This window comes from Syngnathus typhle, linkage group LG12, assembly GCF_033458585.1.
Source record: "Syngnathus typhle isolate RoL2023-S1 ecotype Sweden linkage group LG12, RoL_Styp_1.0, whole genome shotgun sequence".
In the NCBI taxonomy this organism is placed as follows: domain Eukaryota; kingdom Metazoa; phylum Chordata; class Actinopteri; order Syngnathiformes; family Syngnathidae; genus Syngnathus; species Syngnathus typhle.
The window spans coordinates 3,405,170-3,531,256 of NC_083749.1; the positions used below are offsets into that span (position 1 = coordinate 3,405,170).

Sequence of the window (126,087 nt, forward strand, 5' to 3'; positions counted from 1 at the left end):
GACAAAGACTTTCATCATCTCCATCAGGGCAGTCCTTTTTACCATCACACAATTTATTTGGAGGCAAGCAGATGGCGGTGCCCTTGCATAGCACAGACGAGCAGACGGCAGTAACTGGAACTATGGAAAGAAACTTTCACCATCTAAACTTAATGATCAAAGTGGTCGGGAATATGCATGAACCTGCATGGACGTCCCGGAGTGCTTCCACCACACTGACCACGGGACCTCTGGTTGTCACATCATGGATACGCCGCCCTTCACGTCGGTCCCACAGGGTCATGACGTCCGAGGACAGCGACAACAGGTAAGGTTCCAAGGCGCCCAATGGCGAGCCGGAAACGTTCCATCTTTTTCCCGCTTTGTGTTTATTCCCTTGGTGCAGACTCAATATCATCAGGCCTGGAAAAGAAAAGAGTATTAGTACCGGAAAGCAAAAAAGGTTTAATTAAAAAAAAAAAAAAAAAAAAAATTAGACAGACCTGCAGTGTCGGAGTGCCACAACAGACTCGCGGCTCTGAGGTCAAAGGCCAAATTCTCTACGACTCCATCCAAGTGCAGAAGTTCTCTGGCTTTGCCTCCCGTCATGCTCATCGTGAAGATAAACTCCCCCTCCAACCAGATGACTCCACCCCTCAGCCAGTCCAGGAAGAGGCTTCGAATCTCTCTGGTGGTGTGGTACAACTCCCGCTGGTAACTGCTGTCCACTTCCACAGAGCCGATCCGGCTTTGGTCAAATGACACCCAATACACGCTTCCACTCTTTTGGTCGACTTTAATAAGACAAACTAAAAAAAAAAAAAAAAAAGGCATTGATTAAGCTGACCAATTCCAAACAGATCATTAAATCACTAACCTGGCACTTTTGTAGGAATCAACTCTGTCTTGACTTGTGTTAAACTGGTGCGCTGGAGGTGACCAGTTTGGTCGGCCCAGTACAGCCAGTCGCTGTTCCAGTTCACATCAAAAGACAAGATGCCCTCGTCAGTAGCAAAGATTTTCGTTTCTGACGACTGGCTGCCTTTAAACTCCAACAGGTTGATACTTTTGGAGGTGGCATAGAGGAATCTTGGATCTGAAGTATATAAGAAAATAAATTTACCCATCCGTTTGTCTTCGTTAAATGATTGCAGAACTTTTACGTTGTACAGTAAGCTCGGTTGCGAGGGAACCTACAGTCGCATGTTCCGTCAACCATCAGGACTTTGGAGGTGGGACAAGTGCAGGTAAAGCCCACAGGGTTGCTTTTGGTGAGCACACATATCTGGCATGGAGTCTTGGCACATGCAGAAGAACCTAGTTGTGGAGGAAACATTTGCACTTTAATCGCGAAAGCACACGAGGAGGAAGTTCCTCGCTTACCTCTCGGCTGCTGCAGCTCATGAAAGATGGTCAAAAGTGGAACGGTGGATTTCCACAGAAACTTCTTCCATTTTGGTTGGCTCTGCGGAACCTGCCAGACTCCTTTGTCGTCCGCCCAGTAGAAGGAACTTTCAAACACAGCCAGGTTGACAGCCGGTCTCTTGTTGAAGAGTCCGGTGAACGTGTAGCGGCCGGTCCCATCCACTTTCATCGTCTCGATGGACTGATGGAAAGAATAAGACTTCATTCTGATTTCTGGATGAGATACAATGGTCTCTTTTTTTTCAAGTCACCATCTTGGCGTCACTGATCCAGTAGAGCCTCCTGGCGGCCATGTCTGCTGTGAGTCCATGGGCCATTTGTGCCGTCAGTACAATCAGAGAGTTTCTGTCCGACCCATCCATCCATGACCTCTCTATGGTCACCCTCGTGCCAGGGCCCGTGTTGATCCAAAACATCAAGCTGCCAAAACAAAAGAAAAAATTATAAACGCTGCAATTATATATATATAAAAAAAAGATCTGATCAAGCAAACCTCTCCACTGGTAGAACCACCAATTCTGATGGGCTGATTGATTTGCTCAACAAAATGGTGGAACTTTTCTCATCATCTGCTTGCACGTAGATTGATTCTGTCCTCTGATTGGTCCAGAAAATGTTTCCATTCAGCCAGTCACAAGCCAGCCCTTTGATTCCAGGCTCACCTGTGTAAGGAATTTGAAGGTTGGGTTAGCATAGAGCTAATGCAATTAGCTAATAAAAAAACGGCTACCATCATGCATAAAGAGATACGAGTACATGGGGAAACAAACCGGCATGGATTGTCCAAGTGCGCTGCCCATCACTCTTATAGATGACTCCCATGTCGTCAGCCCAGTAGTAGTGACCCCGGGCAATGTCATAGGTCAAGGCCACCGGGTCTAACTTTAGAATCTGGAGCACCTCAAACCTTTGAGACTTCACATTTAGCAGCCCGACGGATGTCCTCAGAACTGTCAGCAGTCGGGTAACGTTCCCTGAAGGCACACGTGTCAAAAGTTGTCACATTGGCAATAAAAGAAAGAAAATCAAAACAGTCATTTTGCTTTGAGGCATCATTTAACGGCAGTACCTGTGGCCAGACAGCCAAAGCTCTCATCCTGACTGAAGCCTTCTCGGCAGTGGCAAAAGTAAGATCCAACTGTATTGGTGCAGTGATGGAGGCATGGCGTGAAGGGAAGGGCGCATTCATCCACATCTGCGGGCACATATAGGGCAACTAAGTCAACAAGGCAGTTGCACAATACGGCCAGCAGACGGCGGTGTTGTAACAACAATCACTTTCAAGGGTGGCATGACTCCACTTTTACTTAAGTCTAACAGTTTATCTTGCATATCTAATACGATATGGCCACTTTTACAATATATTTCAATATTTTAGAATTATTTAAATTAAATTTAGATTACACAACTACCGTAGGACAATAAAATCCCTGAATTTTATTTTTCAACAGCTGATCATTGCCTGCAGTCATTCAATCCCACAAAAAAAAAAAAAAAAATGCATTACCTTTGCAGACTGCCCCATTGACGTCAAGTTTATAGCCAGGAGGACATGTGCACAAAGCACCCCATGACTCCTCCACACACACGTGGCTACAACCTCCATTTTTCACAGAGCAGGTCTCACCTGCAAGGGGCATTGCATCAAATGACGTCAAGAATCAATATTGTTGATAAGCACATTTTATTATTTCAGAACTAAACTTACCGCAGGTTATGGGCTCGTCGCTGCCATCCAAGCAATGAAACGTCCCATCACACATCTGGTCAGCAGCCAGACACACATCTGCGCACTGGAGGGCACCCTCACGGCAAACAACTGGTCAACAGAAAATTTGTAACATTTTAAAAACATTTAAATAAAAAATGAAAAGGGATTTCATAAAACATAAAAGCATCCTCACCACAGCCCTCCTCATCAGAGTTGTCCATGCAGTCATTCTTTCCATCACAGCGGAGCTCTATGGGGATGCAAATGCGGTTCCGACAAGTCCAGTCGGAGTCCAAACAACCTAAGGCGACATCGCAGTTCTCCTCATCGGAGCCGGTTGGACACTGCTTCCGTCCATCGCAGCGTGCCGATGCGTCCACACAGTCGACAGAGCCCACGCATGGAAACTGACCGAGTGGACAGTTGGAGGAGCCTGGAGGAACTGAGGGAAAATCCCATTAAAAAAAAAAAATGGACGGGGGAAAAAAAAATATGACGGAAGCATAGTAGTTGTGTAAGTGTGTAATTCTTTTTATCCAATCTACAGGTGCAGGAATTCATTTTGGCCGAACTTTAACATTAAAAAGTTCTTACCAGTACAGTCCATCTCATCAGAGCCATCCAGGCAGTCCCCATCTCCATCACATCTCCATTTATCAGCAATGCAGCTTCCATCGTCACATTGCCATTGATTTGGACGACACTGGAAATCATGACCTGAAACAAGCGCAGGATTTTGCCTCAATTTCAACTTCAAGTGCAACCAGCTAGCTATCCCTCCACGGAAAAAAAAAAAAAAAAAAAAAAAATCAGAACACACCTCTTCTAAATACAAACGTGAGGAGAAAACGTTCAATTCAAATAAGTTGCCTTTGTGGCTCGTTCAGTAATGAGAACGCAACAGCAAAATCAAAGCGCTTGAAATTAAATGCACCAAATTTGAGCAATACAAGCGTGAAAAAAAGTTTCTTACCTGCGCCAGGATGTAAAATCGACAGGAGTAGCAAACAAATGAGTTGGCGTGACTTCATGTCGGACACGCACGACTCATCTGAATAGAAGCCCATTACCTGCGACTCCACCTGATATAGAGGCTCTAATTGCACATGCGCACTACGGCACACGGAAGTAAGCAACGTCGTGGCCTATTGTATATAGTTAAAAAATAATAAAACGGACAATCTGTAAAAAGAAACAAGAAATATATATAAAGAAGTAACTAAATGTAAAAGAAATTAAAAAAAATCTGCAAAGGCTATTCAACAATCTTTTATTGTCAAGTGATTCAAACAGTGCATTTAAATTTACTTGATGAATGAAATTGGTTTTGAATATCAATTGATTTTAAAAACTGATCAAAACAAGAGTTCGTTTGAAGTAAGACCTTTTAAAGCGCAACAAGCCGTTGGTGTCCCTTTCAATTGCAATTTGATTAAGTGCGAGCCCATTACTGCTCATTTATAATAACTCTTTGATGCTGCTGTCAATTGTGATGCAGCTTTGACGCTGGAAAACATTCAATTCCATATACAAACTTTTTGTACGCGCGAAAAAAGAAGAGCTGTAAGGAATAAATGTTTTTCACTATGACCATTGCAGTCATTTTGACCGCTCCAAAATGATTTGTATAAAAAAAAAAAATATCTAAAAATAAATTGGCGGAGTAGGTAAAAAACGCACCAAGCAACCAAATGAAAACTATAATGATGTTATTTATTTAATTTAAATAACTCTTCTGCAATTAAAAGTTACGAACTTGAATTGCAAACATTTGCTCTGGGATATTATGAAAACAAACAAATGTATCTCACTTTTAAAAACACAAAATAAATTACACATTCGTTTAAAAAAAAAAAGGCCAATAATTAAACTGTAACTCAATTCTCCCTGGTTTCCGCTTTTGCCTAGAGCAAATGTTTAAAATGTTTCAACATTAATTAGAGTAAAAAAAAATATTAGGAGGACCAAATTGAACAAATCTAATCATGTAATGCCTGATGATGATGTAATATTTGCGAGTTGTGTGTGTGATTAACTCCTGCAGTTGCCTGCTCATTAATCAGAAGGCACCCTAATCTCCTTAACGCAAATTATTGTGAGGGTCTCTTATCAACCAAATCAAATTGTGGCCCCTCACACGGGTTTGTACGTCGGCCACTTCAAAGGAGCCAAGCAGTTTCGATGCATCATGTCACATTAAAAAAAAAGTCCTGTACTAGGCAAGTAGTGTGCCATTTTTGTATTGAGCGCTGCAGGAACGACGTGGATCAAAGACGCGTTGCCTTCAAAAGAACTTCAGCCATTTGGGGTGGGCTTATAAAAACCCGGAGGCAAACATCTCAGATGCATCATTTGGAAACTACCAACACTTGGGTGGTGGAATTATGCCGACACTGGCCGTGTTCATTTTCCTGGTCAGCTTGTGCGTCGCCGCGATGCACCCAGACGCGCTGCTGCGCGCTATGTCCAGCCGCTCCGAATTGACCTCGCAGCGGCGCAAAGCCGGAGGACTTCCCGTCTTCATGATGCAGCTCTACCGGACCATGTTGACTGAGAACCATGCCGGAGACATGACTTGGACCGAGGACAACCCTGGACTGCATCATTCGGATTATGTGACTAGCCTTGTCGCAAAAAGTGAGTGTTCTGTTTTTAAGCGCTGATCTTTTCATTGAGCTTTGGTTATGGTTTTAAAAACGAACGTGTGTGATTTTACTTCCTTTTTAATTTACTTATTCAGCTAAAACAGTTTTGACATTTAAATCCAATCAGTTTGGTAGTCAATGTTTTATGTTGAATCATCATTTCAGCACTTATGCAGAATTATGGTTGGCCACCCAAAAGAATTTGAGTTTTTGCTATTTATTTCTTGTTAGTAATGATACCAACTTGTACTTGCATCTGTTCCAGGCTGTGAGCAGCGAGGCGCTCGGTGGTCCATCACCTTCAACATGTCCTCCATGTCTGCGGGTGACCGCATTCAACAAGCCGAGCTCCGCATCCGCCTGCCGGACTTCAGCGAGTCCCCCAGAGCCTTGGTGGACGTCTACCTCTCGTGCTCTGACGACAGCTGCCCTGGCGGCAGGCTCTTCCTGGGCCAGCTGAAGGCCCATCCCAGCACCATGAGATCTACCTCCTCCTGGAGGGTGCTCTCCATGACCCAAATGCTCCATCACTGGCAAGAGCAGGACCTGTCAACACATCAGCCGGAGGACGCCGAGCAGAATCTGGAAGCAATCCAGCACCTTACAAAAAACCGGGTCATGATGGTGATCTTCGCCAGGCAGAACCCCGACGCCCAGCAAACGCCCTCGCTCATCCGCACCTCCGTGCACTCCAAGTACGTGAGTCAGGATAAGGAGGTCGGGCCCAGGAAGACACGCCGCAGGACCAAAAGGTTCTCCGGACAGTACGGGAGAAGAAGGATCTTCACAGCGAACAAGGAGGATCTTCTGTGCAGGAAGGTGGACATGTGGGTGGACTTTGAGAAGCTAGGCTGGAGCCAGTGGATGGTTTATCCCAAAGGCTACAACGCTTTCCGCTGCGAGGGCGCCTGTCCCACACCAGTAGACGAGAACTTCAAGCCCACTAACCACGCCTACATGCAGGTACGAGTCTTCGCTTCTTCTGCTGGTGTATGTTTTCTTCCGTGCTGTTCTAAGCAAGTTCTCCTTCTCACCACAGAGCCTGCTCAAGCTGCACCACCCAAACAAGATGCCGTGCTTGTCCTGCGTGCCCACCCACCTGGTGCCACTGTCTATGCTCTACTACGAGAACGGCAAGATGGTCATGAAGCACCATCAGGACATGGTGGTGGAAGAATGCGGTTGCCACTAGGCCAAGCCAAGCACATGTACACAATCACAGACTTTTCAACTGTTAATGACTTTGCTGTTGTAGATTTAGGCGTCTCGCATTGTGCCTGTTCCAAATGACACAAACCTGGTCAGCGAGTGAAGCACTGGCAAAAGACAATACGATAAAGCTGCATTTCGCCTTTTAAAAACGGAATTGACATCATCGATTGTTTGGGTCACGTTGAGCCAATTGTTTACATTGTACAGTAAAACATTAAATTATTTCTTATTTTTAACAAAATAAAAAATAAAACTGAGAATTAATTCTACATTTAATTTAGAAGAGACATGCACACACACAATTTAAGGTGTCTTGTTACACTACAATAAAGCCACCTTTAATAGCAATCCATCCAGGCCCTGAGATGGCAAAGGAGCCCCAATCCATGATGCACCCCTCTACCACAGTTTATGAAGAAATCCAGGTCATTCCAGACTTCACATACATTTTATTCCCACTGTAAAATCCTCATCCAGCGAATACAGCTGTGTAGTACACAATTTTATCATGCAAAAAAAAAGTGTAAATTAACTTCAAGCAACAAAAACAATATTGTACTTGATTATAAAAGCTGTTTACTCACTTTATTATCTTCTATAATATTATGTTTAGTTAAAAGAGATTTTAATCACACCCCAAATGCCAACAATGGAGCCATGCAGAAGTACAATTTCCTCTTGAGGAGCTTCATTTTATATTCCACAGTCCCTACCTTTTTAAAAAAACTTCTACACTCGACAAAAGAACAACCGTGAAGATGTTAGAAATAGTACCAATCCTCTTCAAATGTCCATGTCAAACTGGGCATCTTCTCCTGTGTGAAAAAAAGAGTGGAGTGGAAAAAAAAACAATAGACTTGAGTATACGGGCCCCATGTGATTAGCTAAAAGGGATTTTACATGAATCACAATTGCTTTGAGCTTGCGCACACAATTGCCAAGTGCTCCTTCCTCCATCACATCGTAAAGGTCATAAACATGCAAACAATGTTTACCTGCACCCTCTGTATGTTGGCTTTGTTCGATTTGACTCGCTGCCGGCTGGCAGGTCTCAGTGGAGGACTCCCGTTTGTACGGCCGAGTGACTCCCGGGATATCGGGCAGCTTCGGAGGCGTGTGAGCCAAAGGAGAGGTGCGACACTGAAGCAGGAACTTCCTGTCGTAGATGATTCGAGTTCCTGCACAAGCAAGAGGCAGATTTTTTTTATTTTCTTATAATTGTAGCTCACAATGTAGACTAGTCGCATCAAGTGCTTGAATGACCTATTTTCTAGTGCCGTGACACACATCGAGTGAGCCAGCTGTATTTGTGTGTGTGGATTTTATCAATGTGAACATTTACACAACACAGTATCACTGACTACACCGGCATGTGGATACTCCGCCAACTTTCTCACTGCTGCAGAAGGGAAAACACCGCCTTGTTTTGCTTGCAGCAATAATTGATGCGGTTTATCGTCTGCCTAAGTGAAACTGCTTTGAGTCTCAATAAAAAGTTATTATCTTTGTGAATAGTTTGTGATCTTTTTAAATATACAGTGCTACACAGTGCAAGAAGTCAGAATATTTCCTCTTGATAAAACACGTTTTTCAAAAGGCTACAAATCGGTGAATAACAAAACACTGTTGATCATGAACAGGATATGACAAGACTAAGGATGTCAAAGTCATTTTTTTCACGGGCCGCATTGTAATCATCTTTCGGCGGGCCATTACGACTGTCAACCCAAATAAATGTATGAGCACCTCATGTTATATACAATAAAAGCTACAAAACAAACTGATAAATAACTCGTTTTCAAATCAGATGAGTAAAAACGGGTCAAATATTTATATCAAAAGTGAAGACAATTTGCAATTCTAGTAATGACACGAATTTGATGCACGATTTGTCTTTGCGGGCCACATGAAATGACGTGGCGGGCCGTATCTGGCCCCCGGGCCTCGAGTTTGACACCTGTGCTAGATGATTCTGCAGGAACACCAAAAGTCATTTAAGTGCTCCGATGCACTTATTATACCTATTTGCAATAAAGCCCAAGTTATTATGTTGCATGTCAGAGGTTTGAGACCCAGTTTGACCTCTGGCCGAGTTACCTCCGGGCGTGGTGCTGAACACGGTCCCCCCGGGGGTCGTGGAGTAATCCTGGGGCATGTGGGCAGCTTCCAGGACGGCGACCCGCCTCACGGCCGGGATATCCCGGCTTCCGCTCGTCTGACCTGCCGCTGACATGCCTAGATGGTGACAGCGTTCTCGGTAAAACTAAAGTTGCTTCAAATTTGATGCCGTGTTGTCTCCATGTGCTACCACTGGATCCAAAACAACCCAGAAAGCCCTACTACGCGAGCACGTGAAGCGGCGCCTTGTGATTGGCTGAAAGTAGGGGGCGTCACAGATGCCGGAAGTTGTAGTTTTTTTTAAGCTACGGAAGTCGAGTGACGACAAATGACAAAATAAATACATCCTCGTGCGGTACAAGCAGTACGTTATCACAATACTTATCACATTTCGGAGTGTTTTTCACATATTCTAATATAACTGCATACCTACCCAGATAAGTTGAATACTCACGTGAATTGAACTACAGAGAAAAAATATTTTTTTCTATATAAATTTTATCAAAACAAAAAAATATGCATTGAGAATGATTTAGGAATAATACATCTCATATGTCACATCTTTGTTTATTAAGTCTTGTAAATGGTTTGAGCTGGTGTACAGGGTAAGATGATCTTTACATATTTTTACGTCAGAATAGTTCTGATTAAAAGTCTTGTATACATTTTGTTGTTGTTTTTTCTTCTTCTTCTGGACCGATAGAAAACCCCAAAAAAAGTGTTCAAAGCTACATAGCCTCTACATTCCCCATGGTGGGCTTGGGCTAACTAGATAATGCTGAAAGAACATCCATAACAACTCTATGAGGGTGCATAGCATTCTAATGAAATATATTTTGTCATATATATTTTTTTATACACATATTTTCGTAAAAACATCTTTTTTTTGTGCATGGGTGCAGTTGCATTCCTTAGGATAGAGTAATATGATATTGCGTTTACATTGTCATGTATTCATTCTAAAGGAGTATAGGTGAGATCTATTCTTCTTCTCCACGCTTTAAATGTTACAATACTCTTTAAATTACATCATTGGGCGTTACGCTATCTTTTCAAGTGACATGCTTGTTCTTTCACACGCAAAGCATCATATTTCACCTATACCCCTGACCCCCGAAAAGCTAAACAGACAAAATAGTCTCTCACCCAAAAACAATTCGCACTCAATCAGTAGGGCCCTGCACAAAAAATAAAAACACTTTCTAATTTCAGAAATGAAAACCTGAGTGGCATGTTACCAGTGTGAAAACGTGATATGTGGCAAATATAGTGCATGCACTGGCCATGTTAAAAAAAATAAAAAAAGAAAAGTGAAATGTGTGCTCATTCAGTCAGTCAGTCAGGCTACAGTAGCACTTACAGTACTTATGGGATACATATTTTGTGTAGTGAGTGTCAGTGCGCGTGTGCTACCATGATATGACAACATCAGGTTACTGCGTTGATAAAAAATAATAATTCAGAGGAAAGTAGTTTACCAAGATTTGTTTAGGGAAGGGGTGGAGAACTCACCAGCCACAAGCGGGCCACAAGAGAATTTGATCCAGCCCATTAGTCAATCCTAAAAACAAATTAAAGCTGCTTTCCGCCATAATTATAAAACATTGGCTCATATTGGATGGCACAGGCAAAAAAAAAAAAAAGTATGACACATATTCAATTTTAATCCCAGTATTCCTTAATATTTCATCAGTAGAAAGGTTCCCCACCCCTGCTCTAAACTCACATACTTAAACTCAGAGAAAACTTAACAAATGATATTTAATCATTGTATTGGCTACTGCAACATAACACTGCTTGATATGCTAAATGCTGTCAAATACAGATGTAAATCTCTCAGGCGTCTGCAATCCCACACTGATATCCCCCTGAACTAATTCCGTGTCAGCGTTTTCTCGCTGACTCACTCACTCACGTCAAGGTCGAGTCAGCCCGCGTTTTTTTTTCTTTTTCGTGTTATCAAAGAGGCGATGACAAAAAAAAACATATGCAGAACTTCCTATAGCGGCGCTCATCACGCTTGTTTTGGATTTTATTGCTGCGGCGAGTTCACACGATCCGACACCCTGACCTGTCCGTAATCATTTCCATTGCGTGTGCTTTACTTTGTGACGACAACATCACGAGTCTGGGGACGGGGAGCATGATGACAATCACAGTGCTGCCTGCACAATCACACGTCATAATAGCACAATACTGTACTGTCCTCCATTTTTTTTTTTGGACACATCCTGCAGCCAAGGTGATGGGGAAAGAGGTGAGGAAGCGTATTCTGCATATCAAGTGCGGCTACTGTTTTGGGAAAGATGATGTCAGCTACACAGATGACTCTGCGTTATGGAAAGTAATCAACCCCCTTCAAAAGAAAAATATATCAGCTAGTAACACTGGGAATTTTTTTTTGTGGGGGCAAAAATAACAACAACAACAATTTAGCACACACAAGGACAGGACACTGAAAAGCAAGCTCTCTTTCCAAGTGCTGACATCACAGGGCGTTTGAGCCAATCAGGGGCCAGGGCTCAGCGAGAAAGGCATGCGGCAGAGAAGACACCCCACACATACGTACGGCGACACACGTCCACATAGCAGAGTGCATATTTACCACAAGCGCACAGAACAAAAAAAAAAAAGGTCCATGGAAAGATGCAGTGGCGGAGGCCGTCGTTGTGGGGGGGAGGGTACTCCTGTTTTGGGGCTGCGGATTTGCAATTGAGTCATTAAAAGGTCACATGACCCAAGTGTGGGCCTTCCCTCTTCAGCTTGTGGATAATGAGAGTTCAAAAGGTCAAAGTCATGCACCAGCGGTCATCATGCAGTTACAGTTCACAGGAAGCACTTTTTGTCGTCTTAGTTCAGTGACATTTGCTGTTTTTTTTTGTTTGTTTTTTTTTAAAGAGGGGGGGGGGTTGTTTTGTAGAAAAAACAAACGCTCATGCTTTAGTTGAAGTGATACTTTACAAATGTTATAAAACTACAAGTTGATCTCTTCAACACTTTTTGTTTTTCCTCTGGAAGTGTTTCACATGTGGAGGGGGTTAGGTAACTCCTTGTTTTGGTAGTCTGTGTGCCGTCGCTCACTTTCCTTTGCGCTCCGAATGTGGTTTTGTGGAGGAAGCTTTGGCAGTGGCTCTCTTGTCCTAAAAGACACAAAATCAAGTTTGTTTCTACCAAAATATAACGCTACTTTAGAGGACTTCATCAAATTGAGGGTGTGTATTAAAATGAACATGGGATCTGCTCTGGTATTTTTTTTTTTTCTCCAAGCACTGGGATACGCAAGTGCTTGTGGGAATCGCGTACCTCGTGGACCAGGTTGTGTGTGTGTTTCAGTATTTAACCCTCCGAAGACTGGTGCGCTGCACCGACTGTGCGGCCCTTCTCACATCCGCCCCCACCTGGAGCAAGGAGGGAGGGAGGAAGGACGGAAACAACACTCCTGGTAAGTGCTGGAGAGTCTACGTGGAACCTGAGCAGGAAACTAAGTTGCCGTGTGCAGTAGCAGTCCCACAATGCTGGTTGTGGATGATTTGAAATCATGGTTTTTTTTTTTTTTGGAGGGGGGGGGTGCAATGTGCCACATCCATCCATACGTGTATTTGTTATCCACTCACCTTCCGATGAAGCACCCTCCCATGTTCGTCAGCAGCATAGTCCTCTTTGTCCTCTCTCTGCAGAAGAAGAATCATTCAAGCATGAATGGATCATTTTCTTTTTCGGGAGAAATACATTCTTTATTACAAATCCTAAACCAAGGAAGAAAATGGCAGATTTCGAACCATGTGTTGCTCCGCACAACACATTATCCTGATCATCAAAAAGTACCTTTTGATGTTAAATGAAACTAAAGCTAATGATGATCACATACTGTTGGACACAACAGTATCTAACTCCATGACTGGCTTCCTATTGGCTCATTCCCCCAAAACAAAAAAAATGAATAAGATGTTCTCTCTCCAAAAAAGTCGTTGGCTTCAACCTGACCTTGCCCCGCCTCCATTCCTGTTCCCCCGCACGTTTCCCCGCCTCCTGGTGAGAGAAGCCCAGCCCCTTTCCCTGCAGGAGGCACCCACGCAGCACATGTGAATAAGCTGTGTCACACACCGGAGTCAGCAGAGCCTCCTGGCCCGGAGTGTTGTTGTCCCGGCCCGATGATACCGAGCCCACCCAGCTCTGCAGGGAATCCTTGTCGGGTAAGTAGGGTTGAAAAGCTCCGCCCCCGACCAACCTAACATAGGAGTCAAAAAAAGTGAGTAGTGGTTGGAGAGATATTCGGAATAAGTCTTTGAGCCCCATTCACACTGCCCAAATTATGTTCCTGTTCCTGCATGGAAGCTGCTCCAAAATCGCCAAAGGATGCAATCGTAAATTATGGACGCCCTTCCCTGGCTTTCTGTACGTTTTAGAATTTATGGTAAATGAACAGAACTGAATCATTGTTTGCCAAGTCAGCTGTATAAAAATCACACTAACACACAGGCCTGCCCTGCTCCTGCAGTTTCTGTGCAGACTGTCCTGGTACGGACCCTGATGCAGCAATTTTCTCCGGGCAGTGTGAAAGAGGTCAACTTCGTGACCTACCGGTTGTCTCCATTGTGCTCGCCCGCTCGACTCAACGGGGACATCTCGGGATGGCCGTACATCTGCAGGCCTGAAAGAACACAAATGCCTTCCGCTGAACTAAGCCCCGCCCCGCCTCTTTTGGCTCCTCCTCCCGCCACGGGAGCCTCCCCTCTCCTCCCGTCCGACCTCTGACCACCCAGCTGGCCATTCAAGTTGACCTTGGGAACGGCGCCACTGGCTCTGACCCGGTCCCTTTCCGCCAGCGCGCTCATGGGCTCCAGTGGCGCCTCCTCCTCCTCCTCAACCTCCCCTTCCTCCTCTTCCTCCTCCTCTTCCTCCTCCAGCTCCATAAGGGAGCCGCTCGCCCCGCTCGCTCCGCTGCTGGGCCGACCCAAACTGCAGGGAAGGGAAAGCGTGGCGCCTTCCGAGTCGTCCGCTCGACTGCTGCCGTCCACTGACGAGTCCTCCACCGTAACCAACGAGGGGCTGACCCCCGCCGGCCACACCTGGACGTCCGACATCTCCATCAAGGTGTCTTCTTCTGTGGCGGCGATGGGGGCGCACTGCAGACTGGACACATCCTGCCAGTAGGGCTCTGCACCGAGAGGAGAAGGCAAACTGTATTGCATGGAGGCCGGAGACAGCAGCTCCTCCTGAACCAGCCCATAACCTGGAGGGGCGACAAGGACGAGACAAGAGAAAGACTAACACCATGCAGGCACAGCCAGGCAGCTTGGCGAGATGGCGGTGCGGGAGCAGGAGTGGTTCTTGTCAAGGATCTCAGAAGGTCTTTGCTTCCACCAATCGGCACAGCTCAGTTCAAATTTTCTAGACGATAGTTGTATGCTAACACAAATTGAATGGACGGAACATAAAGCCTAAATCTAGTGGACAACAGAATTCCCATAAACATAAAAATTTGGGGGATCATCTTGATCAGGGTTTACTAATCCAAATCGTGCCATACTGAGCTGAACCGTACCAGTTGGTGGAAATGAGTGCAGGACTCAACCCTGTCCCAATAATGCTGCAAAAACACCAGCGTCAACCCTAATCAGGTCATCATTCAGAATTTATGCAGCCAGATTAACAAAAAAAGAAGAAACATAATCTGACTCCTGTATCCTTAACTCATTCAGTGCCAATGACGGTTATAGACGTCAAAGATATTAACTGGGTTGCCAGTGAATGAGGTAAGACCTTTCAAGCAATTTGTGGCTGGAAGAAGTTACAGTCCATTACAGTCATTGGGACACGGTGAGTGAGTTTGAGGAGAAAGGTTTGCTGAGTCATCAGTCTGTGGCACAACATGAGGCTATGACTGTGAATTTATAGCAGACCAAAAGAAAGCATCACCCAGAGTTCGTTTTTGGGTTGGCACGATATTTGTTCATCTTCAACCATTTTAAATCTTCTGCTGTACAATCATCTCAGCAACACGTGATAAATTCCAGATGCATTCAAGTCATAGCTGGGAAAAATATTTTTTGGGATCAAAATGGCTTCCTGGAATTATCATTTATTGATTTAATGCAGGCAGCATTGTTCGTATCGTTCCAACCCTTATGGCAGGTCCCATATTTCTGCTATCCCTGCATTCTCGAGAATTAGCCGTGCATACCAAATCTCCGCAAACATGCCATCACTCACACTTGACCATTCACACATTAGCTAATATAGCTTAAGCTACTAGAACACAGCCAAGGTCTTTTTGGAATGACATTTGGCTCTATGTCGAATTGGGATCCATACAGAAGTATTCCACCAGTGGGGTCGGAATTCTGGGTCAATTCCATTAAGCTCCGAACGAGCCATTTAGGCGATTAAATGACGGATAGATCTTCTTGGCACGATTGTCGCAAAATACTTTGTTTAACCGTGACAAAGGGGTCATTGGTCTTAAATAGCCTGCGATGTCGTCGGGTCTCACAAGCTTTGGGATGTGCTGAAGCAGAATATTGCTGGAACCGGGTGATAAAATGATGGTAAGTGCCGCGTTTATCGGAGGAAAATAGGGTCGTTTTGGTGCCTTTGAGAAAGAGTACAGTAATGGTGCACTGTGGCAGGTCATGATGGCCGCTGCACATCGAGCGAGGCCATTGGCCCTTGAGCACGTTTCAACTGGCTGCAAAACGGAAATTAAAAAAAATAAAGGCGGAATATCAAAGAGATTGAGTGGCTTTGTTATTTCGGTGACGGAGGCTCTCCACGCTTCGCTTTTTAGCCACAGTAAAGCATTATTATAATCCATTTGATTGAAAAAAAAAGGCTTTTTATTCGCAAAGTGTGATGTCATCATCCCGACAACATACATAACCTGTACAAAATTATTGAGACGCCTGGCAACTCAAAAGTAGGTCGTTTGGCTGCATGTTGGTCCACCGATGAGTTTACGAGAACAACTCTGCATCGTATTTCGTTCCGTGTATCATTCCGATTTGTATCGTTTGTAAACATATAATTTATTCTTGCCAATTGATACTAATCGAGTGTTGCTAAATTGCTACTAGAAGGCTAGCATAAGAAACTTTACAGCCATGTCTCTTTTACAATTTAGAATCTTTCAAAAGTGTCTGTGCCAAAATATTTACTTAGCTGTGATATGAGTGTGTGTGAAATTCCATGTGTGTGTTTCTGGGATGCCAGGAGGATGACAAATGACTTCAGAATGAGGTGAGCATGGTGGAATGGATCAGAATTAGAATCATGAATATGTTTTATGCGTTTCCCTTTGCTCCTACTTTTTAGACACAAACACACACAGACGTCAAATGAACTAAGACACCAATTTGTCACCACAGAACAACAATAAGAAAAAAATAAGTTGAGCAAATTTCACAACACACGATTCAATAACCACAGTCACACAAATATTATTGGAAAGGGGACGAACACGACTGAGACTTTTTCACAGACTTCCAAACAACGATGGCTTCGAGCAGATGACGCTCAGGCAATGATGACCGTTTTCCATCAAACTTGGGCAAAAAAAATGAGGAAATCTCAAATAAACTGCTGTTTAGGATATTTTGCCTTTGGATAAAAAAAAGATGATGTCACGGTCACCTTGCTTGATAAGCATTATGTGCTGCCCGGTGTGACAGCGTAGCCTCCAAAACACACCATTTAATTCCCAGAAAAAAAAAAAAAGGCACATTTATTTGCTTGGCGACTTAACACATTGACTCGTCCGAATTATTGCACACAGTGACTCATAAAGCATGCCATGCAAATTTGACATTTCAAACAGCGCTCACACACACACACACACACGACTGTTGCTTTTTTATTCTCCCAAAAAAACAAACACGGATCCTTGCGATTCATGCAGCATGCCCGTGCACAAAATGTACAAGACACACAGAGCGGCGGAGGAGAGGCTCCCCCGCTCACCCCAATCAGGGAGGAGCGCGGGAAAATTGAATGACAAGAGTGGTGGAGGAGGAGGAGGAGGAAGAGGAGGCCCAGAGGTTCAACATGAGGCCACATGGGGTCAGAGGTCGGACAGGAAGAGCTGTGAGGAAGAAGAGCAGGTGACGGGAGCAAGAAGAGGCAGCAGATATGACATGGAGAGAAAAGGGAAGAATAGAAACAAGGTATGAAGGCCCAGAGCACACCGTCTTGGGTGTACTCGTGCCACTTTGGACTAGTGGATTCATCCCAGACACACACAGAAACAAGAAAAACATTCTCAGACATTCTTCGTTAAGTGTAAAAATGGCGTCCGTAAAAGGGAGATTGATTACCTTTGTTTCTCATGTATGGGGTGTGAAAAAGAATGACTTGTGCTTCAGTGAGGCGGAAAGGTTAACGTGCATGCGGCTACGACACCATTCGTCAACATGTCTCCGAGAGTTCGTTAGCAGACCACCATGCAGCCCCGAGCGAGCGAGCGAGCCACTTCCACTTACCCCTCCTGAAAAACGGGGGTCTAATAACTCGTGGCTTGTGCACCAGGCGCGAGGGCCTTGTGTCCCTCACCTCTTGTGAAGCAACAGAGATAAGGTGAAAAAATAAAAATGGCTGTTACCCAGACTCACGGGGGAGGGTTGCGGTCAGCCATGTGTGGCGGGGGGGAAATAAATTAAAATAATATTAAATAAATCAAAATAATATCAAATAAAAGAATCCAAATAAACAAATGAAATAAATCCAAATAAATCAATCACAATAAACAAATCAAATCAATCAACATAAAATGAAAGAAATCGAAATAAAATTAAATGAGACAAAAACACCTCACCATTACAGCCTCAAGACTTTAGAGGTCCCAGTCGATTTCATTTTCAATATATTATATTAAACAGGAAACTCTATGTTCCTTTCTCTTTGTTAATTAATTTTTCATGTCATCTTTGTGTGTGTCGTACCATTGAGAACGCTGGGGGAGAGCAAGGTGGAGTCGCGATCGCCCAGTCGGCAAGCGCCTTCCTCCAAAGAGCCCGGTAGTAGTTGTGAGGGCTGACCCTCCAGGGAGCTCACGATGTCTGCACGGTCGATGTTCTTCAAAGCAATGTACAGGCTCTCCACTGAGGGGATCATCACACAATCGACAAAATGAGTTTATAAATTAAACTCAAAATGTCATATGTGAGGACCGAAGCGGACATACTTTTTGCCCTCTTGCCCTCTCTCGCGGCCCAGAGGTTGAGCAAGGCGGAGCTCTGGTCCAGCAAAGAGTTGGGATTCTCCACGCGGATCCTATTGATGTCATCGACGCCAAACTGAAGCTCTCGTGCCAACTCTGAGCCGAGGACAGTCGAGTCAGTAAAAAGCGCAAAAACCCGGCGCTCCCTTTTTTTCTTTTTGAGTGACTGACCTGCCCAACTTAAACCAAGTTGCTCTGATATGAGGTTGATCTTCACCTCAGTCCTCTCCATTGCATTTACTGCGGCTGAAGACATGAAAATGTAATCAGTTTCAAAATGTATCATGATCATGCAGAGCCCATGACATATATAAAAATAAAAATCTCCAAAATCTTCTCAATTATGACAAACAGTGCCTGGATGCACGTTTCCATAAAATTGGTTTTGATACTTACCTGAACACAACCACTGCTCTGTTAGGAAAGAAATAAGCAATAACGTGGACGACATCAGATGGGCCGGAGAGAATAAAATTTGGAGGCGCATTCAGGTGCCAGTCCCAATAATCAAAATAGCATTCTGTAACCGAAAGTGCATTGTAGCTGCGCTGTGTCCAAGATAGACAGAAAAGGCCTTGCTCCAAAAAAAAAAAAGAAATACTGGAGCTCATAATAAGGGCTCCTCTGTCTTGCTCCACTGCGAGGTCCTGCTCATTCTCAGAGCTAAGCTAAAGAGCTGCTAACAGTATCTGCCGCCATGCTAGTGGAAATCGCAGTGGAGACACCAGCGCCATGCAAACCAATATTACAAGAGTGGGTCATTGGTTCCAGGGCACCAGGAAAGGCAAACAAACCAGGTGCTGTGGAACCTTAGCGGTTCTGAAGTGGGAGGGGGAGAGGGCTGTTGTGCATCTTTTGGCACATATCCAATTCAATGTATTCAAATAGAAAGAATTTTCGGGAATACAGAAGAGCAGTGCGTTGCAAGGCTCGGTCGTTGTGCCATGCGTGCACGTTTGAGGGCAGAGTGGAGGGGGGGGGGGGGTAAAGAGGACAGCAAAGGACTCAGTGCCCATCTATGGATACTATTTCAGGAAAGGTCCGTTGGTAAGACAGAGCACTCACCCAAACCGGGCTCGTTCAGAGCACCGTAGCGTTCCCTCAGGGCGAGAGGTGTTAAAGTCCGCCTGCGTTCTTCACTTCCAGCCACCTACAAAATAAAGAAATAAATAGATATATAAATAAATACATAGATAAATGCATAAATAAATATATAGAGATGAAAATAAATTAAATACATTGAATGAATAGATAAATAAAATGCAGTGGACAAACAAATGAATAAATAAATAAAATACACCGAATAAATAAATAAAAAAAATTCAATAAATAAATAAATAAATAAATAAATAAATAAATAAATAAATAAATAAATAAATAAATAAATAAATAAATAAATAAATAAATAAATAAATAAATAAATAAATGTCTTACCTTGATACAGGGCGGCATTGCTATGTTGAGGTTGCATAAGACATGCTGCGCATCCTCATATTTGGTGCACTTTCTCAGGAAGGACAAAAACCCCGTGGCGTCCTTGTTGCTGTCTCGGACCTAACAGAAGGAAAAGGAAGAAGAGGATAGAAAGGTGGGGAGGGGCAGAATAAAAAAGAACAGGGAAGTGAGAGAGAATATAAGAAAAGAGAGGTGGAAGGGGAGAAGAGGAAAAATCAAATGAAAGCCAGCATCGGACGCCACCACGACGTCGCAGGCACGTGGCGCAGTCGTAACACGGGGGGGCCAGAAGCAGGGAATGGAAGCAATCCACAGGCAGGTGAGAGGGTGACATTTACCTGCACACTTTACCTGGACGTCTGTCAGACCAGACAGTTAGAAAGTGACGGCCAGAGAGAGAAAGAGAGACAGTGAGACAGACACAAAACAGACAGGCAAGGCCGCAAGATTGCAAGGCTGGCGAGGGAACCTTGAGGGAGTCACGTCACGGGACATGCGGATCATCTCACAAGAGAGTGGCTACGAAAGAAAAAGTGGACGCGCAACATCGCCGTGACACAAAGACACGCATGGCAAAATTATGAAAGAAACAAATTGGAAAGAAGAACATGAATATGAGCACAGTATAATGAACGACGGACGAAAAAGGTCACAAAACACAAAATGAATCATACACTGTGGCGTGATGATAAATTGTAATGAATATTTGAAAGGAGTTCATGATGAAATAAAGTTTTGGCAATTATGAAACACTGAAACCAATAACATCAGGAATTTGAATCAGAATTCAAAAATATTTTTTTTGTCTTGATATTGATTATGACAAACAGGATTTCTGAGTTAACTTTCAAACACTGTAAAAGATTATTACAAATTTGCTCAAATTTAAAGTTGCGCAATAAATAATAACTTTCTAAGCGTAACTTACTTTTAGGCTAAAATACACAATATATATATATATTTTTTACATTTAATCCATATTTAATGTAAATACAGAGACACACAACTCCTCATCATTATCAAACTTTTCTGCATTAAAAGCAGATTTTTTTTTTATGTACACACAGCTAGTTTTTTTTAGTTTTCTTTTTTTTTTTGATCCACACACTCAGCTAGATTTTTGAAAGCCGCATTAAACTGTCTTCCTTTTGAACACATTCTGCCAAACGTGACAGCAAACAGACATAAAAACACCAGAGGGGGCTTTCGGGAGGGTCGGCAGGTGCTCAGCAGGAGAATTGAATCGGTGAACACAGGTGACTCCACAAAACACACCACAACACCAACACAACACAACAATATAATAATAAAAATAGAAGTTAGTGGCGGACCTTGACAGAAACAGGCAGCCGGTTATCTCTGAAGGCCTGGAAGCTGAAGGTGCGAGGCTGCTGTGTGGCTTTCCTGATAGGCACCAGGTTGCCGGAACATTCCAGATGCAGCGGCATGCCCTCCATCAGCTGGAAAAAAAATTGAAAAGTGAGATGTCGTCCAAAAACCAACCAAGTGATTCAACATGGGGGGAAAAGAACACCCTGAGGTTTGGCTGCGATACTAAAGAATAATTTTTTCGACTGACCTCAATGTCTCGACTCCGTGCCACTTCGGTGAAGTTTTCATGCAACTCCAACGTCTTGTCCATCTTGTCATCGGTCATGCAGTAACAACGCAGGCGTCCTTCGCGAGCCTCGTTCATCTTTGCAAAGATAACAAACTTTGCCATATAAGGCACGGACATCAGTTCCCGATACAAAAGGTTAGCGAAGGTCACGGCCTCTGCGGTGCGGGGACAATCTGCTAACCAAAATCTGCCAGAAAGACAAAAATAGGAAATGTGAAGAGTCCACTCTGGATTTGCAATTTTCAGAACGCTCACCTTGCAGAGACATTGGTTGTAAAGTTGGCACAGCTGTTAGCGTACATCAGCTTGGTTGTCCCGGTGATGTCCTCCCACTGAGCAGGTGCCGTCCCACCTGAGACATCACAAGCACATGGTAAGAATGGGCTGTTTTTCCAATGTCACCCTGACTATTAGAAAAAAAAAAAAAAAAGTTGCGTAACTACCAATGACACTGCAGAGGAGGCGCAAGCTGGTGGTGTCGCCCTCGCCGGCATCACGAGGGCTCTCTCGCCAGGATGGAGGAAGAGGAATACGCAGCCCGATCGGACGGTGGAACTTGCGCCTGCGTGGTTCGATGGTGACCACGGGGCTGAAGGTCGCCTGGTTGCCGAGGTGCCGAGTCAGCAATTCGTCAGGGATGGGTTGGGCCTGAGAGGATGAGAGGACAAGCTGATAAAAAGGCAGAAGACTGTTCAAGGGAAGAGGTGGACGTCCATTGGGGAGAAATAAAAAAAAATTAACACAAAAAAATAAAAATTCAACTCACGCATGCAAGCAACTTATAAGTGATATCTGACCCAACTCAGATCAGTGCATCAGCTCGCTCAGTGTGGCTCACAACTTAAATTGGGGAACTGAGAAGTGAAGAATAGCTGGATAAAAGAAACAAAAAACATAAACAGAAAGCAGAATAATATAATAATAAATAATCAGTGAGATGACAAACAATGAGAAAAAAAAATGGATTCAAATAAATAAATATTTGATTCAAAAAGCAAATCTCTTAAAACTCATTCAGTACCGTTGACGACTATAGACGTCAAAGTTCCATTTTAAGGTTTGCAACTTACCTGCAGTCCCAGTCTCACTCTTTTGGTGACAGCCGTCTCGGGAAAGATGGCGTCAACATGCGGCACCAGCTTACTGGTCAGCCGCCCGCCCTCTGGACCAATCAGATCGCTCTCTTGCTGAACGCGGGACACCACGGCAAAGTAGAGGGGGAAGTCGGTGGAGATGATTCGACGAATCCGCTTCTTTTCCAGCTCCTCTTGACTTTCCAGGTCTGCATTAAAGAGTAAAGGGAAGGACAAGTAAGGGATGGGAAAATTAACAATGCATAATTTAGTCTCCAAAAAGTCATAAAACGATTCACTGTCAATGTCTCTGTTTTATATTCTAACTCCATAAATCAGGATAAAGACATCTTCAAGTGTCTCGTGGATTCTTTCCATCTCGCTAACCTTCATCCATGCCGTTCAGAATTGTTTCCAGCACTTCGTCGCCATAGCGATTTCGGTGCTCTTTCCAGACCGAGCCGTTTTCACTGCGGAGGACCACGAGCTCACGGTCCCCTCGAGCCAGTGAGGCAAAGTGTGGGATCTCCACTATAACTGGCCTGTGAATTCAAAATAATAAATTGTCCTAAACAAAACAAAACAAAATTTCCCTGAGTGTCCTTCAGAAATTACAATAGCGACTCACCCAAGGAACTGCATACTGGATGGACCCAGCGAGATGATCCGGCTGGCGAGCCCCTCGCCCTCCACCAGGGGAGGGGGGGTGGTCAACTTCTGAGGTTTAACCAAGCGACATGTGATGCGGGTCGGCGCGGCGCAGGTCCGAGGAGGGATGATCACTCGCAGGCCGTGATGTCTGCTGCCTCGCATGGAACCTCCACGGGCGTCTACCATGAAGCTCACTAGAAAGCTGAAAGCGGATACCCAATCAATAGGAAAAAAAAAATCGATGTTGAATTTTAAACTTACCCGGTGTGAATGGGGCTGGCCACCGGGCTGACGTTGTCTGAAGTTTCTGTAGCCGGACTGCTCGGGATGAGAGAGTCTTCGTCATACTCCTTTGGGAGCGGTATGGGGGTGTGCTGCGTAGTGGGAGAGACATAATGGTATGCTATCATGTGCAGCAAAATAGTCTCAAAATGAAAATAAAATATGAGATTAATTTGTTAAAAATCATACTTGATCAAGGAGAACTGTTTCGGGCGACACGCAAGGAATCCTGGGAATGGCGGGAGAGTAGGGCCTGCGGGAGAGGAAATCACTCAAAAGTCAACTGATTAACTTTGGTGCATAAAAGATTTCTTGGCAAATGACTTTTTGTTTTATGTTTGGTGTAGAAAATTGAACAACTGAACTCCATTTTTTAAGTTAAGTGTATAAATGACTTGTCTGTTCCTTATAATTAGTTTTTTGTACATTATACGTCGATGCTATTATAATATGTACACATTTATTATGTTTGGGTTCAGGGGAGGATATTAATTCCAAATTTGCGATGGTCACGAAACACGATGAACTCACGTGGTCCCCACACCACCTTCGAAATCTCGAAGCGTCTTCTTTGGGGATAGGAAGTCATCGTCCTGATCTTTAAAGTCATCAAGCTTCAAATAGCGTGCGCCGTCCATTCCGAGCAACTCGTCGCCTATAGAAAAAAAAATACCCCAAAAATATTTGAATTATCATAATTTTTTGAGACATCTAGGAGAAAACAAGAACACGAACAAAACAGCCGAATAACACCAAAGTGGTGACCGAAGCTGTTCTAAAAATAGCTCACGGATGAGTTATCAGTATTTCTGTAGTATAAATATAATTAGTAACTTCACACATCTCCACGACTTCACCACAACACACAGTCACAAAAAAAGGCCATAAAAAAAGAGAGACATTTTAAAATGAAGTCAAATAAGATCCAGCATGGACTGCAAACAGCAAGGCACCCGGTGATACTTTTTTTTTTTTTTTTTTAATCATGCTCAACAATGACGCAATCACATGTGATGATTTCTGTGTAGGAGAAAATAGCTGTTATTAAAGAGGCATGAGACGGAAATTAAAGAACAGGAAACCATAGATCAAGATTGTGATATGAGCTTCTCGGGACCAAAGACAAAATTATTTCAAAGAGAAGGAAAAAAAACAAACATACACATTTTAAAAAAATGAAGCTGGATGACCAAAAACACATTTCCAGATTCCTTCGAGCAGAAAGACGACAGCATCAATAACGTTAAATTAGCCGCTTGATGAATTAAGTTGTCTTTAGCAAACAGTTGATTTGGAAGGAAACTCGAGGTCCGGTCAGGTTCACGAGCCCCTTTGTGTCAAACGCTCGTACAAGGAAAATGCCGTGACGACATGCTGATGAAAAACAAAAGACTTTTTTTCTTCTTTCTAAATAAATCTCAAAGCAAGAGATAAAAAGTGAGGGAATAAAAATAGAGCGGAACAAACATGGCTGAAGTTGAATCGGAGGAATTGATCAGAAAGACAAAGAAGTGAAGCACAGAGAAAAATGAAGCCACCGGAACGGACAAAGCGGAGAGACGCACACAAGCCTACCTAACGTTAGCTGGGCGACCCCTAAAAAAAAAAAAAAAATGGAAAGGGAAGTTATAAACAGTCATTTACTGGGTCAGGTCAAAATATGCAGTGGGTAGAAAAAGTCTAGACACCCCTGTTCAACATAAACCTATAAAAATAAACATCAAATCTCAAAAAGTGCAAGGCTGCACTTTTTTTTTTTTTTGCCATAACCCCAAAAAGTATTTCATCTAAATTTACCTTCATCCTCCGAGACATCCAAAATCTCATCCACCGTCTCGGGAAAACTCATCCGATGCTTTTCGGCTGTGATCTGAATACAAACGAGGACAAGGCCGAGATGGAGGGGTGAGAGGTCACAGTTTCAATTGTGGCCTCCGCGCCAAACACACCGAAAGCGGCGGCTCACCGCGGAGACGGATTCCTCGGTCACCAGTTTAAGCACGTCGATGACCGAGATGTAACCGAGACGCTTTGCGATGCCCAGTGGAGACGTCCCGTTCTGCGTTGAGACGGACCATAATAATAAAAACAGATTGTCATTTGTCCCTGTTGTGGTTTACATTTAATCATGGAGCCATATGTTATATAAACATTATATATGACATACTGGAAAGTTAAGCCCCGCCCATGACTCACCGATGTAATCTCGTTAGGCTGAGCTCCGTTTTTTAACAGCAACGTGACGATATCAGTGTGACCCTGCTGAGCTGCTTGGTGCAAAGGAGTGTAGCCCATCTGCAGGTGGGAAAGATTTTTTTTAACTCATTCAGTGCCATCGACGGATATAGACGTCAAAGATATTAACCGGGTTGGGAGTGAATGAGTTAAGATTTTTTTTTACCCGTGTTTTGCTATTCACGTGTGCCTGCTGCTGCAGTAGGAACTTGACCATTTTGATGTTACCATAGTGACAGGCCACGTGAAGGGGCGTGTAGCCCATCTGGAAAACAAAAAACAAAAGATGCTAAGTGTTCAGTATTTGGACTCCAAGTCCTATTTTTTTGGGAGACGTCGGATTACCCGTGTAGCGGCATAAACGGACGCTCCCTGCTTGACCAGTGTGTCGGCGATGCCCACATGACCCTCTTGAGCCACCAGATGGAGAGAGCTCAATCCATTCTGCGGATTGACAAAAATAAATGAATAGTAGAACTTTCTGAACAGTTCATTTGACATTACCTTGTTTCCTAGATTGACATTGGCTTGCTTGGAAATGAGTAGTGCCACAATGTCAGGTCGTCCCTCCTGTGAGGCCAAGTGTAGCGGCGTGATGCCTTGCAGGGATTCGGCATTGGGCGACGCCCCGTTCTGCAGCAGGCAACTAGCCACCTCCATCTGGTTCTGCTTGGCCGCTATATGGAGAGGCGTGTAACCGTTCTGCCGAGATGAAAACAGGAGTGGATATTGTCGTGTTAGATCTGTGGGTTTTCGATGTGTTTTTTAAATTTGGTCTTACTCGGGCAGTGCTGTGGGATGATCCTCCCTTGCTGACGAGAAGTTTTACAACATCCAGGTTGTTGTGGTGAACCGCCACATGAAGGGGTGTCAGACCGTTCTGTTTCGGATGCACGGACAAAACCAAACCAGATCGAAACATAAATCAATGAGGCTAGCGTAAGATGACGCGGGGCTAACGTTGCCTCACTTTGCCGGCCGCATTGGGATTGGCGCCTCTTTCGAGAAGGAGCTCTGCTACGTCCACTTTTCCGTATTTAGAGGCCACGTGGAGGGGGGTGAAGCCTTTCTGCTCGAGAGAAGAAATGAAATAGATGAACATAAATCAAAATAAAAAATTGAGAAAAATCGAGAAAAAAATCTGGAAAAAAAAATCTATTTTCTGATTATTGTGAGCCATTTTCACCTTAGTCATTTTAATCTGCTGCGCTCCAGCATCTAACAAGATCCGAATGGTATGAATGTGTCCTTCCCGCGCCGCGATGTGCAAGGGGGTGTGCCCCGCCGTGGTAGACGAGTCCGGGTTGGCTTTGTGTTCAAGAAGCAGCTTGACCAGCTCCTTGTGTCCCATACGGGCCGCACAGTGCAAGGGGGTTTGGTCGTCCTGGTAACAGCAACAAAAACTTGAAGACCGCACGGATCAAAACAAGCCGGTGTGTACCTTCGCCTTGGCATCCACTTGTGCTGAGTTCTGCAGGAGAAACTGGGCAACTTCACAGTGTCCTGCTCTGGAGGCCATATGGAGGGGGGTCTCCACTTTCTGGATACATTTAAGTTGTTGGAATTACGGTATCGGCTTGCTGAGCAGACTCGGTAGTGCTGCTCTTACCACATTGGAAGCATTCGGTGAAGCCCCTCTCTGGAGCAGGTTCTTCACTATGTTCAGGTGACCCATGAAAGCTGCTACATGGAGAGGAGTGAGGCCAGACTGCACAAAGAGGAATAAGAGGTCAAGGTGGAGAATTCGTGCATCGGAGCTGGAATAAGAGCTCACCTCTGTGACGGCTTCTAAGGAAGCAGAGTGTTTGAGGAGCAAGTCCATTGACCGCATGTGGTTCTTCTTGCATGCAATATGGAGCGGTGTGAAGCCATTCTGGAGATAGAAAAAACAACAACGTAAAACTCAAATATAATTCACACAAAGCGGGAAAAAAATAATTACCAGAGCTCTAGCGTTAGCTTTGGCTCCCTTGTCCAGAAGAACTTTGGCCATGCGATGGTGACCACAGTGGGCCGCTACATGAAGAGGCGTTAAATGGTCCAGTGTGATGTCATCGATTTCTGCGTTGTATTGGAGAAGCTGTCTCACGCAGTCCATGTGATCCCCCTGAGCTGCCATGTGGATGGGGGACAGACCATTCTGCCGCGAGACGAGAAGAAAGCGTAAGTTGGGTTTTGATGAGGCTGACATATAAGCTAATTGATATGCGGGAACATCGTTAGTTGAATAACGTTGGATATCAAAGGACCCGTCAGTGTGGAGAGATGATCGGATCTCACCGTGAGCATCTCATTAAACGGTACCTTGGTCTTAGCTTGGAGGGGAGCACCATGTTCTAGCAAGATCTCAATGATGCGAACGTGTCCGTTTCGAGCTGCACAGTGAAGGGGGGTCAATTCATCCTGCGGAAAAAGGACATTGCAGGCATAAACGGATAAAAAGTAGAAAAAGCGACTCAGCTTGGGGGCGACAGATGGGCCCAATAAATATTTGGAAAGAAATATGCAGGTGATAAAATGCCAGCTCAGTGCACGGAGAAGCAGCTGGACTAGAAAAGAAAAAACAAAAACCTACCTTGGTTTTGGCATCGATCTGGGCCCCTCTGTCCAGCAGGAGTCGGACCATCATCATATTGCCCCTCCTGGAGGCGATGTGAAGTGGTGTGATGCCGTTCTAGTCAAAGGGAAAAAATGAGAATAAATTATAGTATCTAAAGACAAGGTCAAAAGAATGTCGGTCTTTTCCTGACAGATAATAAGTGAATCACAGCTGCGACCGCTGACCTTCGGGATGAAGTTTACGTTGGCTCCTCTGTTTAGCAGCAGCTGGGCTACGCTCATATTCTCATAGTGGGCTGCGATATGTAGAGGGGTGAAACCGGTCTAGAAAGAAAAACACATTTTATAATTTTTTCGTCCAGATCCTGGAGGAGCAGAGCAGGTGACTGAAGTTCTTAAATAGGAAAAAAAAGAATAAATTATAAAGATTTAATAAAAAAAATTAAAAATTAAATAGATAAATACAAAAACAAATACAAAACATTGCGATATGTAGAGGGCTGAAACCGGTCTAGAAAGAAAACCACATTTTATAAATTGTTCGTCCAGGTCCTGGAGGAGCAAAGTTGATGTTCTTAAATAGGAAAAAAACAAATAAATAATTTAAAACATTTAATCAAAAAAATAAACAATTAAAAAATAAAACAGCTAAATACAATTTTTTAAAAAAAAAATGCAAAAATAATAATAAATACCTTGCTGAGAACATCAGGATTGGGGTCATTCTGCAGGAGTACAGCGGCGGTGCGTGTGTCGTCATTTCGGGCGGCGATGTGCAGTGCGGGGAGGCGGACCTTGCCTTTGGTGCCATAGTTGATGAGCAGTGCTACGACATTTTCATGGCCCTGCTGCAGGGCCACTGCCAGAGGGGTGAAGCCGTCCTGAAATGAGCATAGCAGGCCGACACAGAGGAGAAGGACTTTCGGGTCGATCGGGGCACAGTCAAATATTCTTTAGTTTGCTCCAAGAGGTGCAACAGAGTTCTTCTTGTCTACTTAAAACAAATCGCTTATGACACACAGACTCACACCTACCTCAGTGGGGAGACTCTGATTGGCGCCGTTCTCCAGCAGGAACTTGACCACCTCGAGGTGATTTTCCTGTGCTGCCATATAGAGAGGACTGAACCCTTTCTGTATGAAACATACACATTAATATTATTAGTAGTACTTGGTAACAGGAAGTTGAAAAATTAGAGAAATATTTTATTGCGTTAAAGTTTGGCTTCATGCAAATGTCTGTTGGCAAATGCAAAAAAAAAAAAATCTATAACCCTTTTGGGTTACGATTGTGTCAATGGAGAAAATAAGGCTTTTATGTAATTTCATAAAGTGGCCAAATAATGATGCCCTTAACCTTGGGATGACTTAACATGCATGACCTCATATTCTTTTAAGTGGCTTACATGTGACTGGGCATTAACGTTGGCTCCATAATTGACAAGCTCAGCCACCACTTTCTCCTGGCCTGCCAGTGCCGCGATATGCAGAGCAGTGTTGCCTTTCTGGAGAAGGAAGACGAGACGGAAGTGATCCAACTTATCATAAATGAAAAATTGAAAAGTATGCACGGTACCTTGGTTGTGGCTTCTAGTTCGATGCCTGAATGGAGGAGCTCCAGGACCATTTTTACGTGACCTTCTTTAGAGGCTAGATGTAACCCGTTGAGACCGTTCTTTAAGAGAGAAGAATGTGTGAGAACATATCTTTCACCGTGCAGCACCTCATTGAGTTACCGACCGCCTTTCTAAAAATAGACCACAGCTATTCTGTTCTGACAAAACGCACAATGCCATGATAGTAATGAGCGAGCGGCCTCGCCCCGCTGCCTGCTTCTCTGTCTTTATTTCAAAGTCGCTAAGACCGACCTGACCACCAGGAGTCTCGATTTCATTTTGGCAAGGGTCTTGCAGTGACGGGAAATAAAATGCGCCAAATCACACGTTAGTTTCCAATGACGCAACAAGGTGAAAGAGTCCAAAATGAAAGGCAGAAGATTGAAAGGATGTTAACGCGAAATACTGAATCATTAATGTACTCCACTTTACACTAAGGTGAAGTCTTGAATTTTTAATTTTCTATTCTGTCTTTTTTATTAGTTCCCCCCGGGACGCTGCTTAGACTTTCCTCTGAGGCAACTGGAACATGTTGGCTTGCAATGAAATGATTCACTCAAGACTTTAAGTGAAAAGCAAATGTTTCTTATTCTCATTCTGGCTGTTTCGTAATCGTGACCTCGTTACGGCGGGAAATCCTCGTTCCTTCCAATGTGTTATGAAATCGCTCCAGAAGCCGCCCAAAACTAGTTTCTAATTTCATTGACTTCTTTAATCATCCATGTCATTTTTATAACACCTAAAAGCTCATCGTCATGATACAAGTGTACTTTTCGCTCTTCCATCAGGTATCAAAATCCTCTGACCTATAAATTCTCAATCATGCAATTATATATTGTACTTGACTTTTATCCCACAATATGGGCTTGATTATGTTTGGAATGCGCTTGCTTACCTGATTAGCTATATTGATATTGATGCCATTCTTGATGTGATCCAGAGCTTTGTCCAGGTTGCCTGAACGAGCGGCGCGCAGAAAACTGGTGGATGCATCAGCCTGCAAAAAAAAATTAAACACTAAGTCCATTTTTCTGCTTCCTTTCATTGGAGCTTGTGCTGGTCCTTCTGTTTTACGCATTTTGGCCAACAGGGGGCGGTAAATAATAGTCATAATTGCTCAGTAGGAATAAATAGCCTGAGGATATGAACAGAAACTCCAAATCTCATCACAATGCAGGAAGCGTCAAAGTGCAGGGTCAAGTAAATGCATCTTTACAAAGTCCATCCCAACACAGTATCATCACTAACGTCCATTCACAAACGGAATGTCATAACGATACATCTCCATCCAGGAAAGTAGTGCGGATCGATGTCAAGATGAAGTCACCGCGCTGAGAATTAAAAATCAATAGCTAGGCTCGGCAGAGTGGCAGCTGCTCCAGTTTTAATGGCTAGATGCTCCAGTCGTAGCACTGCAGATTCTTTGCTGAGAGATTTTTCATATTGCTAAAAAAAAAAAAAAGACAACTTCAGGATAGCAGTTGTTGACGTGGCTCAAATCAGTGTAAAGCCAGATTAGAAATAAAATCCAGATTAAAAACATAGAGTTCAGTGTCATATTTGCTTAACACTTGTAAAATATTTCCTAATGTTTTAATAAAGGAACTAATTCAAATATGGAAATTATTTCTCCAAGCCTGTGAAACAATGAGGAGACAGATCAAAACGAGGATCTTCCTGTTGTCTCTCCGTTGCCTGAGCTAAAGCGGAGCATCTGAAATATTTATAGCCCGTGTCAGGCCGCCGCTTCGGCAAACCATTACAATCAAAGGAATCTTTTTTTTTTCCTGACTTAATCATGTAGCCCGACACTTTATCAAAATTTTAGGGCTGATTTTGGGGTTCAAATACAAAACATATTGTCAGCAAAGGCACGTGGGAAAGAACCCCCGCACATACACAAGAGTTAATATGAACACAGCATGCATGACAGTTTGAGGTCACATGAAAAAAATTATCATTAAATTTTGATAAAATACAATTTGGACGCAAAAATATGCTTTAGATGGCGTGCATATTTTGACTATGGAACTATAATGTGTGACATCAGCATAGACCCGAGTATGTATCTGATGTGTGTGAAGAAAATACTAACACTGATTTTGATTACAAAGTAATTGTTACATGGAATGGAACAAAAAAAATATACGAGGTCGACTAGTAACACAGAAAATATTATTTCAGACTTCATTAAAGAAACAAATAAAATATGAAATTTGTTTTTTCCTTTTCTAAAAATAAAGTAGGCCAAACAGAAACTTTTGTGAACTTGGGAAGATTCTTCCATCTCTTGGTTTTGCTAAGATTAAACATACTGTTACATGTTTCTTTTAACTGCATTATTCATTAGCCTCCATTTTGAATTTTAAAGACAGAATCTTTTTTTTTTTTAATGGTCTAGCAAATATGCAGACAAGACATCTTTTTGGGTGGATTTGCCCCATCATTCCTCAGCATTGTCCCGAATCTCATTGCTTTTCGATTAATCCGCAGGGCGAGCCAGCATGGATGCGGAGTCACTCAGCCACACATCATGTCCATATTTTCTCTCTCTCTCTCTCTCTCTCTCTCTCTCTCTCTCTCTCTCTCTCTCTCTCTCTCTCTCTCTCTCTCTTTCCCTCAGCCAGCTTGCCCTCTCACGCTTCTCCTCGTAACCTTTCAATATTCATGAGCACTGCAGAAATGCAACCTGCAAGCCATGCTGGGTAGAACCTGAACCTTAGGGCGTCTGCTGATGACATCGTCACTCCGTGTTGACTTTTTTTTTTTTTTTTAAAGACAGAATTGTGAGACCAATTACTAAAATCTAAATCCATATACCTGCAGATAGAAAGTATACAGAAGAGATAAAGGTCAAGTATGCGTAGCTAATGTGAACCACTCAGCACCACGTGCCTGCCATAACGATAACATACAGTCCCGATGACAGGAGTGAGCAGTCAGCAGAAGGAGTGATGGATAGAAAGGAAGAAAGAAGAAGACAGGAAGGGGATATGGACGAGAGGGCGCATGAAGGGGGGGCAAAGTTACACAAGTGCATGTCAATGAAGCTCCGCCCATCAGGTCTGAGATGTTGGAAATAGTTGATGACACGTCCGGAATTGCAAGACAGACACGCAAGTCCTCCGAGCTAGGCTTCCCACGATATTTTAAAAAATCCTTTCTGTTGAGTTGTAAATAAACATGCAGTATTACAATTTCCCCTGCTGTCAACAAGCGATGACATATGCTCATCACAGCGGGATACGCTCCGCACCGAGGAGAATAAAACACAGGCAAAATGACATCACTTGGCTTCCTTGTGGAATGGAAATCCTTCCACGTAAAATCGCAAAAAAAAGTTAGGATGGGGTTACAATGAACACGTAGTGGCAAGGATGAAGGGTAAACAAATGGCCTGAAGTCTAAAAAGAGTTCAAGCAAGAGGAGTCAATGTAAAGCAGAATAAGTCATTTTCGGATAAACGGTAAAAAATTCATCGTTTTGTACGATTCCGACACTCCTGTCATGTTTGTCGGGTAATAGAGGAGCTGTGTCCTTTGGGATGTGGCCTCCACAGCCTCCTTGGGCTTAGAGAAGTGCTGATAATGCAGCTAAGCTAGCATGCGATTAGGCCGTGGAGACACGTACGCTCCTGTCGCTCTGCTACCATGCCTACCGCCTTGCACTTTGAAACTGGGACACAGCTTGTGGAAATAGAGCCCAAAAAAAAAACATTCATTCGGAGGGGGGGATATGAAATTACGGCCAAGCATTGCGACACGCCCAACTATTAAACCTCGCCATCTTTTTCTTATGGTCAATCAAAACAACCCGATTGTTTTTATTAACAAGCAATCAAAGAGTGGCCGCAACCACAATGGCTTGACTTGGTCAAATAGCTTCTTTGACTACATGAGCTCTTAAAAGGTTTAAGTGGAGTGGTCAATGTGGCCCATTTCTCCTTCTGTGTGCTTTGTCTCTCTGGCATGGAAGCCTTGATTTATTTCCATCGGGACTGTGCTAATTCCATGTTGTTTTAATGCAGCTCTCATGATAGTTTATTACAAACAAGCTGTTCCAGTAAAACATGGTTTCATTTATTGGAGTACTCAGCCCTCGCGCCTCAGTGGTTGGCGTAATAATGGATGCTTTCGATGGACCTGACCCCGATTGTTTACTGAGAAAATGGCCGCCCTGATGTTTGTACTCGGTTCACTTGAGAGATAGCCATAATGCAGAGTGTAAAAATATACTCAATGTATTTTTTAGGTATTGTCTTAGCTGTCAATTGAACAGGGGTGTGTAGACTTTTAATGCAAACGTGGCGAAGTAACCACCCCGAAACAATGGCCGATGTTCTGTTTTGATATTTTCATTTTCCACGTCGGGGATACAGTACAGGAGCTACTTCTGGTTGCTATTCACTGGGACGGACGTGGACGGGCTTTTTATGTGTCCTCTTAATGAGAAAGGAGGTAACGTGTCATCGGGATAGCAGCCAGGCGACAGATGAAATGGGTCCATCATTCAATGACCAATCAATAACGCTCGACAGCTCTGAATTAAAGCGGCCCCGTGTTATGCCTCTACGGTGGCGATAAGTGATACTTGCCAAAAAAACTTACAGTTCATTGAGGACCCTTACATTTTTCAACTCGAATCATGTTAAGTTGTATTAACGCCAATCGCCACATGTCATAGTTCTGTACGATCAAACGTTGGATAAGAAATCCGGACTTGTCCTCAATAAAAAAAGACCTGAATTACATTCAAAAAGATTTCACCAGGCATGCCAAGGATCAAACTAAGAAAAATCAAAGTCATCACATTGCAGCAACGCCTTCATGAAATCTTTGCGATCATAAGCCGCCGGCGTTATGGCGAGCTGCTGTTTGAATGCATTAGTGGACTTCTGAAGGCCACGTGATCCTCATGGACCTTGAGCACTGCTAATTCCATGACATAATACCCAGTTCCACTTGAAAGTGTGCGGGTGTTCACCGTGTGTGTCCATCAGTGTGTATGGCATCGTGCCAGTCGCTATCACTTTCCGTCTCCTTTACACTGATACTTTGGAATTAACGGAATTACTCATCTTGATTTTGTTAATGCCCCACAATGAATCATTAGCAGTGGCTATATCCTGTATGTAGGCCATTTATGTAAGTTAGACGAAAGTTTTCTTTGAACATAGTTCACAAAATGGACCGACCCTCCGAATAAATTTGTAGCGCGTAGCTCGAGCAACAAGCTAATCCCCATCGCTGCCAACATTTCACGTCCGTTTGTATAACCAGGAAGACATTTTGACAGCTCATCACCATCAAGGCATGCCCTCATCCGTCTCCTCATCCCTTCATCATCCGGCAATGTGCAGTGTCATCCTGTAGTTTCCATGGTTACGTCAGTCACCTCAGGCCGCCTGTCACCTGACCCACAGGGGCTTATAATGAACTTTACCACAAGATTTACGTCCCCCACCTTCCGTGTCACAGTTTGGCCTTGCTTACAATAGTGACGGATGTTCTGATTAGAGAGAACAGGCAAGCCGCGTGAAATCCCGACGACTGCACATTTAGCTAAAGCAGTGGTTCTTAACCTTTTTTTTAAATCTTTTAATTTGTAAATTTCCCCCAGGGTATCCTCGCACCCCCTTGGAAGCATTCTCGCACCCCATTGAGCTAAAGAATCTCGTTTTCCCCGATGGAAATGATGCTGCTGAAAGCAACGCCATTAGCTTCCGGCTAATACAAATGTGTGTTGAAGGTTCGTATTGATCTGAAACCTCTGCGTCATGGTTAAGAAAGATTTTTTTCTCCCCCTCACATTAACATATCTGCCTCCAAGAGCTTCGTGAATATTTAATAGATTTTATTCATACATTCATTCAGCAGTCACATAATGGAGTATTTTTACCGATTAATCCGATGACAATGAATGAACGCGGTATGGTTAGCCTAATAACATGTTTGCTTAAGTCATTAAAAAGTCATTAAAAATGATCAAGACTACATTTGTTCTGTGACACAAGCTCAACGGATTTCCAGATGAAAATTGGTCTTGGTTAATCTCGAATAGGATGTGATAAGCATTCAGCAATCACACAACTTTGCTAGCATCACATCAGTTAGCGTTAGATACAGTGACACAGAGGTGCTAGCGCGTCATTAAAGGTGCGGTGTAATCCTAGGCTGGCAGGCAAATATAGCCCACTGGCGCTTTGGGCCACGCTGAGTGCCGCTCAGTTCTGTTCGACCTTGGCTCCATCCTGCCCTCCCTTTCCTATAAAGGCTCTCACGCCAAAAAAAAAAAAAAAAAGATTTTGTACTAGGCAGATTTATCTGCATTTACTAACCATAAAAGTGACTTTCAAAGGTAATCAGAAAAGTTAGTTTTTCAGAAATCCATAAGGGTACACAGATATATTGCCTAAATAGAATTTTGCAATCAAACGGTAAAAAACTAGGAAAGACTCGGCACTTCTAATGAAAAGTGGTGTACTCGGGGAGGTGCTAGCAGGCTGACTCAATCGATTTACAACAAGGTTAATTCCACTTAATTAATACCCTTACGACCTCTTGATGCCTGGTGTTTTACTATCTGTCTTTTTTTAAGAAAAAAAAAAGAACAATTAACAGAGAATACAATAAAATTGGAAAATCAAAACATAAATATTTTAAATTTGTTTCTGAGGCTTGACATGCCTAAAACGTATTTTTGATTTTTCTATTTCGAATCAACAAGATTTTGTCTGGCCAACATCCCAGATTCTAAACACGCTTTCTTGTTCCGCTAACGACCAAAATGGACTCAACCTTTCGATGCTTTACAAGCTTGACAAAGTATGGAGAATAAATTGCTTTGTTCCACACAGGTTACTGTTTTGCCCTCGGGAAATGGCGAGCCCTCCCGCATTAAGCACTTGTAAACATTTCGTATTGACAGCTGAAACATCGCTTTCGCAAACTTTTACTTCTTTGTTCTCAATAAGTTGCAAAAAAAGCCAAAGAAAAAAATCCACCCAGCAAAGCAGCAAAAAAAAAAAAAAAGGGTGGGGAAGGAACAGGAGGCATTGCAGCATGAAAGCTTTCTCTCCTATTTATGACACACAAGAAAGATGTTCTAAAATTTTAAAAGAGATTACACAACATCCCCAACCACTTTTTTTAACACGCACACACACACACACGCAATAATTTGCCATCAATGTGTACACAAAAGAATATAGTGGGTGAAAGATCGAGTTCTGTCTAGCAAGCTAGGATCAAAACGCTAACACAATCGGGATTGACACAGGCTAATGAACTAATTCCGGTACTATAGTAATATCAACTGTGCGGCAATATTCTTTAAAAAAAAAAAAAAAAGTATCCTTGTCATATCTTCTGATGTAGCAATAGCAAATAGATATATTTTTTTTTCAAGTTTGTTTTGTAATCCAACTGGCAATATATGAAACAGATTAAACCATGCAATATTCATTCTCATGAATCATTTTGGGGCTGCCAAGGTTGAGTGCACAGGCAAGCTCATAAAATGTGCAGCGAAAAGGCAAACCCAGCATGTGGGAAGCGGGGGTAAGATTTTAAATATAAATGATCGTTTAATTGGAGACTTAAACCGAGAGCATGTCACTGAATTGATGATCACCTTTCCCTCCATTTTGCATTCACCCCATTCAAGCATCATAAGGGGAGAATGAAATGAAGCCCAAAAAAAAAAAAAAATGCATGAAAGGGGCAACAAACTACAGTGGCATCTTTTTGAGACGTGACTGCGAGAAGATGAAATCCAAATCTCCCCGAGCCACACCTCCACTGATGAGAACAATCAAACACATGCCAGCTGAGGCCCTCGAACCGAGCGAGTCAATTATGCTCGCGACCACTCAAGAGTGACGGATGACGACGAGGAGACGGTGTCATCTCCTACCTTGCGCCTGCGATCCCTGGATCGATTCCTCTTTTTGATCTTGTCCTCCTCCTTCTCCCGCTGCTCCTGGGCGGCGGCCTCGGCGAGGTCCTTGGTCTTGCGGAGCTGCTTGGCGGCTTGCGCCATGGTGCCGCTGCTGCTACACTGCTTCTGCTGCTACCAGTCGTCCCCGTTCCCTCTTGTCCCCCGAGCCCCCCGTCGAGCCCCCCGACTAGCTCCCCTCGGCTTTCCACCGCCGCATGCGTGTGCTGTCACACCTCCCCGCCAGCCCCTCCTATGTACAACCGATGGAGATGCTACGGCAGCCACAAGCCACACGTCAGCTTCAAGATGCTACAGCTAGTGGTGCTGATGCGGCCACTCAGTCGCTCGCACTGCGCTGAATTGCCACCCCCCCCCCTTCCTCACCCTCACCCCCTCTCCCCTCCCTCTCTCTCTCCCCACGTTGCTCCAGGAGACCAGTCACGCAGTCCCGTGTTTGCAAGTGAGTGGAATCCTGCCGTGAATCTCCCTCTTGTTTGTTTTAATCCGCCCAGCATCCCCATTTGAGCATTTTTTTCCGCATGGCGCTTTTTGTCATCCGACAGAGTCGCCCATTCCAGGTACAAAGAAGCAGAATGCTGCAGAATGCTTCCATTGCCACCCCCCACCAACCCCACCCCCATCTCCTGGCTGTGGATTTTCCATGCCACCCCTCCCTCAAGGAGGGTAAAAATAGTAAGACAGATGCTTGCAAAATAATTAAAACAGCAATCATCTTTTGGTCAGTAAATATCATCCCCGCTCCCCTCCCAAAATGCTCTGTTGTGTATTTTTAATTTACAATTAGTTTTAATGGGACAAATCTGTTTCTCAAAATTTCTTCACTTCCTTAAAAACAGACAGCAGTGAGTTTTGATAATGACTTTCTACACCTGCAGGGAGAAATAGGAAAAAGGAATGGAGGCTTTCTCCCTACCTCATCTTGCCCCCCCCCCCTCATCTTTCTTCACGCCGTTGCATAACAAAGTGCAGCGCACACTGTCAAAGCAGGAGCGAGCGTGTGACAAAACCAGGGACAGATACTAAATATTCATTCGAAACAATGTTAATTCCATCTAATCCAGTCAAGCAGGCGGAAACAATTTAAAAGTAGCCCTGGAAAAAAAAAAACGATTACTTGACGATTAATAATTCCGATGACATCTCGGTTCATGCTTAGTCCAATTGATGGTGGCTGACCGAGCATGGACTATACTGCATGAAAAAAAATTCAAAAGGGGAAATAAAAATGAACAAGATAAAGTGTGCACACCCTTAAATTACTTGGGACTGTGTCGAAAATAAAATAAAACTGGATGTCTTGTTCAAGTTGTTTTGCATCTGCCTCACTTCTAATGTTAAGGAGGACGTTAATTCATTTATGATCAACATGAAGGCGTTTGAATTATTTCCTTTTAGCCTCAGGGACATTTTCGTGGGCTCTGGAGGATTTTCAAGGACATGCATATATTAGTTTGTTTTTTCCTGCAAACCGCAGCAGATCCGCAAGTCATGGTTACGTGCAACGTTACAGTGAACTAAAAAATAAAAAAGATAAACATATCTCTGGCATCATTTTTTTTGGTGTGTGTGGAGGGGGGGGGGGTAGATATTAGATGGTGCAGCCTATCTTATGACTCCACTAAAGGTCACAGATGGTATATTAAAAGTTTTTGATCTTTTCTCGCTCTACCTTGCAACATCCCCATGTCAAGCTTTGTGTGAGCACCCTTTAGTGGCGTTTCGAGATTACTGCAATTCAAAGCGTCCGTCTGTCTGTCTGTATGTCCATCAATTGATCCATCCAGCCAGTGTATGAATATTAATATTCCGTGGCATGAATCAGCGAATGACTCCGTGTCATTTACTGTAAATGAAAGTGCTTTAATTTCCATTATGCGCAAGTTACGCTGCCTCAACTTTTATTTTTTCATTTTTTTTTTTCTGCGCTTCTATCTTTGGTTCAATATTGTAGTTATTTTTAGAAGGCAATTGTTTGATATCGGAGATGTGACCACACTATCGTTCAAGCAGAGTCGCTTGCTTTTTGGGACTAAATCCAACACAGGCAAATATATATTTATATATTTTATTTATTTATTTATTTTCCTACTGCTGCACTTCCACGGGTACAACTTTAGATGTCACTAACGTTTCAGTAAATGAACCAGAAATAAGGGGCCACCAGAATAAAAATATTTAGGAGAAGCCTCTTGTTTAAATTCATCCATAAGACAGGCCCTGCAGTAAAATGCGACGCATGGTATTTTGAATTACTTCACTTCATTGTTAAAACATTCAATTGAGGAAAACATTCTTAAAAAAAACTCTTAGTCAACTCTAAATTGTCCCATACATGATGATTACTTGATTTCAAATTTCATATGTGCTATGACTTTGCATTCCTGAGACATCTGGCAGTGTTGCAAGTCTGCCATTGACAAAATAACACCCCGCTTTTCCAACATTCTCATTGCGAACCTGTCTGCTGGAATGACTCACAAAAAACATTTGATTTGCACCTCATCCATCGCCTTGCAAAAAAAAAAAAAAATCAACAAGTCTAGCGACCCTTTATCATTCTCAGGCTTTGCACGCCCACCCCTCCATTAAGACCCATCGAGCCATGCCAGACACACTCTTGTGAGAATCCAAGAGCTGCAGGGCAAAAACAAGGCCTGGCGCTCGTCCAGAAATCATCTCAGCATCAACGCGTGGCAGCCAAGATGGCACAATCGTGCAGAGTAGTGCAAACCACTTTGATGAACAGCACACGTGAACTTCTTCTATCAGCTAATAGCAAAACAACCTTATATTTCATTATTTTCCATTTTTGGCACTTTGCACTCCACAAAGAAATGTGCTGACTTTGCTCATCTAGAGAGTGAACAGCCCCGGAGCACTTGAGGACAAATCTTGTGCCGCTCTCGATCAATGTCCATCGACTGGGCCCGTTTTTACCCGACTTTCATTCCCGTAAGTGGATTTGCTCTGCACTGTGTGCTCCCAAAGATTCAATGGGATAAAGTTCAAAGGTCATCATGACAAGGAAACAGGCACCTGCCTTTTGCTTTTTCATGTTTCGTATCCAACGACTCTAACAATATGTACAATTTGAGCATTTATATGGTATTTAAAAAAAAAAAAGAATTCTGTGATTCTTTGTTGTACCACAAGAGGGAGCCCTTGTACCACAAGTGGTACACCAACAGCCAGACTTGCTTCTATACATTGTTACCTGTATGTACATCATTATAACAGGTATCACTACTATCACTTGAAGTTTACTCTTCACTCTCTTTTTTGTTTTTCTTACTTTTAAGGTTTTAAGATTGCTAAATGCATAGATCCCGCGTGTCCCATGGCTGCATCAGGAATAGTGCGGGCAAGGAGAGGCAAAGGATGCTCAGGCAGAGGAGATGAGAAGGAGGGAGGGGGTCATTTTGATTTTGTGGGAGAGGAGCGAGCTGCACTGCAGCAATTGGGCGTTGGCTCGACTGAACCGGACGAGAAGAGAGCACGCAGAGGTTGTTGGGACGTCACTGAAGGGGACGCAAGCGGAAATAGACCAGTGTTGTGTGGTCCTATTCGTAGCCGCATGCATGTGCCTGTGTGTGTGTTTGCTGAATGATAATTGAAAAATAAAAGGAAACCAACATCATTTTCTTTCAATTTAAATGGCCAGTGGCAAAATGTATTTAGTTGATTTTTCATGTATTTCATTTGGGTAGGATAGTTTTTCTGTTAACCTTTTACTTTTGTTCTTCACAAAATGTTGAGTCAATGCAGGCTAGCATTTCATTAATTGTAAATTAAGACAAATTATAAATTAATTCCCAATAATGCTTTTGAATATCTCACTAAATGTGCATGTCATTTTGCTAACATTTGTCTTATTGCGTCCTCTCAATGCGACAGTTGCACTTCCCGCTCTCACTTAACTACTGTACTGCAGTTTTCCGCAGCCTCATGAAATATGCAAGAAGAAGCATTGCCATTGGCCCACTCACCTTTGCACAACTGTGTGAGCGTGCGCACAATGACGAAATCAAATAGACAGCTCACTCAGCTGTGATATGCTAGTCTGACTGGCTTTACAGCATCATTTCGAAAAGGGGTGGAGACTCTATGGCTCCATACATGCCCCCCTATAAGTATTTACATCTGGCATTCTATGATAATTCAAAAATCAAAAAGAAATGTACAGATGCTCCTTGATTAATTCTTGAAAATGAGAAAAAAAAACAATCTTGTTGTAATTCCACCCTTCACCACTAGACGGCAGACAACATGTAACAAACAGGTTGATTCAGGTGAAAAAGTTTTGCTTCACAGATCAAGTTTGTGCAAAAATTAAGAAAAGTGGTGCCCAAAGACGTTCCCACCCCGGAGGCAAAGCACAGTTGCCGAAAGACAGCATAGCGGCATAAATTAGCATCAAACTAGCAATTGAAATGCACACCAGGAGACCTTGTAGCGTACAAAGGATTGTCACAAATAGACCAAAAACTGAGTCACCGAGCTCAGATAACACTCCTATGAGACACATTCAGGGGGGAAAACCCAACTGGTTTTCTCGCTTCTGTTTTTTATGAAACTGCATCGCTTGAGTGAGTCGAGTGCAGCAAACAAGCTCCGTGCATAATGTAGCGTCAGATGCAGCGGCAAGTGGGGAAGTCCTCAGGGAAATGTGGGCAGGTAGCATTTAAAAAAAAAAAAAAAACGAATGACAAGACACATTGCTGATTTGCTAAGCAAGCTGATTGTCGGCCTTTCAGGCAGCAACATCTGTTTCCTTGCAGAAAAAACCTGTACCCAGCGGGCAGGCGGTTTTAAATATATTTCACTCATGCAGTAAATGTATATGTGTATATATTAAATGACTATTAAACCCGAATTGTTTTCCTAAAAAACTATTATTGTGGTTTCTCGGGAACTCATGGCCTTTGAGGGAAGTGTCTCAAGACAATCTCATTAGCAGGACGATCGACTCCACGGACTTAACATCGGGTGCTGTTAGTGAACCAATTATGGCGTGTAAATAAATTCACCCCGGGCAACGCTCAGCAATCACTTGCTATCAAAGTGAGCGATCGAAACGGACGCCACATGGTGCACATGGCCGACGGCATTCTCTGACTAACCACATTGAGTGGATCACTTACAAATAAATCAAGTATGATTGCTTGGTCATTAAAAAATGCACAAAAAAAAAATTGGCTTTTTTGGATTGAATTAAATATTTGATCCCCAAAAGTGTCTGTTCTGCAATCCGACTTTCAATTTGCTTCTGCTGCCGCAGCAGGCACATTTACGTAATGAGAGTAGAAGTGATAGCTCGCAAAGTGTGGTTGAGCTGTATCAGGATTCTGCAGCTCAGCCTCTGCAGCACGACTCCACCTTCCTCTCAGCTGCAGCTCACTGACTTGCCCCAGAGACGTTTGCAATGCGACTAAACCTCCAGGACATGTGGGCTCACTGGGCACAATATTAGGTACACCTGCATGTGTATATATACACGCATGCATTTAAATATGAGAAAAAATACATAATACAAATAATGTAAGTGAACTTAAAGTTCAAAACAGACTAATGTGACATGTAGACAAGAGGCCATTGGGAGCTGAGATGATAATCGGTGGAAAAGACGCTGTCTCGACATAACCCAAGACAATGTTTAATAATGCAAAGCAAATTTGAGTGGGAGACTCATGAAATTGCCTTATGCCTGCCGTTTTGTTTGCGAGTAAGCTAGCAAAAATTTTCATCATCTATGAGCGTTGCTGAGATTTTTTTTCTGAGATTTTATCTCACCCGAAAAGGAGAGTTGCTATAGGAAACAGATAGAATGATAGACGATTTCATAAAGGGAGTACCTCAGGGTTCTGTTGTAGCACCCATGTACTTTGCAATATGTTGTCCCTCACTCATATTCAGACACAATATTTTTTTTCTCAAACTGCGGACGGAAGCCAATTTCTTAGTTCTATTTACTAAATAAATAAATCGACTTTTTTTTCCGGGTAGCCAAGGTCGTATATTCTGCTGCAGAATGCTCAACGATTCCAGTTAGCAACAGCATTGGATTTCAAGCCATTCATTTCAGTCGTGACTCTGTGATACTTGATCCAAAATCATGATCCAGAGAGTCATGTGATCGTCCCAACACAAGGGTGAGCAATTGCCAGCCATACATAATTCAATGTGATAATACTGCAAAGCAGCGAGTTCAATGAAGTACACCCGCTGACTCCTAAAAAGAACCTACAAAATATTTAAAGTGTGACGGGCGGTGATGGTGTGTGTGTGTGTGTCGGTGGAGACGTGCAAAGAGGGTGGGAGAGGGGAGGGTTGCAGAAAAGGAGGGTGATGAGTGACTCTGCAGATTTCAACAAGAGGCCACACTCCGGGATATCGGAAGACTGGAAATTGAGTTTTTCGTTTGTGACACAATCCGAGTGATGAAAGTGAAATGCATTCCAGCACAGGAGATGACTATATTGCTGGATGAAGGACTAATATTGCCAAAACATGGCTCTACTTTATAAATATTGCATTTTTGGGTCAATTGTTCTTTCTGATGAAACTATGTTACAAAAGAAACGTTGGTTGCATCCTTATAAATAAACAGTATGACACCAAAAAAGTAATAAGGTGTCCGATTTATTGATACATTTTAATCTGCTCGCCTTTTCCTGATCAGTGACTTCCTCCTCAGCGTGAGATTCGATTATTTTGGGGCGCTTGAAGCTTTATTTATTGATTGACATGATCTTTTTGCTGATTGGCTGTGAGAAATCACATGGTTCCACGGCATTTTTCAACAATTTAAGTAACCACCTCATGACCGCAAACATCTAATTGGCCGGTGGAGAAAATCAGCTAATATTAGTGATGCTGCCTGTATAATAAGATGTGAGTCAGAGTGTGTGTCGAAAAGATCTGCACCCGAGAGAGAGAGACAGAGCGAGAGAGCTAGTGATGCATTGCAGATAAACTGCAGTCTAACCCCTCCCTTTCTCCTCACCTATGCCCCCCCCCCCCACACACACACACCCTCCTCCCTCCCATACCCACCCTTGTTGCTCATTTGTTCCTTGCCACTGTACACGGACGGCATCGCCGTCCCGCACAAGCACACACGGTAACTTCATCCCACACATCCCGTCACACCTTGCTTACCTCGGCATATCTTGAGATAACCTTTGCACCGCTCTGCTATTCTGCTTTTCATTCATCCCGGGACACTGAGGATCAATGTGGACGTCCTAGAATAAAGGGCAAAATATTGTAGAAAAATTCAAATAAATCAATTGAATGATATACGAATATGTATTAATATAAATAAATAAATACAAATTCTAGGAAATTAGGCCTAAAAAAAAAAAAAATGCAGCAATGATGTAGCAGGCTACTGACTTGTTTATCCCAAACTAACTGTCAAACCCTGAACCGCAGAAATGCCACTCGCCCCTCCCTCCGAAAAGAACATTTTGAAGACAAATTGACAGCTGCAGGTTTAAATGTGGCACATGTTGCCGTCCTGAAGGTAAATGATCCTGCGTGAGGAAGATCGATTTGTTGTCGAGGACGAAGTGGCAATAATGTTATGCCTGTGAACAAGAGAAGACGACCCGCGGTGTTTGCGAGGCAGGCAGACAGGCAGACGGCTTGACGACTGTGTCGTGATTCATCTTTTAAATTGAATCAAGCCCAAAATGATTCCTATCCTAATCAAATTTATGTGACGGAAAATTCTAGATCAGCTGGATAATAAGGCTTTGCATTGAGATGACCTAAAAGAAAATGAAATAAATAGAATTGGACCGCCGTCAAGGCAAGAAAACAATCGAACGTCAACAGTTTGAGCGCTGTAGGTATCCCGATGTCCATGTTTCTGCTTAGTCAGCTCATTTGCAACATGGCAACAGTGTCGATGTGCTAGTCAGCCACGCGTCAGCTCTCCGAGAGGTCACGCTGTCCTTGTATCCAGCATACGACAAACAACAAGCATCTGCATTACAACACTGTTTTGGAACTTTTATGTTGGTCAAGCTAATTGATGGGCCAGATTTGGCTTGTAGTCATTTCAGCACCTTTCTGCACTGCGTTGGAGCCTTGAACTCGCTCCGACCGGCTCTTGTTGCAGGACCCCACCCAGACCCACTCATCACACCACACTGTCTGTGACCCTCCGCGAAGACCCGACATTTAAAAGTCCGGCATGCTCAAGGACGATGGAAAATGGGGAAGGGGCGTGGCTCGGATTGTGTTCATTTACATGCATGGGATACGGTGCCAAAAATAGACACGGCGCTTTCATGCCGCAACTTCTTTTTTTCTACTCAGTTTGTCGTGCACTTGCAGAACAGTGAGGAGAGGAAAACCTCAAAACATCTATGCAGCTGTTTTTGGTGCATTAAATAGTTGCCAATCGTTGCACATTGATAGATGATCAATAGAGCGGGGTGCATTGGAGGAAGGAGTGGTTAGACAACACTCATTGCACACTTGTGCATGCAGTGACTACAATGGTTAGAAGATTTCAGTTGTGGGTGTAAACATGAGATAAGGCTGCATAATCAGCATATTTTTATTTTTTTTACAAATCCCCCAAAAGTAAAAGAAAAAATCCCGCCAAACAAGAGAATGTCGCCATATTTCAAAAGGAGGGCAGTGCCCCCCCCCCCACCTAGCTCCGCCAGTGCAATACATTTTTCCCCAAAAGTCTTATTTTTTTCCTTTTTATTTTATAAATAAGGTGAACCTTCATATATATTTTTTCTTGTCTTGATGTAATTTTGTCCCAGCTCCTTTATTGTTGAGTCATGAACACTGACCTGAACTGAGTTGAGCGATGCTTGCAGTTCTATACATGTTGTCCTGGTTTCCTTGGATAATCTTTGGGTCATGTTTAAGCACCTTTGGAATAATAATCACAAAGAGTTGTTCATTTCAATTTCAAAAAACATCTGTCATTCATTTAACAGTTGATTTACAACCACAGAAAATGATTGCATTGGGATCTCTCCATGGTGCTGATTTTGAGGCACGTCTCAATGTGTCATTTACATGTGGATGCCCTTATACAGGACCAGTTGCAAATTTGCAACTGCTAGATCACGAACATGACAATGCAATACTCAATACTGTATGTGTGGTCATGTGTTCGTGACTGCCCAATAGCAGAGAGTTGACTGTGAGCAGCGCTCCCCCTCCCTCCCTGAGCAGCAGCAAGCTGCCTGGCGAGCATAGCGATGCACATCGTATAAAAGGTGCGCGCAGAGAAGGTGGAAGTCGCTGTGGAAGCCATCCACCCCTCACACCTACACGCATACACGTCCCCCCCTCATTCTGTACAGCACACCCACATAGTCACTGTTTTTCCTATTAGTTCTCGCACACTTGGCAGGATGGACGCCATGGGGAGCCCCTTTAGGAGAGTTACGGACAACAGGACCAGCTACAGCTACAGCCGCTCGGCGGGCGGCCCCTCCACCGGCGGATTCCGCTCCCAGACGTGGTCCCGGGCCAGCCCGGCTTCCAACGTGAGCGCGTCGTACAAGAGCGCCGTCAACAAGCCCCGAATGGACACCTTCGAACTGAGCCAAAGTTCCCTCCTGAGCGCGGACTCCTCCAGGCGCTCCAACGAGAAGGAGCAACTCCAAGGGCTCAATGACCGTTTCGCCGTCTACATCGACAAGGTGCACTACCTGGAGCAGCAGAACAAGCAGATCGAGGATGAGATCCATGCCCTGAGAAACCAGCAGGTGTCCCGCTCGCAGTTGGGCGACCTGTTCGACCAGGAGCTGCAGGAGCTGCGCGCCACGCTCGAGCAGATCCACCGCGACAAAGCGCAGATTCAGCTCGACAGTGACCACCTGGAGGACGACATCCTGAGGCTCAGGGAGCGCCTGGATGAGGAAGCCCGCATCCGGGAGGACACCGAGGCCATCATCCGCGTCCTTAAAAAGGACGCCGGTGACTCGGACATGCTCAAATCCGAGCTGGAAAAGAAAGTCCAGTCGCTGCAGGACGAGGTCGCCTTCATCCGCAACAACCACGAAGAGGAAGTCAACGAGCTTCTGGCCCACATCCAGGCGTCTCAGGTGACCGTGGAGAGGAGAGACCCGCAGCGGGCCGACATCACCGAAGCTCTGCGCGAGATCCGCAGCGAGCTGGAAGGCCACTCGGACAAGAACCTGCAGCAGGTTGAGAGCTGGTTCATGTGCCACTACTCCAAACTGAACGAAGCGTCCGAGCAGAACAAGGACGCCATCAAGAACGCACGCGACGAGATCAACGACTACCGGCGCCAGCTGCAGTCCAAGACGGTCGAGCTAGAGTCGGTGCGCGGCACAAGAGAATCCCTGGAGCGACAGCTTGGCGACATTGAGGACCGCCACAACGGCGACCTGGCCAGCCTGCAGGTAATGTAACCACCGCAGCGTGCATTTCCGAAACAAATAGCGTAAAGAAATAAAGCAAACCAATTAATTCATCGCACCATTTGAAGAAAAGTCATTGTTAAGGGCAAAGAATATTTTTTATAGATATATATATATTTGCATCATTTTATTAGATTTTAATAATTTTGGAAAGTTTCATATTATGTGTATTTTTTTTTTTTTTACTAGTCACGAGCAGCGACTCTATTCAAACTCTCGTGAAGGAGTTAAAGGGACTGCAGCAGAATCACTCTCTCTCTCTCTCTCTCTGTCTGCACATTTTTGCTGAGTAAGAATCATGGCGGGATGCCCTCCTCGCTGGCTACGTCCTTGCATCACACAGCCGTTCCTCCAGGGCGGGGTGCATAAAAATTTAAATATCTGCGTCAGAATACATTACGATACATGCAGGGCTAAAACAGAATCAACGTGATGTTCTTTCAGTCAGAAGCTAATAATATGCCACTAAATCAAATGCCTGGATATGTTTTTTTTTATTTCTTTCTTTTACAGGAGACAATCCACCAACTGGACAATGAGCTCAAGAGTACCAAATGGGAGATGGCACGTCATTTACGCGAGTACCAGGATCTGCTCAATGTCAAAATGGCCCTGGATATTGAGATTGCTGCATACAGGTGAAACAACATAAATAATAATAATAATTAAAAAAAAAAAATTTTTTAAAAAAAGCAATGAGGTGTGTTTGAATATTTAAATTAATTTATTTAGCAATAGTTACTTTTAAATTAAGATAAAACATTTTTACATGTATATTTTTACGAATAAATTAATTTTCTATTGCGCTAGTCATCATTAATGATCACTTTTCACAATTTAGTCTTCAGGCAAGTACAGGGACACCACAAAAATTCAGATTAAATAAAATTCTGAAGCTTGTGAAATACTTTCTGTTAAATTTCCTTTTGTTTTCACATAGTGCACAGTAACAATTTTTAATGTTTTGACACCTGTTCTGTAGAGATCATATAATGGACTCTCTTGATTATGCCATCAGGAAACTCCTAGAGGGCGAGGAGACCCACTTCAGCACATTCTCCCATCGTCCGGCTGTTTCGTCCGCCAGAATGTCACTTTCCAAATCAGAACCTCCCAGGATGAAGGTGCAACACAAGTTTGTCGAGGAGATCATCGAGGAGACCAGGGTGGAAGATGACAAGGCCGACATGGAGGAAGCCCTGGATCAGATTGCGCAGGAGCTCTCGGCCACACTTGAAGAAAGTGGAGGCGAGGAGGACAAAGAGGATGGTGACGAGGAAGATGAGGTGGAGGAAGAGGAAGTCGTAGCGGCAACTGATGCTAAAGTTAGCTCCGAGGCACCGGCGAAAGAGGAAGAGGGGGATGATGAAGAGGAAGAGGAAGAAGATGAGGATGATGGAGAAGATGAGGCAGGTGATGAGGAAGTGGTAGAAGAAACTGTCCTCTGCTCAAAAACCCAAGAGTCCAAAGCCATTCCCGAGAAAGTAAAGGCTGAAGATGAGGAAGAGGAGGAAGAAGAAGAAGTCAGTGATGAGGAAGAGGAAGCGGATGACGAAGAGGGTGAAGACAAAGCATCCAAAGATGGAGACGACGAGGATGACAAGGCAGATGAAGAAGATGAGAAGGTTGCAGTTGAAGACATTGTGACAGAAACCATTGTCTCCAAAGTACAAGTTCAGAAAACAGAAGCTGCAATACCTGAAGCCAAAAAGGAAGGACTGACAAAACCAGATTCTCTTAAACCTGAATCTCCAAAAGGTGGTTCCTCAAAGTCTGCATCCCCAAAGGCTGGTTCTCCAAAATCTGAATCACCAAAGGCTGGTTCTCCCAAATCTGAATCCCCAAAAGCTCCTTCCCCCAAGACAGAATCCCCCAAAGCCGGTTCTCCAAAATCTGAATCCCCAAAAGCTCCTTCCCCCAAGACAGAATCCCCCAAAGCTCTTTCCCCCAAAACAGAATCCCCCAAAGCTCTTTCCCCCAAGACAGCATCCCCCAAAGCTGTTTCCCCCAAGACAGAATCCCCCAAAGCTCTTTCCCCCAAGACAGAATCCCCCAAAGCTCTTTCCCCCAAAACAGAATCCCCCAAAGCTCTTTCCCCCAAGACAGAATCCCCCAAAGCTCTTTCCCCCAAGACAGAATCCCCCAAAGCTCTTTCCCCCAAGACAGAATCCCCCAAAGCTATTTCCCCCAAGACAGAATCCCCCAAAGCTATTTCCCCCAAGACAGAATCCCCTAAAACTCTTTCCCCCAAGACAGAATCCCCCAAAGCTCTTTCCCCCAAAACAGAATCTCCAAAAGCTCCTTCCCCCAAAACAGAATCCCCTAAAGCCGGTTCCCCCAAAACTGAATCTCCTAAAGCTTCTTCTCCCAAGACAGAATCCCCTAAAACTACTTCACCAAAAACAGAATCCCCTAAAGCGGCTTCTCCCAAGGAAGAATCCTCAAAAGCTGGTTCCCCCAAGACTGAATCCCCAAAAGCTCCTTCCCCCAAGTCTGAATCCCCAAAAGCTGGTTCCCCCAAGTCTGAATCCCCAAAAGCTCTTTCCCTCAAGTCAGATTCTCCCAAAGCCGAGTCCCCTGAATTAGAATCTCCCAAGCCTGCACCCCCCAAAGAAGCCTCACCCAAAACTACTCCCCCAAAAGCAGAGTCGCCTAAATCTGAAACTCCCAAGCCTGCATCACCCAAAGAAGACTCCCCAAAGGCCGGTTCACCAAAAGCAGAGTCCCCTAAATCAGAATCCCCCAAACCTGCATCCCCTAAAGACACCTCACCCAAGGCCGGCTCCCCAAAAGAGGAGTCTCCTAAATCAGAATCTCCCAAGCCTGGATCCCCTAAGGAAGACTCACCAAAACCTGACTCACCAAAGACCGACGCGACCAAACCATCCGACGACAAAAAGACTGACGACAAAACGACAAAGGACGCCGCCATGAACGGTGACGTGGACAAAAGCAGCCCCAAGGAAGACCAGAAGAAGCTCGGCGAGGGCAACGACGTGATCCTCAACGGCGTGGACGAGAGCCCCGTCAAAGACGACGGCAGCCAGAAAGTGGTGATCACCAAAACGGTGGAAACCATCACCACGGGCGAGGACGGCATGCAGCAAGTCACCAAGTCCGTCACCGTTACCGAAACAGTGAAGGAGGTCGAGGAGGTTCTGCAGGACAAGATGGTCTCCTCCATCAAGACGGAGAAGCACTCCACCCAGACCATCAAGCAGGTGACGGAGAGCGACTGAGGAGGCGGGCCCGCCGACGAGCAATCAAGCAGAACTAACCTTCGGGAACATCATGCAGCTAGAGCGACATTATCAAACATACTTAGAGAGAAGCCAAACGCTACAAATGTTAGACATGCATGTTTGCAGATGCAAGGAGGAGGGCGAGCCATTCAGACATTTTATCTTTTACCCTTCTTGTCGCAGCGCAACTGATGGGTTTGCGGTTTTCGGGGATGGGCGGGGCTTTGCATGCTATTCAGCTCAGGGGCAGGAGGGGGAGGGGCACTTTCCTCTCCTATGTACGGCCATGAGATAAGGATTCACTTTAGAGGGGGTATGATGTATTTTGTCGAGTGGGGCGGGGCTAGGGGCGGGGCCTCTGCACACGTACACATGCTGTGCTGAAGTAGCCTTATACGTGACATATGAATATAGCAACTCAGCCAAAAAGAAATCACACACCTGCCGCAGCGAATGACAACAGGACGATCCGATAAGCGTACGGAGTTTCCGGGAAAGTCCTTCTCGCCTTAACCGTGCTTTTCAATCCGTTCCGTCTACCCGAGTGCATATACAAAGAAATACCGTATTAGTGCTTAGGGGGTCTTGCGTTCTCGTATGGGAAGCGGAAATGCAGAAAATATATGAGGTGCTACTTGTTTGCAGTCCCACAGCCGTACGCATCACTTGATGATTTCCCAGCAGCATTTGCTCAATAAACATCATGAAATCAAATAGTCAACTTGTTTGTCTTTTTTGTGTCAATGTGTTACAATTGAATTAAAAAATATATCCTGGAAACTTCTCATATCAACACAATAATAATCTTAATTTCTTTTTTTTTTTAATTACAATTGCTTAAATTTGATCAATTCAGTATTGAGACCAAAGTAGCGAAATCACATTTGACCACTAGGTGTCGGCAAACCTTAGGAAATTCAACAATGTTATGCTATTTTTTTTTCCAAGTGGTTGCAAAAAATGAAACCATCTGGATCCATAAACATATTTTAAGCAGCTACTTCAAAATGTATCCGGATCCAGACAAAGATTTTATTTTGTGCAAGCAAATAAAATTCAAATCACCTTTTTCTTTTTTCACTGCAATAACGCAACTAATATTGTTCCAGTTACTTTTAAGCACAAACTAATGTCCAGAGTGTCCCGTCTGATGTCTTGATCTCATTTTAAAAGTCATGTTGCTATTTTGGCTCGATTGCTAACCTTTGGCCTTTGCAGACTTCCCAGACACTCGGGTGTCTGGTCCTACTGGTCAAGTGGGGGTGTCCATCACGGCGGGAAGATCTCTCACGGGTGGAGCACAAGGCGGTCATGTGATTGCCGTCCTCATGGTGCTATAAAAAGAAAGTGAAATGTCAAGCGGGCCTCACTTTGGGTCAGCCATAGTCTGTGCGCAACTTAGAAGGACTGAGGGTGACAAATCGCTCCAAGCATGGCCGCCGTTCATCGTCTGGTTATCGTCCGTCACGGGGAGAGCGCCTGGAACCAGGAGAACCGCTTCTGCGGCTGGTTCGACGCCGACCTGAGCGAGAAGGGTGTGGAGGAGGCCACGCGAGGAGCCAAGGCCATCAAAGATGCGGGCATGAAATTCGACATCTGCTACACGTCCGTGCTCAAACGTGCCGTCAAGACCTTGTGGACCATCATGGAGGGAACGGACCAGATGTGGCTGCCCGTCATCCGTACGTGGCGCCTCAACGAGCGCCACTACGGAGGCCTCACCGGTCTCAACAAGGCCGAGACGGCCGCCAAGCACGGAGAGGAGCAGGTGAAGATCTGGCGTCGTTCCTTTGACATCCCACCTCCGCCTATGGACAAGGACCACGCTTACCACTCCATCATCAGCGAGGTAAGCTAACAATAATTCAAGTCAATTAAAAGGAGGCGCTCGCTAAACCCGCCACGTGTCGTTTCATCGACCTTCAGTCCAGACGCTACAAGAACCTGAAGCCCGGCGAGCTGCCGTCATGCGAGTCGCTCAAGGACACCATCGCAAGGGCTCTGCCTTTCTGGAATGAAGTCATCGTGCCTGAAATCAAAGCTGGAAAGAATGTCATCATCGCAGCCCATGGCAACAGCCTGCGTGGAATCGTCAAGCACCTTGAAGGTGAGCACCAAAAGGAAATTTATGCAGACAAGTCTGTGGTTAATTCTGACACCAACATTTGCACACACACAAACACACACACTTAGTGTATATAAATAGCAGCTATGGGCTGAGGGACAAGAGAGGGTCATGAGCCTGGTTTCCGTTACAGTCGCGACCTTTATCTAGAAAGGTTGGACGGACTAACGCATTGAAAAAGCTACAAGGGCAATATTAAAGGTCACGTTAGACAAAATAAGGGTAGATCAGTCGTCCATTTAGTAAAATTGAGGGTTAGTCCTATGACTTCCATGCAGCCATTATCTAAAGTAACCTTAAAGTCAGCATCTGGGTAAGTGGCGGGGTACACCCTGGACTTGTTCCCAGCCCACTGCAGGTCACCAAATTCTTTGGATTCACATTCACAACTACGGGGAATTTAAAGAACGAACATGTGAAAGCTGTAAAAAATTGAAGAAAAAAAAATGCTTTCCTGAACTAATTACACCCACTAGGGGGCGTCTGGGCACATAATACTGTTTTCCTTTGAACAGAAATGACTGCATGTAATGAAAATTCTGAAACACACTTACTCCGCCGTGTGTCTTTCCCCAGGTATGTCCGACGCCGCCATCATGGAGCTGAACCTGCCCACGGGAATTCCCATCGTGTACGAGCTGGATGCTAACCTGAAGCCCGTGAAGCCCATGTCCTTCCTGGGCGACGAGGAGACGGTGAGGAAGGCCATGGAGGCCGTGGCCGCTCAGGGCAAAGTCAAGAAGTGAGCTCTCGCCCCAGAAGCCCGACAAACGAGACTGTCCTTACCTCCAATTTGAACATCCATCCATCTTTGGAGTCCATTCCAACATGGGGACACTTGTCTCCTGTTTGCTCCAAAAGACGACCTGTCAACTCAAAGAAGCAGAGCCACAACACAAACTCAAGACGTGCACATCCCTCAGTTGTTTTAAGTTGTGGCCACCACCAATAAAGAAACCACATTTTATATAATACAAACTTTTGTCTGGTTCTTCTTCGGAAAACCATAATGACATTGTCCTCATCATATTTAATCGGCATAGTGCAAAAGGTGCTGAGGAATCGTATCCAGGACACTTAGAGATGAGGAGGGAGACGAGTCATCGGGTTCAACGTGGCAGCGTTCCCATAATGCGGGGACGAGCTTGACCGCTGCCTTGAAACTGAATTATAGCACCGCCTGTATTACAGCGAGCAGCAGAAGTAGAAAAGTGAACGGATGGAAACGGTAGGACTGCCGTAAAAATACATTTTAAAGGAATAATTATTGAAATAGTCTTAATGGGAATCCATCTCCTGCATTACTAGTAGAGCATTTAAGATAACGTTACACTAAGGAGCAATTGAAGCGTTTTATTATTTTCCCCACAATAAAAAGACATGACGGTTGAAGCAGAGGAAAAATGTAAATGTCAAAGGTGATTAGAGCTAATAAGTAGAAGTGAATGATTATATTATTTTATTTGGTGACCTTAAGCGTACTGCAAAAAAAAGGCTTCAGAGTGCTGCTGGTGTTCTTACGCCACCTACTGGGGAGTCAATGACGGCACATCATTGTTGGGTTTTTTTCTTTTTTTTTTTCCAGTTTACACATCTCCGACCGACGTTAATTCAAATCCTCCCTAAAATTTGACCTCGGTGGACAGGCTCTTGGTTTGAAATGTAAAAGGATTGCTTTATCTTACAAATAACAAAAAAAACTTGAACTAACTATCTTGATTCAGGTGTCTTTCAATTTGACTGCTATTATTATTTAGCAGTCTGGTGTTGAAGACAGTGTGAGTCCCGGTGCAGTCAAGGTTCAATGATTATTTCTCTCATTGTGGTTTTGGTCTGACGGCTTTGGACCTGTGACAGTTTTTGGTTCCGTTTTCCTCCTGAAGGACTTGAAGAATCTGGGCAGAGACACGATCTTGTAAGGGTTCTTCTTGTACATCACCGCTTTGTGCGTCTCATCTATCGACTCTTCCACATAGTTTGCTGCACTGGCCACGTTCTTTTCTATGCTGTTCACTAGCTCCCCCTGGTGGACGGAAATATAAACTAAGCGAATTGCATTATTCATTAACAAGAGGTCATTTTTAAAGAGAGAGATTTAACCTGGCTCTCCAAAAGCATGGCGGCGTCGGCCAAGATGTCATGCAGCTCTCTGATGCTTGCCTCCAGCCGAATAATGTCCTCGTGACGAGACTTGATCTCGCTCAGAGCCTTGCTAGAAATACAAGCGCCAGAGTCGACGATCTGCAAAACAAGAGGAGTGAAACGTGTAACCTTTTACCATCTTGACATTTAAGGAACCGAGAAAAAGTAAGGAGACATTTCAGATTGCGACGAGCCAACTTTCAACTGACATCAGATATGAAGACGGTCACATTGTGGCGGTTCAGCATCTCCTCCAACTCCTCATCCGTGGTCACTTTGTCCACTGAACAAAAGATTAAAAAAATATATAAAAATTATATAAAATATATATAAATATATATACAACTCATAGCACTTAGGATGATTTAAATTGTGCTCTACTGCAAATAGCAAAAATAATAAATAAATAACAAAAACAAGAACTACCACAAGATGGCAGCAAAGCTCTCCTGTGATAACCAAGGTCTATAACCTGTTTAAATGAAGCTTGAAACTCACCAATCTGCAGCTGTCTCTGAATATGGGCTTTGCATTTCTCTCGGAAGGCCACCTGAGTGTTGTGGTGGTTTGTCATGAGTTCGGCAAAGCAGCGAGTCAGGTGTGCGTGCTGGCGTAAGAAACAACAAAAGAAGAGAGAGCACAAAAGTGTATGGTGACTTGTTTCTTGTGAACCTGGCTCAGGTGGGCTAAATACAATAAATACATAAATAAATATATAAATATATAAATATATAAATAAATAAATAAATAAATAAATAAATAAATAAATAAATAAATAAATAAATAAATAAATAAATAAATAAATAAATAAATAAATAAATAAATAAATAAATAAACCTGAATGTTGTGAATGCGTTGCATTACGGAGGTGCCATTGCTGCTGCAGTCCGCCGAGAAACTTTCCTGCAATGCTAAAGGAAAACATTCACAACATTGAAATGGTTTACAGGGTAAGCAGAAACATTTGGTTACCCCCCCCCCCCCCCCCTTTTATCTTCGACGGACTCGTTTTCCTTGTCTAGCAAACGACACCATTTGCAAAACAAATATTTGCGCATTTAATATCGGAAAAGAATACGAGGAAGGGCAAAGCAACGGTCACGGTCGTAAACAATGACACCTAAAAAACTGCACACGTGTTTTAGTTTTTCTTAACAAACAGACCTCTTGTTGAATTGTGTAATACCATGATGCAACTAGTGCTAATATTGTGAACATTTAGTGCTAAAATGCATTTTCACTCACTCTTCAACTTGTCTCGGAACAAATTTGCATCAGCTTTGATCTTGTTGTTAAGCAAGTCCAACTCTTCTCTGCATCCTGAGAAGAGTCCAGTGAAATGATGCTTTGAGTAGGTCTATTTTTGCAACTGCATGCATCGGGAACACACACACACACACACAAAAACAAGACTTACTTTTGTCTGGGTTGGAGGAAGCAAGAAGGGCACTTTGTCTTTTGTCTACTTCATCCACTTGACAGGTCATCTTTTGTATGAGGCTCCTCAGCTCCCCTACCTACAAACACAGATTGCTCAAAAGAGCCCAAATGTGGAAAAACATGAACAGGTGCAGACTAACCGTTTTGAAAAAGTCCTCCATGGCGACTTTGCCTCTGGCTGCATGTGCCATATTCTCTGAATTGTTGTTGTTGCTGAAAGTAGCAAATATAGCAGTCTTAAATGCCACCACCTGTTCCACCAAATAGAGAAGCCAGGAGCGACTCTATTTCTCTTCAAAGCACCAAAAACCTGGCTGGCTGTTTTACACCTAAAGAGACATTTTAGTATGTGGAGTGAGGCTGAGCTCACCTGTACACGAGCGCGTTCGTGTGTGCGCGCGGCCGTGGCAAAAGGCAGACAAAGGACACGACTTCCGTCAACTAATGTAGAACCTAAAAAACAACTTCTGAAGAATATCGAACACTCACGATCCATTCACAGCGTCGTCACGAATGAGTTAAGGAATTAGAGCTTCTTTTTTTTCAAATCATTTTAGTTTTTTTTCATTTTTACCTGTAAGCAAGACGGGTAAGGGGGCGGGCTTAGAATGCGATGACGTCACATGCCCAAAGGTGATATTTGAGTGTTTCCTTTCGTCAAACTACAAAATAAATTCCATATATTTGTTTTATTTTTAGAACGTGTATTTTATTTGTATTATATTGACGTGATGAGTGTGCGTGCATGCACCTAAAATTTCAAAGCTGTCTGTTGCAGTTTTACATTCTGCCAGCAGAGGGCACTAAAACTAAAATATCACGAGGTGAACTCTTTTTCGAAGCAAATATCTGGTTCGATGCTTCACAAAAGTTTTGATCAATTTTAATATAATAGATAGCATTTGGGTATTAAAAATAAGCTGTTCATGCAATGGCACATTAGTTGGCAGGATTGGTTTTGTGTTTTCCAAGCAAAACAGGATGATGACTCACTCACTCACTCACTCACTCACTCACTCACTCACTCACTCACTCACTCACTCACTCACTCTAGAGGAGGCCCAAGTTGCTCAGTTTGGACATAAAACCATATTGGCTTTCATGTTGTTAAACTGACTATTGCTTCTGTTTTTTTTTTTTTTAATATTGTTGTGTCATCACCATTCTAAAATGTCTTGGGGTTGCGCCGATATTCTCTTGCTCCAAAAATAAGGTCACAGAGATAAAACGGATGAGTGTTTTTCCATTAAGACTTTAACAGTTGTTGAGTAAAACCAACAACCTCATGCGGAAGTGCAGGACACATACTATTGTATTCTTAACTGCGTACTGGAAGCGAGAAAAACAACACGCTCACTAAAACTGATTTAGCTGGTTAATTTTGCAGTTTCAAAGCCTGAACCCAGAGATGTATTTTTTTAGAGTTGCTAGAAGCGACCCCATTACTGTGTAAATGACTATAAAATGAGAAAATGTAAATGAGACCACACTATCCTTCTTTAAAACATAAACAGAGTGTTGCTCTCAAAAGTTGCATGGGCAGCATCCACAAACACAAACAGCTGTGAAAAGAACCTCGACCAAATAAATATGACTTGGTAACCTACCCACCCTCAGTCATTCGAGCCCTTTTGGCTTTGTTTTTTTCCAGAGAAAAGCATTAATGCGGTGTGTACAGAAATCTCACTCAATACTGTTTCTTTGTTTAAATGTCATTCGATGTTTTTCACAGACACGTCAATATGTGGATATGATGACATTTTGCCGGGTAATGCCGTGTGTTTTAGTTCTGCATTGAATGGGGGGGGGGGGGCTTAGTCTGACACCAAGTCACCCCTGGAATTAGTTATGGACTGACTGACTAACTTTTTTTTTTTGCTATAGGGTTACATTCACGTCCCTTTCACGAGAGGACAAAGAGGGATGGGCTCACGTTCGTAAATAATAAATCATAATAAATAAATAATCAAATAAAACTAATAATAAAAAAATACATGTATATAAATAAATAAATGTAATAATATAAAAATAAATATAACAATAAATATAATAATAACGAATAAAATAAATAATAAAGCAAGCTTGGTAGGGTGGTTTACAAGATGAAATTTCTCCTGTGAGCCATCTGTGAACCTCCTTTCCAGATGGAATGTTTAAACTCCCCCTTGCACATAATTCATCACAATTATCATTAATTAGTCCTGCAGAAGTCTCAGCAGTGTTCATTTGTATTCGCTTTCTCTCCGCGGCATCCTTGTCATTTATGCCCTCTGCTCGTGGTCTGGAAGAAAGATGATATGATTGAACAAGATTTGTCATTAGTCACACAAGAATTTATCCTGCACTGACTGCGCAAAAGTTGCTCCACTGTGGTGATTGGAGGAGACTTTACACCACTTTGGTATTCACTTAGCATAAAGTCACTTGGCAATATAATTGTCCTTGTAATAATAATAATAATAAACATACAGCAAGACGGGAAATTGATTTTTGGTCTATGAAAAGTGACTCAACAGACCAACACAAACTCTACAGAGTTGAAACTGAAATAAAATGGCCATTGTCACCAACTCATGACAGTATTTGAAATATTTTGTAAGGTTGAATAAATCTACAGCGCCTACATCCGGGTCCACTGCGTTGCTAGGAGACGAGGACGCCATTCTTGCTGCGTCTTTTCCCTGAGTTTGGTTGACTGTTTTTTTGGGTTGATTGAATAAGATGGAGATTGTCCATGAGTACACAAAGCCCCGCAGGGATTTTGGCCGCCAATGTCTTTTTTCTGACCGACCGGCGGAACTTCTTGCGGACGTACCTCCCGATTTGGACCTTGCGCTCCAGTTCATGACGAGAAGCAAGAGCGCTCAGGCGCTGCAGTGTTCGAGGGACATGTCCGAACACCAGGTTGTCTTCCAGCATCGAAAGCTTAACCTTTAAACACTTATTTGCTGTGCTAAATACAGCTCAATATTAATAAAATGTATTTAAATTATTTCCAAACGTCAAAATTATATTATTAGCTATATTGGGAAAAATAATGCCATTGATGCTGAGTCAGCTTTGGCCATTCTAGATGGAATTTTTTAATGAATAATCATCACTAGACCATAAAAAAATATATATTTTGTGGTAAATTAGCCAACAGTGGTTGATTGTGTTTACTTTCCAGGTAAACACAGAGAGGTTTGAATCAGAAAGCCGTGGAATAAACCACGTGGAAGGGGGGTGGCCCAAAGACGTTAACCCCCAAGAGATGGAGCAAACCATTCGTTTTAGGAAGAAGGTTGAGAAAGATGAGAACTACTTGAACAGCCTCATGCAACTTGGCGATGTAAGAGCTTCTGTTGTCCCTCACAGCCTCTAAAATTGTCTTGTACTCTGTAATGTCATCTCTGTTGGGTTCAGGTTATAGGGCACTGCGTTGGACAGAACACCGCCGTTGACATCTACCAGAAGTACTTTGAAGATGAAGAGCCACGGGACCAAAGTCAGGAACCGCCATCTGCTAAGACCATCAATGTTTTCAGGTATTTAATGACATACGGTTCCCACGGGAGCTTTTCCTTCTGCAGGTTTTTAGATATCAAACTTCCACTTGTCGAGTTTGGATTGCTTCAACAGAGATCCGAACCAGGTGAAGCGAACCGTCACCTGCCTGTCCTGGCACCCCGACGGGGGACGGAAACTGGCTGCTGCCTACTCATGCTTGGAGTTCCAGAAAGCTTCCACAGACTTGAGCCCTGATGCATACATCTGGGACATGGGTCAGTGTGACGGACAGACAGAAAGACAGACAAAGACGGTCCAGTCATTTGGATATTTATCTGCTTTCCAGAGAATCCCAACAAGCCTGAGCTGACCCTGAAGCCGGCGTCTCCTCTTGTCTGTTTGGACTACAATCCCAAAGATCCGCACACTCTTGTCGGCGGGAGCTACAATGGACAGATCGGTGGGTTCAGAACACTTATCCTATCTCGGATGACTTTGGGCTAGGCTACACACCAGTCCTAGTCCAGCATATCGATTGACAGACTTCTTATCTTTGGTTTGGCTTTAGTGTTCTGGGACACCCGTAAAGGCAGTCAGCCCACAGATGTTTCCTCTCTAGAGCAGAGTCACAAGGATCCAGTCTACAAAGCCATTTGGTTACAATCCAAGACTGGGACAGAAGCCTTCTCCGCATCCACCGATGGACAGGTCTGTAAATCTGAATCGAGTCTCAGGGGCGTCCAGCTAGACGGTCTGAACTTTACGGTTTCCGCCAGGTCCTATGGTGGGACGTCCGTCGGCTGAGCGAGCCTACAGAGCAGTTAATTCTGGACCTGGGTCGGGAAGGAAACCTAGATCGGGCATTGGGAGCCATCTCTCTGGAGTTTGAAGCCACCATGGTGGGTTTTGTTTCAGCTAAACAAGACCGTGTCTAAGTCTGTCCTGACAAATGTCCTCTTGTCTCTCTAGCCAACCAAATTCATGGTGGGGACCGAACAGGGCACTGTGGTGTCCTGTAACAGGAAGGCAAAGACTCCAGCTGAGAAGATAGTGTGTACCTACGACTGCCACCACGGACCGGTCTACGCCTTGCAGAGGAATCCTTTCTTCCCCAAAAACTTCCTCACTGTGGGGGACTGGAGGGCTCGAATTTGGTCCGAGGACATTAAGGAGTCGTCCATCATGTGGACGAAGTAGGTTACTAGTTCATTTCCAAGAATCAATATTGCGAGCCTGACTGGATTCTTTGAAAACAACTAAGAAAGAAACCATTTAATTTTGCTTTCAGGATAGTTGGAACTCTTCTTTTTTTAATTATTCTTGTTCTGTAAATTTACATCATTATTCCGTGTGCTCACAGCAGTTTTTTTTGTCTCGGCCAAGTCCCATGTTGACATCTTCGCTTTGATCAGATACCAGATGTCGTGCCTGACAGATGCCTGCTGGAGTCCTATTAGACCCTCTGTCTTTTTCACCGTGAAGATGGATGGCGTGCTGGACATCTGGGACGTCTTGTTTAAGCAGACCGAGCCCACGCTGAGTGTGAAGGTACACTCGTTTGTCCCGCTTTCGCCTCGAGGATGTTTTGGTGAGAGAAAATCAAGTTTTGTTTTCCCAGGTGTGTGATGAAGCTCTGTATAGCTTGCGTCTGCATGAGAGCGGACGCCTGGTGGCTTGCGGTTCTCAGCAGGGTTCTGCTACAATACTGGAGATCTGTTCCGGACTGTCCAACCTCCAGAAGAATGAAAAAAGTCTTATGGCTGAAGTGAGAAAATCAGCTTGCTTCCAAAAAAAAGATAATTCCAGGAGATCAAGAAACATCTTTGTGTCACGCAGATGTTAGAGCGAGAGGCCAAGCGAGAGAAGATCCTGGAAGCTCGTCAGAAAGAACTGCGCCTGAAGGAAAGGAGTCGCTCCGAGCAGAGCCGAGAGGACGAAGCGGGCCGAGACGCGGCCGAGCGTGAGGAGACTCCCGAGCAATTTATTGCCAGAGCTGAGCAGGACTTCTTCAGCATGGTGGAAGCTGAGAAGAGGAGGAGGCAGGAAAGGGAGGAGGTAAGCTATCATAGTTTGACGAACTAATATTGTGGATTTTCCTCTTATTATTATGTGACGTGATCTTATTAAAATCTAATCTTGAGTCATCTAATCTTATTTTCATTTCAATGTATATATTTTTTTCCCCTCTCCCTTATCTCAGATTGGCTCATAGATGGACGGCAGATGAAAAGAGCACACCAGCAGAACTCATCTTGGTGTGAAGCTAAATAAGTACTGGTGAGCTGCAGCCACCATTTTGAATCAGATGGGTGGGGGGGGCGAGGTCACGTAGGACCACTTCCCTAACCAGATCCAAAAACTAAAACGCAGAAATTGTGCCACGGGAGCAAGAAGTTTGCTGATGAAGAAATGGAGATTGAGCGGCCCCGTGATTTATTCATGCCGGTTAGCGTAAAAGTGTTGCAACGAGGAACTCGTCCCTCAAGGATGCTTCACAGTCAGCACCTCAGCAAATCATTGACAGCTGTCAATTAAACAGAGTGCTTTTATTAGGCAGAGTAGCGCTAGGCTCATTTTTTTTAATGCTGCAAGCACACGGTAGATTATTTTCTTTTCCCCCCAACAGAGAACTGAGAAAACCTGTCCGTGACCGACGTAAAACGCGGCCCCGTCGCATCTATTATTCACAAAAGCAAGCGAGAGCAGCTGGTTTCCAGCCTCATTAGACCCAGATCACACCAAGACGCTGTGATACAATGGTCCATCTGATTGCACCACTCGCAGTGAAGATCAAGCAATTTGCGATCGCTCCAAGCGACACATCAAGGAGGAATAAAGGATTAGAAAGGAGAATATTTCGGATAGTAGGGGTGAAACGTAAACATCTCCATAAGACGCCAAAAGCCGTCCCGGCGGATTTGGCCATCCTATCGAGCTGCCCTAAGCCTGTCACTCACCTTAATTTGGCGGCTAATAAGGAAAATTGCCACAGAAGGGGCCTTTCAGTTCACACACAGATCACACAAATCGATATTTTAGAAATATTCCGTCTCTGTTTCGCAACTACTGGTTATTTGTCGGTGCAAATTTGCTGCCTCTTTTTCCCGCTAGGGCGCAAAACAGCCAAATCTTTTAGTGAGATTCATTTAGAAAAGTGGATGAAGATGGAAAGCTGGAAATTGGATGGAGGTGGGGGGGAGAGGAAAGAAGGAGAAAGTGAGTAAGTGGGAAGTGCGTGAGGCTGCGGTTTTGTCTCTGTAGAATTGGTGCAAGCTTAGGCAATTTTTTTTTTGGGATGATCCAATTAAATGAAAATGTAAATAGTAAATAATCCCCTCACTCTAACTCCCCTTCTTTGTTTATAAATCCTTTCTAACATCCAGATGTAGACCATTATAGTGGATATCATTAGCACTGAGTGGGTATAATAAGTTGCTTAGCTCAGCAAATTTCAAATATCCTGTTTGGGGATAGAAATGATGCAGTGTGGAGGATTTCTTTTTTTTTTTTAATGGATTTTTGCTTGCACTGCATATGCCTGTTATCTAGTTTGGAATTTGAAGGTAATGCAACAAATAATAAATGGGAAATATTAAATGAATGCAATTGAAGTCAAATGGATCTTTTTTTTTAATACCGCTGTGCCGGTATCACTTTTGCTGATGTAACTGACCTCATTAGCAGGAGTACCTAATGAAATGTCCCGCATATATCCATGTTAGCATGTCGGCAAATTTGCTATCAAGCCAAGGCGCTGCAGTTATTATGAATTATGAATGCTTTGACTGAGTAACTGGCTTCAGCTTTGGAGTCATAAAGCATTCAGAAGGCCCAAACCGTAAATTCACTTGTCTACCTTGTTCTCCATGTCCACGTCAGGGTTAATGAAAATTGAGGTGTTTTATGGCAGATGACGGCGCTGATTCTGTACCCGGTCATGATGCTGCACAAGTATTTATGCTTGGTTTGTTTCTATTTGAGTTTCTGGTGCCCGTGTGTGTGTGCGTGTGTGAGTACTGCAATACATCATCTCTCATGTCACTGTTTCTGCACAGCACTGTCCTAAAAAAAAATGGTGGTGATTTAATAGGTTGCGGGATTAGTAGTGACATTTTTCTACCGGCGATGAAGCAAGGATGCTCTTTTTTGCTTTGGGACGTCCTCTGAGGGGAAATGAATGAGTGACATGAGTAGGGGGTCGATTGATGCGGGATTCCTTTAAAAACTGTTGTGATGACTTTTTGTGGCCCTACTAGAGTAAAGTGTAATTATACATCCACTACACTAGGTGGCAGTGGCGTTCTCATTGTCAGATTTATTTTTCATTATGTGTGAAGCGTCCCTATATGTGGGTTTTTTGTAATAACTTTGCCGAACCTGACCTCGGGGAACTTTTTGGGGCCATACTCGAATAAATTGTAATGACACATCCACTACACTAGGTGGCAGTGGTGGCAGTTTGATCTTTCATTGTGTAAATGTGTGAATCATCCCTATATGTGGCTTTTTACTCTATTGGTTATGTGATTTAGGCAATATGTACACTGCAGGGCCAGAGCTGGGTGAGAAAAAAATAAAATAAATGAAAAAAACAACAGTAATGGGTTTTTAAAAAGTGATGACACAATGACACATTGAATGGACATTGAAATGCTGCTGTCGCTCCCGTTAGGCTGCTGCAACAGAGCCAGATGGCTTCTGTCAAAGCCTTTTTCGAATTCATTCTGCCCCTGCCAAGAGAGGCCGAGCAGCTCCATCCCGCCTGCCAGTCACGGTGAAGCTCAGCCAGGTTGTGACCTCACTGGCGGGCTTCGGGCACGCGGGCGAGGCGAGCCGCTACGCCGACTTGGCCTGACATGCGGAGACGGCTGATGAATGAGAGGGGAGAGAGTACTCACGAGGGTATAGATTTAAGAGACAGGCTTTGGTGTCGCGCTAATGTCCTCTGGCAGGAAGTGAGCGGGTAGAGGAGAAAAATGTCGGCTCACGGGTCACGCTAACAAGAGAGTTTTTCATCCGGGAATTCTCAACGGCATCGCGGATGGAAGAGTTGAAGATGGGTTCAACCCATTTTTTTTTCCCCATATGAATAAAACACGTGCGGCTGGCCCATAGTAAGACACCCTTCATCCCTCTAATTACAGCGAACCATTTTGCTTTCTAATGAGTCATCCTTTGCTCCCAAAATTCAAATGTGAAGCTTCAAGAGTGCCCGGGGGCGATGTTTGCGGAAAAGAAAAACACCACCAGCACCCTCCATCACAGCTGAAATCGTCCTTTGACACATACGAAAATATCGGTGCTCATCTCGTGTTCAGTCAGATTGGCCGTGTTGAAATTCTAGTTGAGTTCAGTTGAGGCCTGAAGGACAGCAGCATCCAGCACATACAATCATGGCCATTAGTAAGTTAGACAACCTGTACCACCTATTATTTATCTAAATAATATATATATATATTTTTATATTAAAAAAAATATTATTTTTTTTTATATTAAAAAAATATATATTTTTTTATATTAGAAAAATATATATATTTTTAGACTTAAAAAAATTAATGGACTATTATTCTGAAGTGGAACACTACCGCCTGTAGATGAGGAAATTTATCGTCCAATCACAGCAGAGCAAATGAAGTGAGTAAATAGTAATGCATTTATTTATGGATATTTTGTTTGTGTGAAGAGGTTGAGCATAGAGTAGTGAAAGTGTGATCATACGAGGTAGGAATCATTTTGGCTTCAACGAGAAAAATGAAAAGCTGCCATCTCCGAGAGAGCTTTTCTCAAAAGTGTTTTTTTTTTCTTTCTTTTTACACTCTTACCTACTAATTCGTCACACTTCATTATCTCAAGGGGAAGCCACTTGGGGAAATCCTGGTGATTGCCGGCAAGGAGCTTGGCATCAAAATTCCTCAAATTGAAAAAAAAAATCAGAATACTATGTGAATATCATCCATCCATTTTCCAAAGCTCTTCCACATCAATATTAGACACAACTCTTTCCAGAATTGTATTAATTTCTGATACACTCCTGAGATTTTGATGCAGACAACTATTTATTCTGTCTCTAGGTTGATAGTGAATGAATAATACACAACTATGTATCTTGTGGGTAATGTGTTTTCCTAAAGGGGAAACAGAAAAGCCTTTAAAAAGGATAGGTTTGATTTTCCAGGCGTTAGACTCGGCAGAACATATCAGATGCATTTAGATTTACAACTCGGCAAGCAAGATCCCGCCGGCTTCAATCTCGGATTCAATCTGTTGGTGCGCATGAATTTGCACAATTTATTCTCGACGCAGCTCTGCCTGTTGGCGCTGTGCGAGTACGTCGGGGAAGCTCCAATATGCCTTAAACTGTTTCAATCATGTGGAAAAACTCACTGAGACCTGTCCCATTGTGCAAATACAAACTTTTTTTTCTTTCTATGTTTCTTTTGATAACCTCAAATTCTGGAGATGACTATGGAGGCCATCTGGAACGCAAGGTGGATGCCCGGTGGGCTAGCATCTTTTGGGGCAGACGCGGCAATGTTTGTATTTTTTTACTTCCATTTCTATCCTAGGTTGGCAATTTAGATGGAGCAGCCTGTTAATTTATTTAGTCAGCAAATTGAAGCCCCCCCCGCCATTATAAAAATCACCACTAGAACTATTGACGTTTCTTTGCTGTGTTGATGTCATGATAATTGGTTTGCACTTCTAGATGTCGACACGGGAAAGCAAACATAAAAATGACAACGGCCCCAGGAACTTGATGTCTTTTTCCAAATTGGTCTATTGATTTGTTTTTTTTAGAAAGGTTAATGAACTGCTTCAAAAATATACATAAAAACAATTAGGCTTCGCTTGATAAAAGCAAAATGCCCGAAGATTCTGAATTCATTTCTTTCTTTCTCTGCAGTTAAAAGAATTTTTTTTTATTCGGGACGAGACGCATCCCTTAGGCTTCGCACCAGCTTTTTAGAGCGCTCTCTCCTAAATGATTAAAATGAGCCATTTATGCAAACTGTCTGCTCTCATTAGATGACGCTGCAAGATGTGCAGACAATTGACTCGGTCACAACCAAAATGGGGGAACGTGTTATTTTTTTGGACGGCTAGAATGAATGAATGAATAAATAAATAAATAAATGTGATCATTTAAAATCATAGCCGCAGGTTGACGCTTTCCCACCACCTACACTCATTTATGAGGTGTCTAAAGATGATAATCATAAAAAAAAAAAAAAAAACTTGGCCTACATGATCTAACTTTTGAGAGATGGCCTTTGACGTTGATGCTTAAGCTCTCACATAACATAAATGTCAAGGAGAGCTTTTTCTCCCTTCAGTAATATAACAAAAGGCCTTTTGCTTCTTCATTCGAAAAAAAAAAGAAGTTATTCCTTTATGACTTTGCGGCTGTATTATTGCATGGTGTGGCAATATTTCAATATTACCGTTATAAAAAACCAAAAGGTTGTCAAGAGAGCCTGCACGGACACGGCGGCGCAACAATCATGCGGCTGCCAAACAATAAATATTGAAGAGGTGAGCTTGTCCAGAGTGAACCGAAAAAAATTGACTTGCAGACTGCAATGTTGTGAGTTGTGACACTATTTCTATGCTAGCCTAAGAAAAAAACGGGAATGAGGATGTTCTCGACTCCCCTTGTGAAATAAAATAAGATGCTAAGTTGCAATCTTCTCCGTGAGGTAAATGACCTGTGACGTGTGTCTGCTTTGCTAACTGCGGGGAAACGCTGTGAAGTTTGTTTACTTCCAATCGCATGCTTCCATTAATGCTAATTCAATAGAGGAATCAAAGAGGGGGGGGGGGGGGGGGATCTTTTTAAATCTCAAAAGCAGAGAAGAGCCATCTATGTTCTTATGAATTAATTATCACATACACATAAAAAAAAAACTTTAAAGTGAAGCGACTCTATTGTGCTCTTATCTACAAATCATCATCGCAATTAAAAAGAATTTCAATTTTTTTTTAAGAGCGCTCGTTTGGAATAATTGTGTTTGGGGTAACACAATTCTGATCATTCTACACACCATTAAAATGAATGTACTGCTTTTGCTATCAGAGTATTTTTCTCAATTCACCAAGTATGACCGAATTTCAATTATTGTTTCATCAGAGCAAAAAATAGATGGTGGCTTTTAGCAGATCCAGGTGGATGTTTTTTTTCACTAGCATCCAAACACTGTGTTTACTGTAAACACGAGAAGTGAAGATTGAAAGCAAGCTGACAGAATGACCCAAACAGAACATTTGTAATATATGGCTTGGCTGCTTCCCCCTCTGGTACACCAATTTATTTTCTGTCACGGCCACATCAACACCGGACTGCAGAAGTGGCATCACAAGAAGGGAGATGCATGAAATCAACATTTAGGTCAACACATGTTAGCATCATTTTATGCATGTGTCCATTCCGGACAACTTAAACAGGCCTCGGATTAAGTTTGAGTGGCTCGCAAAAAAAAAAAAAAAGGATGGATGAATTCCACACGATACGTCTTGACGTCAGCAGTGTTCAAATAATCGACTGTAACACAACGGGAAATAGAAGTCGTGTTTATATTTTTAGAGCTTGTCGTCAAGTCGTATTTCTTTGACTGCGTATCGGATTAAATGAGTTGGATGAAGCGGATTTTTAATCAACGATTGACATTAATCACACGTTGAGATCAATATGCGCTTCCTGCAGAAGGTTTCGTAAATATTGCTGTTCAGCTCTTCGTAGTTAAATTCAAACTACCGTTTTTTTCGATGTATAATGCGCCCCCATGTATAATACGCACCCTAAAAATGGCATGTTGATGCTGGAAAAAAGCCTGTACCCATGTATAATGCGCACCCCAGATTTTAGGACAATAAATTAGTTAAATTTTGCGCATTATACATGGGAAAAAACGGTATTTCATGAAAGTGTGATGTTAGCTTCACGCGATAGCATTATTCCACTTATTGTTCGTGCATATTCCAGCCATGGCTTCACAACCCGATAACTTGACCGAAAGGTTTTTATAAAACATCTTTGCGCAATCATAATGATCACATTTCTGAACAAGGAAATAATAATATCCATGAGAGAGGACACTCGAGTGCTCTCATGGCCATGCTCGCTCTGTTATTTAGATAAGACCACCTGAGCATCGCTCAATGCCAACCGACAAAAGTAAAAATGGAGTGCTTGTAATATTCGCAGGAATTTTTTTCTATGTTGAATTAACCTAGCATGGCAGCTGGTTTGTGTCAAATATTTTTGAGAGAGACAAAAAACCTGCTCATGAAAAGGAATTCATTTCAGCCACAAATCGTCTCCGTCTTTATAGCAAAACACTTCACCGCGATTGTTTTTCTCCTCAGAGATCCCCTTGACCTCAAATTCTACTTTAGTCTTCTCAGATGTCGCCCATTGCGGCCTTTTCAAAACAATCTTCAAGTCTGTGACATCCCACTCGTCGTTCTCTACCGCCACCTCCTCTTTCTCAAATCATCACGTCTCTTCTAATTCCTTTTGGATTGTCCTCGTTCATTGTTTGGCTACACTATTGATTTTCTCTTCTCTCCTGTCCGGGCAATGTTCCGGGTCCTTTTTGTTTTTTTTGTCTCCTTCCCAGATAAACTCCCCGGAGATTTGTTTGGAGGCTGCTCGGTCCGTTGAGTCGATTCGGTCCCTCGAGGGGAATCCTGGACCGCCCGTGGTTTGTGCAAAGCGAGAGTTTGAATGCCTCGCCAGATATTTTGTGTAGGCTTCTTGGAAGGCTTCAGCGTCCTTCTGCAGCTGACAGATCCAAGCTCTGGATTCCATCAGTGACTCATTTCTTCTCGGCATAGAGAAATTCTCTGTCAGACTTGGAGATGGCTCGGAGACGTTTATGGAATTCTTGATTTTGGTGGAGACGTTTTTTAAGGTTCTCAGCATGAGTAGTGAACCACTGTAAGTTCTCCTCGCATTCAGTCAGCTGGATTTTCAGATTGGCGCTTTGCTTGACCTTCAGGGTGAGCTGCGTGTGGAGAACTTGCTTCTGGTTTTTCATGGCTTCTTCTTCCAGTCGGTATTGACTTTGCAGCCTTCTTAGCTCTGACTGCAAAGCTAGAGAAGGTTTCTCTAAGTCTGCGCAAATACGTTGCTTCTCCACCTTCAATTCCTTCAGTTGTGTCTTGAGAAGCTGCACTTGTTTCTCCAACTTTGCTTTTGTGTTTTTTAATGGGGTGTAGTCGCTCACTCGCTCCAGTTTGTCCTTCAGGAGCTCCTTCTGTTGATTCAGCAGGGAGGTCGTGTGAAGTTCTGCCTTCAATTCCTCCTGTAATCGTTTCAACTCTGAGATGACTCGATTGCGGTCTTCTGCTTTCGCAGCCGTTTCTGCCGGCTCGTTTTGAGGATGCGTGGCTTCTTCTGTTGTCTTGATGTATTCCTCGTTCACCTCCAGCTTATATTTTGAGAGTTCATTCCATACCCTGTGGTCATGTGTGCCTTTTATTGTTTTCATCGCTTGCTCTCTCCGCCTCAATAATTCCTCGGTGGTCTTGACCTTCTCTTGGTGTCTTTTAGAAATCTCTTTAAACATTTGCATCCTAAACTTATTTTCTCGCTGCTTCGTTGCTTCCATTTCTTTCAGCAACACTCGAGTCTGGACAAGGGCATCGTCTTCCTCGGTTTGTTTATGCGCTGGATCAATTTTGTTATTTTCTTTGGCATATATTGCCTTTGCCTTAATTTCATTGGTCATCTCCAGTTCTCGTCTCACTTCATCAAATTTCATTTTTATCGTCTCAACGTGGTCTGTTTGAGTTGACGCATCACGGTAAAGACGATGTTTGCGATGCCTCACCACATGTGCGAGAAGTTTGATTAAAAAGCCTCGTTGGTTGACGTCCTCCGTAAGCGAAGATGTGGAAATTTGAGTGCGCAGTTGGCTTTGGAGCATTTCCTGCACTTTTTTATCTTTCAATCTTTTAAAGAGCTTGTCCCTCAGCTCACTGGAAGATAAAGCATCCTCCCTCGGTGACAACATGATGATTGTCAAGTTGGACGCGTCCCCCAAGATATGCCTTGCCTTTGATTTTTGAAATTGTCAATCAAAATGATCAGATTAAAAATGGTAACAGGAGCAAGCTCGGTAACCTTTCGCTTGCTTTGTTCAGTGATCTCAAAGAGATTAGATGTGAAGTGCATCACAAAGTCCGACTTCAAATCAATTTGATGCCACGCTGACTAGAAGGTGCATGACTGTTATTGCCATGGTAACCCTATAAAGCATTCTGAAGTAAAAATACATAAGAATTTACCCGCAGTATTTTACTCTTTATTAATTAGACTTTTATTTTTTTGCTTTGGCTACTAGTTAGTGATTTACTAATTCCTCCAAAACCAATTGATAAAATCAAGATAGATTCATTTTTATGATCTAAAAATATATCAAGAGTTTTTTTTTTTTTAATAGTGTTTGGAACCAATTAATAATTCATCCATTCACTTCAATTGGGAAGAATGATTTGAGATACGCCACGTTGCTCTTGCGTTTGCTTTTGTTGATGCAACCTCACACCAATATCACATTACTGAAGAAACGCCCCCCCCCCCTACCCCCCACCCTTCCTCTCCAGTCCACTCGTGTGACTTCGGCGCGTGTATGAGGCACAAAAAGCCCACGCAACAACGCAGCTGCTTCTATTTCTCACAGCGCAATCCACCAGCTCGCTCCACTTTTGCTGCTCAGGAGAAAGAAGCTCAAGTCTTGCATGATGCCCACTTAATTATCTCCTCTTCACCTCCAAAGCAAACTTCTTCAGCCACCTGTTTTCATGTGTTTTATGTGTTTGCGCTCCACAGTGAGGTAACCTGCATTATTATTATTTTTTTTTTGGACGGATTACTGTCCCGCACCGTGGATGCTGCTCCCGTTGTGGGAATCCTGCGGGACCAGCCTGGCAACGATCGTTTCTGAGTGGAGAAGGATTATATGCGCGGAGATGCTGGTTTTGGTGCCCCTTCTGTGGCTTCTGCCTCTGAGCCGAGCGGCTCCTCCGCAAACCATCCAGGAGGACACCGGGGTGGTAAGAAGTTTGTGGATTCATAAGATCCTGCTTTGTTTTGATTATCAAGCAAAGGGTGTGAAAGTGCACTACGGTGATGGAGAGCCGTGAGGTTGCGCAATAAATCAATAGAAAAGGCTCGTGGTAAATACACCACGCGTGATGTCACAGCACGCTGACATGAGGCTCACTTGCAGCTCCGTGACAGCGCGAGACACTGAAATAGATGGATGTGTCATTTTCTGCCTGGGATGCTTCAGAAATGTGTCACGACGTCACTTTTTTTTTTTGTTGTGGCACCACATGAGTTCAAACTAAAGCTCAGGAGGATAAAAGCTGAGAGTTTGGCAAATCTAGCCGAAGCTCTGCTCCTACTGTGCAAGATTATTGTCTCTGCTGGTTAAAAGGAAAAAAAAAGAAAAATCGGAACCACTAGAAATGATTGCTCTATTCCCTTCTTTCTTTGGCATTTCAGAGAAAAAGCTTTTTTTTGGTGCAATAACGGAGTTAATTGCTATTTCTGATCAGTTGATAAGTTTAATTAGGGGACAAAATTTTAGAAACTCAACTGCTGCTGACATCATACTTTTCATCGTAATGGCTTTTGGAGCAGACGCTTTTGTCTTCCAGAATAAATTCATGCAGCGAGCCACTCCAACATTCGTCCGAGCGCTCCTAAGCATCTGGGTCTTTAGTGTCCCTCCGGTCTCCATCTTTTGTTGCGCCTCCAGCCAAATTTGATTACGGGCATTGTCTTGGCTCTATTGTATTGTTTCCAAATTCTTTGGGAGCTTCCGCCTTGATAGTTTTCAAGCTCTTTTGCAAACTTGGCAGAGGCCAAATAATGACATAATTATGTTCAATTTAATTGTGTGAAAGCATGGAGGGCATTGGGGTTACTGGACCAGAACCTTTGCTATGACTCTGTAGCTGGGAAAGTTTTTTTTCTCTCCATTGTTTGAAGGCAGTCAGTTTGTAGATGCAGCAAGCAAACAAAGTAGAAGTAAAAAAAAAGATCCGATATAAATTCGGTTGGGAGAGGGTGGAGTTCGGCACGTTTCAACAAAAGCAATTCCCAAATAATAGGAGAGGGGGGACCAGATGGGCCACAGACCCCCATCCCTCCCACCGGTGACCTTCTTGATTGATTGACTTTAAAAAAGAAAAAAAAAAACGACTCCTCCCCACCATTCAAGCTCGTCTCAGCTGTTGTGAGCAGGTGGATTCATTTTTTTGGCCCGCTTTTATGCGGGTTTCCTTTATCTCGCCCCAGTGGGGCTCATAACAGTTATCCATTGGTGACCCGGTCCACAAAACAACAACCAGCCCACATAAGCGTGTCATCCTCCACCTCTCTCGCCCCCGCCCCCCATGCTGCATCACTTCTACGCTGCTGCGCCGCCATCTTTGGAACGAATTAACTAAACCACAAAGTTTAAGCACAGCTCTGAGCCACGCCGTGCTTTGCTCTTAGAAGCGTTTGTATTCCTCATTCCAACAGATCGAAACTGCTTTTTGATCATCTTGATGATTCTCTTTCATTACGACGCCGAGTTCGGTGGTTTCATGTCATGTCGTTTTGCAGATTCTACGTAAAAAGATGTTAGATGGCTAATGGGAGAAAATCATGCTAATCATGCAATTTCTTGTGCCTCCATCTGGGTTTATTTCCAGTGACTTGAAGGAACATGCTGGGCCCTCCCACGGGACTCACGTAACATGTCTTTCCAGAATTTGCATCATTAGCTTTGCTGTTCAATTCTGTTTCAATATCACGAGTGGGTTTTTTGAAGCGAGCATCACGCTAAAGCTTTTTTTCCCACTGCGACAAGTTCACCCGCGATAGAGCAGCCCGTATAGGAAAGCTCAAATCAACTCCATGTGGATGGTTTTATTTTAACCACGCTAGCACCACCCCCTCCTTTGACCAGATCAAAGTTTGCCGTTGCTGCTGCTTTTCAAACGATCGACCAGATTGTATAATTACAGTGGTTTGTGGTGTTTGTGCTGGCTCGAGTACGGACGCCTAAAATAATCTATCGCTTTGCCATCTAAGCTGCCAATAGTCTGCTTTAATAACATGATCAAGAAAACCCTGAAAGGAAAAGCAGCGCTGCCCTCAAAATGGTTGCAGGAACTGGTTGCGTTCGAATAAAAGTGGTTCGTTTGTGTGCAAAAACTTTTATGTGTTTGATATGACTTCACGTTTTTTTTTTTTTTGGACCGAGCGCTGCCAGCACATGGGCATTCCCTAACAAGGTACAGTTGGATAACGGAGAAAAAAAAAAAGAAGAGAGATGAGGATGATTACATTTGCGGTGTCCGTGTCAGAATAGTTCTGGATCCCATTTCTCGGAAATGTGGATTGAAGGCACGGAGGACGATCATAAAAGACTGAGTGGGTGGCAGAGAATAAGCGTCAATGGCCAGTGGCTTCAATTTAAGCACATCAAGTTGACACTTTTCCACGTAAAAGTTTGTCCAATTCAACAGAACCTCAAATTTCAACCTTCCAGAATAGCTCTTTTCTATCTGTTGACATTTTCAAAGTCTCAACAGGAACTTTGAACTTGCAAGACTGAGTAAGCTCTAAAAATAAAACATATATAGCAGACATAAGCCTCATGTGTGTCGGCGTATGTATTTTTGCACATGCATCGGAACAGCTGCCACAATTCCTGAGCTGACACCGGCAGGATGTGGTTCACGATTATGTGCGTGCGTGTGAGTGTGTGTGTGGCCTTTACGGCCGGACACAAGGGCGGGACGCAACCCGACCACGTTGAAGCCTATAGGTGATCCTACATTTAGCTTTAAAGCTTACTCAGACGGTGTTCCACAGGGATCAATTTTGGATCCCTTGCTATTCTTTTTTTTTTATTAGTTTTAAAGGCCAATGAAAAAGTATGCTTAAAAATGGTGATCTTGATTTTTTTTTCTTTATGTAGATGAGAAAGTGATGCAAATGAAATACATTCAGATTACAGTGAAAATGGAAGTGATTGCCTTTTTTTTAAAGTGGGTTCATTGGGGCCTTTTGTATAAAGAAGCAGGGGTGGACGCAGTTACCGGCTGATGGACATAATCACATGATGACGTCTCAAAAAAGTCGACAGGACAAAAGGGGGCTGCAGTTTGAACATTGCATTGTATAATTGGAGTGATTAAGAGGAGACCGTGGTGAAATCTGACAGCGTGCATTGCTCGGGCCATCGAGTCAGGTTGTTACAGCGGAAATGGGTCATGGCAAGAAGAAAATGCGGCAAAGCTTATGAGTCAGTCGGAGAAAGGCGAGCGTTCGCCGTGCTTCGTATATAAGACCACATTCCGTTTATAAAATCTTACCACAAACATATGTTTAACCGTTTTCCAAGGATATAATATGAAATGAAAATTAAAGGCTTTACAGAAATAACAACAAAAACGAAGGAATGGATATCCCGGCGGCAGATGGCAAAATGTCCTAACTACAAATTTAATTGTCCCTCGAAAAAACTACTCATTACTGCTGCACTTAACAGCTGTTTCTAAAGGACAGACTAAAATAGTTCCTTTTTGCCATATTCATACCCACAAGCACATTTTTTTTCCAATTAAATGTTAAGGAAATGCCATTTACAATCTCTGCAGGATTGCCAAGTGTGTGTCAGGTTGAGCATATTTCTTAGAACCTTTCCACCAAAACGGACTGGCATCTCATTATATGCGCTCTGTTACGCCACTAGAGCCAAAGACTTCCTGGAGTGAAGCGCTGGCAAAGACGCGGCTTGGTTCGCCACAAAACATGCACTGAGCAGAAATCCTAACTAATGGATGCTACCCGAGTCCATCCTCTTCTGTTCCATTTGGCTGCATATGGTCCAATTAATTCTCATTGATCCTAATGACCAATAAAGCCTTGGTCTAGATTAAAATGTGATGAGATTTGGGCTCAAGGACTCCTTGTGATAAAGTCTGTTATAGAGAGCGTTTGATAAATGGAGCTGTCTGCCTGATATGTGTGGAGAATCACACTTTTATGTTGTCACAGTTTTGAGAACGTAGAAACGAGATCATGCGAGTTTAATTTTTTTTTTATTGGAGGCACATATTTTAACTTGAATTAACACTCAGCTCAGCAATGTCAATACTCCTTTTAATTAAAAGACATCGTCCCACTCCATAAAAGAGTGACTTTCCTAAGAAGTCCCTATAAATTGATTTCAGTGATCTCAATACGTGTTTGGAGATAAAACAGAATAATCTCAAAATTCGACGACATATTTCGCCTATTCTCGTCTTTTTTTGGGTGTATTTTAGTCATTCCGAAGTGTCCGGGGTAGCTCGGAACAATGTCAACGCTATAACCGACTGGGTGACCCTTGCGAGAGTCACCAAGGTCACAAGGTGACATTTCTCCGACTGGGTCATTTCCTGTCAGTGAGGATGAACATGAAGGGAGCCAGCAGCTGTGCATCAGGCTTAAACAGGGAGTGATTGTGGGGCAGAGGAGGTCACATGCATGAGGGGATGCTTCACAGAGTAGTTGCCGTGGTGACACCATAGCTACGGAACTTGTATGTGTGTGTGAGGCAACCATTCATTAAAGAGTGTCATGGTAGCGTCACAAACAAAGGTATGGATGTGTGTGGTCCAATTTAGTTAGCATGAATAAAAAGGCCATTATCCAAAGATTTTTTTTTTCACTTCCAACACGCAATGATAGCTAGCTACCTACCAGATTGTATTAGCGGTCACAAATTGTTGCTACTGTCGTCAACAATACAACGACGTTGTGAAATAAAGTTTAATTGCTAATTAAAGGTGCTAAAAAGAGACCGTATGGTTCTACCATTGGAATTTAGCGGGTGCTAAAATGTTAGCGGCTAACATCACTCAGGTGCATCAGGCCAAATATTAGCAGTCATTTTTTAATAGTTTTAAAATTACTCTTTTATTTTCGAGAATAGAGGCAATTTCTTTCGTCAGAAGGAAGCACCACCTTATATTGACTTCTCATGATGGAAAGTATAAATGAAGGGATCACTTGACTTGTCCTCTCAACACCACCCGCAGATTTCAACTAACTCACTGAAATTGCTTTTCCCTCCTTGCATAGATTCCCAGGGTCTAATAACATTGGCAATCATTACACCTTCTCTTCACCAGCCTTCCTCTGGAACGGTTTGAAGGACAACCCAAAATTCAGATACATTTCCTCAGCGACGAACCAAAATGGCGTCGAAAAGTAAACATCACGAGCTTACACATTCGCCTTCCCCTTTCAAACGCGACATTGATGGTCAATTTAGCACTGCGCCCGCATTCATCAATGTCTCCGGTGCACAAAGCACGGGTTTCTCCTTGGGATCTGTTTGCACTGAACAAGCAGAAAAAATGCGATTCACCCTCAGCTGCATATCAATAACGTAGAATGTAAAAGAGGATTGAATGAAGTTTCGTGTTGGCGATGTCAGACCTCATGGATTAAAAGCCGACTGGATCTACAATTACAGTCGAGATCCTCATACTGTGAGAATTATCACTCAAATGAGATGTCAGATTTATACCTCCATGATTTTGATGCTAAAGGCTTTGCATATACTATTCATAGACACTTCTCTACGTGATTCATTATTTCGCTCTGAATGAAAATTTCATTCCATTCGCTTTTGAAGCTCTTTGCTGATGCCAAACCTTTCTGTATTAAAGGATTACAGGTTCCTGTGTCCAGGATTACCAGGGTACAAACATCCTCACATCCACGTATGGTAGCAAAGAATGAGAGTATGTCAAAGCTGGATGAGAAGCTGTTTAAGCCTAAATGAGGTGTAGATGCGGAGGACATTTGACGAAAGAATGCTTTGGCACATACTAAGCTGTGGTGGTTTTGTTTTTTTATTTTTTAGTAATTTTTTTATTTTTATTTCTTTATTTTTTATATATTTATTTATTTGTTCTTATTTCTACCACGGTTTGTCTCCATGTTTCTTTTTGAAGAATGTCCTCTTGCAGTTTGTAGGCAGAAATAAAGTATTATCAAGCACTAAAATAAAAACTATAAAGCAAAAAAACCCCAAAACAATGTGCAACTACACACATTTTATTGTAGTTTTGACACATAATAAATTAATTCCCATTTATACAAGATCCCCAGTTGGAGAAGATCCTGTTACATTCCCCTGCTGTCACATTCTGATGGTGTTTGTATAAAAATACCTCCACTGTAAAGAATTACGTTGGGTTGCCATCGAAACCGAAACATTCTCGTTGGCATCGATAAATTTGACCACACAGAGCATTTCCACTGTCAAACATACACAAATTTCCACAATCACTAACCGACATGTCATCGTGTCCATCACTGGCCAATGGTGAGCACAAATTTAGTTTCCATGACAACCACGGGCAAAACCCGAGATCTGCAACCAGGTTAGGCTAGGTAGGCTTGTTAACTAACTAGAAAAGTGTGCCGTGTACTTAAAAATGGAACATAAATCATAAGCTAATTAATTGAATGTAATTGTTTACAAACAATAAAGAAATCAAAAAAGGGGTTACAGTAGGTGCTCCCTTTTTTCATGTTCCAGTTAAAAGGCGAGTGAACCGAGTGAAGATGTTTGCGGGAGGACTGGCTGACTCCACAGAAAGTGCATTAAAGTAATCCAGCCAAGATGTGATGAAGGCACGGATTAGTGTTTCAAAGTGCGGCTTTCCAACAAAAAGCTTCACTTTTGCCGGCTGCCTAGGAGGAGAAAAAAAAAAACCAAAAACAATTAACTACGGCACGATCCAATTTAAAATAGAAAACTTCAACTCGTCAAGGCAGGCAGGGGCGGTGTTAGGATTTTTTTCCTTGGGAGCATGGGGGGCCAAAGATATTCCAGGAGCTCTGCATAAAAAAATTACAAACCCGAAAAATTCTTCAGAAAATGCTGATGAAGATTCTCTATATTTCTTTTATGAGAGACGGGTGGAAATGTGGAAAATAATCCCCAAACAAATCAGGAAATTCCCAAAAGTCCCCAATGCATGGACACATCTTTGAAGCAAACCAGAAAAAAACATTACATAAAACACTGCTGACCTTCACACATGTGACCGTTCAGTGAAGGAATGCAGCAGCAGATGAGATGAGGATCAATCTTATGGAGGCTTGCCTGCCTTCCTGCTAAATTGTGAGGCTTAATACAATTAAAGTCTGAGGACAAATCAATAAAGATTAGCAGCTCAAAAGTGTTTGCACCCTTCAAGTGCACCAAAAAAACCATTAAGTTCTCAAGTGCACAATTTACAATCTCGCTTTTGCTGACCTAAAAGATGCATGACAGTAGTCACTAGGTGACATTGAAGTATTTTTGTTTGAGGCACGTACAATAATGCAATCTCTCCATGGACATGAAAACTCAACTTCAATTTCCATATTGCCCACCACTGCTGGAGGTTAGCTCTTCCCCTGAATTTGTATGTTTGATGCTCACGGCATTTCTCAAAAGGATTGGGCCAGATTTTGAGTGGCCCAAGGACAAATACATAATTCAGAAAAAATACAGGGAACACAATCATGACAGCGCGGTCTTACTTTTGTTTAAAATTAGCTGCTGAGTGGAAATTGTGTCAAAAATATAAAATGTAAATGTCTATCAAGTAGCTTACCGCTAAGACCTCCTTGGTAGTAGATGGCGCTATACCGCGGCTGTTTTGAGACAAAGGGCAAATAATAATCTGCATGGATGGTTGACCTTTTTTGTCCATCTGCTAATTAAATTTTTGGAAGTACTAGCAATACTCGTGTTTTTGTGAGGCTGGAACAGATCGATAGCACTTCCATTCATTTCAAAGGGGAGAGACGATTTGTGTTGTGAATGTTTTGTGGTTACGGAGCAAATTAAACTCGCACGTCAAGTCGCTTTTGGAATTTTTTAGTCTGAAGTGTCATTTCACTAAGTGACTTTCTGCTTTATTTGGAGGCAAAATGATGATCAATTACCAGCGTGTCAGGTCGTATTACCAGACGGAGGATGCGCCTTTGTGACTGATTACACTTGAACTCGACTGTGACGTTCCCGTTTGCGATCCATCTCTTTTTAATCTGGCTTTGTTTAAGGCAAACGTCTGCAACGCTGCAAATCGACTTCTCGTAGAATGTCATCTTTTGAACAAAGGAATCATCGGTCCACGAGGCGAGCCATTTTTAGATGTCGTAGGATAACTCGCTGATGGGACAAGACGAAAGGAAAGTGCTCGAGGAAGAAAAAATGGCCTCCGAATCATCAAGATCTAGAAAGTTGTGTGAGTCAGACCAGTGACATTCACTTTTCTACGGTTCCATAGGCGGCAGTAATATGCGCTTAGCCGAACTGGGCCAAAGTTTACAAGCGCATCATTAGAAACTGTTGCTGACCTTATGACTGGAACTAACTTTAGGGTACATCCACATAAAAAGGATCATAAACAGTTAGTTGGATGTTTGAAAATTTCCTCATGTAAGGTGCTACAGGAAATTTCGGTATGACTGAATCTTGTTTTGCCTTTAGGACTGGCTGAGCAAGTTTGGGTACCTCCCACCCGCTGACCCAGTAACCGGCCAACTTCAGACTAAGGAGGCCTTGACCAAGGCCATTAAAGCCATGCAGAAGTTTGGAGGACTCAAGGAGACTGGAGTCTTTGGTAAGTAGATGGGTTTTGCAAAAACAAGCCTTGATGATCATAACATTTTCCCGACAATCCATTTTTCTTTCCAGATCAAGCTACATTGGGGCTCATGAAAACGCCCAGATGTTCTTTGCCAGATGTGTCTGAAAGTGAAGTGACGGTGGGCCGCAGAAAACGAAGTCTGAGTCCTCCCAACAAATGGAAAAAGAGGCATTTATCCTGGAGGTAAGAAACAATAAACGCTGTTCAGCAGCCCGAGGGATGGCCGCGGCGGTTTGTAAAAGTGGCCCTCTGGTTCATGTGCATGTCCAACCACATGATTCAAAATTCTTTACAACCACTGCCTACAAAACCACAATGCTTTTTTTAAATCCCTCCATGTTTGTAGTAAAACCTGGAAGTAATTGCTCCAGTTGTTGTTCCTGGCCAGAACTTGATTAAATAATTTTTCCCTAAAGGTTGGTTGCTTAGGATCCAAGACTGTTATGTATCGAGCCAAATAAGGGTGAAGACAGACAGTGAGGAAAAACGGTTTCTTCTCTCTTTGCATCTGCCGAACCATTTCTCCGATTTGTAAAATCCCAAATTCGATTCAATCATCACCCTTCTGCAGAGCTTAATGGAGGTCCATTCATTTGAAACGTATTGGCACCAACTGGCATCTGGAACATACCCCTAATCACCCCCCAACACACCTGAACCACAATCCGACCTCGCGTTCATTTTCCTAATGAAGCAAATGAGCGCCGTTAATAAAACACCCAAGTCCACGGGAATCTACAAATGTACGCTATCACTGTTTACCTCATTAATAATCGTTAAAGTCGCCAAGGCAAGGACGGTTAAAAAGAAGCGAGACCTGATTGAAAGTCAAAAGTAGCGGCTAATGAGGCTAACCACAGTCATAAGTCAGCGGCAGGGGTCCGTCATCATGCTAATTATAACCGTAGCTCACAGCTGTTAGCGACTGACATGAAATGCCACAGCTGTATCCATAGGGGGGCCGCTGCTTTGCCGTCAATCCCACCCTCCTTTTTGAGATAATAACGTAAAACCGCTTGCAGTAATGATCGGGCACACCAAAGCATGCGGAAGCTACTTTCTTCCCCCTTGGAACTGTTATAATATTTATGGAGTATTAATAGGGTCATTATCTCGGACTATGTCTTTATATTTTGCACAATAAGATTTAGTCTCTCTTTTAGAGGTTGCTCCAGAGACACGGTAGTTTCATCTAAGGAGACATTTGGCCGTGTGTCTAATTGGGAACAAGGATATCAACCCGCTGAATTGCATATCGCTAAACAAATTAGCATTTCATAGCTATGCCGCTATCACGTTACTGGCACATTGTGAATCAGCAAGGTCACGGGGAAAAAAAAAAAGTTCGTAATATGAAAGGGGATGCATTAAAGTACTAGAATAATATTCAGCTCATCCCAATGCAATGAAGTGCAAATTCATTCAAAGTAATACAGTTTGCCGGTCTTAATGAAAGCCGCGCGTTTGTTGGTTCTCCAGAGTGGGCGGCGAAAAACGTTCTTCGTTTCTTGCATATTTCAGAAATAAGTTTGTCTGTGAGAAGCAGCATGGTGCTACATCTAGACTTCCAGAAAATAGATAGAAGAGTTGTCATAGAAGAAATACAAGTTGAAGAAGCTAACTGTTAGCTTTGCTGTTAACTACGCCTGGTCATTTTTATTGTCGCAAACGAGTCTGCAGACAGATTATACAAACACTCCACGCAACCTCTATTGGTGCCCGCTAAAAGCTCGACCTTCAGGTGGCTTCCTAATCGGCTATAATTCCGTTTTATGTCGTCGTCACAGCCCGTGGTTCGGCCTGAATAGGTCGGTATTGAACACATTTAACATTTACGATTGTCTTCCCCGCCTGGAAAAAAAAAGCCTTGAACACAATCCACACCACAAGACAATCTTTTTGAGACATGTCATTAATACTAATGAGGCCTGACTCTTATCTTGCTGACTTTGACCTGAAATCCGGGCTTGATTGTCAGTGTGTGTGGTTTCTTTTTCTTGTGTCAGCTTTGAATTTGACTTTATGGTGCACATCAGACATCAGACAAACCACGGAAAACAGGCCTTGCGTTATTCAAGACATCATTTGGAGGCCCTTTTAATTTTGCCGACCTTCATCCTCAGCCCGAATAAGAAGAATCGTGAATGTGCTGACTCGTCGGTAATACACAGCTTGGGGCCGCATCTCTGTCAGAGGAATCATTTGAGATGGGCCAGCGTGAACTTCACTTGTGGGCGTGTCCTTCCCGTCTCGTGCACTTGAGGAGACGCTTCGTTTCAATTAGGAGGCAAATTAGCGCTTGTCACCACAGGGTAGGTCTAGAAAGTGTGTTTGCAGCCAGTGCCACGTACTTAGCATCATTTGTTTTGCTGTCTCCGTGGGACTGCACAGCCACAAGAAATCAAAAGTAGACCGATGAGATGAAGGGCAGACCCGAGTAGTCAGACACTCTTCATTTGAGCCATTACAAGTGCAGTTTTCAATGGTGCGCCAGATGTTTATTTGTACCTATCCTGTGGGTAAATGAAAATGGAAAATTCATGAAACTAGGTTGAAAGGGGAATAAAATCAGCTTCCGAGAGGTTTTGAAGTACTAGAAACAGAGTTCCTCACCCTTTTATGTTATCGGAAGCTAATACTAATGAATACCAAACCTGATTTGTGCTAAAACAGCTCCCGATGCTAACGTTTTGGCTTCCAAGTAACAATGGTTGATCTAAGAGCCCAGCTGCTAAATAATGTGTAAAGGAAATCATGCAGGGGCGGTTAATATGTAAATCAGATGATTAGAGATGTCCCAATTTGAGAAATTCAGATCAGCTATCACACTGCAGAAGTGGGCTGAATGGAAAGAATTTCTAGTTGTTTAATTTCCCACTGGATGGGTAAATATTCACTATTTTTCCCGCACAATTTTGCATAGATGTCTTCTTCTGTTTTTTTTGTCTCAGAGTGAGGAAATTCCCAAAGGATTCCGCCTTACTAGGCCGAGACACCGTTCGAGCACTCATGCATTACGCCCTGAAGGTCTGGAGTGACATCGCCCCGCTTAACTTCCACGAGGTGGCAGGAAGCGACGCCGACATTCAGATCGACTTCACCAAAGCCGACCACGACGACGGTTATCCCTTTGACGGGCCGGGGGGCGCCGTGGCCCACGCTTTTTTCCCGGGGGAGAGATTCACCGCCGGGGATACGCACTTTGACGATGATGAGGCGTGGACCTTCAGATCACCAGGTGAGAGAGAGAGGTCGATGTCCTTTCTGTTCTTTCCATAATTACAGTCTGCTTTTATTTTTATAAATCGGATTATATTTGTTTTGACACAAATTGCCCGTGTGCTTCGGTTCTGAGCTTTTATCTTGATTGATCAAGCCAAAACTGTTTCTGCCCTTGAGAGATGTTTGGAGAACCGCAAAAAGCTTTTTTAATGTTTACAACTTGTCTTGTTTCTTCTGGTCACCTTCCTTAAGGTTATTTTCAAGGCACATCAAATTTCTCTGCGCAAAGTCGTTTTGATGAATCTAGCAAAAAGTGTTTGATCCAAAATTGCACACTGAGGAGAGCTGCTGATTTGTAATGAGGACATGATGCTAAATGCAAACCAGTCTGCCAATTCCTGGTCAGCGCTGGAAAACACTCTACGCTTGGGGCATAGAAGAGTTTTGTATGCTTCCAAAGTATTTATGGTAATGGCGATGGAAAATTGTCTGATTAGCCAATCATGAATACAGAACAATTTCAAAATCATCTTCCAGGTTTTTGATTAGCCTGTTTTTCGTATCAGCGCCGCTCTCCCAATGGATTTCTGAAGCAAACGCTTTTTCCAAGCAAACCAGCTGGCGTGTGATGTCGCAATGTTCCGTACAAAAAAAGCTAACTCTGTTGCTAACCGACGCATGAGGACTAAACCGGGTCAAACGTCGATTCATCAATGGAATAATCGATGGGATAGTCGATTCCCAAAATGTTTGTTCTAAGAACAAGAACAGAAGAAATTGGAAGAAGTGACCAAAGTTACAAGATGACTGCAATATGTCATGAGGCTTTTGCTCTGAAACCTTTTTCTCCCCGCAGAAGAACTTTTTATGTGAACCTATTTCCTCACCGCCGTACATTCCGCATCGCCGAGTCTCACAATGTACCGTGCATCCTTATCAATCAATTCAAAGAGTTGATCCAACGCCAGCTGCAGCACAGTCAGCTACGTAAACAACCGCACTGCCAATGACTCCTGGGCAGGATTTTACTAAGTGCTTCATCCCCTTTTTGTCACATTTCTCAATCAGCACTTTGTATGCTGGAAACATTTTATCCAGTGATTCTTGGCCGAGATAAAATCTCAGGGTGAAATTTAAGTAATCGCTGAATGTGTCTCTGTTGAGAGACATAAAAAGAGGAAAATAGTCCTTCAAGGTGTAGCTATGCTGCCTAAGCTCGTGAGTAATGAATCGTACTGTACTCAAGGTCAGTGGTGTGCAGTGATACAAAGAGTGCTCGTTATTTCCTCTTGGCTTGTTTCTGTCCAGCACGCATTTCGAGTGACTCTCTAGCATGGATGGCTTCATGTTCATTCTCATAGCTCTTAACTATACATATAGAATGCAATTTAAATGCATACTGTATAAAAGAGTATCAAATCATTTTGTTTTCAAGACATTTTGGATTCACGACGATGTTGTCCAAAAGGGGTGAATTGACGCATGGTCTCATCCTAAGGAAAAATCCTCTAAAGTGCCACGGTTGCAGGTTTTATCTTGAAATTGTGATTATAGTTTTTTTATTGGTGTCGGTATTTGGCGCCGGTCCACTGCGTTCCTAGAGGTCCCTCTATCAGGAGTCATTTGAGAAAACAAGATCCTATTGATTTTCCAATAAAATGTGACAGAAAATGGCACACCAGGCAGATTGTTGGGATTTTGAAGGTATTGTTGTCCTAAAATATCATCGTTGATGTCTTGGGAAGTGTTATTCAAATGATAACTTGCTTGCTTGATGATAAAAAGTCTTCAGTTGAAGTGAAGACAAAAAAAAAAAGCGTGTACCTGAACTGAGATGACACCGACGTTTGAAGATTTTAAGTGCAGTTATCTAAAAAGTTTGTTATTTTTATCAGTCTTTAACTATTTAGTGATTGTCGGTAGTGGTGGTGAGTAGCAACTAAGTTCAAGTGGCCTTCAATCGTGCGTGTGTGGGTGTATGTGAATATGAATCATCGAGTTCTGAAAGTTGTTTTTGCTTTTAAGACAAACCCCCACTGTGTTGAAGCCCCTCAAGGGTGAAATTTGCATCCGAGTGCATCGGACCTTTTAATCTAAAACGCAAACACACAGTGACGTAGGGTATATGTCCGGCTGGTCGCGGAGGGATTTGTTTGAACTCAGAAGATGGAAATGGAAATCCAGAAACGCCTCATAACAAACCAAAACAAAGTTATTAGAGCTTCGGTGCTAGCGCTTTGCTACTAGCTAAAATTGTCGACAGCATTGTCATTACACTCCACACCACAACATTAAGTGACAGTACAGCCGCGCCAATGGAAACATGTTTAAGCCTTTTGTAGAAAACAGACAGGGCGGCCATTTTGAAAATAATGAACTACAATTTTGTAGACAGAAATACGTCTTGCTTTATCTTATATTAAAGTGCTAATGCACTGTCAGAGTGACTAAGTAAGTCTACTCATCACACTAGAACATCACACGAGGTTATAATCAACGCAGAATATAAAAGGAATTCAATCCGTATCAGGCAGTTTGTTGATGAAATGCTGCCTCCAAGATTGACGACGTAATTGACTCGCTATGGGCGCTAGCTTTAAATGTTTGGTTAAATAGACCAATAGCGGCTTAGCACGAGGACTGTGAAAAGTATTTTTATGTCACAGAGGTACTATTAAGACACCTGGGAATATTATTGAGGGAAACGTGACTCATCTCGGAAGTCGGACCAAAATAAGACATTCACTGGGGGTTGACTTGTCTTTTTGCTACATTGAGCTCATTGGCCAGCTCCTCGGAATGGTGCAGCGCTTCCATCGGGGCGTCGCTAATTACTTCAAGTTGCACACATATTCCACTCGCATACTCGCTTCCTTCCGTCCCACAACGGGCTCCTCCATCCTCACCAGACGTGTTTATCACGGTGTCTGCCTATCCGCCCAGACAACAGCTGTTCAACTCAGCTGCTCTCCTGCCGAGCTATCTGATCCAAAAAATGTTCAACTTTCCCACAATGGCACGCTGATGCCTTCAAGAACTTGTTAGGTCATCTGAATGCTAGCATTTCAGCTCCGTAATCATCTCCAGAGAAATGGACCTTATCGGATCAAATCCAACGCTGAGTAATTGCCTTTGCTAATTCCCTTCCACTACCTCCCAGTGCATTGTTCTCAGCGGGACATTAAATCTTGGTCCGTAAGGGCCGACTCCTAATGTGTGTGATGATGCTGAATAGTGGAATAATAAGCAGAACACAAACTGGACCGGTTCACCGCTGCTGTAGCGGACTTCCATTAAGACTTGTAAGAGGGGTTATATCAAATAAGAAGTCCAAAAATTAATGTTCTATTTTTTTTTTGTGCTCTGATAGGCATTGAATGTTTTTTATTAACTACCACGCATGAAGCAATCTGCTGCTGACAGCCAATTATCGTGAGTGTAAAAAATGTCTCGTTAAGCAGGTGAATTGTTCTCCTGCATATACTAAAAAACCGAGATATGGCGCTTTTGATTATTGCGTCTTGGTTGAGCTTCTATTCACTGGAATTATGTTGCACATATGATGAGATCATTCATCTAAGATGGCGAAAAAATATTTTAATTGAGCTAAAGGTATGGGAAGCTTTTTTTTTTAATACTCAATGTCATGTTCAAACGATTCTGTTGAAAAAAAAAAAAGCTTAGCAAAAAGCTTTGGCCCCGTTTCAGCACAATAAAAGCATTTGAGATGATGGGAAAGCTCCTTAATGACTCATGAATTTGTCAGCCTTGACTACAAAATATAAAAGACTTTTGATTAGCTGCAGTGCGGTTTCAAAGCTCACTCTGCCTTTCGTCACCGCATTCCCTTCACTTCCACTGTGTCTGCCGGCATGCCTTCCATTCATTTATCCTCGCAAGGGGTTCTAAACATGACGCTCGCTACACCATGAGTTCAAAGCCCTTGTTCTCCTCCCTCTCTGCTTTTGTTCACCTTTCCTGTCTGCACCATGTGCTCTTGTAGATTACAAGCACTATTTGTCTCGCCAAAGTCCCAAATGAGACCCGGTACGACAAAAGTATGTCCCCTCGCAGGTGTCAGGCTAAGGTTACAGTCTACAGGGGCTAGCTTAACTTTGCTTAGCTAGCTTAGCTTAGCTAGTGCGCTGCAATCCCACAAAACCTGAATTCTGTAGAAAAGCGCTCAAATGTGGAATTTAAGGGGCTTTTTCTTTTGAATAGCCCCAAGTCATCCCCAAGGTGTCTTATCTGCTCTCTGACTGACTGGCAATACAGAGACTCAGGAAGGCTTAGCAAAGTTATCTCCCTGCTGCACGCTCGACTGTGCCACAATCCTCCCGATTTAGCCTGCCATGCCGCTTAATTTGTTCACTAAGCAGATGAACATCCAAGGGATATCACACCTGAACTGAGTTTTAGAGACGGAACCATAGGCCACGATCCCGGTCTTGCATGACTCTCTGCTCTGTTCTCTTCAGAGTCTCACGGGATGGACCTGTTCGCAGTGGCCGTCCACGAGTTCGGTCACGCCATCGGACTTGTCCACACCTCGGCCATGGAGTCCATCATGAGACCGTACTACCAGGGTCCGGTCGGAGACCCTCTCAAGTACGACTTACCCTATGAAGACAAAGTCCGCGTCTGGCAGCTGTATGGTATGACGGATGTTGTTTTTATCGAAGCACAGGGATTTGCTAGTTTTTTCAAAACGTTCTGACTGGTGAAGCTAAATCAAGTCGTATCTACCTGGTCCCAGGTGTCCGTGAGTCCGTTTCCCACACCAATGAGCCGGCCAACCCTTCCCAAACGACCGAGCCTCCCATCCTGATGGACATTCCAGAAAACAAAACCATTCTGCAGTAAGTATAGCTGTTTTTAGGATTTGAATCTTATTGCATTGAAAAAACATTGACGGGCGGTTTAGATTAAATCCTTTTAGGATCACCACTTTTAACTCTGTGCTCTCCAGGTTTACTGGACGTCGATTTAAACTTTCTATTCACAGATCCGTACAATAGCACCCGATAATAAAGCCAGTCGTAGAAATTCATAAACATCACACTCATAACAAGTTCAACTTCATTAAAAGGTGAATTCACATCTTTATAGCTTTCCCTACTCTGTTTTTTCTTTCATTTTTGCCTTTCTCACTCATGCTGAGGAACAGATGTAATGAAGCTATGCCAGAATACTTTGGCCTGCCCGCAAAAAAAAAATCCAAGTTTGCATCCTAATGTGGAATATGTGCTCGCGAGTAAGTTCATGCCATTAAGTCGACACCCTGAAGAAACGGAAGCTTCCATCCGACTATATCTATTATTAAGGATAATTCCCCTTAACTTGATACGTTTATGTATTCCTTGTATTCCAACGGTTTGACGCCGAAGGTCCCACTGGTTTCCGACAAGTTCCACGTATGGAGTCCGGCGATCCAAGTAATAAAACGAGATTAGCTCCGACAAGAGCGCCGGTGGTGACCCTTACGTGTTAATCGAGATTCGAACGCAGCGCCCGCTTCATCTATATTTCCGCCTTGACGGTCTAATGGAGTCGTCATTACCGATGTGAGCCACGTTCCGTCTTTTGAATTGCTCATAAACCAACAGGTTCAAATTCAGCTTGTCGGCCATGACGCCTAGCGCTCTTCGGTTAAGTCCGATCGTGAACCGTATGAATAAATCTGGACGGGTAATGAGATCTTGAAAGGAAAGAGATGATCGTCCACTTTTTACCGATTTTTAACAATGTTCTTTTGCTCACGTCTATCTCAGGCTGGCGCAAGATGCCCCAGACAGATGCACCAGCTACTTTGATGCCGTGGCCCAGATACGAGGCGAGGCCTTTTTTTTCAAAGGTAACCCGAGCACAAAGACGGAATGAGGGATGCAAACGCTGGAGGGGGGGCGGGGCCAGTCAGGGGGGGATGAATGAGCAGAATGAGCTCAAAGGACAGGTAGAAGGAAAATGGATGAGAGAAGTTTTGCCGTGGACGCCCAACTGAGACGCGATGGGAGACGCTGGTTCCTAAATTGCATCAAGCTTTCATGTTTGCCCTCTTGAGTGGGCCGGGGCCTCCTGCAGGGGAAAGAGCTTTTGTTTCTACACAAGCGACGCTGTTTACTTAAACTGACTTTTTGGGAAAATTTAATATGGATTACAAATGCACCGTTACCTTTTAATTTTTTTTTTTAATTATCAGAATGGACTTTTGGTTCCGGTTTAACCTTTGAACAAGCCATGAAAATCTTTTGATAAACAAATCGCAAGATGTAATTTAAAGTCAGAAGCGTTCTCGCTTTGTCTCGAGGTTTAAAATCGTGACGGCTTGCGCATGCTAAGGAGAAATTTCAAGTGTGTTGTCGAAATGGGTTTCTTGGGAGTGACGTGATTTCAAATAATGTTCTTGGGTTAGTTTGGAATGAAAAAATAAAATAAAAAGGATGCTGGCTTCGACAATTAGTGTTTGGGACTTTGTTGGATTTGAGCAGAAGAGAAAAAAAAAGCTCAGATATGACCAAATTAGAGTTTTATTGTTGTCAACATCTAATTTTTTGCTCTTCCCCTTCATAGGAAAATACTTTTGGCGGCTCACGCGAGAAAAGCACCTGGTTTCTCTGCGTCCGGCTCAGATCCACTGGTTCTGGAGGGGCTTGCCCGCCAATCTGGACAGCGTGGACGCCGTCTACGAGAGACCGGGCGACCACAAAATCGTCTTTTTTAAAGGTGCCTCAAACTTTCAACACCTCCTGAGTAAAGCATTGATAACTGTACAAGAATCAATTCTCTTTTTTGCATTAATGACTTTCATCACTGCGTAAAATAAATCGATGCTGCCAACTCTGAGGGAAGACCCAAAAATGGAAGGAACTTTCTTCGCGCGTCTTCTCTAATTAATGATGCTAGCATGGCTAAAACCGAGACAACCTCAGAACACCGTGTTGAGCAAATCTTCTTTATGTTTATGGACCACTGTTAGTGCTACAACCTGGAAAAGCCTCTCTATTGACTGAAAGTCAGTCGGATCTGTAAAAATGCCAAGGTATATCACGAATAAAGGCCACATTGAATTTTTTTTCCCTCTGCTTGTTCAGGTCTCAAATACTGGGTATTTAAAGACAACGTGATGGAAGAAGGTTTCCCGCGTCCAATCAGCGACTTCGGTCTGCCTTTGGAGGGCGTTGACGCGGCTTTTGTGTGGCTCCATAACGAGAAGACCTACTTCTTCAAGGATAGCCGCTACTGGCGCTACGACGACCATCTGAGACGGATGGATCTGGGTTACCCCAAAGACAGCACGCTGTGGAAGGGGCTGCCCCCACACCTGGATGACGCCATGAGGTGGTCCGACGGTGGGTCATCAAATGTGTCTCCAAAAAAGATTGGATACAAGGGAAATTAATTTTGCCGTGTATATTTAGTAGTCCGGCCATGTTGCATACGAATCCAGCTGTGTGTGTAACATAAGGCGCACCGTGGGCCCGAGTAATGAGAGGAAAAACGTAAACAGTTTCAACGTCGGATCAGTGATTCATGAAATTAAGCCCTGGATGATATGTGTTGTGTTTTTCAACGCTTAATGAGTAGCACAGATGATTCAGCAGATCTGACATGCAAATTTATGTATTATTTTTATAGTGTTGTGCAAGAAAAAGGAACAAGTCAAACAAATTGCCTTCCTACTCACCCCCCCCCCCCCCCACCCAGTTATGGATGTGGACTTTTGAGTGACAAGCGCCCTCTAGAGGCCATAAAAATGGACATGATAGTATTTTTTTCTCTCATGTCGCTTATTTACATTTCCTCCTTTCCACCCTCGCAGGTTCGTCGTACTTCTTCAAAGGAAAGGAGTACTGGCGGGTGCCGAACAGCGACATGGAGGTGGAGGCTGACTACCCGCGCCTCATCGCCAAGGACTGGCTGCTGTGCACCGACATGCAGTCGGACTCGCCGGGCGCCGAAGCCAAGAGCACCGAGAGCCGGGCCAACGCGCACCCTCACCCGGACCACGCCGAAAACGGCTACGAGGTGTGCTCCTGCACCTCGGACGGCGCCTCGCCTTCGGGGGCCCGGCCCTCCCCGTCCCCCTTGTGGCTACTGCTGCCCCTCTGGACGCTCGCGCTGGCCCTCCGACCTCTACCACTATGATGCCAAAAAGACATTTGGATTAGATTATATAATACCTTTGTTGTTATTTATTGCGCAATCCTTAAAGCAGGTTCTTGTTTGATGAGGGCATTTTGAGTTCTGCAATCATTTCTGCTTCATATGTTTTGCTCCAAAACACCAAATATATTTTTTGCATCCATGAAGGAAGGAAAGACACGAGAGGCAGAGTTTGCCATTGAAAAACTACCACACACTTTGTGTCATTAAGACCTGACAGTACAAAAAATAAAGAAACCACCACACCTGAGGAAAAACAACCAGTCAGGGTCTGAAAGGTCTTTAAACTTGGACAACCGGTGTCAACGTGTATTATGACACTGGAGTTTTACTTTTATGTTCCATCTGCTGTAAATTCTCTACACTTGAACCATGTCACATCCTTCTTTCGGAAGTGTTGCCGCTATGCTAATTAGCATGCATTGACACCGAAAAATTAGAAGTGAATGAGACTATGGACTTGTGCCTTTTTTTTTTCTACTTTAATGAGCGCTCTGATGGAAGTAAATAAGAGCAAAGCATTGTCGGACCCAGTGAGCACTTTTATGAATGACAATGTGATCCCCCCCCCCCCTTCTTTGTTTTGTACAAGTGCTAGAACTCAACCCACAGAAGTCCAAACGTGCCAGAAGAACATCTGCCTTCTGCTTTTGCAGCCGGGCCGCCAACTTTCAAATGGCGGCAGAGGGAAAAGCGCCGTCGCTAACGGTTTCTTTGCTAAAACTCCCTCAACTGCTCCCCTGTTTGGTTTTTCCAGGCCGTGAGCATTTCCACATCTGCTTCATCTTTTTCTTTTTTCTTTTCTATTCCCCATCGCCAAGGTGATAGCACTGCGCCTGTAAAGTTCTATTTCTCTATTATACTGATGACTTGAGGGTTTGAAAAGAATATCAAGTGTATATTTTAAGTTGCATTTTATAATGTAAAATATTTTTGTAGAAAAATTAAAATGTACATGAGAGACTTGGGTCTACCGAGACTATTTTTGTTCGTAAAGGCACATTAGAGGCAACGCGGCATCTTGCAGACGCCAACTGGCAGTTTTTTTTTTTTTCTATCAGACGGTGTAATTTCATCTTGCATGCAGAGCACATCTTGTCAATCGAGACACACACACACACACTCAGGGGGTGCTTTACTAGCAGGCTTACTGGCAGAGGGATCATTCTTGAGTGTACATCAGAGTGTTATTAAGGGAAACAAATCAGATGCTGTCAATTCTTGGTACCATGATTGGAAAGAGTTCAGTTGGCGCTTTTATTTCTTATGAACAAAGTCTATACAAACTGTTGCTTTCATGAGGAAAATAAATAAATAAATAAATAAATAAATAAATAAATAAATAAATAAATAAATAAATAAATAAATAAATAAATAAATAAATAAATAAATAAATAAATAAATAAATAAATATGTATATACATATATATAATTTGCTTTACTTTCGAGGAGTAATTTTTCAGGAAGAATTTACACAAAAACAAAAAGCACTGCCAGTGACCGACTGACTCCTAAGAGTGAAAAATGAGGCTGAGATAAACAGGGTAAACAAACATTTGCGAGAAAAGACAAGTGAAGGAAATGAAATGTCATCTTCTGCAGAGACAGCTGACAGATGAGGAAGCGATTAATAGCCTGAAAGTTGACTACTATTTTTTTTTCCTCTTCAAACTTTCACTTTGACCTCAATTAATGAGAAAATTATACCGTATTATTGTATTATTGTAAAAATGGCGACAAGTCATTGCAAAGAGGCTCGTTTGGAAATTAGAGATGTGCGCGTGTGTGTGTAAAATAAGTAGAAATAAGGAAACGGGGGCACGTAATGCAAAGTAAAGAAAAATAAAAAATCAAACATGACAGGATTAATGATCCTATGGCAACTTGACTGGCTGATATATAAATCTATGCAGATTGTCTTTTTTTCCTTCTTCTTGAACAGCGTGTCATCATCGTCATCATTAGTGCAGAGCTGCTTTGGGCTGAGCAGAACCAATCAATCAGCGAGATAAGAAATGGATAGTGAACATGAAGCATAAAGTTGGAAAATGGATGTTGGTCGTGTCAAATGTGTCAAATGTTCGGCGTCTGCGCCGAACTGATTATTTCTGCTGTCGCTACTGACGCGTTATAAACTTGTGCTGTCATAAACGCTTGAACATAAGACCGAACTTCTTCAAAGCGCGGCCCGATTATTAGTATTATCACGTTATTATTTGACAAATAAAAATATGTCATTTTTATCTCAAAGAAACACAAATACGTCCTCATGTGTGTATTTTGAAGCTTTTGTCGCCCTCTACTGGACATAAATCAGATTACACAACATGTCACAAGAGCTGGAGATTTCAGTCATAGGTGACCCAATACTTTTGTCCAGGTGGTGAATTTTTGCTCAGTCAAGAAAAATGACACATTTCTTTTGGGACGATCAAAAGGCAAGCTCTGCGAAATGTTCCTCGGGCAGAAGCTCAAGAATCAGAGCAGTACGCAATCATTAGCCTTTACACAAGCTTCACTTGAGGTCGCCCCGGGCAGGAACATTCTGGATTCCACCTTCAAGTGTCAGCATGGCTCAATCTGAGGAGCAATGTTTCAACAAGTCCCCAGTCACATTGAGAAGTCCTTCCTGAGAACTTGTATTGTTTTTCTTTTTTAAATCAACTGTAGAAGAAAAAAAGGAGGGGAGGGGGGCTGCAGGACCAAATGGCCCCACGGGATTCGAGGCATTGTGTGAGCCGCTCCAATCACCTCTTTAATCTCAAACCTGCTTCGGAATACGCAAGTTAAGCAGTCAGGAAGGGACCTGTTTGTCTGCCACCAGAACCACACCCCACCAGACCCCCTTGATCGTATTGCCTGGCTACCAAAGACTTTGAAATTCTACCCATCACCTTGGCATCGAGAAGGTGAAGTGAATAATTAATGTCTTGCTCTCCCAGTGCAGGTAATATTTCATCTAATTATGTCTCATATACCCTGAATTGGTTTTTGGTTGTTATGTAGTTTAAGAGAAAAGCCCCCCCCCCCCCCCCGCCACCTCCATAATAGCCCCTCCCACTTTGGGATAACCAATCAAGGTCAAGGGTCAACAGAGATCAGAAAGTCTTTCCCTCCACACTTTGACTGTTGGGAACTTCTAGAGGAAGCATGCAACACATTTATGGTAAGTGTCAACTTAGTTAAGAATAATATTTGCTGTGAAAAATAAAAATGAATAGATCGGGTTTTATTATTTTTAACTTTGGCACTATTTTGTTTTCAAATGATCATGAATGGTTTTATTTTTATTCATGAACAGCATTTTGTTTCTGCTGTAATTATGAAAATAAATAAAAATCTCATTCGATTCAGACACCAAATTGAATCCGAGACTGCCCCCGACCGTCGACTCCTTCCTGCAAGGAAATGTCGGGATGACTCTGGAGAACGCTCATCTCTGGAAGTCCTTTCACCGCATCGGAACAGAGATGATCATCACAAAACACGGCAGGTAAGTTTATTCCCTTTCCGTTTTCGTTTCCAAAGCTGACCGAAGCGTTTTTTTCCAGGAGGATGTTTCCGCATTGCAGCGTGACCGTGACGGGCCTGCATCCATTTGCAAAATACGTCATCTTGATAGATATGATTCCCGCTGACAACTTCAAATATAAGGTTACACTGATTTATTTGGATTCTTTGAGTTTGAAAGAAAACGCCTTCTCAGTCTGCTTCCAGACGTCAGGCTGCATTTCAAAGCCTTTGGTTGCTTCCTGTTTGTGCACTCTCAGCTGGAGACTCCATTAATTAGCATCCTATTCAGTGAAGGCCACAATACATCCAATGGCTCGTCAAAAAAAGCCCAGAGAGGCACGGGCTTCAAAAACAAGAGTACAAGTCCTCTGCAAAAGTATTGGAACGGCAACATCATACGTGACTTGGGCTTAATAGGTGAGTCTCTCTGCAGTGGAAGAAGGACATATGGGAGGTGGCGGGGAAGGCAGAACCTCAACCTCCGGCTAGGTCCTACACGCACCCCGACTCCCCGGCTCCAGGGGGTCACTGGATGAAGCAGTCGTTGTCCTTCCTCAAGATGAAGCTCACCAACAATAATCTGGACCAGCATGGACACGTGAGAAACACATGAGGTTACCTTCATTGTGAGTCCAGTTTGCACACCAAATTTTGGTGTCGTCAGATCATCCTGCACTCCATGCATCGCTACTACCCGAGGTTTCACGTCATTCAAGCGGAGAGTCCCTACACGGTCCACTGGGGTCCCGTCCAGTCCTTCTCCTTCCCAGAAATGACCTTCACTGCAGTCACCGCTTATCAGAATGCAAAGGTAGCGGCTTTTCTTGGGGGGGTTGGGGGGGGGGGGGGGGGGGTCCTCACCTGACTTTAAAACATGTTTAATTTCTTCAAGATCACCAAATTGAAGATAGACCACAACCCTTTCGCCAAAGGATTCCGAGAGGGAGGCACTCACACACAAGGGAAAAGGTAACAGTGATTAAAATTTATTTTGCAATAGTAAATTAAAGGCAATGTTGAGATGTTGCAAAAATGCTTTTGAATAAAAAATAAAAATAAAGCAGGTGAAATGTATATTCAGAAGACTTTCCATCCTGCACTATGAATGAGTTTCCAGACAGTAACTGGAAAATTGTAGCTCTTTCAATACAGTCACTTTCTTCCAGGGCCTAATAAAAGTCAAGCTACACAAGCTATGGCATGTTACCAAAAATGTATCTTTCCTTTTTGCCAAACTCGCCCCCCACAGTACCGACTGAGATGATCAAATAAAATGTTTTTTTTGTTCGTAGGTGTCATTCAAGCACAAAGCATCCCGAGAAAATATCCTCGCCGGAAAGCAAAAAACTTTGCAAAAGTCTTCCAGGTAAAAAAATCAACAATTTTGGTGTTGCGCAAAAATGTGAGTCATTATAGGCACGAGCTGCAATTCTCTGACAGGCCTTCAGAGGGCGCTCTCTTCCTCTCAGTCAGAGGAGACAGGGAAGCACCAGGGTGCAGGAGCAGAGTCAGTGAAGGGTCCACCTCCCAGCTGGAGTCAGGACCCCTTAGAGTCTCTCCAGGCTGAGCCGCTGGAGCTTCACGAGTACGAGTACAGTTGTGAGGAGCAGATGGTGCCTGCCTCAGTGGCCTATCAACCCAACAGGTATGATGGAAGAATGATGAACTACCAATAAAGTCATCCATGACTGAAAATATGTCCTCCAGGGCTGTGGAATATTCCAGACTTGTGTTCTCCAGCAATGACGTGGATGCGGGGCAACCACTCGCCACGGCGGACCATGGAGCCCAACAAAATGGCTACCACCCGCATAGCTGCAACATGGCCGACTGGAGCCAATTTCCACTCTTCTCCTACTCCTGCTTGTGAATCCTCACAATGAACCAGTGTTATTGGAGATGTCTTCCTGAGTGTTAAATTTAGATTTTTTTTTAATTATGATGGCATTTTTTTTTTTTTTTTTTACTGTCATGTGTGTCTATTTCGATCTCACCGTGTGAAAATGAAGCTTCAAATGTGCTTCATGAACCAGTTGTATTTTTAGACTCCTCTGTTCGATATTGGACTGAAAGTACACATTTTTGCCATTTCTTTATCCTCTATTAAAACCCAACAGTGCCATCTAGAGGAGTTAAAAAGTACACGTTTCTTGAAGCAAATTTGAAGCTTCATTTAACACACACGAAGGCAAGAAATGAAGTACATTCAAACTCATCTGCTATAACTCGGAACCATTTGGTCCCATTTTAAAAAGTACTGCTCGAACACAAACACTAAAAGCGACATTTCTCCGTCGTGTAAGAGGACGCAGTGCCATGATGACATGTTGCTAAATATCTCAAGAACACGACGTCCATCTTGACGAGCTACCTTTCAAATCTTAACAGCTGACACGTTCCAGCAGCGTCTGGAAGATGGAGACTGTTAGACTGACGAATGACCGACGCGCACTGGCGCAGTTTCTTCCTCAACAGAAGGCACACGCCGTCTGGGCTGTAAATATTTTACAACACATCTAACTGGGACATTTAGAAACCTTCGGGGAGGATAAAAGTCAAGCGACATGTTTCTTCAAAAAAGAGGTTTTTAGCAAACAGTAAAAGATGGGTTCCTATATAATGTAGAGTTCATAATGTTAGTTTCAAAATTGGCCGCAATTAAGTCAGTAAATTGACACTAACGAGACAGAGATGGAATTAAAAAAAAAAAAGGGGGCAGAAGGAAAATATGACCACTACTAATTAAAACCAAACAAAAACACAGAGCATGACACACAAGCATTGAAAACACGCGAAATAAAAGCGATGGGGAAAAGGGTGCGGTGCTAATGGACTGTATAAAGGCTGGCATCGACTGCTCCGTACTTTCATTTACTCAAACAAAGTGCCCCGAGAAGAGGTCAGACTTGCTTGAATCAAAGTGCGTCACGTGACGTCAGCAGCAAGCAATCAATGAACAGCGCTCTACATGGATTTTTAAAGCACATTAGAGCTTCTCCCCTTTTTTGGGGTTCAACTCAAAACACACGTAACAGCCAGCAAAGTCGATCAAAACAAACACAGTGAATAATATTACTTTCCATGCATCTTCATGAGTGTAAACAATGTAAAAATGTCTGGAAAAAAATACATTGCTTCTGGTGCTTCTGGAGATTTGACTAATGCCCAACATTTGAAGATATAATTATATCTGAAGCCTCAGCGAGCAAATTGCAAACAAAATCCCAACTCACCATTTCAGCTTAATAAAGTTCCAAGAAACTGTCATACTCCATCAAAGAGTCCCATTACGTTGCCAAAAGTCCAGTTAAAGTTCTCCAGTAGTCCTTGCATCCATAAAGGCATATCTGCTGCAAACTTTACAATTTTCCACAAATTTTTTTGAACATCCGGGATCGAACCTTTCGTGAATGGGCACTTATTAGCCGCCATGCAAGATACGAAATTTAAGGCCATACCTTCCGTGTTTGATTGACACCTCTCGTGAGCCAATAAACAAAAGGTTTACCCTGTCACAGGTCCACAACAGCCAATCAACATCTTGTCCGTAAAAAATACGCCCGCCCCACCCTGATAGGTTCCGTCGTAAGTTGAGCCAGTCACGGCGAAGCTTCTTGACGTTTGACGCACTGAAAGGCCAATGATTTTTTTTCAAAAATCGATGTTCAATTGGTGATAGAACCCAGAAAAAAAATAAAAAAAATGGCGAAAAAGTAAAAATGTCAAGAATAATAGATATGCCATAAACACAACTTAATCAGAACGCTAAATTTTGTAGGTGTTGGAGGAGAAAAAACAAAAACAGCAATCATGCGCTTGCCGCTGCCCTTGAAAAGTTTTCCATCTGCTGTGTGGGTCAGCTGACTTTCTTTTATTAGCACTTCATTAAAATTCATTAATTGCTTCCTTTCTCTAGGGCACAGCCATAAAAAAAAAAAAAAACAGAACTGTCACATATTAGTCCCATAGAACACACAAAAAGCTTTCGGTAGTAGATGTAAATTTTATTTACTTGTTCTGTACATAAAGGGTCAATACCAGCACGGGTGTTAACCATGGGAAATATTAACACGTGTCAATGGTATAGGAAAATAAAAGGCACAATTCTTAATCCTTAATTAAAAGACAGGCTTGAAATCCAAGGAGTCCGGGGACACGCTAATACTGTTAATGCCATTAAAAACAACTCAGAAGCACGACAAGTTCACCTCAGGGAGGGTTCACTGACAATCGGAGGGGGATGTATTGCTTAATTAGTAGATTGGATCGAGTGTGAAGTCCGGGAGGTTGTAAAAGACAAAATAAGAATGAAGGGGGGGGGGGGGGGGGATGAACGACATCAAGCAGCATGTGGCCACAAGCGTCTCCTTGGCCGAGGGGCCCGTTTCCCTTTTGTTGAACAGCATCGCCCAAATCAGTCACAGCAACTCATCTGACCCCCCCAAAAAAACTAGCAAAGAGGCAGGTCATAAGTATTATTTTTACAGCAGATATGTCAAGTGTTTGAGGGCTCCTACAGTTAAAATAGAACCGACATTTCCACGACTGACACGAGGCAGCTTACGTAAAGAGATTGAGCGCTGCGCAGGCCCAACATAAAAAAAAAAAAAAGCTTGTTAAAATCCTAAATCGACATGTCAGAGTAACATCATCTTTAAAAACAGAAATTATCTTTCTCCGTCAGAAACAAGGCATTTATGGGCTCTCATTGGCTAACAGACGTGCGTGCGTTTCTCACCTGCACCTCCACGTCATGTCACACATGCTATAGTGGAGTGCTGAGGAACCATTTTAGTTTCTAGTCCTCTGAAGGCCATATTCGATTCACGACAAAAAAAAAAAAAACAACAATCCCATGTCTGCTTATTAAATATCATGAGCAAAGTTCTAAGAATCTGATTGCAGGCTGTTTGGTACGCGAGGTTCCCCGCCACCGCTACGGTTGGAAGCTTGCCGTGGTTAGCTCGGAGACATGCGAAGACACCCCGCCTACAAACATCCTGTCCGTCGCAAATGAAACAAATTCTCGCCCCAGGTGGCACAAGTCATACAAATTGACACGGACGGACGGCGGAGATCGGGATTAGCGAACGATACGCACCGACTCCTTAGGCGGTCGTGTGTGTGTGTGTGCTTCATTAAACGCTTGCAGAGAGAAAATATGACATCGCCTCATTCACTGCTCCCCCCCCCCCCCTCGCCACTTTTTGTACAAATAATCACAACATACACACGCTAAAAACATGTCATGTGCTGAACATACATTGTATGAGATGGAACCCTGGTGTATGAACAACTTCTGGTCAGGGGGGAGTGCGGTTCAGGTTTGGCTGGATCAACAGTCAAAGCCGTGCAGCAGTCGGCAACAGCGGTGGGAGGGGGGAGAAGAAAAAAAAAAAAGAGCCCCGGGGGAAGGGGGCGGGGCATCTTCTCACGGGACAGCCCCTAGCAGGAAATGCACACGGGCACGCGCACTCACGTCCTGGCAAGGAGGCGGACACTTAGGTCGGTCAGTCACTCTCATCCGGGTTCTGGGGGTCGAGGATTTTCACGTGGGTGAATGGGAAGAGACCCCGGCGTCCGTTCACCTCCCCCTCCCACTGACCGTTGATGTTCATCCGCGTCACCTTGACTAAGTCGCCCACCTGAGGAGGCAAGCAGGAGGAGCAGTTAGAATAAAAACAAAACAGCCGTTTTTGGCAGATGACTGAGAAGACGGCGGAACGGGTTCGTGACACCGACGCGACCTCCGCCCCGGGTTGCGCCATCTGGTCTTGATCAGGAATACAGCGAAAGAAAAGCACGTGTGAAGAGACGCCATTTCTACTTTGGGCTTAAATGTCACTTCAAGAACACCAGACAATGTCTGGAACGGGACTTTTTTTTCTTTTTTTACGACGCCAGGAAATGACAATGTGACTTAAATGACTCTTTCGCAGACAAGAAGGATGTAGCGCAATGAGACATCTTTTGGATCCTACGATGCATTTGGTAAACGAATGAAATCAAATTGCTGGCTGAGGGTTTCGTTCCGTCGTCATCGTTTGGGTAGCGCGAGCCGGTTTCCGTATCTCCGACGCAAGCCAAAAGCACACGCCAACGTTCGCTCAATAACCAAGCCCGAGGCCACGTTTATCTTTCTAATGCGTAAATCATTATGTTTCAACGGTGGCTCCTTGAACGCCGCACAAAATGAACCCGCCAAAAAGTGCTCTGCCGGCCAAATTCCAAATTAAATCGCAAAGATGGTCCGATTGATCTCGCCGCCATGCATGCGATGCGAGCAACTTATGCGTCACACGACACGTTCCGACATGTACGCAGCGATGCAAGGCGCGTTCGGGGTTACAAATTATTTCCCGTGATACGCAACAGCGCTCGTGAGTAGGCATGAAACCATTTGCATTTTCTGACTCATCGCTGTCATCTGCAAATCTAGTCCTGGAACTTTTCATTCGGTCGCATTACAGCATTCCGCTACGGCCATCTTAACACTCAATCATCTGATTTCTGTTACCTCTAAAGCAAGAGCCGTCTTGTCGTAGGCGCAGGGCACTCGCTTCTGGATGGCTTTGGCCATGACGGGTCCGTTCTGCAAGGACGACAGCAGCGTGTTGACGGCTCCAGGCGTGCCCGGGGGGAGCGGCGACGGCGTCTGGGGCTGGGCGTAGGCGTGGACGAGGGCATGCGAGGGCTCGGGGATGCCGTAGCTGTTGGAGTTGCGCGAACTCAGGTTGGGCTGGCCCGGGTGGGGCGCGGGTCGTACCAATTTCTCCACGTAGGGGACGGGGATCATGCCCACACGGCCGTCTTTGCTCTTGGCGCTCCACCACTGTTCCTCGGGCTTCTCGAGGATGATGAGAATCTCGCCCTTCTTGAAGGGAAGGTCCTCGGCGTCGCTGCCGGTGAAGTCGTATAGAGTCCGAACATACTCCAGGTTGTCTTCTTGGCCGCCCAAGGTCTGGATCGGGGCGCTCACTGTGCTTGGGTACCTTGGAGACCACGATACAAAGGAAGGCTTTATAATTCCAAATGCAAAATCAGTCAGACATCCTCCATGTTTTTCCGACCGCTACGCGCTAAGCTAACTTGCTCCATGTGTATCGGCTATGAGCTGCTAAACGCTAATCATATGACAAGGAGAGAATAGAAGATGCGGCATCCATGCTAACTGTTAAGCTAACACAGAGGACCCACCCCCTCTGGGGAAAAATGTCTTCGAATATTAATAAATCTTATCTCCATGACGATTTGGGCTGTCGGAAATTTGCCACAAGGTGGAAGACAACAAAGAGGGGCTACATATTGTTCATACCGCTCAGCTTGGCACAATGTTATCAGTGACGATAAGCCAAAGAGGAAATTTAAAAAAATGACGATAAGACGCTAACAGGAACAAAAGCGGTGCTTCAAGGTAAGGTTTCAAAGTGTTTATCGCAGCTGCTTTCACAACTGGGTGACAATTATCTCAACATTATTTGTACTTATTTTGATGAAAACAAGCCACATGATCAATTCCTCTTGGAATAACACATGTGTAGTTGTCGTGCAGCCATGTGCACCATTTTCAGATCCGTCCCGATCCTTCATGACATAACAGTCTGCAGTCTGACTGAAAGTAGGTTACTTCCGATAAAAATAGCCCACCCAGATAACGGCGTCGATCTGGAGGAGGCGATCTTACATGGCAGTGTGTACTTTGTAACCGTCCTTACCTGGGAGCTGGTTCTATCAGCGTGGTCGTGTCCAGGTAGTGGATTTTGTAGAACTCCAAGAGGGCAGCCAGGTGCTCAAACTCTTGGTCTCCGATCTTGAACCTCTTGCTGGGCAAAGAGTTGATGATGTAGTGAGACACTTTGGAGTTCTCGGAAACCGACAGCACGTAGTCCCCGGGGCAGGTGGACGAGTCTCGGACCAGGAACATGCCATGTCTTTGTCCTTGTAAACGATTCTGTGCCTCTTGGCGGGACACGGGTCCAAAATACCAGGCCGAACGATCAGATGAGTCAAAGCGAGCAGTGGACATCTCTAATTGAAAATAAGTTAAATTCAGTCCACAGGTGAGAAGCAGATGGGTTCGGTACACGACTACTCAATGCAGATCGGGGGTCGTAGGGCAGGTTGGAGGTTTTCGATCTTCAGAGAACCCCCCGCCCGCCCCCAGCAAATTACCTGACGAGCTCACAAGCAGGCTGGTCCGAGCCAACTTTGGATCATGCTGTGGTTCCTTTGGAAAGCGGGCTCGGTCAAAGCGATCAAGAAAAAAGAAACAAAACAAAAACCGCCAAAGCAACAAATGATCGAAGCTTCCCCTTTTGGTTCCTCCTTCCGAGAAGGCACCGAAGATTCTCGTCCGGTTAATTTATCTCCTCCGGTCAGTGTTGGTTCTGAGAAGAGGAGGAGGAGGAGGGGTGGTGCAGAAGTGGCCTCAGTTGTTCGTCTGATAATTCCTCATGTCGGCTCAACGTCGCCGCTGGGAAAATGACTTAGCAGAAGCTCCTCGGCACACGCGTCGCGGAAAGGCCTACTCGAAAACCAGTCTCGAGTCGGAGCGGACTTTGGAGGCGGCGGAGGAGAAAAATGGCGGCCCGCCACACGTCGTCTTCACACTGGAGATGATTTCACAACGGCGGCTCTGCTTGTGCGCGTGCATGTCATCACGTGACACCGGAGCGGTGACGCGCGCGCGGCTAATATTCCTCCGACTCGTGTTTCCGTAATACTTCGATGTTCTTCGCGCACGTCGGCCCTCTACACGGCCGCCGAAGAGTGCGAGTACGAGTCGAAAAAATGGCGACGGGAGGGCAGGTCCCGCTCTCAAAGTGCACGTCACTGACGCCCGGAGGGGGAGGTGGGAGTCGCAGGGGGAGAAAGGGAGGAAGGAAAGAAGAGGGGGAGGGAAGGAAGGAAGGAAGGAAAGAGAGAGGGAGGGAGAGTGGGCGGGTGACGAAGCTGGAATGGCCCCTACACTACCGGTGTGAGCTGTCAATCATATTGCCATGACACAGCAATGATATATTAAAAAAATAAAAATACAAAAAAAATATTAGGTTCATTTTGGTCTGCTGGAAAAATAAAAACGAGTTCCAATTCTATTGGAGGCAGTGTCTAGCTCAATTACATATTGTTGTCAAATTCTAACAAATCTGCAACTTAATATGCAGAAAGGTGGAATTTTTGCAGGAATGGTGTAAAGGAAAAAATCCAAAAACCCAATAGAACCGGCGCTGAAAAGAAACACGTTCGATAAGTGAATTAGCATGACATGCCATCTAATCGCATGCCAGATAGAAGATGGAAAAAAAAGGAAATGTGGCTGGCTCCTTTGGTTTTCGAGGTTTCCCTTGTGGCTGCAGCTGTGCAGCTCTCAGTGCATGTTAATGGACCTAATGCAAATACTAAATGCGCTACAAACAAAAGGAATCCCATCAAACATTCACGGCAAAACATAAAGGGCAAGGTCAAAGTTGGTATGATTCCTATCAACTTTATTTGCCGAGCTCCGCCTCCTCGAGGTAACACCTGCACCTCTGCACGTGAGGTGTTTGCTGCGTTTCCTCCCTCTCTTAATGTAAGCTCGCTGAAATGTCAAAAAGATTTCAAATAGTGTTGGCTTGTGAGTGAACAATTCGTTCAAAAAGAACGAATCTTTTCAGTGAACGAGAGTTAACGAATCACTTCCTAAAGTGATGCCCATTGAAGCTGGTGCTACCTCGCCGTAAAACAAAACGAAGAAGAAAATCAGCCAATCAGCAGCGCCAGCGAGCGTTAGATGGAGGAGGGACTTTACGAGTCAGTGACGTAACTTGTGTGATTTGCATTTCCAGTTTATCGCGAGAACGGATCAGTGAGGGAACGAATCCGGACTTTGCGGACGAGTCAATGAGTGAAATGCCTTCTTGTGCATCAACGGATTAGTCAGTGAAGGTGTTGCGTCTCCCTCCTGGCGTGAACTATATAAGTCAGAATGTCGAAATGCCATTTGCCAAGGAAAGAAAGAACAACTCACTGAAACAACACTTCTTTAATGCACGGCTAACTTTATTACATAAGGGATGCAACAACGGGGAGATAATGCTTCTCTTTGGGTGATCTTGATTTTATAACACTTGTAGTAGTTTTTAAATAGCAAAAATTGGACATTTGGTTAACTGTGTGACGTTACAGCAACAGGTGAGGGCGGGTGTGGCACTTTTCACTTTCAGTTCAGCTTTGGCCATCATTTTTCTCTAATGAACTGAGGTGTTTTTAGGTACGCTTGAAAATGGCGACGTACCTAAAGGAGTGTCCGTGTGACATCACAGATCAAACAGAAAGTGGGGGTGAGGGCGGGTGTGGCACTTTTCACTTTCAATTAAGCTTTGGCCATTCGCTTGTGAGTTACTCCATCAAACCATATTCATTCCGGGTATTGAGAGCCAGGCTTCCTTAGTGGAGTTGTTGGTCCTCTGGGCTCTCACCCCCAGCAACACGGGTTTCGTTTGGTGGGGCCCCAAAAAATTATTATGCCCTGCATTTGACCCATCCCCATGTGATCGAGGCCTCCGTAGTGGAGTGGTTAGTCCTCTGGGCTCTCACCCCAGCGACACAGGTTTGAATCTGGGTGTGGCCGAAAAAATAAACTTGCAACACTAGTGGCTCGTGCCCCATATAACTAACCATAGTGTTTTTTTCCGTGTATAGTGCGCAAAATTTAACTAATTTATTGTCCTCAAATCTGGGGTGCGCATTATACATGGGTACAAAAAAATTTTTAATTTTTTTTTTTTTTTTTTTAAGTCCCAATCCTCGTCACACACGTAGGGAGGCAATGGGTCCCATTCTTATAGTCTTTGGTATGGTCTTAACTAGGCTGGATGTAATTTTTTTTGTTGGCGTTGATTTCTCCGACTGCCCGTAAACCAGTGCTTCTCAATTCTTTTCTGTTACGCCCCCCCCTAGCAAGAAGAAAACTATTCGCGCCCCCCCTCCCCACCGTGACTATCCTAACTTGTCTTGTAAGTCGTAAAATGTTGCACTGTCGCAAACGTCACAGAAGTAACAATGAGAGCGCCACTGCCCCCTGCTGTAGTAAACGCGCAATTACACTTTCTTCTAGTACTGCCAAAAAAAAAGCCTGTTCCCCAGGGTCACACGCGCCCCCCCCAGGAATAGCACCGCGCCCCCCAAGGTGATCGAGCAAGCGTCTGATACGAGAGTGTCTGAAGTGAACAGCAGAGAAGAAAGGCAAAGTGTTGTGAAATAAAATGCACAGAACGGATGCGCAAGACACGTCAGCTATATAAAGAGCGAGAGTTGTTTTCTTCCTATTAGTTTCAATTCACAGTTTAATTAGCAGTTTCAATCAGCAAATAACAAAATGCGTATTACAGGTAATATTTTATTTCACAACACTTTGCCTTGTTCCTTTGGTCTCTGCTGTTCATCCTAAAACACAAAGGCGCTCTTTAAGCAATGCGACAGTGAGCGCCCGGCGCGCTGCGGTTGCGCGACCACACCAAATTAAGCTCCCTGCGCAGTGCGCACTGAGGTCCACTTAAATTTTAGATCAGGACTTTAAAAATATCTTCTAAATTTCAGCGACGGCTCTGTCACCGCAAACCGGATATCATACGGAGGCCGCCATTACAGATGCGCAGAATGGATGCGCAAGACACGTCAGCTATATAAAGAGCGAGAGTTCAGTTCTCTACCTAAATCCGTATTACAGGTAATATTTTATTTCACAACACTTTCTTCTCTGCTGTTCACTTCAAACACGCTCCATGCGACCGCAATGCTCTCGTATCAGACGCGGTGGTGCGTTTACGGGCAGTCGGAGAAATCAACGGCAACAAAAGAAATTACATCCAGCCTAGTTAAGACCATACCAAAGACTAAAAATGGGACCCATTGCCTCCCTGCGTGTGTGACGATCATTGGGACTTAAAAAAAAAAAAAAAAATTGTACATGGGTACAAGCTTTTTTCCAGCATCAGCATGCCATTTTTAGGGGTGCGTACTACACACGGGGGCGCACTATACACGGAAAAAAACGGCACACCTCCCTAAAGCTTAGGGTTAGGTTAAGAGCTAGGGTTAGGTTTAGAGCTAGTGTTCGGGTTAGAGCTGTGGCTAGGGTTAGGGTTAGAGCTAGGGTTAGGGTAAGGCTTAGAGCTAACCTTAAGAGTGCGAGTACGAGTCGAGAAAATGGCGAGCTAACCCTAGCACTAACCCAGGGGTCGGGAACCTATGGCTCGCGAGCCAGATGTGGCTCTTTTGATGATTGCATATGGCTCGCAGATAAAATAAAATATTGGCGAGTATGCTAAAACGTTCGTGCTGGATGTAGCCAATGAACTTTTTCATGATCTTCCGAACAAAGCGTCCTGTACGTTTGCGCTACGCTTACTGTCTGCTGTATGCACACTGGCTCCGTTTTGCTCCTCTTATTTATTGTGTTATCTGTTTATTTATTATTTATTCAACATTCTTATTATTTAATGTTTGTGCCTTCTTGTTTTTGTATTGTGTCGTTTACTTGTATGTCTATCGTGTAATATGTCTCGTCACCGTGGGATAGAGAAAATGTAATTTCGATTTCTTTGTCTGTCTTGACATGTGAAGAGATTGACAATAAAGCGGACTTTGAAGACAAGATAATGAAACGGATACAAGACATGCCTCTGTCGGCAAGAACTGTTCTGTAATGATGAGTGTTATAACAACATTATTTAAAAGAATAAATTCAAGAGGCTTATTATACTGACATTTAGTTGAATTCACTTTTAAAATATATTATATGGCTCTCACTAAAATAAATTTCCCAATTTTTTGCTTTCATGGCTCTCTTAGTCAAAAAGGTTCCCGACCCCTGCTCGGGGTCTCCTAACCCTAACCCTAACCCTAACCCTAGCCCAAACCCTAAACCTAGCTCTAACCCTAATCCTAACCCTAACCCTCTAATCCTAACGCTAGCTCTAGTTCTAACCCTAGCTCTAACTCTTACCTTAACCCTAGCTCTAACGCTAACCCTAGCCCCAGCTCTAACCCAAACACTAGCTCTAAACCTAACCTTAGCTCTAAACCCAACCCTAAGCTTCAGGGAGGTGGATGGTTAAATGGGGAAATACACGATCAACTGTGTTGCAAATTTATTTTTTAGGCTGGACCCAGACTCAAACCCATGTCGCTGGAGTGAAAGCCCAGAAGACAAACCAACCACACTACAGAAGCCTCGATCACATGGGGATGGGTCAAATGTAGGGGTGTAAATCGCGGGTTTTTTCACGCTACGATATAATATCGATATAAAGAACTACGATACGATATTTGCCGATATCTTAAAGCCTGCTGCGATTCATTCACGATATATCGCGATATACTGCTCCCGGAGAGAGGAAGCAAGCAACAATGAACTGGATTTCAAAATAAAGTCGCGTCTAATGTCCGAGGTCAAACACGGCGATATAAATCGATGTTTACCTTTGACCCCTAGTCAAATGCAGGGCATAATAATTTTTTTAGGCCCCACCAAAATTGAAACCCGTGTTGCTGGGGGTGAGATCCCAGAGGACCAACAACTCCACTAAGGAAGCCTGGCTCTCAATACCCGGAATGAATATGGTTTGATGGAGTAACTCACAAGCGAATGGAAAGGTACGGACCGGTGACGTGTCAGAAATATTTAGGGTTAGGGTTATATGGTAGTATGGTAAGGTAATATGAATAAATGATACATTTATGATAAATATATAAATACGATTAAATAAAATGATTTTTTTTAGTAGGGTTTTTGGGAGTTTTTCGTAGCTCTTTTGGGGGGCTTAAGATCAGGGGATGCTTTGAGAATAATTGACAATGATATATATATATATGTGTCTTTGGTGACATTAGGTACTGTAAATCCCTGCCGTTTACAAGCTTCTACCCAGCGAAAACATTTCTCTCGGTTCTTCCACGGCTTTTTGATTGGCTGTTTGATCTGTGACATCACACGGACACTGACTTTGCATGTCCCCGTAGTTGCAGGTGAGAGGTGAGCATCTGGATCATCTCATCGCACCGTGCCCTTGACGTGGCTTCTGTGCACGGCGCGATTCCGTCTCTGGCGCTCCGCCACAGATGAGTTGAGGCCCTGCGTGAGCGCCGGGAGGCCAATGGCGGTCCTGGGGGAGGACAAAAACACAATTCCTAACTAGAACGTAGACTGGAGGCAGATGGCAAGACCAAAACAGTCGCTGATTCTTTTTCAGGCTTCCACTTGACTAAAATAGTACCTGACTTGTCTACAAAAGTATTTAAGAGATATTTTTAAACACCAAAGTGTTTTTTTTTTTCCAAACTTGGATATGGAAAGGTGCATTGAAGTGTTTGAAGTCAAATATAGTCAAGTAGGGCTGCAATTAATGATCATTTTGATAATCAAGTAACGTCATCTATTTTGTTGATTCATCAAAGAATTGTATTTAAAAAGAAAACGTTTTAATTCCTATCCCTTCATTCAAATACACATGTGAGGACAAATGAAATGAGAATCACTTGCGTTTTTTCTGTTTTCAGATCCAGTTTCGGAAATGTGTTGTCAGAGAATTTGCTGCAAAAAAATCGCTTCGATTGGAAATTTACCATTTCCACGTCACGGCTAACACGGCGACGCTTTCTGATACCTTACCAAATATCATCCGCAAGGAAGGCTTTGGTCAGGTTGTAGTTTTCGGGGGTGATTCTCTTGTTGAGCACAATATCTTCCAGCAACTCCTTGTAGCGCACAATCTGGAAGACGCACAAATGTTGCCGTGAGTTGAGACACACAATGCATGGCAAAGGCTTTGAAATGTGAGCCTCACTTGCTGGGACTGTAAACTGTTGGTGTTGTACAACTGACGGATGATGAGCTCACATTCCCTCAGGGTGGACGCACGCGGTGGATTAGACAGACCGTTGTGGACTTGGAGAGGCTGCAGCGAGTTGTCGAGATCCCCTGAATACCCGCGATTTGCTCTGTGGGGTCCGTGAACCTCGGCATAGTCTCCCATGTTTCTAATCAACAATGACATTCTCATGTTAGTTCACTTTGATTTCACATAACAGGAAATAAATCGATGAATAAATGCAACTTGGGGACATATTCACCTTCGCATTTGGTTCTGGGCGGGTCCAACACCTACTTGGCTTTGCTTGGGTGCATCCATAAGCATCTGGTACTTTAATTCTGCAACATTCAAATAAAAAGAGATCGGTTCGTTTCAGAGAAATGAGAGACCTGTTTAGTGAAATGACCCCGGCGGTCAGATGTCCACCTCCAACAGAGAAAATCACTTACCTCATCAATACAATTCATGGCAAAAGAAAAGTAGTTCAAGGCAACCAAATAAAACGCTAAATTGCCCTCTGCTCAGACGCCTGTTAGTTACTACGGCGACACTCCACCACTTTTTATGCCGCGTTCTAGTGACGTGGGATTGACGAGAACCCCTCTTGTTTTCGTCAACAAAGAACTAACGTGCGGTTAAATTAAAGTTAGTTAAAGTCTGACACAAAGATCAGAGTATACGGTCTTTTATACAGACAAACACGAAATAAACGCATCCGTGGCGATATGGTTGTTTTCGTCAACAAAGAATTGACGTGCGGTTAAATTAAAGTTAGTTAAAGTCTGACACAAAGATCAGAGTATACGGTCTTTTATACAGACAAACACGAAATAAACGCATCCGTGGCGATATGGTTGTTTTCGTCAACAAAGAATTGACGTGCGGTTAACGACACAAAGTACAAGGTGTTCTATACAGACAGACACGAAAAAAAAAAAAACGCATCCATGGCGTATGGTTCGTCAATTGTGGACATTTAGATTAATGGTTGTTCTTTCTGATTTTATTAAATCGATTTTGAGATTTAAACCCCTTAATTCCGATTTTTTTGAGTCATTAAATGCCTCCTAACTATACACTAAATTAATATGACATAAGTCTGTAGTATTTTGAACCCAGGCAAAACAAAATGACATCAATAAATGGATACTTAAAAATCACCACATCTCCATTCCTTTAACTTTATTCATGTTGCAACAGTAATGGTTATATTACACACAGGGACATTGAGATAGTGTCTTGCCATATGTGACAATGTGAAAATGCCTTGCTGCAAGTTCAGCAGAAAGCCTTTTGGAAAAACAGACAATATTAAATGGTGTGGTACTGTTCCCCTCCGCACCCGCAGATCCATAAATACAATGACGGCAATAACTTAATTTACAATTCCTATGAGTGACACTAAACACAAATAAATGACAACATTCGGGCATGGTTTTTACACACAGACTCAAAACTTTTGGACTCTTTGCAAGAGAGCGCAAACCTTCACGATGGTTACACTTCATTTTAGCTTCATGGGAATGCTTTGAACGGCAGCCGCGATAATAGCAGCTTGTCAACATCCTGCTCAAGAACATTACAGCAGAATACAATACATGAGCCCCCCCCCCCCGCCATAAAGTTACCTTAATGCATGCAAGCATTCTCTTCATGGTGACCAGAGTTGCGAATAATCGGGATGGCCAGTAGCAATGATTGTAGGGGGGGAGAAAAAAAATAATTTGCACTCACTGCTGTATATTGACTGAGCAGGGCTGGGATGAGCCGAAAATAGGAATGCACAACTCAATCATTTGACACATGCTCGTGGAAAGAAATATACCCAATATATATTTTCATATGACAAAAGGCCTCAAGAGAAGGAAAAAGCTTTCATTCTGGTCATCTTTGTAAACTGTCGTGAGCTTTTTGAATTATGAACATCTTTATAACTTAAAAATCACAATATTAATGTTGTATGTTTACAATAAATTGCAAGTTTCAATTTCATGATTGTGGCCCTACTCCTTCGTCACCGATCTGATTCCTTCGTTTCATGTGGGGGGGGGGGTTAGTTGAGATTAGGTCAGGTTCAACATTTCTCACAAGCTCCCCCACACATGCTTGCATGCATACAACAATATACACCTTTGAACGCAGGCAACACAGACATCAACCATCTCCAAATTATTTTAAAAAATCTGATTGGGATTCAAAGTTACGCCTGGAGTTCATTAAAAAGAAAACAAGCAATAATTCAGATCAAATATTTCAAATAAGCACTGCAAACACATTTCAAATTCAGGACAGAATTGTCGCCTATTGACTACGCTGAAGCCCAAAAAAGAAAACGCGATATATCTTTTTTTTTTTTTGAAACCCTCGTCACCATAAAGCTTTTTCCGTTATGTTCTTAAAGAAAAACGTTCTCTGCGTTCGCAGCATCCCTCCGTTAATGGACACGCTCACACCAAACACACAGTAACTATGATACAACCGCGCAACGTGTGTGTGTGTGCGGCAGTAGGAATCGAAATGAGCTCATCAGTCAAGCAAACAAACGAAACAATATTTGACGTTTGTTGCGCCTTCCACTCTGTACAGTACTTCAACAGTGCAAAAACATTCAGGCAGCCCGACGCGGCTTCTCTCCTGTCCCCATACATTCCGCATTTTGATTATACTTGCTTAACGACGATGATTGATAAAATACAAATAATGTCAAAGAAAGAAATAAGGATGATTTAGGAACTGCACACAAAGACAAACAAACATGCACCGGTTAGCGGAGCTTCGTTAGCGTAATGACAACCACAGATTCTAACATCTGCCTTTTTTTTGGACCCTCTTTGATGCAATGTTGGAAATATTTTTGCATCGCCTTCTTCATGGAAAAGCAAGTCGGTAAAGTGTCAAATTGAGCGGTGGGAGCTAAAATGGAAAAATATTATAAAAAGGATTTTAAATTCATCTTGGCGGTAATTCCTCTCCAGTTTGTCGCAATGTTATCGTACAATGTAAGCGAGCGAGTAACGAACGGGTTTGAAACAAGCACTCAAAGTGGTATCATGTGAACATACATAAGATGATGAGGATGATACTTGGCCACGCCCAGCTTTTTTGTCTACTGTAGCTTCGTGTCGGGGTGCAGCTTCTGTAAAGGTGAAGCGTGAAGACAGTTCAGTTGTCCGCTGCATTTGACTTGTCCATCGTCAAAATGTACGCTGGAGTACATATATATATGTGTGTATATTTATGACAACTTGGCCATAACTGCATGTTGCCTCAATTGGGGCTGAGGTGGGGTCTCTCAAACGAGTCCGAATGCAGCGAGGTGCATCTTGACCGACATCAGTTTCACAGAAAGGCATGCCCATGTCCGCAGCTCGAGTTGTATTTTTTTTTTTTTTCTTTCGGGGAGGTGAAGTCGATGTTTGACTGGACGTGATGTGCTGAGATGAAGTTTGTCGACAACGATGGGGGTGACGCGTTTTTTTTCTCAAACGCAGAGCCCGGACTGCAAGGCGGTGAGGCGCCGCTCGATACACTCTTTACCTGCACGCGGAAGGGAAAAGAGATGAAAGCTGGGTTGAAGGGAGCGGGTGAGCATTTTCCGCATTGACATCTGACTTACATTTGCTCACGCTGAGTATGTCTTCCTGTTCGGTGAGAAGCATGGAGAGGCCCTCCATCAGCAGGAGGGCTTTGTGGTAGCGGTGGACTGATGCCTCCCCCTGGTGGAACATCTCATCCAGAGCAGCGGACTGAACCTATCGTGACGCCATAGTTTGTTTGTTCCGTCCGTCGGCCGCCATTTTGTCTTTACAAAGCGCATGAATGAGAAGGTTCATTTTCTGGCTTACCATCTGCACGGCGTGGCTAAAGAGCAGCCTCTCAGCCGTTATGGAGCTGATTTTGTCCATTAGTCTGTGTTTTTTGGAAAAGAAGCACTCCAGACGTGTGCTGAGTGAGCGGCACGACGCCACGCTGGACTTGTACAAGTCGTTCAGCCTCCTCACGACTGTCAACGGAACATGCTTTGTTTGAGTCGCTGCTAATTTGGGCCGATTATAAACCGAACGGCGCATACCTTGTTTGACCGTCGAAGACGGGTAAAGTTTGCCTTGTTTGACTCGCTCCATGGCTGTTTGTATGGCGGCAGACAAGAGTTCTGCCGTCTTGAGGTACAGGACCAGCTGTTCCGCGTGGCTGGCGAGACAAGAACGGATAAGTACGTATCGCACCATTTTAAATTGAACAACTGAAATCAATGAGCCATCCGTGATCATTCAGCTGAATTTCCAAAGCACAATTGCGAGCCAATAAATAAATTGCTACTCCAAGCTTGTCACTGAGTCGTGAATAGATTTGCCTTGGCTGCAAAACATGACCGCTCTTTTGCACATTCCCGAGTTGCCGTTTTGTCTCCACTGTTATAAATTTCAATGAGTACAAATAGGCGCCAAGGTAAGCCGTCGGAGGTTTCGCCTCCGACAAAAGAGAACGCGCAGCGCGGGTGACATGCCCTTACCTCCACTCTCGGCTCAGCGAGCTTATCTGATCTGCCACCAGGCTCTGCTGCTGTAAGTGAGGCTGAGCGGCATCAGGCGGACCCCCCGTGGATGCGATGCCACGGGCCCCGGCCACCTCCATCAGACAGTAAGCGAAATCCAGCGTGAAGCGCAGGCTCTGAACGGTGTCGGTGTGCTCCTGCTGCGCTCCCGCACGGACGGCAAACGCACGAAAAGCGGGTGAGCGCTTTTAAACTGACACAGGGTGCCATTCAAACACTTTATGGACTGACTAACTTTTATCATTCAGTCACCCCCCCCTCGTGCTTCTGCTCTTCCTGTTCGCTTATCTCACCTCCATAAGGGTCTCCTCAGGCAGCTCGGGGGCCTCGAAGGTGATACGGCCGCCCATGTTGGCCGTGATGGGATCGAAGAAGTGGTAACGGGGGCTGGAAGAGGGGTCAAAGCCGTCGCCGCAGGCGGCTGTCTGGGGATGGCGGCTGTTGAAGGAGCCTGCCGGGCTGACCGATGCGAACGAGCCTGCGGCGGGAAGACGGAAAATGAATTAAAAACAGGATCGATGGTGGAAATACTGAAATGTGTCGCTCGCATTCGCTCAACGTATTAACGAGTTGGTGTTACCTGAGTATTTCCTCTGTCTGCAGGCCTGTGGCGGGGTGCCGCTGCTGGGAGGCGAGCCGATGGTGAAGACCACCTGCGCTGGGCTGCAGGAGCCCGGAGCAGTACACAGATGACCACCTGAGGGCACTGTGGAGTAAAAATATTTTTTTAAAAAGCGGCGGCGTGACTTCAGAACGATGCGGCGTCAAAGACACACCTGCTATGTCGATAGCTTTTTCACAGGCCATGTTCTCTGTGCTGCCTCGGTCACACACTGCTCCGCCCGTCCCGAAGGCTGCCATCAGCAACATGTCGGACAGGAAGCCGGCGCTCTGAGATCTGTAACGCGCAACGGGGAAGCGATGCAGTTGAAGTTTTGCATACATAAACCGCCCGGTTGAGTGTGCGGTACGCCAGAGCTCGTCTTCCTTTCGTAGAGGCGAGTCTTTTTATTTTCAGAGACTTCTCAGTAGTTGGCTAAACGCGTAGGAATGAGAAATGACAGCTACGATTGCACTGTTTTCCTCTCGGCAGCAAAAAAAAAAAAAATCACGCTTTAATAATTAAGGGCAGCGATTGCCATTCCAGCCCTCACCTTCCAAATCCCCTGCCGTCGTCGTTCATCCTGTGGACGCAGTGTGAAGGCTGAGCGCACTGCGTGGGCGCTAGCTGTCCAGCATCTCTGGGCTCCATTTGCACAGTCCTGCTGCTAGGCGAGCCCACTACCAAACCCTGCTGCGTCAGGAAGTTGACAAGGTTTGGAGAGCTGGGTTGTTTGGGGAATTCGAAAGGGGGCATAGTCTGCAAACGTAAGCGGCAACAGAGCTTTTGTTTCGGCGGTTCCTGCTCAAATGGTGGAAAGCATAACAACAGCAAAATAATGACTCACCCTCGAGGGGGAGCCCAGGATGGTGGGCAGCGGGCTCCGCTGCATCAGCTCACTGAGGCGGGGGGACGAGTGCAGCGGGCGAACTGTCATCAAGCCGGCAGCCGGGACCACCACCGGGTCCGAGTGCTGCTTACGGATCTTTTGTCTGCCGCAGCCGGTGGTGCATTCTAAAAGACAGGGGGCGCTGTGGAGGCGCGTGCCCAATCCTGCCGCGACCGGGGAGTGTTTCTGAGTCGTCGGCCTAGATTCGGCATGCTGAGCCGCTGCAATGGGTGAGGGGAGGGGAGAAGGTCAGTGGATTTCTGAGAACCGAAATTCAGGACAAATAAACCGCATATCTAATTCCCTGTTGGGAAAATCATCCTCTCAATTACCTTGAGGGGAAAATTGAAATGGTCTCGCTCCGCCCATTGAGAGCCTTCGGGTGGTGGCCACGGTTCCGTAAGGTGGGGAAGGCCCGGTCCTCGCAAAGCCCAGCGGACTTCCGCTGCTGCAACGATGCACCGGGGTGGAGAACCTACAAATGTGAGTTCATCAGTTCATTCAGTCCCGGTAAGTTACAACTCGCCATACACAGATGTTGATGTTTGCGCGGGATGACACACACCGGGGCGAGCCTTCCTGTTTGGCCGTATAAATATGCTGCTCCAAGCGCTGGTAGTTGTGCACCTGAGTGGGAACTGGGATTGGCAGGGAGTGACCGTGGTTTCCACTTGGACCAGCATAGTTACTACCCGAGGACTCGCCGGGCCTGCCAAGAACAGTCAAAAAAAAAGTTTTCGTCTGCAAGGGTTAGAAACATTACGCACAACGCTAACTGCTAATATTTCGGGATCTATTTGCAGGTTCCTTCACGTGGCTAAATAATGACGTGACATTAGGCTCTGTGGCGTTACCTGACACGACTCGGAGAGCCACTATAAGACGGCGAGTGCGGTGGCGATTTGGCTTGGGCGCATAAGCCAGACGCCAGGAGAGAGCTTGACGGAGCAAATGAGAAGAAAATGATTTACTCGGCAAACAGTCCGCGTCAGTGTCTCTTCGGTGTCTGTCTTACCCGCTGTTCATCAGACTGTCCTGCAGCACTTTGCTCTCGCTCGTCAGCTCAGCCGCTGCGGGGGATAAATAAGCGCGCGTCTTACACATTATCCGCTCTATTATCTGTTATTGGGACATTCAAAAGAAAAAAACACGTCTATTTGCTCTCAGCTTACTGTTGAAGTGAGCGGGCACGATGACAAAGTCGTCCGTGTCGCAGGAGGAGGAATTCTTGCTGCTGCCGCCTCCTCCGGACGAATCCTTGAGAAAGCCGGTGGCCTCCTGGGTGGGGGAGGCCAACGCTTTGGCACGCAAATGCTGCGGCGCATCACCAAGCGATTGCTGCGGAGACAGGAAGGTGGCGTGACGAGTGAAACAACAACAGAGTGAAATGAGAAAGACCTGGGTGGCCTCTTGGTTTCAAATGGACCTTTGTTAATCATTTACACACAGATAGGGGGTGGGGAGACTAAATATATGATAAACACCCACCGGTGGAGAAGCCAGGTGCGAGGTGGAGGAACTGCTGCAAGAGCTGGCAGAAGCAGAACTCGGGAAGCAGGTCATGGTCACTGTTGGAGTTGCTGCGAGGAAAACAAATACATTTCCCGACATAAATCATTTTCTACTCGACATCAAGGAGCTGTTGCGCAAACATTCGAACTTACTCTTTTTTATGGACGAGGTGGTGGCTTCCAAGAAGGGATGAGAAAAAAACTCATCTGTGGAAAAAAGTTACCAGATTATTCTTGGTCGCTGTTTTTTTTTCCACAGTTTTCCTTGAATATTTCAACGTGACGACTGTGGGAAAGACACTTCCTGTTAACCATCAATAAAGTATCACTAACTGCTTTGTTTAAATAAGCGCAAAGGGGGGGGGGGGGAAAGGTGCATCACAAAGGCAAACAAAGCCTGAGGCTCAGAGTTAAACCCGATTGCATTGAAATGCGTAAGCCAACATCATTTTTGAGTCCCAGCCAACAATTTGTGGGTTATGCATACGAAAGCGGCAGAGTGGGACAGTTCGAATGATTCAAAAAATATATACTGCCCAAAGTTTACTGAACTTTTCACAATTTTGAGTTATTTGTGACACAACTCTTTTTAATTTTTTTTATTTTATTAATTTCGACTCTTTGAAAGGTCTTGGGCCAAAACTCACCAAAGTCCATGCGGTCCTTGTGATTGCGCTGCAGCAGGCCTCGTAACAGATGCCTCAAATGGCTGGAAGTCTCTCGGGGAATGCTGCAAAAATGACAATCAGATGCACTTCAATATGCGGGCAGTGTCGAGTGAAAAGAAATAAAAAAATAAAAAATAAAAAAAGCAGCTACTGACTTGGGGCTGAGGTTCTTGTTTTTCTCGTAAAACATCCTAAGATCCTGGGGGCTGCTGGCCTAAAAGGTGACATGAAAAACAAATCAGTGTCAGTAAGATTGCGCAATGAATTTCAGTCTGGTGTCAGAGAAGTGAATACTGTTAATACTTTTAATACTGTTGCTATGGAGCAGTTTCGGGGAAATGTTTGAAATTAGTCTGCGGACATGATTCTCAGTAGAGCAACTAAGGCGCATCAAGGCGGTTCCCCCACTTATTGAACTGACATTTCATTAGCTTCAAAGTTGACAGGTCCAACGTATTGGATGCGGATGGAGTCGAGCGCACCCTTGAGGCATCGTTTTACCGCGGCAGTACCTGGAAAGGCGCCTTTCCAGTCAGGCACTGGAACACGATGGTCCCGATGCTCCACAAGTCGGCCTTGGCGTCGTAGTTTTGGGACATGATGACCTCGGGTGCCTTGTGAGGGAAGCGCAAAACGAGTTTGAGATCAATATTGTCATGGGGCTCCGGAGGGATGACTAATGAGGTGATAAAGCTTCGTTTTCACGACGGTGAGCTTCTTTCGTGCCATGATCTAACAAGGTCACGTTCTTCTAAACGAGTGCACTCATTACCATGTACATAGGTGACCCGCAGAGAGTTGCTGCCATCATGTTGTTCTGAAGGTACCTGGCAAACCCAAAGTCCGCTGTGGGAAGAGAAACAGATTCCAGAAGTGAGTATATATTACAATTCCCAATACAGTAACGCAGAGCCTACCAATTTTGATGCAGGTATTGTTGGAGTGCGATTTCCGTCCTGGCGAGTAGGAGAGCAGGATGTTCTGAGGTTTCAGGTCCCTGTGGATGATGCCTTTAGCCTGCAGGACCCGCATGGCGCCTGCAATCTGCTGCAGGAAAACCCGGATGGTGTCCTCGCTCAGCGTGCCCTTTGCTGCCGGGAGAAATGAAAACATTTAGGCGTTTTTTTTTTTGTTGCTGGCATGGTTAGGCATTTGGGATGCTTCGCTTACAGTGTAGGTAGTCGGCAAGGTCACCGCCGTTACAGTACTGCAACGTGAAGAGAAGGAACGAGATTAGAGAAAGCGAGCAGGAGATTTCAATTCGGGTCGGCACACGTCGCTCTTTGACATCCCTTTTTTTTTTTCTTGCAGTAATCATCCATATGTAAGCTGTCCCAAACTGAACTGTCATGTGCTTGCCGGTGATGTGTAACCATGGTGATTAAGTGCCACAAAAGATTGTGGTGCAGAAGAGCATCAGACATTGATTTCCTGAGGAGGACAATGCAACTCAAGACGCACGTCAGCATTCATCTGAATGAACACGGGAAATTGTGTCCTCCAAATGACTTAATACCAGACCAAAATTAGCCTAAAATCAGACGACGGTCGCCACAAGATAAACATGAAGATAATCAGCTGGCTTGTTCAGGACAGTGAACCCCCCCCCCCCGACGCCAGAGGACGGGGACTAATTTTAGCTCCAATGCTGACATAGCACAGCAGCGAGCAAACAAAAGGGCAAAGGCCGCGGCTGGCTTACCTCCATCACTAGGTACACTGAGCTTGCAGTTTCCTAAAGCAGGGGTGGGAGGAAAAGAAAATATGTCAAAACAGACCAAGACAGGAACAGGTAGTTCTTGAGCTGACGGATTGTGTAACCGGCTTAAGACGTCAAAAAAAAAAAGTATTTCAAGTTTTGGGCCAAAGGAAGGACATACACATATATTCTTTATTTTGTTATGTGAGTTCGAGGTAGAAACGTTTCTTCATTTTTTTTCTCCCCCTTTTGGGTCTCCTCTTTAAATCACAAGACATTGGAAGAGGGGTGTGTAAACTTTTTATACTCACTGTAAGACTAAATGAGTGCCTCATTTGTCAGCTTTGTGCGAGACAACGTGGGGGGTCTAGGTAAAAACAAACTCTTATCACATGGGAACAGATGACTGTGGTCTGGAAGTGCTCCAGACAGAGGCTGTTTTTTTTTCCTCCAAAAACAAAAACAGTTGTTGTTTATGTGAATGATGGCATCAACTCCCGAGCATGTGCTCATCTCAAAAAAAAGTTATCACCGCATTGATGTTTATATTTCTTGATGACGTAACCTGCATGCACACAAGACATAAAATGCGCAACTTGAAAAACAAATTGCCTCACTTAAAGTGTGCTGAGTAAAATGTAAGGTTAGAAAATGAATCATCTTCTGGGATGTTTGAAAAATAAAATCAATGTGTCAGAGGGGTCATGACCTTCCTGAACGGTATAATAAAAACAACAATACCACAAGTGTTCCTACTATGCGACTGTGACTAAGATTTCGACATGTGTTGAAGAAATGACGTTTGTAAACAACCGCGGCACACACAGAAGCGCCTTTGTATATTTGGAAGTAGGCTGGCTGACACAATGTAACGCAGCCTCAACATTCCGGATCGACTTGCACCACTACAAAATTCAAAAGTGTAAACAAAGTCACGTGATTCTTTATCAAACCTCAAGCGCGATAAGATTCCGTTCAAATCTCATCTTGACGGGCAAACCGAGACGGTGTGCCAACACCTGCCAAAGTGGTGATGCGTGTCAGGCCGTCCCGACTGGGTGTCAGGCATGTGCGTGGCCAGACCACACCGAATGCCAACGCGTGTTGCTAGGCAACAAGCACCCGTGACTGTTGAATCTTAAGCGCTACCTCTCTACGGGCCTAAGACCTTAATACTGCTCATTTTAAATAGACACGACACAATCACAGTAAACAGCAAAAAGTTGGAAACTAGAAATGCATAAAGTTGAGCGGCGAAAACGGGCAGACACAGCGCAAAAACTCAGAAGTGAAACTTTCTGAAAACAACAAAAAAAAAGTGTTTTGCTGCAAAGTCTTGCTTAGAACAAAGAAAAGAAAATAATGTGGCAGGAGACACAAATGGGTCACGTGGCACCAACACGGATGACGGCCCATCTGCTCAGTGTGGCAAAAGCAGACTGATAGCAAATTGGGACAGCGAGCGTCACATAATTACGTGTGCAAACAACACAGGAACAGTTACATACCTGAAAGTCCAGTAATGCGACAATGTTTTCATGCTTGAGTTCCTGCAAAAGAGTATTTCTAATTACAAACGTACTCAATGACACAATGATCCATTTGATGTTTGTTTCAAATGTAAATAACTTTATAATAGTTACCTTGAGTATTTTAATCTCCTTCCCCAGCAGTGTTTGAGATTTGGCCAGGTTTTTCTTATTGATGCATTTGACTGCCACCTCCCAGTCATGTTTCTGACGGGAGAAAATGCACACACTGTCATTCCCGATGGAAATTATTTGGGGGAAAGGAATAGACGTAAATCTATGAATTATTACGTGTTTTATTTAAATGCAGTACTACTTTGAACTCAATGACGTAGAAAATATATGAACCAAAATCCTAATTCGAAAGGTGCTCCATCTTTAATATCAACATGATACTTTGCACTTGTTTGTGCCGCTTGTCTCTCTACCAGAAGCCAAAAGTCATTTTTTTTGTTTGACAGGGTGGGTCCTGCATGTGTTATTACAACATGGCCCGCCTTGCAAATTATAATGATGTTTTAGTAACTCATTTTGTGCTCATGGTATGTTAGCTCCTCCCCCTTCTGGGGGTCCCACGTGCAAGTCGGTCCTCTAGAACACATTACATCACAGTCTTGCCAAGTGGAACAAACATGAGAGTTTTGGACTTCAACTTTACAACACTTCCTGTGTTCTGATGCAATGTCCTTGTGGAGGGCCAGGTAGTCTGAGCAGTGTAGAAAAAACAACAACAAAAACACGACAACCTTGTTGTGATGTTTTTTTTTTTTTTTAATCTACGATCTTATTTATAAAAGAATGAAGCAGGCCTCTTATAATATTGAGCGAACACCCATCTGTATAAAAATACCGGTTTTGTGTTATCATAATAATTAGCTTGATCATGCCAGTTGAGGAACATGTTTTAACATGTTTATAACAGCCTCGTGTTTCATGAAAAAAGTGCAACCACTCAAAGCAGATGGCTGATGTAAAGGAGATTTAAAGTAATGGCAATGATTTAGATTTGATGTCAGTGTTTGTAATTGCAGTGTTATTACGCTAAAGAACACCCAGTTCGGGCAGCTAGGCCTCTTAAGGTCGCACCATGAAAACAAACAAGAAATGGCCGGTCGTTGGGTTTCCTTTTAACCAACACCGAAAAAGCAATCGCAAACGGCCCAACCGAATTATACAGAATGCGTGTCGTAGTTTGAAACACGTAACAAATCCGGAACACGACCACTCACCTCCCGATTCCTGCCTTTAAAGACGACCGCAAATGCGCCATGTCCTATCAGGTCCTTCCGACTGAACTCGAATCTCCCCACCGTCTCCATGATGCACCACAGTCCGTTTAAGCACTATTTGGACCGGGCCAGAGAACCGGGGGGCCTGCGCTCACCCTTTTTGCTAACAAGCTCGCCTCTCTCCTCAGCCAAGCGGGGGTAGCGGCAGGGACAGTCACCCCCTCTTTCACTCGCCAGGAGCTGCCGTCCAGACAACACACGGCCCTCCTCTTTCATGTTCGCTCGGTAAGGAGTTTCACTCCCGACGAGGCCGAGCGAAGACGTCCATGTCTCGGACACCGAGATCCCTCAACGTCGAGCTCACCGATGGAGCAAGCGGGCCAGCTCTTGTTGTTCCAGCAAATGACGTGCCACCTTAAAAGCAGCTCGCACTGCCGTTTTGTTTATATACAGGAGCTCCTCGCCTCTGTCGTCTTCAGCGGCAACGCGATCACACAAAAAAGTGCTGCCTGTTAACTTAAATTAAAAATGGGATGTCGACAAAGTATGATGAACTCTACTCCATTATCGCTTCAGATAAAAGCGGAGTCGCTCACAGTCCCAGCAGCATCGATGGTCCCAACAAAGCAGACGCTATGGTCGGGACATTAACGCGCATGCGCAGGGGAGCACAGCTGTAGCTTTGACGTCACCGGAGTTCTCAGTAGTCGAGGGTCATTATGGGCTCATGATGTCAGGACCTTGCAAAATAAACATGGAAGTTTATACAAGGGGGAGATATAAGCACGTATCATTTGCTTGGTTCCTGATAATCTGCATTGTGAGATCAATGTGGCTGTCCTAGGATGTGCTTAAAAGAGCTATTTTAAAAATGTTCACGGTTAACTACCCTGTCAGCCATTGCTACACACAATTAGCTTTGAACATAAACAGCTTCCATTACTATTAAAAGACAAATTAAATAAATTGTTGCATTTGTTGGACAGAATTGTCCAAAAATAACCAGTATATCTATATTAGGGTTTAAACAGCTTAAGAATGGGAAACACTGCCACCTAGTGGTCTTGGTCAGAAGGTTTACTGGGTGGCGTAAAATTATCAAGAAAAATAATGTAAATAAAAAACCTACCAGGCAAAAGATATTTATACTTTTAGCCTCTATTTAGTCTTTCTTGGTGCTTGTCATTTATCTGCATTTATTCATATTATATTTATCTAAAAACTCCACTTGTACTTCCCATAAATCTTAACATTGTTGAAAAACAAAGTGTTAATGCAAACGAAGGCCCAACCCAATCCCTTTTTATGATTTAAAACATTGAAATTAGATTGGAACAAAAACAATTCTTTGCCAGCGGAGGCCGATGGAGTGAATAAGAGTGTTCTAAAAACCTTCATAAAGCAGAACAAAAGTAATCATCTTGAATGGTTGTGACACGATACCATTTATCATGTTTCCCCTACGACGAATGGAAGCCGTGACAACATTCTCTTAGGAACTACTTGGAGATAAGTACACGGCGTCAAGGTAGCGAGCGGGAATGTCCTCGGGGATGTCGAATTGCTTCGGAAACAGCACGCAGGGCACGGGAGGACCACTTATATCAGTTAACCTGACCTGACATCAACAAGCTCTGTTACCTCAGCTGACAGGACATCAGATAGCGACCAGTCAACATCAGCTAGCAACACCCACGCACGTATTGAAGTTGCTGACATTCCCATCGAGAAACGGCGGATTGTGTTTCACAATGTCAGAAGGTTGGCGTGCTTGGCTCAGAGTGCACCGTCTCTCCGGATCGCAGACTCTGCCGGCGTTTTCAGCCGTTTTAAATATTTTAGTCGTTTTGCGCTTCTCTCACAATGATTGATTGTGTTTGCTGCTCCGATTCGAATATCTGCTCGTGGCAGGTGGTGCAAAGGGCCTCGGGTGCTCACAGTCGGGGACGCTATCATCGTAATGCCGCTGGCCTTTTCAGATGGAAGCCTTGCGGGGAAACTACAGTACACTCATTCAATGACATGATCTTTTTTTTTTAATCTAATCCACCTTCAAACTCCTTCATAGAAAACTATCTAAAAAAAACAACTCTCATTTTTGCTATTATATCTCTGAATACAATTGAGAGTTGAATGGGGCCAACAGCGTCCGTGAATGATTTTTTAAAATTCAAGTGTCAGTTTTATGTTTGATGATTTTATTTTCAATGATTAAAATTTGGCAGGGTTGTCAATACCACTCCATTACATGATCTTTTCCATGTATTAATATTATAATTATTCAGAAAAATAATTAACTTGGAGTGCAGTTCAACAAATCTTCACATT

The 126,087-nt window shown here is 43.8% G+C and overlaps 12 protein-coding genes and 1 long non-coding RNA gene across 14 annotated transcripts; 7 read left to right on the forward strand and 6 right to left on the reverse strand.

The window, feature by feature from the left end:
• The first annotated feature begins 5,499 nt into the window (after nt 1-5,499).
• LOC133163752 (nodal homolog 2-A-like) lies at nt 5,500-6,952 on the forward strand. The gene is made up of 3 exons (XM_061293968.1): nt 5,500-5,752; nt 6,026-6,723; nt 6,800-6,952. Exons 1-3 carry the CDS (start codon nt 5,500-5,502, stop codon nt 6,950-6,952), a joined length of 1,104 nt encoding a protein of 367 aa, XP_061149952.1.
• Nucleotides 6,953-7,401: 449 nt separating this feature from the next.
• On the reverse strand, nt 7,402-9,325 carry LOC133163470 (eukaryotic translation initiation factor 4E-binding protein 1-like). Its single transcript, XM_061293403.1, has 3 exons — nt 9,070-9,325; nt 7,968-8,150; nt 7,402-7,787 (listed from the first exon to the last, which is right to left on the reverse strand). The coding sequence occupies exons 1-3, from the start codon at nt 9,203-9,205 to the stop codon at nt 7,756-7,758; spliced, it is 351 nt and encodes a 116-aa protein (XP_061149387.1). The 5' UTR covers nt 9,206-9,325; the 3' UTR covers nt 7,402-7,755.
• Nucleotides 9,326-9,643: 318 nt separating this feature from the next.
• On the reverse strand, nt 9,644-37,832 carry ank1b (ankyrin 1, erythrocytic b). The gene is made up of 43 exons (XM_061293330.1): nt 37,707-37,832; nt 30,688-30,789; nt 29,753-29,851; nt 29,583-29,681; nt 29,212-29,310; nt 28,873-29,058; nt 28,403-28,501; nt 28,194-28,292; nt 27,923-28,021; nt 27,561-27,758; nt 27,393-27,491; nt 27,228-27,326; nt 27,060-27,158; nt 26,805-27,002; nt 26,589-26,687; nt 26,400-26,498; nt 26,123-26,320; nt 25,964-26,062; nt 25,785-25,883; nt 25,580-25,678; nt 25,350-25,442; nt 25,181-25,253; nt 24,959-24,979; nt 23,915-24,038; nt 23,573-23,636; nt 23,363-23,475; nt 23,079-23,303; nt 22,838-22,992; nt 22,448-22,659; nt 21,821-22,025; nt 21,633-21,729; nt 21,336-21,564; nt 21,088-21,216; nt 19,736-19,855; nt 19,367-19,451; nt 18,473-18,547; nt 18,266-18,397; nt 18,024-18,182; nt 13,672-14,323; nt 13,195-13,318; nt 12,705-12,761; nt 12,394-12,488; nt 9,644-12,230 (listed from the first exon to the last, which is right to left on the reverse strand). Exons 1-42 carry the CDS (start codon nt 37,830-37,832, stop codon nt 12,420-12,422), a joined length of 5,607 nt encoding a protein of 1,868 aa, XP_061149314.1. The 3' UTR covers nt 9,644-12,230; nt 12,394-12,419.
• Nucleotides 37,833-43,045: 5,213 nt separating this feature from the next.
• Nucleotides 43,046-52,131, forward strand: LOC133163753 (neurofilament medium polypeptide-like). The gene is given in 4 exon segments (XM_061293969.1): nt 43,046-43,166; nt 46,959-48,157; nt 48,689-48,813; nt 49,194-52,131. Coding segments are annotated over 4 exon segments (3,666 nt in total). The 3' UTR covers nt 51,415-52,131.
• Nucleotides 52,132-52,773: 642 nt separating this feature from the next.
• pgam2 (phosphoglycerate mutase 2 (muscle)) lies at nt 52,774-54,520 on the forward strand. Its single transcript, XM_061293332.1, has 3 exons — nt 52,774-53,266; nt 53,344-53,524; nt 54,119-54,520. The coding sequence occupies exons 1-3, from the start codon at nt 52,850-52,852 to the stop codon at nt 54,286-54,288; spliced, it is 768 nt and encodes a 255-aa protein (XP_061149316.1). The 5' UTR covers nt 52,774-52,849; the 3' UTR covers nt 54,289-54,520.
• A 468-nt stretch (nt 54,521-54,988) lies between these two features.
• On the reverse strand, nt 54,989-57,727 carry LOC133163434 (syntaxin-2-like). The gene is made up of 9 exons (XM_061293331.1): nt 57,495-57,727; nt 57,265-57,337; nt 57,102-57,201; nt 56,930-57,004; nt 56,522-56,595; nt 56,183-56,291; nt 55,894-55,967; nt 55,643-55,783; nt 54,989-55,565 (listed from the first exon to the last, which is right to left on the reverse strand). The coding sequence occupies exons 2-9, from the start codon at nt 57,313-57,315 to the stop codon at nt 55,344-55,346; spliced, it is 846 nt and encodes a 281-aa protein (XP_061149315.1). The 5' UTR covers nt 57,316-57,337; nt 57,495-57,727; the 3' UTR covers nt 54,989-55,343.
• A 2,118-nt stretch (nt 57,728-59,845) lies between these two features.
• Nucleotides 59,846-65,159, forward strand: dnai2b (dynein, axonemal, intermediate chain 2b). Its single transcript, XM_061293654.1, has 12 exons — nt 59,846-60,028; nt 60,294-60,455; nt 60,530-60,651; nt 60,746-60,888; nt 60,960-61,073; nt 61,182-61,321; nt 61,390-61,512; nt 61,583-61,806; nt 62,026-62,161; nt 62,232-62,378; nt 62,450-62,668; nt 62,814-65,159. Exons 1-12 carry the CDS (start codon nt 59,846-59,848, stop codon nt 62,823-62,825), a joined length of 1,725 nt encoding a protein of 574 aa, XP_061149638.1. The 3' UTR covers nt 62,826-65,159.
• A 7,141-nt stretch (nt 65,160-72,300) lies between these two features.
• On the forward strand, nt 72,301-93,671 carry LOC133163883 (matrix metalloproteinase-17-like). Its single transcript, XM_061294167.1, has 10 exons — nt 72,301-72,670; nt 81,166-81,298; nt 81,373-81,508; nt 84,277-84,563; nt 89,026-89,202; nt 89,304-89,406; nt 90,319-90,401; nt 91,118-91,270; nt 91,639-91,896; nt 92,367-93,671. Exons 1-10 carry the CDS (start codon nt 72,506-72,508, stop codon nt 92,690-92,692), a joined length of 1,821 nt encoding a protein of 606 aa, XP_061150151.1. The 5' UTR covers nt 72,301-72,505; the 3' UTR covers nt 92,693-93,671.
• Nucleotides 93,672-95,274: 1,603 nt separating this feature from the next.
• On the forward strand, nt 95,275-99,488 carry LOC133163601 (T-box-containing protein TBX6L-like). Its single transcript, XM_061293655.1, has 9 exons — nt 95,275-95,876; nt 96,065-96,203; nt 96,262-96,364; nt 96,657-96,821; nt 96,888-97,034; nt 97,116-97,192; nt 97,516-97,589; nt 97,664-97,868; nt 97,931-99,488. The coding sequence occupies exons 1-9, from the start codon at nt 95,861-95,863 to the stop codon at nt 98,091-98,093; spliced, it is 1,089 nt and encodes a 362-aa protein (XP_061149639.1). The 5' UTR covers nt 95,275-95,860; the 3' UTR covers nt 98,094-99,488.
• A 718-nt stretch (nt 99,489-100,206) lies between these two features.
• On the reverse strand, nt 100,207-105,083 carry crkl (v-crk avian sarcoma virus CT10 oncogene homolog-like). The gene is made up of 3 exons (XM_061293656.1): nt 103,939-105,083; nt 102,741-103,215; nt 100,207-101,868 (listed from the first exon to the last, which is right to left on the reverse strand). The coding sequence occupies exons 1-3, from the start codon at nt 104,247-104,249 to the stop codon at nt 101,734-101,736; spliced, it is 921 nt and encodes a 306-aa protein (XP_061149640.1). The 5' UTR covers nt 104,250-105,083; the 3' UTR covers nt 100,207-101,733.
• A 4,746-nt stretch (nt 105,084-109,829) lies between these two features.
• LOC133163834 (coiled-coil domain-containing protein 74A-like) lies at nt 109,830-111,851 on the reverse strand. The gene is made up of 5 exons (XM_061294090.1): nt 111,528-111,851; nt 111,338-111,416; nt 111,052-111,244; nt 110,877-110,977; nt 109,830-110,370 (listed from the first exon to the last, which is right to left on the reverse strand). Exons 2-5 carry the CDS (start codon nt 111,400-111,402, stop codon nt 110,259-110,261), a joined length of 471 nt encoding a protein of 156 aa, XP_061150074.1. The 5' UTR covers nt 111,403-111,416; nt 111,528-111,851; the 3' UTR covers nt 109,830-110,258.
• Nucleotides 111,852-112,245: 394 nt separating this feature from the next.
• On the reverse strand, nt 112,246-124,424 carry ulk1b (unc-51 like autophagy activating kinase 1). 2 transcript variants are annotated; one of them, XM_061293358.1, is made up of 27 exons: nt 123,760-124,424; nt 122,645-122,737; nt 122,510-122,551; nt 121,005-121,037; nt 120,473-120,509; nt 120,220-120,393; nt 120,075-120,148; nt 119,815-119,916; nt 119,458-119,516; nt 119,282-119,364; nt 118,788-118,841; nt 118,612-118,703; nt 118,296-118,461; nt 118,139-118,193; nt 117,978-118,061; nt 117,689-117,832; nt 117,456-117,598; nt 117,082-117,344; nt 116,788-116,993; nt 116,410-116,531; nt 116,214-116,339; nt 115,927-116,111; nt 115,592-115,773; nt 115,151-115,269; nt 114,924-115,081; nt 114,695-114,830; nt 112,246-114,615 (listed from the first exon to the last, which is right to left on the reverse strand). In XM_061293358.1, the coding sequence occupies exons 1-27, from the start codon at nt 123,847-123,849 to the stop codon at nt 114,560-114,562; spliced, it is 3,078 nt and encodes a 1,025-aa protein (XP_061149342.1). In that variant the 5' UTR covers nt 123,850-124,424; the 3' UTR covers nt 112,246-114,559. The 2 variants fall into 2 exon arrangements, with proteins under 2 accessions (XP_061149342.1, XP_061149343.1); XM_061293359.1 differs by lacking the exon at nt 123,760-124,424 and adding an exon at nt 121,313-121,368 and having other exon boundaries at nt 122,645-122,739.
• Nucleotides 120,087-121,200, forward strand: LOC133163450 (uncharacterized). The gene is made up of 2 exons (XR_009716393.1): nt 120,087-120,175; nt 120,614-121,200. It is a non-coding gene; the product is annotated as an uncharacterized LOC133163450 (long non-coding RNA).
• Nucleotides 124,425-126,087: the final 1,663 nt, after the last annotated feature.

What these genes read in the sequence shown, in the direction of transcription:
- LOC133163752 (XM_061293968.1), top strand. Translation starts at nt 5,500, where the DNA reads ATGCCGACACTGGCCGTGTTCATTTTCCTGGTCAGCTTGTGCGTCGCC. An exon ending in GACTAGCCTTGTCGCAAAAA is followed by an intron (nt 5,753 to 6,025) that starts GTGAGTGTTCTG and finishes CATCTGTTCCAG; the next exon opens with GCTGTGAGCAGCGAGGCGCT. An exon ending in CTAACCACGCCTACATGCAG is followed by an intron (nt 6,724 to 6,799) that starts GTACGAGTCTTC and finishes TTCTCACCACAG; the next exon opens with AGCCTGCTCAAGCTGCACCA.
- LOC133163470 (XM_061293403.1), bottom strand. Translation starts at nt 9,205, where the DNA reads ATGTCAGCGGCAGGTCAGACGAGCGGAAGCCGGGATATCCCGGCCGTG. An exon ending in GTTCAGCACCACGCCCGGAG is followed by an intron (nt 8,151 to 9,069) that starts GTAACTCGGCCA and finishes TTGCTTGTGCAG; the next exon opens with GAACTCGAATCATCTACGAC. An exon ending in CCAACATACAGAGGGTGCAG is followed by an intron (nt 7,788 to 7,967) that starts GTAAACATTGTT and finishes TTTTTCACACAG; the next exon opens with GAGAAGATGCCCAGTTTGAC.
- ank1b (XM_061293330.1), bottom strand. Translation starts at nt 37,832, where the DNA reads ATGGCGCAAGCCGCCAAGCAGCTCCGCAAGACCAAGGACCTCGCCGAG. An exon ending in ACGTGAATAGCAAAACACGG is followed by an intron (nt 25,679 to 25,784) that starts GTAAAAAAAAAT and finishes TCCCACCTGCAG; the next exon opens with ATGGGCTACACTCCTTTGCA. An exon ending in CAATGCCGCCCTGTATCAAG is followed by an intron (nt 19,452 to 19,735) that starts GTAAGACATTTA and finishes TTTATTTTGTAG; the next exon opens with GTGGCTGGAAGTGAAGAACG.
- pgam2 (XM_061293332.1), top strand. Translation starts at nt 52,850, where the DNA reads ATGGCCGCCGTTCATCGTCTGGTTATCGTCCGTCACGGGGAGAGCGCC. An exon ending in ACCACTCCATCATCAGCGAG is followed by an intron (nt 53,267 to 53,343) that starts GTAAGCTAACAA and finishes ATCGACCTTCAG; the next exon opens with TCCAGACGCTACAAGAACCT. An exon ending in AATCGTCAAGCACCTTGAAG is followed by an intron (nt 53,525 to 54,118) that starts GTGAGCACCAAA and finishes GTCTTTCCCCAG; the next exon opens with GTATGTCCGACGCCGCCATC.
- LOC133163434 (XM_061293331.1), bottom strand. Translation starts at nt 57,315, where the DNA reads ATGGCACATGCAGCCAGAGGCAAAGTCGCCATGGAGGACTTTTTCAAA. An exon ending in TTCCTCCAACCCAGACAAAA is followed by an intron (nt 57,005 to 57,101) that starts GTAAGTCTTGTT and finishes GACTCTTCTCAG; the next exon opens with GATGCAGAGAAGAGTTGGAC. An exon ending in AACGCATTCACAACATTCAG is followed by an intron (nt 56,292 to 56,521) that starts GTTTATTTATTT and finishes TTCTTACGCCAG; the next exon opens with CACGCACACCTGACTCGCTG.
- dnai2b (XM_061293654.1), top strand. Translation starts at nt 59,846, where the DNA reads ATGGAGATTGTCCATGAGTACACAAAGCCCCGCAGGGATTTTGGCCGC. An exon ending in GCCTCATGCAACTTGGCGAT is followed by an intron (nt 60,456 to 60,529) that starts GTAAGAGCTTCT and finishes TGTTGGGTTCAG; the next exon opens with GTTATAGGGCACTGCGTTGG. An exon ending in AAGACCATCAATGTTTTCAG is followed by an intron (nt 60,652 to 60,745) that starts GTATTTAATGAC and finishes TTGCTTCAACAG; the next exon opens with AGATCCGAACCAGGTGAAGC.
- LOC133163883 (XM_061294167.1), top strand. Translation starts at nt 72,506, where the DNA reads ATGCTGCTCCCGTTGTGGGAATCCTGCGGGACCAGCCTGGCAACGATC. An exon ending in TCCAGGAGGACACCGGGGTG is followed by an intron (nt 72,671 to 81,165) that starts GTAAGAAGTTTG and finishes TTTTGCCTTTAG; the next exon opens with GACTGGCTGAGCAAGTTTGG. An exon ending in GTGGACCTTCAGATCACCAG is followed by an intron (nt 84,564 to 89,025) that starts GTGAGAGAGAGA and finishes TGTTCTCTTCAG; the next exon opens with AGTCTCACGGGATGGACCTG.
- LOC133163601 (XM_061293655.1), top strand. An exon ending in CTGACAACTTCAAATATAAG is followed by an intron (nt 96,365 to 96,656) that starts GTTACACTGATT and finishes GTCTCTCTGCAG; the next exon opens with TGGAAGAAGGACATATGGGA. An exon ending in CCGCTTATCAGAATGCAAAG is followed by an intron (nt 97,035 to 97,115) that starts GTAGCGGCTTTT and finishes AATTTCTTCAAG; the next exon opens with ATCACCAAATTGAAGATAGA.
- crkl (XM_061293656.1), bottom strand. Translation starts at nt 104,249, where the DNA reads ATGTCCACTGCTCGCTTTGACTCATCTGATCGTTCGGCCTGGTATTTT. An exon ending in CTGATAGAACCAGCTCCCAG is followed by an intron (nt 103,216 to 103,938) that starts GTAAGGACGGTT and finishes GTGGTCTCCAAG; the next exon opens with GTACCCAAGCACAGTGAGCG. An exon ending in AGACGGCTCTTGCTTTAGAG is followed by an intron (nt 101,869 to 102,740) that starts GTAACAGAAATC and finishes TTGCCTCCTCAG; the next exon opens with GTGGGCGACTTAGTCAAGGT.
- LOC133163834 (XM_061294090.1), bottom strand. Translation starts at nt 111,402, where the DNA reads ATGCTTATGGATGCACCCAAGCAAAGCCAAGTAGGTGTTGGACCCGCC. An exon ending in GCCCAGAACCAAATGCGAAG is followed by an intron (nt 111,245 to 111,337) that starts GTGAATATGTCC and finishes ATTGTTGATTAG; the next exon opens with AAACATGGGAGACTATGCCG. An exon ending in ACAGTTTACAGTCCCAGCAA is followed by an intron (nt 110,978 to 111,051) that starts GTGAGGCTCACA and finishes TGCGTCTTCCAG; the next exon opens with ATTGTGCGCTACAAGGAGTT.
- ulk1b (XM_061293358.1), bottom strand. Translation starts at nt 123,849, where the DNA reads ATGGAGACGGTGGGGAGATTCGAGTTCAGTCGGAAGGACCTGATAGGA. An exon ending in AAACAGGAAGGCTCGCCCCG is followed by an intron (nt 117,599 to 117,688) that starts GTGTGTGTCATC and finishes TCACATTTGTAG; the next exon opens with GTTCTCCACCCCGGTGCATC. An exon ending in GACGGCAGGGGATTTGGAAG is followed by an intron (nt 116,532 to 116,787) that starts GTGAGGGCTGGA and finishes TGCGCGTTACAG; the next exon opens with ATCTCAGAGCGCCGGCTTCC.